The sequence below is a fragment of the Nothobranchius furzeri genome, chromosome 3, assembly GCF_043380555.1.
Source record: "Nothobranchius furzeri strain GRZ-AD chromosome 3, NfurGRZ-RIMD1, whole genome shotgun sequence".
In the NCBI taxonomy this organism is placed as follows: Eukaryota; Metazoa; Chordata; class Actinopteri; order Cyprinodontiformes; family Nothobranchiidae; genus Nothobranchius; species Nothobranchius furzeri.
The window spans coordinates 41,388,737-41,493,906 of NC_091743.1; the positions used below are offsets into that span (position 1 = coordinate 41,388,737).

Below are 105,170 nucleotides of genomic sequence, written 5' to 3' on the forward strand. Positions count from 1 at the left end.
CTGACTCAGCTCTCTCTTCACCACGACAGACCGGTACAACGCCCGCATCACTGCAGATGCAGCAGCAATCCGCCTATCGATCTCACGCTTCAGTTTTCCCTCACTCGTGAACAAGACCCCGAGATACTTAAACTCCTCCACTTGGGGCAGGACCTCATCCCTGACCCGGAGAAGGCATTCTACCCTTTTTTGAATCAAGACCATGGTCTCAGATTTAGAGGAGCTGATTCTCATCCCAGCTCCTTCACACTTGGCTGCGAACCGCTCCAGCGAAAGCTGAAGAACACGTTCTCATGAAGACAACAGGACCACATCATCTGCAAAAAGCAGAGACCTGACCCTCAGGCCACCAAAACGGATGCCCTCCACACCTTGGCTGCGCCTAGAAATTCTGTCCATAAAGGTCATGAACAGAATCAGTGACAAAGGGCAGCCTTGGCAGAGTCCAACTCTCACTGGGAACGAGCCCGACTTACTGTCGGCAATGCAGACCAAGCTCTGACACCGGTCATACAGGGACCTAACAGCCCGTATCAGAGGGCCTGGTACCCCATACTCCCGGAGTACCCCCACAGGGCCCCCCGAGGGACGCGGTCAAACGCCTTCTCCAAGTCCACAAAACACAAGTAGACTGGTTGGGTAAATTCCACGCACCCTCAGGATTCCCCTAAGGGTATAGAGCTGGTCTAGTTTTCCACGGCCAGGATGAAAACCACATTGCTCCTCCTGAATCTGAGGTTCAACAATCCGACGGACCTTCCTCTCCAGAACCCCTGAATAGACCTACCAGGAAGGCTGTGTGATCCCCCTGTAGATGGAACACACCCTGCGATCCCCCTTTTTAAATAAGGGGACCACCACCCCGGTCTGCCAGTCCAGTGGGACTGCCCCTGATGTCCACGCGATATTGCAGAGCCACGTCAGCCAACACAGTCCCACAACATCCAGAGCCTTAAGGAACTTCGGGCAGATCTCATCCACCCCCGGAACCTTGCCACAGAGGAGCTTTTTAATCACCTCAGTGACCTCGGAACCAGAGATTTGAGAGGCCAACTCAAAGTCCCCAGACTCTGCTTCCTCACTGGAAGACATGTCGGTGAGTTTGAGGAGATTGAGTGTTCTGCCCACCGATCCACAACATCCTGAGTAGAGGTCAGCAGCACACCGTCCCCACAATAGCCTTCCCCGGAACAGACGTTCCCAGCAGACCCTCGAGGTACGTTTGGGCCAGCCTGGTCTTGCCGGCATCCTCCCCCACCATCTGAGCCAACTCACCACCAGCTAGTAGTCAGTTGACAGCTCCGCCCCTCTCTTCACCCGAGTCTCCGAGACATGCAGCCGCAGGTCAGATGAAAAAAGAACAAAGTCGATCATCGAGCTGCGGCTTAAGGTATCCTGGTGCCAAGAGCACACATGGAAACCTTTATGTCTGAACATGGTGTTCATTGTGGACAGTCCATGACTGGCACAGAAGTCCAATAACAAAACACCACTCGAATTCAGATCAGGAGGCCGTTCCTCCCAACCACACCTCTCCAGCTCTCACTGTCGTTGCCCACGTGAGCGTTAAAGTCCCCCAGCAGAACGAGGGAGTCACCGGAAGGAGCACTTTCCAGCACCCCTCCAAGGTCTCCAAAAAGGGTGGGTAGTCTGAACTGTAGTTTGGTGCATAAGCACAGACCACAGTCAGAACTCGTCCCCCCACACAAAGGCAGGGGGAGGCTACCCTCCCATTCACTGGGGTAAACCCCAGCCTACAGGCACCAAGATGGGGGCAACTAGTATGCCCACCCCTGCTCGGCGCCTCTCAGTGGGAGCAACTCCAGAGTGGTAGAAAGTCCAACCCCTCTCAAGGAAACTGTTTCCAGAGCCAGAGCCATGCGTTGAGGTGAGTCCGACTATATCTAGTCGGAACCTCTCAACCTCACACACCAACTTAGGCTCCTTCCCCACCAGAGAGGTGACATTCCATGTGCCAAGAGCCAGCTTCTGTAGCCGAGGATCAGACTGCCAAGGTCCTCGCCCTCGACTACCACCCATCACACACTGCACCCGACCCCTTTGGCCCCTCCCACAAGTCTATTTTTTAGATATTCTGGGAACCACCAGTAAACCTGCAGTCTGAGAGCAAAGTGCTCGGTTAGGAACGTATGGAACAATCAGGTCACTGATGTACAGTGTTGGGAGTAACGCAGTTTAAATATAACGGCGTTACTAATGGTGTTTTTTTAGGTAACGGCATAATCTAATTAATTACTCTTCCCACTGTTGCAACGCCGTTACCGTTACTGGGGACAGAAGGTGCGTTACTATGTGCTTGTCTAACGTTGAGCAACAGTGTGAGGCTTTCTGACCGCCACACTTCAGCTGCAGCAAGGGAGAGAGAGGTGTCGGTAACACACTTACAAACACGATGATGATTGGCCGGTTGGGCGGAGACCCTCAGTGTTCTCACTGTCACTGCATGCTGTAGACCCAACAGGGCAGTGATGGGAATAACGCCGTTTAAAATAACGCATTCATAAAAAATTTCTTTCTGTAACGAGCAAACTAATTAATTACCATCTTCTTTTAACAAAACGTCGTTTCTGTTACTGAAAAGGAAATGGGTGCGTTAAGCAGCGCGGTGTGTTGAAGCTGTCATCAGCTGATCAGGAGCTAAAGAGGTAGATGTTTTCATCCAAGCGCATCTCGGCCGTGAAGATCGAGGAAGACGTGATGAATATCTACGGCTGCAGACCCGCAGATTCGTTGCTGCAGCAGCGAATCTGCGGGTCTGCAGCCGTGCCCTTCTTAGCGTGACAGCGGGACGTCCCGAAGGTCCGCTCACCTGTTCACCGCTCAGACGTCCTGATCTTCTACCTTCCTAGATCATCCAGCTGTAACCTGTTTCTGATCATGTCTCTAGTCCCGCTGTAGCACTGATGCATCAGTCTCAGACGTCATGGAGCTCAGGTGTTATTAGAACTACCTGTGAGTGTTTACCACCCAGCTTCAGCTCTTCTGTGGTTGGGTCTGACCCAAGTTAGTACATTTAAGTCCTCCATCAGGCTTGTGCCTCTTCTAGTGTCATTTTAAAAGATTTTATTTATTTATTTAACCGATACTAGATTACCAGCAACAGAAATGCTACTAAAACACACAATTATGTGAAGCTGGAAGAATTAAAATAATGTGCAAAATTACATTCATTTCTGTAATTTAACTAGACCGAGAAACCATTTAAAGGCTCAGGAACCTTTACAGGTGTTTCTATTAGCAATTTTAAATTTTAGCTGATTGGGGTCTTGTTAAATATCACACAGTGACCTTTTAGTAGTCTAGATAAGCGTTATGTTCCTGTTAGTAGTTCCTCCTGTTAAGTGCTTATTTATTTAAATTATTCAGGTTTATAAAAACATTTGGACTTACATTTTATTATGTTCCAGTCATTAGTCATTTATATTTCACTATTGTAGTCATTCTTGCATGCTTTAATGAAAAAAGTAACTAAGTAGTTATTTTCTTGGTAATTAGTTACTTTTATAATCTTGTAACTCAGTAACTGAGTAACTTTTTTGACAAAGTAATCAGTAACTATAACTAATTACTTTTTTAAAGTAACGTTCCCAACACTGCTGATGTATGATGGAGCTTGATTATTAAGAGCTTTATATGTGAGAAGGAGGATCTTAAAATCTATTCTGAATTTAACAGGCAGCCACTGTAGGGAAGCCAAGACAGGAGAGATATGATCTCTCTTTTTAATTCTCATCAGAACTCTAGCTGCAGCATTTTGGACAAGCTGAAGACTTTTAACTACATTCTGTGGACTTCCTGAGAGTAATGAATTACAGTAATCCAGTCTTGATGTAATAAATGCATGAACTAGTTTTTCAGCATCACTCCTGGAAAGGATGCTTCTAATCTTAGCAATATTCCGAAGGTGGAAAAAGGAAATCCTACAAACCTGTTTAACGTGGGATGTGAATGACATGTCCTGGTCAAAGGTAACACCAAGGTTCCTTACTTTGTTCTCAGAGATTAATTTAATTCTGTTCAGGTCAGGTGACTGACTAAGCAATTTCCTTTTGTGAATTTCAGGTCCAGATGAGAACTTCAGTCTTGTTTTGATTTAAAAGCAGAAAGTTTTTGATTGGCACCTTTAACAGCCAATACCAGTCTGTAATTCTTCTGGACCTCTAATCTGATTGTCTCAAAGACAATTAGGTTACACAATACCTATTGGCTTCCACATGAAAGACCTGTTGGTGTGAATTAGTGTGTAGCAACGGTGGGATCACAGATCAGGAAAGATGTTAGACATTATACATCGCTGCTCGATGACAATAAACCATCAGGCTGTTCAGACTCAGAATTAGTTTAGCCGATCTGGCTGAAGTTGGTGAATATTAGCCGATTCCATTCACCAGAGGGATTTTTGGTGCATAAACTAAGACTTGTGCAGACAAGACAAACAAGGTTTGTTACAAATTAAAAACCTGTATTGTGCAGACAATAAATAGAAGTTACAAAGGGATTTTTGTCTCGCAGGTTTCTGCTGAACAACATTAACACAGTTGATATGAAATTCATCAACTGAATCATTGAGAGTCAGACACAGCTCGAGGATGGGACTACTGATACTGGAGTGGGACCGGTCGACTCGGACACATGCACGTTGCTCCCCAGCAGCAGTTTTAAAAAAGTCTTTCAAAAGAGTCTGTTTACAAAAAAGGTCTCTGTTGATCCACTGCAGATAGATAACCCTGGTTCTTGCACCTCTGACGGGGGAAGTGAGGGTTCAGATGTTCTTCTAAGAGCTTGCTGCGTTCGGCCTCTTCTACCGACAGACCCGTTTCCAGAGACATAGCCTCAAAGTTTGCTGGACCCAAATATCAGGACGGCCGCTGACTGTGGAGCCAAAGAGCTGGAAGGTCCCTCATGCAAGACCTTCTGACAAAACCAGATTTCAGCAACTCTTCACAGAAGAAACCTTGCTAAGGCCGGTGAAACCTGCAAAAAAGAGAAAAGAGTGAGCGAGGTCTAGACTTTCCACAAAAGGAGGTTTGATTAGTCAGGAGAACTATTATTAGTCCTGTGAACAATGCTTCTCCGTCATGGGGTCTTATGTAAGCACAGCCCCTGCTAATTCAGGTTTTTTTTTTGTTCTTTACATCGACATCAGCAGAACGTTCGCGATCCAAGCAAGAACATTTATTATGTGGAAAGCTGGTGAAAAATAGCTCAACTTTTCCACCTGTGACAGTCTGGGTGCAAATAACTTAGGCTTCGCTCTGCATGTTTTGCACTTATGAGTGTGAGGCAGTCACACGATGCTCTTTGGAGACTTCTCACGTTACACTGACCCTGTTAGGCAGCATTCACACACATGGGAACCCAGCAATAGTGACAAGTGACCACACTGACCTTGTCAGATGCTTGCTAGAAGAATGGACCTCCATCTCGTTGCTTTTAAACTCATTCAGCTCCTTCCTGATGGCCGCCTGAGGAACCAAAACAACACGTAAGCTGCTCGGGCTGAACACGGGTTACGGACTGGACAACAACGGAGATGCAGCAGCTGTTTAGGTTGGGGCTTATCACAAATTTATCTTTACATCAAAACTGAAAGTGCAATAAATCCTACTGGAGAGTGACTGGCAGCTGTTTGAGCAAAAAAATGGCAAAAACTTCAAATTTCCAGTTGGAATCGCATTGAACTCCAATTCCTCACAAAGTTCTGGCGTATTTATCAATTACTCTCTGACAGAAACAAAACTGAGAGGAGTTCTGGAGGTCGGTAAAGTCTAGCGGCACAGGAACAAGGCCCTGTGAAAGGAGAGCGACAACCCTCTTGGGAAACTGTTGTCGACACCATGTCCAAAACAGCTGCAGCTCAGGGAGACACCAGCTATGTTGCATCATGAGTGAAGAAAATAAGAGTTTATCTTCCCAAACACACGTTTTCTATCATCACACAGCTCTAGGTGCACTTTGAGCGAGCTGCATAAAAACACACCGGGTAAAAGCTCCAGAGCATCCGTTGTTCCTCTTCTCTTCGCGCCAGAAACAAACAGCAGCAAATGAACCTCAGAAGTAACAAAAAGCAGGAAACAAATATCTACACTGCTTTTATTTGCTGACTTTGACACCAGATAACCACAAGGGGGCATTTTTTGTTTAGTTATGTAGTTAAAATCCTGAGGCGGTGATGGGAACTTGAATAATTTATCACTTCTACATGTCCTGCAGTCTGTCCATGTGTGGAATTAACCCAGGAAGTATCTCATCTTTACCAGGTGCTGGCTGAGTGCTGCTGTTACCTTGTCGGCTGCTGACAGTCTGGTCCATGGCTTGTCAGCACGCCTGTCGTAGTCCTGAGCTTTGGCCACCTCCACATAGTCACTGAACCGAATCAGGATCTTTCTGTCCCGCAGCTCGTCCACTGTCGGCCGCTGGTTGAGCTGGAAAACAAAGACAACTGTCAGTAGATGCTCTCTGGTTCATAGAGCAGGCTGAAGCAGGAGCAGAAGCATGCTCTGGACTCAAATCCATGCAGCTGCTCACCTTCCTGTTCAGCCGCTGCTTGATCTCCCTCCTCTCCTCCTGCTCACTCTGGTCATTTCGTTCTGTTGGCGGAAGAAAACAAACATTTGAAGAAAAAGGCATCAACTTTTACATGTGGTGATTACACATCCTGACCATTCTCAGTTCATCAGTTCTTTAGAAAGCTCCCTTCGTAAACCAATACTCTTTACATTTCATTTTATTATATATTTGTTTTTCTGCAAACGAATCAGGTTGACTTTAAAAGGCTGAGACGTAATAAACACACTATGTTGAATGTGTTGTAGCTGTGTGTCCTCGCGGACGCATGCTGCTGAGTGGATGAGGACAGGAACAGCTGCTGAGTGCTCACAGGTGGTCTGACACACCCACTGACACAGATTAGAACAAACTATGGGACTCGTTGCATGGCTGTTTCGTAATCTCTCAATTTCTGTTTGTTTTAGGTCAGTAAGGATGGTTTTAGTTTGCAGGACTCGTGTGTTCCCGCGGAGGTCACACTCAGGGATGCACAATGAACTATGGCTGTTGTCTTAATAATGCGGCTGTAAATCCCTGGAGGAACAAACCAGAAAGGAAGAGCTCTCTAGATGGGATCCCTGCTGCACTTTAGACTAAATGTTCTTTTTAACAGAACTGTAACTCACTTTAAAGGTGCAGCATGTAAGAATATAGTGAGAAGTTTACAGTGAGAAAATCCCAAAAGAGTCTAGTGTTTCAGTCATTTTGGAAGAAAGTTTTACTAAAACATGTTTCATATCCGGCCGGCTGTGGGGATTGTCAGTTTTTCTCCTTTCAAAACAAAGCTACCGTTGTCCATCAGTGACGGTGGGGGTGCCGTGTCTCCTGTGAGCTAATGCTGCAGCAATGACAGTTGTAATTTGATGACAGCCGGCAAAAAGCTCCAGAGTTGTTGAAAGTGGTTGAAGTGACCAGATTTTTCCACAAGGTGTCATTTTTACTTCATAATGCACCCTTAATAAAGTGTGTATTTGCATTTCCAAGCAGATTTAAACATAAACGGTGCATTTTGCATTTAATATACATTAATAAAATAATTATAATATCACATTTAGATTTTGTGAACCCAACTGATTATAGAAATTGTTTAGTTTTGTGCCATCAGCCAAATCATCATTTCTAATGACAACGCTCCTTCATTAGAAATGTCTTGTTTTGAAATTCAGACTGAGCTCATCTCTAAATGAGACTTTTGTTAGAAATAAAACCCTTCACTCCTGAGCAGAGAGCGTTAAATCAAACAGCTTTTTAAAATGTCGTGTCTTTTTAGCATTGCTTTATTGACCTTTGCTCACATGACCCAGTCTTCTTGCTGTACTTACGTTTCAAGATGTTCCGACTCTCCAGCTCCTCCACAGCCGGCCTCTGGCTCAGCCTCCTGCGGAAAAACACCAGAATTACGTTCTGGACCATCCTCTCGGCTCAGCCCTGAGTCTGGACGTCCGCTAGCGGCGTTTCAGGTGCGCGTGCGGCCGCCGAGACCCGCGCGTGCAGAAGGATCAACCGCGTGCCGGACACGGCTGCTTTCACTTCTGTAACATTTTAAACTCCACATAAGGACCGGAAAAGAGAAGTCCTGCAGCGCGCTGGACAGCTCGGTTCTGAGCGGGCAAGACCCAAAAGTTGTTCCCGAGAACAGCGGCGCGGACGCGGCGGAGCGGAGTGAGAGGATGCTGCGTCCCGGTCGGCTTTTCACCACATGATCGATGCTAATGCTTAGGGGTGGGACTGAGGAGGAGATTCCCATCACACACACACACACACACACACACACACACACACACACACACACACACACACACACACACACACACACACACACACACGCACACACACACACACACACTGTGAGAACAACAGAGTGAAATGTTTTGGAACACTAAACATAAATCATCAGGCTGGCGATTAGCCTGTAATAGCAGGATATTTTATAACTGTGATCACCAACTTGTGTGTGTGTGTGTGTGTGTGTGTCCTGGTCCTGATGATGCCTTCTGTTACTGCAGGACTAGGGGAGTTTTACGGTTTGTCCCTTCACATGTCTTCACAACCAATCCTCTCACCAACTAACTTCATATCCTCTTTCACCACATCCATAAATGTCATGTTTGTTCTTCCTCTGGTGTCTCCAGCCTCAGCATCTTCATGCCATCATTGTCTCTTCTCTGGACGTGTCCAACCCATCTCAGTCTGTCTTCTCTATCATGAGCTGTCCTTCTGACGGACCGATCCATCCTCAACACTCCCAAGGCACAGGTTAAGATGCAACAAACAAGTGAATATTTTGTCAAAGGACATTCAGAAATAATTAAGATGACCGCTTAAACAAAAGGTTGAAAATGGTGCAGAAAGGGCATTAATGTACATTAAACTCTGCTGCAATAACACGATCAACGCGTCACTAATAAAAGCATAGGAACCACTTTATCTCAGAACGGGGGCTGAAATAACGCCAGAGGAGGGGGAAGAGGTGTTCCTCTGCAAACCTGAACAAGGTCTCTCTCTCAGCTGTTTCTACCAGAGAACATTCATTTGTACGAGGGTCAGTTTCCTTCTTCTCAAGAAACGTGTCCTTCATGAACGGGATTAAAAATGTTTTATTCACACAGAGAGCAGATTCAAATCTCAGCCACCTGTAAAACGATAACTCTGACTGGATCTTAGCTCAGCCCTTTACTTTGTTCTAATTTCTAACTTTTGCATTTAAATAAAAACTAAACTTCAAGAAAAAAGCGTGCTCAGCCTATCAGGAAAACATTTGAGCCTGTTCATGTACGCTTGACCCCAGGTGAAAGAGAAAAAACAGAAGAGAGACCCAATCTTTCACCACTGAGGAGGAGCAATCATTCTGAGGGAGACATCAGCCGTTCCACTTGTTATGCACTTTCCAGATTCGTCCTGATAGCAGTTTTATCTGGAGGCTCCAGCTGGCTTTTCTGAGAAGTCCCCCTCTGATGTAACATGTTTAGAGCCGCTAACGTGCTTCTGAACAGCAACAACAACGACAGCTGCTCATTCCACGGGAGAATCCATAGTCCTGGTAGGAAAGATCGGGGCGTTTTCAGCTAAAGGAGACGGAGCGGTGACTTACAGCAGCGGCAGGAACAATGAATTCTCCCACCTGGAACCGGGAACACAGTGTCATTCTTACAGGTTATTACTCATCCATCACACCATATAAAGGTGGACTTGTGTGTCCGCAGCCTGGAGAAAAATATCAGCTCTATGAGTCGTGGCTCTGGGGTCACCACCGGCCTTTGATGAGCGTTTCTACACAGAAACAAGGTTTTGTGTAACCAAAGGTGCTCCACAGGCTCTTGAGTTGTGCTGAAGGCATCAGAAGAAGAAGTGTGGGTGTAAAAGGGTTTTAATCAGTCTGAATTCACAAATACCAAAACGGAACCTGCCACTGACACGCGAGAAGTTATCCTAATAATAACGGAAAATTACCTTTTAGAATTAAAAGGGAGTGGAGGAACACCAGGGCGGCGCCAAACCCCATTCAGCCAAACTTTCATCCTGCCCCACCCCCACCCAAAAAAAGGTCTGTGCCCATGGAGAATGGGGGGCATACCCCCCCACCCCACCCCCGCACAGAGAACGGCGACTCCTTACACTCGCTAAGGGAAAACCCTCGGCGCTACTCCTGTGGATAACGCTGAAAACTGGAATTGAAATGATGAAATTTTAATTGCTATTAATTAAATCGTGAATCAGGTAGACAGGGCTTTACCTCCCCCCGCTCCAACACTGCTTCCTAAATCCACAACCCAACAGCACCTGTAAGCGAGAAAGCTGGCTTCACTTGTCAACAACCGAAGTACGAAGAGCGCTACAATGGCTAATTTAGCTAGAATAAAACATTTTTCATGCCTCTTAGCGACATTCTAACGTTGTATAGCAATACATGTTTTGTGGAGATTTAAAAAAAATGATAAAAGATTAACTAAACGATTCTCTCACATTTGTCTTTGTCATGGGTGATTCTGCAGGTTGAGTGCTTTGCAGTCTTGTTTCTGGTTTTATTGTATTTCTGGTACTTCCTGTTTTATTTTGTGCATTCACTTCCTGTCTCATTACAGGTAGCTTCACGACATGAGGCTCCTCACTAATCTGCCTCATGTCTTGCACCTGGGTCCTGGCTTCTCCACTTAAGCGTCTTTGCAACAGTTTCCTTTGCCAGTTTGTCTTCTTCAGTTGAGTACTGTGAACCTGCTCTCAGTAACACTTTGTGAAAGTGTATTTAGTTAGTTTTGGACTTGTTCAGTTGTGCTGTACTGCCAGGAATCCCTTCTGCTGATTAAAACTGTGAGCTCTGCATTTGAGTCCTCTTTGTGCTTTGATAGTCTTAAACCCTTCGTAATGACACGGCTAGGACCGAGAGCAACTACTGGAGCGTCCCGCTGTCGGTCTCGCCGAACCGCCGCACATCCCTGGGTCCTCCACTCATTGCCACCACTGGTGTGAGAGGTTCTCCGCTCAATAACAGCAGAGAAAGAGAAACAGCCGGCTGCTACAAACTACCAGACTTCCAAAAAGAAAATCACCGTTTGAAGTTACGGACAACAAACAACGTTTGGACGTAGAAAATGGTGACTGGTGTTTAGCGTTATTTAGCGTCCTTTGGCATCGAGGGTCTCATGGAAGATATGTGAAGGGAGTTCATGTTTGTGTTTAAACCTAGCTTGTTCTGTAGATTTGGTTTAACGTATTTATGGCGCGGGTAGATAAAACGATGAAAAAGCACCTCTGAAACATCCCGGCAGGCAGGACTGGTCCACACAGGATAAACATGCCAGATGGCCCGTCCACCCCTGTCTGGATGACTGCTTACAGCGTTTGGGTTGTGATTGTGTGGATGAAGACATTTCTAGAAACGGTGCATTTACAGATATTTCTAGAAATGACTAATAAAAAGATCATTTAGAACAAACTGTTTCTGTGCTCAGGAGTGTTTTGGTCACTGACTGATGTTCTTCATTTTCCCTGGAACATTACCGCCCGGAAAGCTGATGAGTGTGAACCTGAGAACACCACAGAAAACATTCGCCCACTCAACAAACACTAATTAAGCTCTAATTAGATTTGTTCATGAACATCTAAACGAGCTGTGATCAGCAAACAAAGCTGGTTCTGTAGGCTGTTGGTGCTCCAACACCCTCCCCTTCATCACACCTTCCCCTCACGTGTGTGTGTGTGTGTGTGTGTGTGTGCCGTTTGAAATGTCGCTAGAGCTGAAATGCAAACAAAGATCAGGACAAACCAGGTGACAGCGGCCTACGAGTGCAGCTGGGCAGCTGCGGGTTCAGCTGTAAAGGGGAGTGAGTCTGGGATCGTGACCCACACCCCCCCACAAAGAAAACCCATTCAAACAATCAGTGTGTTGGCAATCAGAACCTCTACCAGGCATTGGTTCCGTAATGAGAGTGCTGCTATGGAACTATAAATAATCTCCATTAACTCAGCTCGACTTCGACAAAGGAAGGCCTGGTGTGAGCTCTGCTGCTGGGTCTAGCTGTGTAAGCAGACAGGGCGCGGCACCGAGAGTGCATGTCTGGAGTGATCCCCTGCCCTGTGATGGCTTCAGCTGTGACTGGGACCACTCAGGGATTACAAAACATGACCACAGGCATGGCAGTACTGGGAGCTGAAGTGAGTCGATGTGCTAATTGGAGCAGAGCTCCAGCGTGGCCCGTGGACTTCAGCAGAAAACATTTCAGGTCAATAGGATTTGCCTGAGTTCACAGACAGAATCGGATCTGAAGCAGTCAGAGATGCTAGGTGGATGTGTGTGACTGTAGAAATTATAAAGGCTTTATAAAGCAAGACAATGTGGCATCCCTAAAAGGAACGAACAATAACTTTTTAATTAAAACCACCTTATGATGGAGTTTCAACGACTTTGGTTAAAACTCGAAAACAGCTTTGTGTACACGGATCACCTGGGAGGATCCGCTAGGACAGGGATGATCAAATCCGGGCCTCGAGGGCCGGTGTCCAGTACCATTCGGTTTCAACCCTGCTTCAACACACCTGATTTCAATAGGTGATTAACAGGCTTCTGCAGAGCCTGATGAGCTGCTGCACAGGGGACTCAACCACTGAATCTAGTGTGTTGGAGCAGGGAAACCTCTAAAACGTGCTGGATACTGGCCCTCCTGCTCTCAGCTAACAGCACATAAGCATTTATGGATGATTACGGTACAGTGATTACTTTGAGTCTCATTAAAACTTGCTCATCAATTCAATCTTTTTTCCCCCTTTAATCAAACAACGGGCCATCAGTTAGTCCTCAGCCACTTGGTTTGGTTGGAGCTAAACGTTCCTCAGTTGTTGGATAACTTATAAGGATGTCAAAGCAATGAGAGGTCTGTGAGTTCAGGGGCTAATGGGAATGTCAGTTCATAAAAAAGTGGAGTAGAAGGGGGTGAGTCAGACGCTATGGGCCAGGCGGCAGCCCGCTAGAGCCCAGTGAGGTGCATCCTAATCCTGAGCCTGAGGACGGCGGAGTCAGACTCAGACGAGGAGCCTGAATGAGCCCAGCGTGAACCGAGAGACGGGAGGAGAGTTAGAGAGGAAGGACCCTCTTTAATGGTAGCCAGCCAAACAAAAGCTCACCATTTGCGTAACTTTGTGGTGAATCGAGAGCTGGTCATGTTAACCTGAATGTGTCTGAGTGTTAGTAGGTCACATTAGTTTGGAAGGCTAAGGAAGAATGTGGTCTTGGCCTTCAGAGTGTGTTCTCTCCATAAGCCACCTCTCTGCCAGTGAACCCACTGTTCCAGGGACGAAATTTTGATTTCAGAAGTGGGGGGGACACAGCAGGCTTGTGCGGATTTGGGGTGGGGGGTGTTATGTAAAGACCCCTTGACACGTCATGTGCCCATCTCAATAATTTTTCCATCCTCAATATATATATATATATATATATATATATATATATATATATATATATAAGTTAAAAAATTTACAACTCTATTATTATTTTTATTTATTATCATTATTGAAGTGCAGTTTTGGCTGTTGACAATGAATAGGCCATTGTATTTATTGTTTTGGGTATTTTTTTATTGTTTTTGGTGCAACATTTTCTAACAGGGAGTGAGATTCCTTTTTTATTTAATTTTTGTCTGTTATTTTTATTCATTTAGAAGTTCTGGTTCTGGACATTTCAATGTTAAATGAAGGTTTCTTTGTTGCATTTTAAAGGGTGTACTTGCATTATTATGATATATTAACATTATATTAGTGGTTATTTTGGTCTAGATAATGTTGACAATGATATCGTTTATCATCAACAATTTGTTGGACAAAATATCGTCCAGCAAAATGTGTTACTTTCCCAGGCCTAGTCAAAAGTATAAAAATTATTTATACATAAACGGTCCCTCCTGAGATCTGGCCGTTTGTTCATTTGCTGTGTTAGAGGACATGCTGAACTAATGTTTTACACATGATCATCACCCTAACATTTAGTGTATAAAAACATATTAAATATGTTTTTCCCCTTAAAAGTGTTTAAACAGTTGTTGCATTTCAACACACAAAAAATAAATGGAAAAAATAAGATAAATCTAATGAAAAGTGTACATCTTTGACATTAAGCTTAAAAAAATCTGTTGACGATGATGATACTGTTCATTTTTCAGAACTTTTTAATGTGAAAATATGCATTGCAATAGATAAGTTTACAATAAAGTTAAATGATAAAAGTTTGAAGTTACACTTCTACTACTACTAGTAATAATAATTATGATGATAATAGTAATAAAAAAAAATAATAATTATAATAATACGAATAAATTGTGTCTGAGGAGTCAGTTATGTGGAGGAGATGAGTTTGTAAAAGTTAGTTTTGAGTATGTTTGTGAAGGAGGAGGTGAGTCTGAGCTTAATGCAGGTCTGTCACATGTTCCAACTTACGTTTTGACTTTGAAAGAAGTCTCTTATATCCACTTTTCGTTTTCTTGACATGCTGCCTCCTGGCTGTGCCTAACTACCAAAGACTCACAAATGAACACTTATTCAAATGTTATGTAATGGAAGCTGAGCTGAGCTCTGATAGTACACAGCGTCTAGTTGACGATGTGACTCAGTACCGGTGTTCCCTAGCGGCTCCAAACTAGCAAAACAACGTGAGCACGTTCTGACTGTTTACAACTTGAGTGACAGCAGCAACAGCCAATAATACGTTAGAAAGTATCAGCAGAGCCAATAGATTAGCTTTTGGGCGGGTCTAATAGTAAAGCGGTTTCCGTTTCGGTCCTAGTGCTCAACCAAATCCATTTAATGGAGCGTAACATTGTTTTTGGACGGAAAAAAGTGCAGGGGACCAAAACTGCCTTTTGAAAAAGTGGGGGGGACATGTCCCACCCGCCCCCCCCCCCCAAAAATTACGTCCCAGCACTGTTCCACGTAACACAAAGCTCATATAACTCTTATTGAAAGGTTCTTTACTGAGGATCAATGTGTGGGACACATACAAGATTCAGACACGAAAACATGAATCAATGCTTTACCTGGACACTAGTTTGCCCTTTGCAGCAGGTCCACAGATCCTGTGAGAGACCATGTCTGGGTTTGGAGCCCATCACCCCCACCCCCCCACCCCCGGCAGCACAGTGTGGAGGAGGCGACTTTAAACAGCGTGGTCTGGCTCCCAGAACCACAGGGACCTACACAATATCCACCATGAGCTGTCACGCTGAAAGAAGCCCTCTAGGTTAGAGCGCATAAGCCATAACTCTCCACAATGACCAAGCTCCAGGAGGCTGTGCGAGGAAAGGCTGCTATTATAAAGGGTCTCTGTTTAAATCTGTCAATACTCCCAGCATCTCAAAAAGAGGCTCACGAGTGAGCATACGACCGAAACCACTGGCAAAACAGAGGTGGGGCGAAGCATTGGGTAGTTATGACAGGCTTCATGGCAAGGGTGTCCGAAGACGAGGGCTAAAAGTACTTTCACTTTTTTATTTGAACTTTTTTCATGCAAGACATACAAATGTATCAGTGGTCTGCTGGGGAGACAAAATTACCACATTTTAGAAAAGCGACAGCGGGCCGCACTACATCACTCTGAGGGCCACAAACGGCCCCTGGCCCACACTTTTGGGCCATTCCCATCTGTACCGGGTCGGCCCGGGCAGGGTAGCGTAGGTTGTTTACATATCTGGGTGGCCTGGTATTTTTCCGGGCCAACCAAGGCTCATTCTCAGCCCTCTTCTCGAGGGGGTCTGCTTCAGGCCGACCAGAGCCAACACACCCACTGCTGACAGCAAATTCACACCTTCCATTAGAGCAAGCCTCTGATTGGTGGGTAGAATCAGCCCACATGGGCTTAAGACGAGGATGTGTGGAATCAACCGGGCCAGGCTGGGGCCGACTGGGGCTACCCGGCCCGGGCCGACCCGGTACAGATGGGAATGGCCCATTTGAAACATACCAGCACCGGGGTTTTGTCACTGTTTATGCTAAGCTTTCTTCTTCAGTTTAAAAACGACAAACTAACATCTCCCGATCATACGTGAACATCACAAGTACACGTGGAACACTGACGAGCTTGACCCCCTTGACTTTTGCCTTAACAATAACATGTGGGTGTTGTTTTGTATTTGTGGGACTAACAACACAGATCTGCAGCTGAAGGTCTCAGGGTCACACCCAGGTGTGTGTTCGTACAGTATCCATTTATTTACAGCAGTTATGTCATGAGTTACGTCTCTAATCACCGGTGAGCTAACCCGGATTTGGCAAAAGGCTGGAAACAATGCTTGAAGTGGAAGAAGAGGCTTTAAGACTTCTGACACTTCTATTGGTGGGTGCCCACATGTAGAGGCCCCCAATAAAAAGCCACAGTACAACAGTAATTACTACTTGTGGGACAAGGATGGTGCGCAGGCTGACAACATGTCATTAGAGGATTTCACTTGGTGCCTTATATGTACAGGCTGTGTCATCTGCTGCTACCGTCTCTCCAACTGGTTTACAGTAAATCTGCTCTGACACCGGAACAATGCCAGGCTGTGACGGCGCTCACGCTAGGGACCAACACAACCTAAACAGAGGACCTGAGTGGAAACGCCTCCGTGTGCAATCACAAAGAGAAACAGGAAATAACTCACAAAGATGGAAAATGAGCTTTTGAATATTTTGGGATTTTGAATGGCAATTCATAAACCACCCACCCATTCATCCATCCACCCATCCATCCATCCATCCATCCATCCATCCATCCATCCACCCATTCATCCATCCATCCATCCATCCATCCATCAATCCATCCATCCATCCATCCATCCATCCATCCATCCATCCATCCATCCACCCATTCATCCATCCATCCATCCATCCATCCATCCATCCATCCACCCATTCATCCATCCACCCATCCATCCATCCATCCATCCATCCATCCATCCATCCATCCATCCATCCATCCATCCATCCATCCATCCATCCATCCATCCACCCATTCATCCATCCATCCATCCATCAATCCATCCATCTACATCCATCCATCCATCCACCCACCCACACACACACACACCCATCCATCCATCCATCCATCCATCCACCCATTCATCCATCCATCCATCCATCAATCCATCCATCTACATCCATCCATCCATCCACCCACCCCCCACACACACCCATCCTTCCATCCATCCATCCATCCATCCATCCATCCACCCACACACACACACACCCATCCATCCATCCATCCATCCATCCATCCATCCATCCATCCACCCATTCATCCATCCATCCATCTACATCCATCCATCCATCCACCCACCCCCCACACACACCCATCCTTCCATCCATCCATCCTTCCATCCATCCATCGAGTAGATAAAAACTGTTTAAAGAGCAACTCACCACCAAATTAACTTTTTTTGCTGATAAACAGAATTTTGAACCCGTCACTGACAGCAGTGATGTCTGCTGCTGTGGTAATGAAGAAGAAAAGTCTTGGCCCTGCCTCCGACTAGCTCAGCCACTCATGAGCCAACATGAAACCATACGCTCTGAGCCACTCGTCTCCTTAAAAAAACCTTCCTCTCTGTCCACATGGAGGGGGCCATCGTCTTGAACACTGCTGCTAACCACTAAAACATTCTCCCTCTCCTGATAATAGCATTTTACTTTCTTTGACATTGAATGTGCTACTGCTAGTTTACCCGTTTAATTATAGATTCACTAGGATAAATACAATAAAGTTTATCTCTCGCCAAATAGAATATTTACTAAGCAATCACAATGTAACCATAGACACATTGCTGTGTGTGTGTGTGTGTGTGTGTGTGTGTGTGTGTGTGTGTGTGTGTGTGTGTGTGTGTGTGTGTGTGTGTGTGTGTGTGTGTGTGTGTGTGTGTGTGTGTCTGCTCTGTCTTCTCCATCCCCAGTGAGTTGTGGAGGATGGCTGCTTATACTGGGCCAGGATCCTCTGGAGGTTTCTTCCTGTTAAAAGGGAGTTTTCCTCTCCACTGTCGCTAAATGCTTGCTTAGTATGAGGATTGCTGTAAAGACTCTGACACTAGTCAGTGACTCGATACAATTTGCTGGGTTCCTCATACAGAAAACTTTTTTCTGATTGGCTTAATGAACTGACCTGAATTGGAATGTTTACTGTGCGAAGGTCCTTGAGACAGCTCTTGTCGTGATTTGGCGCTATATAAATAAACTTGAATTGTATTGAATTTTCCTCTGGTGAAGGAGGTGGAGCAAAATGAAGTGTGGGTGGAGTAAGACTCTGGTAGGAGTTGACTTGCTCTTTAATCACTAACGCCCAGCTACTTCTGTAAGTTAAAACTTATTTTTTTTGTCCAAAGTTGATCTTTTGAACGCTTGTGATCACAAGGCACTTAGAAAAATACAAAAACAAGGTCAAATAAATAGGACTTGATTTTTGTCTCTTTCATTATGAACCAAGTTCTAAAGCGGAGGTCTGACCTCCTGCTACCCTTCAGCTCTCAGACCTTTCTGATCCTGTAGCAGCATCTCACACAAGCAAGAGATAAAAGTAAGAGGAAAGGAAGCCTGTGTAGAGTGACAGGGAACTGTGGTTGACTGGAAACAGCTGTAGGGTTTAATAGAGCTGGTTTCATGTTAACCTATCAGCTCTACTTTAGACAGCGCTGTGTGACTGGATGGACTGAAGAGTCAGACGTCCAGGACCTGGACTGCTGGATGCTTATGTCGCTACCCTGCAGTCAGCTGTTGTGTGGGCACTTCTATTCAGAGTTATTTATAGCAGTCCTGGACTGCAGCTGTGGTTGGCTTCTCTATCCTGCTTCACACTGGGAGTTGTGTTGTCAGCAGAAACCATCTATGTTCCACAAATATCCAGTTACCACGCTCAGTGGACCACTCTCCTGTAACATACGTCCTCCCGTTCTTTTATTGTTATTTCTGTCATGTTCAGCCATTTAACACCTATGAAGAGCACGCCCACTAACCGAGGTTTGATCTGTAGAAGCATTCCACTGAACCGGTGTGCTTATTAGTGGGGTTTTCCTTCCACGCGTCAGCTTGTCAGTGAGAAACTCAGCCGTGCACGCCCAATACAAACTCTAAATTCAGAGCCAGAAGGCTCGCTCAGCACCAACTGCCTCCATGTTTACAACACGAGTAGAGCAGTGATTCCCAATCTGAGGTACGCGTGCCCCTAGTGGTACGTGAGCGCTTTACAGGAGGTTCGAGGGAAATTAATAGTTCCTCACCCAGGTGATGACGGCACTCATCCTGGTAAAAGAAAAAAAAACACATTGTACTAGGATGTGTGATACTCAAATAAAGTAATGCAGTACTAGGATGTGTTATACTCAAATAAAGTAATGCAGTACTAGGATGTGTGATACTCAAATAAAGTAATGCAGTACCAGGATGTGTGATACTCAAATAAAGTAATGCAGTACTAGGATGTGTGATACTCAAATAAAGTAATGCAGTACCAGGATGTGTGATACTCAAATAAAGTAATGCAGTACTAGGATGTGTGATACTCAAATAAAGTATTGCAGTACTAGGATGTGTGATACTCAAATAAAGTAATGCAGTACTAGGATGTGTGATACTCAAATAAAGTAATGCAGTACTAGGATGTGTGATACTCAAATAAAGTAATGCAGTACTAGGATGTGTGATACTCAAAGTAATGCAGTACTAGGATGTGTGATACTCAAATAAAGTAATGCAGTACTAGGATGTGTGATACTCAAATAAAGTAATGCAGTACTAGGATGTGTGATACTCAAATAAAGTAATGCAGTACTAGGATGTCTTCGTCTTCGTCTTCGTCTTCCTCCGCTTATCCGGGTCCGGGTCGCGGGGGCAGCATCCCAACTAGGGAGCTCCAGACCGTCCTCTCCCCGGCCTTCTCCACCAGCTCCTCCGGCAGGACCCCAAGGCGTTCCCGGACCAGATTGGAGATGTAACCTCTCCAACGTGTCCTGGGTCGACCCGGGGGCCTTCTGCCGGCAGGACATGCCCGAAACACCTCCCCGGGGAGGCGTCCAGGAGGCATCCTGACCAGATGCCCAAACCACCTCAACTGGCTCCTTTCGATCCGGAGGAGCAGCGGTTCTACTCCGAGTCCCTCCCGAATGTCCGAGCTCCTCACCCTATCTCTAAGGCTGAGCCCGGCCACCCTACGGAGGAAACTCATTTCGGCCGCTTGTATCCGCGATCTCGTTCTTTCGGTCATTACCCAAAGCTCATGACCATAGGTGAGGATTGGGACGTAGATCGACCGGTAAATCGAGAGCCTGGCTTTCTGGCTCAGCTCCCTCTTCACCACAACAGATCGGCTCAGCGTCCGCATCACTGCAGACGCCGAACCAATCCGCCTGTCGATCTCCCGATCCCTCCTACCCTCACTCGTGAACAAGACCCCGAGATACTTAAACTCCTCCACTTGAGGTAGGACCTCTCCCCCGACCCGGAGGTGGCAAGCCACCCTTTTCCGGTCGAGAACCATGGTCTCAGATTTGGAGGTGCTGATCCTCATCCCAGCCGCTTCACATTCGGCCGCGAACCTACCCAGCAAGAGCTGAAGGTCAGAGCTGGATGAAGCTAGGAGGACCACATCATCTGCAATAAGCAGAGACGAGATTCTCCTGCCACCAAACTCGACACACTCCACACCACGGCTGCGTCTAGAAATTCTGTCCATAAAAGTGATGAACAGAACCGGTGACAAAGGGCAGCCCTGGTGGAGTCCAACCCTCACTGGGAACAGGTCCGACTTACTACCGGCTATGCGGACCAAACTCACGCTCCTCTGGTAAAGGGACTGAATGGCCCTTAACAGAAAGCCACCCACCCCATACTCCTGGAGCGTCCCCCACAGGGTGCCCCTGGGGACACGGTCATAAGCCTTCTCCAAATCCACAAAGCACATGTGGATTGGTTGGGCAAACTCCCATGCCCCCTCCATCACCCTTGCAAGGGTATAGAGCTGGTCCACAGTTCCACGGCCAGGACGAAAACCACATTGCTCCTCCTCTATCTGAGATTCAACTATCGATCGGACCCTCCTCTCCAGTACCTTGGCGTAGACCTTTCCAGGGAGGCTGAGGAGTGTGATCCCCCTATAGTTGGAACACACCCTCAGGTCACCCTTCTTAAAGATGGGGACCACCACCCCGGTCTGCCACTCCCTAGGAACTGCCCCCGATGACCACGCAATGTTGTAGAGACGTGTCAACCATGACAGCCCTACAACAGCCATAGCCTTGAGATACCCAGGACGAACCTCATCCGCCCCCGGGGCTCCGCCGCTGTGTAGTTGTTTGACTACCTCAGCAACTTCTGCCCCCGAGATCGGACAGTCCATCCCCAGGTCTCCCAGCTCTGGTTCCTCCTCGGAATGCGCATTGGTGGGATTGAGGAGCTCCTCAAAGTATTCCTTCCACCGTCCGACTATAGCCTCAGTTGACGTCAGCAGCTCCCCATCCCCACTGTAAACAGTGTGAGCGAGTTGCTGCCTTCCTCTCCTGAGGCGCCGGACAGTTTGCCAGAACCTCTTTGGAGCCGATCGATAGTCTTTCTCCATGGCCTCACCAAACTCCTCCCACGCCCGAGATTTTGCCTCGGCAACTGCCACTGCTGCACCCCGCTTGGCTATCCGGTACCTGTCTGCTGCCTCCGGAGACCCACAGACCAGCCACGCCCTGTAGGCCTCCTTCTTCAGCCTGACGGCTCCCCGAACCTCTGGTGTCCACCAGCGGGTACGGGGGTTGCCACCACGACTGGCACCGGCCACCTTACGACCACAGCTAGCAACAGCCGCCTCGACAATCGCAGAGTGGAACAAGGCCCACTCGGACTCAATGTCCCCCACTGCTCTCGGGACGTGGTCAAAGCTCTGCCGGAGGTGGGAGTTGAAGACCGTCTTGACAGGTTCTTCTGCCAGGCGTTCCCAGCAGACCCTCACTATGCGTTTGGGTCTGCCAGGTCTACGCGGCATGTTCCTTTGCCATCTGATCCAACTCACCACCAGGTGGTGATCAGTTGACAGCTCCGCCCCTCTCTTCACTCGGGTGTCCAATACATACGGCCGCAGGTCAGATGATACGACTACAAAATCTATCATCGACCTGTGACCTAGGCTGCCCTGGTACCAAGTGTACCGGTGGGCATCCTTATGTTCGAACATGGTGTTCGTTATGGCCAAACTGCGGCTTGCACAGAAGTCCAATAACAAAACACCGCTCGAGTTCAGATTAGGTGGGCCGTTCCTCCCAATCACACCCCTCCAGGTCAAGCTGTCATTGCCCACGTGAGCATTGAAGTCCCCCAGCAGGACAATGGAGTCCCCTGATGGAGCACTATCTAGCACTCGTCCCAGGGACTCCAAAAAGGGTGGGTACTCTGAACTGATATTTGGCCCATAAGCACAAACAACAGTCAGGACCCGTTCCCCGACCCGAAGGCGCAAGGAAGCTACCCTCTTGTCCCCCGGGGTAAACCCCAACACACAGGCAGAGAGTCTCGGGGCTAACAAAAAGCCAACCCCAGCCCTCCGCCTCTCACCCGGAGCAACTCCAGCAAAGTAGAGTGTCCAACCCCTCTCCAGGTCTCGGGTTCCAGAGCCAATGCAATGTGTCGAGGTGAGTCCGACTATATCTAGCCGGTACCGCTCAACCTCTGCCACAAGCTCCGGCTCCTTCCCCGCCAGCGAGGTGACGTTCCATGTCCCAAAAACTAGTTTTCTTGTCCGGGGATTGGACCGCCAAGGCTCCCGCCTTGGTCTGCCACCCGATTCGCATTGCACCGGACCCTTCATGTTCCTCCTGCGGGTGGTGGGTCCACAGTTGGACGAGCCCATGTATCCGGTTTGGGCTGGGCCCGGCCGGGCCCCATGGGCGAAAGCCCGGCCACCAGGCGCTCGCTCACGGGCCCCAACCCCAGGCCTGGCTCCAGGGTGGGACCCCGATAACCCTCCGGGCCGGGTACTCCGACTCTTCGTTTTAACCGCCATGAAAGATCCTTCGAACCGTTCTTTGTCTCACCCTTCACCTAAGACCAATTTGTCATGGGAGACCCTACCAGGGGCACCAAGTGCCCCAGACAACATAGCTCCTAGGATCATTAGGGCACTCAAACTCCTCCACCACGATAAGGTGACGGTTCAAGGAGGAGTACTAGGATGTGTGATAGTCAAATAAAGTAATGCAGTACTAGGATGTGTGATACTCAAATCAAGTAATGCAGTACTAGGATGTGTGATACTCAAATAAAGTAATGCAGTACTAGGATGTGTGATACTCAAATAAAGTAATGCACAGTAATATATGGTTGATATCTAATTAGATCTATTCAGGCCATTCATGACTGCATGATTTTTGTCTAGCTGCGTCAGCTGTGGAGAGGCTGCTGCTGCAGCGCAGGGCGCGCGGATGAAGGAGTACTGAAGACGGGGTCATGTCGGTTATACTGACCTGAACAGAGAAACAGCCTCAGTAAATAACTCTGGCGACAGTAAAGTCGTAGCTGCGTTAATAGCTCGTTAACACTAATTCCTTAAATGCCGTTTGTTTTTTAACACGCGATAAACACACAGGCTTCCAAATTGTCGGACTTCTCCCATGATTTGGTTTGAACAAATTTCCACCCACAGCTGTTTCTCTCATTAAAAACACGAGTTTTGTACAGCTTCTCTCTTTCTGTCTCTCTCACTGTGACCGGTGGGCACCGTGGTCTGACCTCTAATAACCCCAGAGCCGCTGGTCAGACCATCGCTCCACCAGGGGCACAACCTACAACCTTATTTAATAATGTTGACATAAAACGCAGCAAGGCCAAGGCTGCCCTTTGTCACCGATTCTGTTCATAACCTTTATGGACAGGATTTCCAGGCGCAGACAAGGTGTGGAGGGCATCCGTTTTGGTGGCCTGAGGATCGGGCCTCTGCTTTTTGCAGATGATGTGGTCCTGTTGGCTTCATCAGAACGTGATCTTCAGCTTTCGCTGGAGCGGTTCGCAGCCGAGTGTGAAGCAGCTGGGGTGAGAATCAGCTCCTCTAAATCTGAGACCATGGTCTTGATTCGGAAAAGGGTAGAATGCCTTCTCCGGGTCAGGGATGAGGTCCTGCCTCAAGTGGAGGAGTTTAAGTATCTCGGGGTTGTTCACGAGTGAGGGAAAACTGGAGCGTGAGATCGATAGGCGGATTGGTGCTGCATCTGCAGAGAAGCGGGCGTTGTACCGGCCTGTCGTTGTAAAGAGAGAGCTGAGTCAGAAGGCGAAGCTCTCGATTTACTGGTCGATCTACGTTCCTACCCTCACCTATGGTCACGAGCTTTAGGTAGTGACCGAAAGAACGAGATCGCGGATACAAGCGGCCGAAATGAGTTTTCTCCGAAGAGCGGCTGGGCTCTCCCTTAGAGATAGGGTGAGAAGCTCGGTCATTCGGGAGGGACTCAGAGTAGACCCGCTGCTCCTCCACATCGAGAGGAGCCAGTTGAGGTGGCTCGAGCATCTGGTCAGGATGCCTTTTGGACGCCTCCCTGGTGAGGTTTTCCGGGCACGTCCAACCGGGAGGAGACCTAAAGGTAGACCCAGGACACGGTGGAGGGACTATGTCTCTCACCTGGCCAGGGAATGCCTTGGGATTCCCCCGGAGGCGCTGGCCCAAGTGGCTGGGGAGAGGGAAGTCTGGGCCTCTCGCCTTAGGCTACTGCCCCCGCAACCCGACTCCGGATAAGCGGATGAAAATGGATGGATGGATAAAACGCAGCATCCTTTTACCTGCAGTTATTGAAGCTCAACGTGTTTAAATGAATCAGAACGAAATGTTATTTTTGTTTTTCCATTTTTCACTTCAGTTCAAACTATTTATAAATTAGTGTTTTCATCTCATTTAGTTTGTGTTTTATTTAAATATTTTCATCTTTATTGGTTTCATGACAATTTTTGTGTTGCATCATTGGGAGAATGAATCATAACACAACATAAAACTACTTGAAAGGTTTATTTTTAAAATGTGTTTCAAACATCAATAATTTTTGTTCTTTTAGAAGTATTTGCTCAGCTAAATCCATCTGGTGAGTGAGAATGTCAAGAAAGTCATTCTGACATGTAATTGGAAGGTTGCAGGTTCGAGCCCCGCTCAGTCTGTCGCTGTGTCCTTGGGCAAGACACTTAACCCACGCTGCCTGCTGGTGGTGGTCGGAGGGACCGGTGGCGCCAGTGCTCGGCAGCCTCGCCTCTGTCAGTGCGCCCCAGGGCAGCTGTGGCTACATTGTAGCTCATCCCCACCAGTGTGTGTGAATGTGTGTGTGAATGAGTGAATGACTGGTTGTGTTGTAAAGCACCTTGGGGGGTTCCAGGACTCTAGAAGGCGCTATATCAAATACAGGCCATTTACCGTATGACCCATTCCTACCCAAATAAATAATAAACCAGTTTTACCAAGCACCTGCATGTCTTCCATGTCTCTGCTTCGGCCCACCTGGTTTATACATCTGCATTGCCTCCTCAGGATGACATCATGGGCTGCAGAAATCTGTTAATCACTCATTTAGGTCAGGTGTGTGGCAGCAGGGGGTACTCATGGTAGGAGAAAAACGGCTAAGGACACACACACACACACACACACACACACACACACACACACACACACACACACACACACACATTAATAAATGTTCTACTTATTCACTAATGAAGTAAATAACAGTCTCCATCATTCTGGGGCCAGCATTAAACCTTACCCTGCTGCTACTTCAGTTGACCCTGTCGTATCAGCACCTATGCCCCACTGGGAAGCTTTTGTGTTGGTTAGGAACAATTTCAAATGTTTCCATTACTCGTTTATTTACTTAATTGATGAAAACATAAGATCTAGTCTACAATATCAATATCAGGGTGTCAGGTTATTACAAAGAGCTTAACTCTGGTCTGGACTGACATCTAGACTGCCTGAGGAAGGTCAGACAAGCTAATTAAAACCCGCTCACAGTGTGAAACTACTTACTTGAATTTCTCTGACCTTTGGCCTCATATTTAACCCTCTCAGGCTCAAAACAAGTTTTGATAAAAAGACGAACAACTAAGTCCTTCAGGGGTACTTCTGAGTTAGAAAATGCTCATGAAATACGTATGTGGAGAAACCATGTAGGTAGGTTTTAACGTTGCTAATCTGCAACGCCTGCCTCCAGAGGATTAACTGAAAACCCGTAATGGGAGTTATCACTGTCAACAGGAGGATCTCTACCAATCAATCAGAGTGTGATAGCATCCAAACTGTTTGGTGTGTTTGGTTGTGTAACGTCCTCCTTTAACTATCACTGTTCATCATTCAGTCCAAGCGATGGCTCCCTGGTTCACTCACAATTTCTCCTTTTGGCTCCAGCCTCTGATTCACAGAGATCATTTGCTCCTTCTACTTTGGTGACAAAGATCATGTGGAAATTGCAGTTTTCAAATGGCCCCAGTGCCCTAGCTGAGGGGGATAAACAAAGATTTTATATGTGTTCCTCAAACCAAATAAAGAAATTCAGCTTAGAAGCAGAGACACAGATCATTCAGTGGTCTCTAGCAGTAGTGAATGCCTTGCAGGCCGAACTCAGGGCACACAAAAACCCACAAGCCCCTGGCCCAGCAGGACCCGTCTGTGACATCATACCCCCGCTTCAAATGAGAGAATTTGGGGGTGTTCCAATGTCAAGGAACCGCGTCGGCATCAGGAACCGCCACGGTAAGTTCCAATGTTCACGTGTTACAGAGAAATCCGTTCTCCGCTGGTTAGCCGTTTAGCTAGCTGAGTAAGGATACACGGGAGGTGCCTTGTAGCCTAGCCTTGGTCAAAAATTTCCCAGAATGCACCGCAGTATTTTCAAAAGGATGGTGGATCAGGGGCCGGCAGCTACTTCGGAGGCAAATTTAAAGTTTAAATGTAAGTCAACTAATTGTAACTATCGGGTTGATTCCTAAAATGTTATTTTTTTAGATTCAAAGCAGTTATCTATGGGTGGTTAGTTGCTTAGTAGTTGTAGCTGCGGTGGCTAGCGGGCACTAACTCGCTTACATATTTAATTTAACCAATATATACACACAATTTAAAAAGTAAAAGGCTTGTTAAATATTTATATTGAAACTTATACATAAAAAGTGTTACTTTACTGTGTTTCGCCAGTTGCGTAGAAGCTTATTTCAGCACAGATAATTCAGCCAGAGGAGAAAGTAGCTTCCGACGGAAGGAATTGGAGTCTTACTTCCTGATATTTGGACATCTCGCCTCTGATTGGATAACAGCAACACTACTCTACCACTGACTTGCAACTTGGATATTTTATCTCCACAAATAACACAAGCCTGGAAGAGTTCTGCTGTGTGGTGGAGTTGCTAATGCTAATGGTTAGCTTCTACTAGCCGATACTTCCTCTGCTGTTTCCTGGACGCTAAAACAACAGCCTTTCCCGCCGTGAGTCAAGATGGGTGAGTCCATGAGTGTTAAGTGACAGTGTGACGTAGATCTGTCAGGATTTTGTAATCCTAGAGTTTCACCGTCTGTTTTCTATCAGAAGCTAATGCAGGAGATAGATGTAGGAGACTATTTTCATGTTCAGCCTGCATGAAAATCTCCCAGTGACTGATTATACTCAGAAATGATATAAAAATGTTTTTTCAGTGAAGTTGACCTTTGAAATAAAACAAAAACAATGGAAGATAAGGCTGAATGTGTTTCTCCTGACTGAGGTCATTCAAACAGGGATCCACAGTAGGTAAAAATTTAAATGAAGATCTGATCCATCTGTGATATCTGAACTAGAGAATGAGCTCAACTATTTATTCTACTAAAGCTCCTTCATGGGAGAATTAGCACCTTCTCATAACTTCACCTCTTTCCTCAGTATTAACATAAAACCTTACAGTGACATGTTTAACTAATAAATAGGCTTACGTCAATAAAGACCCCTAACCAGTGGAATTGCTCTGACAGCTTTACTTAGAACATTTAATTACTTTGAACACAACAGAAGCTGCTGATCTGCCGGGTGTGATGGGGAGCTCACAAACTGGTGGCTGACCAGGCCAGCTAGGATCTCAGCGGGGTCATGAAAACAAAACCAGGTTCTCTCATCTCTCTCATTCTGATCTCCTTTTTAAATTGTCAGCCACAAGGCCATCACAGAACGATAAAACGCAGGACACAAGCACCGTTTCTACGCCATACATTTCCTCTAGATGGATGCATGAAGTCCCTCAGCCCTTCACAAAGGATCACATCGACTGCAGGAAATCTCTGCAGCCTCCACAGTCACATTTATATAACAATGTTTTTAGCTGAGTTCACCAACCGAGAATGCCTGCATAAAAGCTCATGAAGCAGATGGAAATATAAAACCATGCAGTTAACTGTGGATAGTTTCCCAGAGGAGCGCCGCAGGCAGGGTGGGGTGGGGACGGATCAATCCGAGGGGAACTGGGAAGAGGGAGGGAGAGAGAGTGGGGACAGCAGAGGGGAGAGCTCGAATGTGACGTAGACGGGGCATTGATTATGGGTGCTGATGCACCACTTTGCCTCTGACTGCTAAAATTAGACGGAGAGGGTTCCCTTCTGCTGCACTGGACTCGCCTGCTGCTCTGCATTCTGCTGCAGAGCAATGCTCTAAAGTCGTGTGAATCAATGCAACACCGGTGCCAAGTCCCTGTGCCGCTCAATAAACTGGGTAATCAGTAAAAAACACAATGACTTCCTGTAAATATCGGTCCACAGGAAGCACTTTAAAATCTGTCTTTGTGTTGGTGAAGTGTTCGTCATGTGGTGCACTCAGTGTGTCAAAAAGCATCATGGTAGTTTTAATTTAAAATATAAAACACTGATTGTCACACATCCTTTCAATAACTTGTTTTCTAATGTCAGCAAACTGAATCAGAAATTCCCCCAAGCAAGAGAACAAAGATGCAAAGAGTTTTGGGAAACTCTAAGCTGAAAGCTTCATGCAAACTATGTCAGACAATACTAATCCACAGGATTAAAATTGTGTAACATGCTTTAGCAGAAGTTAGAGATTACACCCCTGAGAACAATCTGCAGCATTTATCCTCTCGCTGTGTAACCCGTGGGTCCTGCACTCGTGAAAACCGAGAATTCCACCACAGGAATTACAGGAATTGTGTGTTTTTTTGGCTGTTTCTGCACAAACACAGGCTGCAGGGGATTAAACTTCCTACACAGACATTTTTTTGTTCAATATTTTACGTTTCTGTTTTACACTTGATGACAAGAATGATTTATTTTGTGAATGTGTATTATTGTAAACTTCCCTACTGACGTAGCATGCTAGCAAAGCTACATTAGCCAAATGCTAATGTTGTAGGTTATTCTGTTTACGCTACTTTAGATATTTTTTGACATCACGGATACAAGTGGCAGAGATGAGTTTTCTCCACAGGGTGGCTGGGATCTCCCTCAGAGATAGGGTGAGAAGCTCAGTCATTTGAGAGGGGCTCGGAGTAGACCCGCTGCTCCTCCACGTCGAGAGGAGCCAGTTGAGGTGGCTCGGGCATCTAGTTAGGATACCTCCTGGACGCCCCCCTGGTGAGGTTTTATGGGCACGTCCAACTAGGAGGAGACCCAAAGGAAGAACATGCTGGAGGGGACTATGTCTCTCAGCTGGCCAAGGAATGCCTTGGAATTCCCCTGGAGGAGCTGGTCTAAGTGGATGGGGAGAAGGAAATCTGGGCCTCTCTGCTTAGGCTGCTGCCCCCGCGACCCGACCCGGGATAAGCGGCTGAAAAGGAATGCATGGATGAAAAAACAATAAAAGATGATCGTTAACTGAGAAGATGATTCATTTTAGGTTCATCTTTTACTTTTATGGTGTAGTTTTACAGGCGTTCTGCTAAAAATTCTCTTTTTACAGATAATATGCTTCAACAATGGGTGTACATTTATTTTATACAATATTTTCTTATGTAAAATCTATAGGATGACTGAAGTGTAAAAGACATTTCAGAAAAGTAGATTAATTAAACTCATTCACACATTACAGAGGAGAGAAGGTCATCAAGTGTGACAAAAACTATTTTTCTCCAGACTGAGAGGGAAGATTCCCTAAGGCTTGATTCGCACACCAAGATAACTCCGCCCACTTTTGACCCAGTCTTCCTTTTCTGACCATTTAAATGACACACTGACAATATAATGGCTCAAAAAAGAGTATAGTCATGATCCTACCGTGTGGGGTGCTTTAAGAGCCCTCTGGTCTGCTTGAAAGGACGTCAGGACCGCGCCGATCATAAATCATGGCTTTTAACATGTTGGATCTTCTAGATCTGATTTTGAGGACAAGAGAGTGTGCTGCCAGTAGCCAATCAGAATGTGAGGTGACTGAAGCGTGCTGCATGCTCCTCCTACACCATGTCTATTTAGTCTGAAGTCATGGTTTGATCTCAAGAGGTTTTGCGAGATTTCTCCTCGTTCTCAACCAGGGAACGTCTTTGTGTTCGTTTCCATACGTCGTATAAAAGACAGTTTGGTGTGATTGTCGCGCACCATCACAAGTTCTGCCTGCTGGAAACAAGAGTGCACCACTCCAGACACACGGGCAACAAAACATTTCGGGGATGACTACTTTGGCACAACACCTGTTTTCTCTGTGTTTTTATTACTTCCGTTGTAAATAAAGTTTGTGTGTTTCAGCCATAGACGCAGTTTTGACTTTAGAAGTGGGGGGGCACAACCAGCATGAGGAGGACATAATTTTGTATACTTACTGTGAAAACTACAGCCCAGAGGCTCTTTTATGCGATGTCAGGAATACAGAACTGTAAAGGTGGCAGTAAAACAAGAAACGAATACTTTCAATTCAACTTTATTTTTCACCTCGTTAGTCATTTTCATTCCTACTCATTGTCACATTTTACACTTACTTTTGAATATCTGATCAATAGAGCTCATTTACATCAGATTCTAGCTGAACTCTTGGTCCTAGTGCTCAACCAGTCTATTTAATATAGCGCAATATTGTTTTCAGATGGTAAAAAGTGCAGGGCACAAAAATTAATTTTGGAAAAAGTGGGGGGGACATGTCCCCCCTGTCCCCCCCAAAAAAATTACGCCTATGGTCTCAGCTTATTTAGTTGAACACTGGCTTTTGCATTTTATCAAAGTGTGCGGACTACATTCATATTTAGTCTAACAAAACTATTAGTGTGCAACTGAAATGGGAAACTGAGTTCAGAACAGAGAATCTGCAGGAGTTTCATGTGTCACAACCTAATAACATCAGTAGCGAGACAAAACTAAAGGTTCAACCCAGATAAATGTCGGGACATCTGGCTCTTACTCATCATGTCTGCTGCTGTGCTGTACGACATTCAGGGTGAGAACAGCAGATTCTGAGTTTTTAGTTTGTTCTTTTCCTGACGCTGCCCAAGGCCCTTTGCAGCACTCCGCCACAATAGCCTCAGGCAGGACAAAGAGTGCTAACCACCTCCACAAGCACCACTCCATTCAGCACGACTCATTCGATGTGACAGATTCAGTATGATTCATACCAAGTGTACACAACCGCTGGGACAGAATGGGTGTTTACAGAGCAGCCCTTGTTGCTGTTTGAGCTGTCAGGATGGACCTCCTCCTGCAGACAACGAGGTCAGCAGGACAGGGACCAACACATGGAGCCGTCACCCCAAACAACAACGTCTCAGCTGTCCACAGGCCTGACTCAGGTCGTGTTTCAGAGTTCTGCAATCAGACAGAGGGGCTGAGTGGAGCAGCACCTGTGAGTTTGTCTGCAGACACGGAGCGCCACAGGAACACCTCCTTCATTTACAAGATCTGCTAATTATGACCTAAAACGAGAGACGGTCCAATATCTGATTACAGTCATTTAAATGGGTCTGCCAGTGCAGAAACAGTGTTTCATGCTGGGCCCGAAGAAGTGCAATTTATAGGAAACATATTTTTTATTTTGTTTTTCACAACAGTTAATCAAAACCTACAAAAAAAACCTCCTTTGCTTTTAATCATCCTTTATGCATGACCTTGTGTCTTTGCAATGAGAGGTGGGCTTTTGGTTTCATGGTTTTAAGAGAGCCACCAATGATTCCTAATTTAGTTTGACCAGATTTAACGTAAACAAACGAAGCTTTTGATGCACACAAGCTTCTGCAGAGACGACCTTAGACTGTTTTTTTTCAGTGCTTTGGCTCAGACACGTTTATCTAAGGCTGTTGGAGCGGACCAACACATGAAACCTTACTACTGAATGAACATGTGTTTGTTCTTGGAGCTATTTTTATTTCATTGGTTGAGAAAAGCTTTGGTTCAATATAAATGTTTGGTTATCAGAGAATGAGGTAACAGTCCGCTTCCACCATCAGTAAAACCAAAGCCAGCTAGCGAGAGATGAAGAAGCAACCCTTCATCACCAGGACTGAGTGGGGTACAGTCAGCATCCACCTGGTTCTCCTCACACCTTCAGCTTTTCTAAGGTAAAGATTTTTTGTTATCTATAATGTTTTCTTCCTGCAAACATAACTGATGTAAATCCACTTCCTGTGCTTTTGTTTTCAAACTCACCCTACTGCTGGTGTCTGAGAAAATACATACATTTCCATCAGTATTTGTATTTTGGGGATTAATGGCAGAATTTTGTTTATTTATGAAGCACCTTCTACGGCCTTATTAGCCGACCAAGGTGCCAAACACAACCATAAAACTCACAATAGGAACAATGCAAAGAAAGAGAAAAACTAAACAATCATAAAAACATCAAAAGAATGTTGAATAAAAACAGGAAATCAACATAAAAACATGTTAAACCAGCTTAAAAAAACAATAAAAGATCAAGGCAATGTTGCTATCCCTAATGCTAAAACGCCATCACATAAAAATTAGTCTTCAGGCAAGACTTAAAAACCAGTAGCGATGGCGCCTGTTAACACTTAAAGGTAACTCATTCCAGAACGTTGGAGCCAGAATCTAGAACGCACGATCCTCCCTCAATCTGTATTTGGAGAAGGAGACCACCGACAGCTCTCGTTCAGCTGAACAAAGAGACCGAGATGGGATAGGTCTGTGCAGTTGTGCTGAGAAATAGAAGGGAGCAGTGCCTTGAAGAGCGCTGTACACAAGTAGGGTGATCTTAAATTTGGCTCTGTACTGCACCGGGAGCCAATGTAGGGTCTCCAGCACCGGAGTGATGTGTTCTCGGTGTCTAGTGCCTAGTGGTGTGCATCTCTACCTGCCTCACGATTCGATCCGATTCCGATTATCTGCCTAACGATTCGATTTGAGTCTGAAATGCATCACGATTCTTCACACAAAAATTTTCATTACTTAATAAAAGCAGTAGAATAGTTTTCAATTTCTTTTTGATTTCGAAATCCCTGAAAAACAGAACATTCATCTATTCACTATAGTGAGCAATAATGTTTAAAGTGTGCTGCCTATAATTACTTAAATAATTCAAGAAATAATGTTTTCGGTAGAGCAACTTTAAGATAGAATATTACTGAACTTAAAAATAGTAAACAAATACTGTGTTAAGTGATTCTTTCACATCCAGGATCCCAAAACAGAAATTAGCCCAGACATCTGATTTAAATGTAACGGGTACATCTTTGATTACTGGTAATGTTGGCCCTGTATCCATGTCCAATTGCTTCTAGGACAACGCAGTGTGCATGTCATTGCAACTGTTGAGGGTCTGACCTCATGAGGAAATTACTATGCAGTGATTTTCTCCAAAATGACTGTGCTTAAATTGCTCTGAAAAGCAAATAATCACATCAGCGCCAAGAAACTTCATTTCCCATGATGCTTTGCACACGGAAGCATTGGGTGATGTCACCGCCTAGTACCAGAAACACGTTCTGCGCATGTGCGGGAAGCCGTGGAGCTTTTCCCGCGAACTAAGACCATAAATCTTCAGCAGAGACAAAGAAACCTTGTTTTCTTTTGCCCAGGATACCTGGCGGTAAGGACACGCTTGTCGAACGCTCCGACAACTTGAGCATGCGGAAGCTCTAAGTGCCCAAGTTGAGCCCACGAAAGCGCTGGAAGCCACTCAACTCCATCGGGACCTGACTGGGAACGAGCGGAGCTCCATTCAGCTCTCAGAGACGCTGTAAGTTGTCAAACTCAGCACAAAAGAAACTTCGTTCTCTTTGTGTCCAGCCCGTGGAGAAACACTCGTGGAGCCAAACAACGGAGAAAGCATCGAACCGACGGATGACGCTGAAAACTGCGGAGAAAAACGGAGAACCGTCAAGTCATAACAGCGGGGGACGCCTCGCTCATCTGGTGATCAGAAAACTCATTTCTCTCTCTCCTTTTCTTCTCCCGTTTCCTCTATAGTCCAGAATAAGCAATAAAACCGCGCTATTGCTTAAAAAGTAGCTTCGTGTTTTCCTCTTTCGCTCCCAATTCGTCCTTCGGGTCATTTTGAAAGAATAAACTGCTTATTAATCATTGTTTGGTATCTTTAAATGTTTCGGCCATGGCCAGGCTGATAAACTAAGGATATTAACTTGTGATTAATCTTTTGTGTTGTTTCATGATCCTTTGAAATGTTTTGAGTGATTTAAGGTTAAGTTACTACTGATTCTAAGTGCTTTGGAAGTTAAAGTGCAAGTTGCCACTCACACTTTAGGCAGACAGAGGGGTCAGCCATCTTGCATACAGACTCCATTTTAGAAACACACACACACATACATACACACAAAACACCTTGAACATTATTTTGAATATACATCCTTTTATTATATCACATGGTTATTATTCATTTATGCCACTGTTTATTCATTTGACAAATTGTTAATTAAACGTTATAAAATTCAGATTTTCGTCTCCAGTAGCTTTGTTGTGTCGAAGAGAAGTCTCTGCTCCAAGGATTCTACGAACTTCAAGAAAGACTGATAAGAGTTTTGGATTCAATTTTTCCCCGGTAAAAGGGGAATGGTGCCCCGTATATCTAAGAATATCTTAATTAATTAATAAATCAGTAAATATTCCCATATTTACAGAATTTATTGAAGAATCCAAAAGTAAGTTGAAGCTTACTAATTGTTCGCTCCTAATAGACACAACATTAATTGGTGCGGCCGTGTGAGGCTTGGATACACAGAGATTTCTATCCGGCACAAACAAACAAATAAATCCAAAGAGCTTGAATTAAAAATAATCCGTTGTTCAGCCTTGAACCAGCAACAGAGTGGTGCTGATTTCGCTGAGCAGGAAGCTGCATCGAACTCTCACCAGTAACTCAGTGCTTCTTTAAAGGTGCAACGTGTAATTAATTCTGGCTAACCTTTTAGGTTAAAATTCAGTTTTTCCTTAAAGGTGCATCGTGTAATTAATTCTGGCTAACCTTTTAGGTTAAAATTCAGTTTTTCCTTAAAGGTGCAACGTGTAATTAATTCTGGCTAACCTTTTAGGTTAAAATTCAGTTCCTCATTAAAGGTGCAGCGTGTAAGTAATTCTGACTAACCCTTTTAGGCTAAAATTAACTGCTAATTTTGCGACTTTAACTCACAGTGGCTATTATAACTAACTGAAACCTTCACTCAAAGACTGATAACACCCTGTTTGCTAATATTCTGAAGGAATAACTAGCATATTTAACACTGCAAGTGTTGTAAGACGTTGCTACGGCAACGCACCAGCTTTTGCTAAAATACTGAAAGGAATAGTATTTTAAGCGTCAGTCACGGCATTCCGTGCAATCTTAAAACGCTAAAACCTGTGCGCACAAAGGTTAATTTAGTGTTTTTCTGCTACAAAGCTAGCAGTTGCTGCCAAAGGTGCAGCCTTGAGCTATCTGCAGAAGCTCTACTAGGCTATTTTTGGTTCGGTTGTTAAAATGGAGGGACAGAGTAGTGAACTGACCAACTCCCAGCAACCAGGTGGCGCTGCGGCCCACGACTATGAACCTGGCCTACTTTCTGGACAAATATTGTCCAAACTGGTCGCGGTTGCTCGAGAACCCGACTACCCTTCTAGGGATTTCACTGAAGAACAGCGTAGCGTCGAGCTAGAAGCTGTAATTGATCAAATAGAAAACCCGGATGGTACAAAACCAATCCAGGTTCACTTAGCTAAGTTAGCCCTGATCCTCTATCAGAGAGGACTCCAACGTGGTCAGAAGATCATGAACCTCCAGAGTATGCTAGCTGAAAAACAGCGAAATGGAAGGCCGATCGAGGAAGACAACACCAGCACCGATTCTGGGGAAGATGGGGAGAAGACCCCGCCCCCTTCTGCTGATGACAACAGACAGTGGGAAGGGGGGAAACACCATGAATCTCTGGACGGATGCACGCCGCAGGGGAGAGATGAAGCTTATCTGTTCCAACCTTCGGCCCCGTTCCCTACACACACTATAGGGCATTCAGGACCACCTAGGGGCCGAGGGCAGTTCGCCCTCGAACCCCAGGTTGGACCACCACCCTCATCTTCACGGCCTTCTCAATCAGTGGGAAGTCGACCAGCTGAGCGGCACCTCTATTTAGACCGCTCCCCCAGTCCACGAAGGGTGCAAGGTGCCGATTGGGGTTATGCACCCCAACCTGCACCTCAACCATCCACCCATCCTAGCTACTCCGGTATTCGGCATGCCGATAACCAGCTGCAGCACAAAGCATCCTACGCTAGTCTGTACCCGGACAGAGCGTATTACGCAGATGCCCCAGTTGAAAGACGCAGGCTGCACTACGCAGACGTGCTCCGGGAGGAGGACCTCCCAAGACACCCACGTGACGTGCCAGCAGCCCGCCACAGCATGCCGAACCCCGATTTGGGCCCCAGGAGTCAACATTGGGAGCCCAGAGCACACCAGCGATATCCAGCGCCCTCTGAGACAGACCGTGGGTCAGAGTCAGAGGATGACGCGCCGTACCGTGAGTCAGGGCTCCGTGTACGTCAAATTGAATCGCTAGCTAAAGATATAGAACGCTTTGATCCTAACACCAATGAATCCAATGTCGACGATTATCTCAGGGAGATAGAACGTTGTCTGCTTGATCTTCCAGCACCCTCTTCAAGGGAAAAGCTCAAGCTAATTTGGAAAACCACATCTAGAACGGTGCATGGTTTCATGGAAACTCTACCACCTGACATTCGAGATCGGTACTCCTCGCTCTGCCGAGCGTTGAGGGATGAATACGCCACGTATGCAGACTCCGCGTCAGCTACAATGGGGGCCTTCTCCATCAAACACGGGAGAAACAAACCCCCCAGAGAGTATTATCGCCGACTCAAAAGTGCTTATTTCCAAGGTCGAAACGGCCCTGGGCTCGAGGAAGACCCTGCCTTCAGATCCCTGTTCATTCACAACCTGCACGAGTGTGTTCGATCCGAAGTCTCAATGTATTGTCGGATGAAAAAACTGACAACTCAGGAGATTAGGAGATACGCTCAACAGGCTTGGGAAGCCGGCGGAAAGCCCCAAAAGCCTGACGCACATCACCGCGTCATGCACCTAGCTCCCGACGCCGAGCCACGTTTGGAGCTCGAAGGAACAGAAGCTCCACCCACTAAGCCAAAATCTGCTAAACCTAGACCTGCTAAACCGCGAGAGCAGTCCCAATCTCCTCAACAGGGGAAGGGGGGTGCTGATTGGCTGCCTAGGTCTGGACAATCAGACAGGAAGTGGCCCAACCAAAACCAACGACAAGCAGGTCGGAACAGTGGAAGGTTTAAGGAGCGCCGCCCACAGGTAGGTCCCGAACACAAGTCCGCAGGTGAGTACTTGACCAAAGCCGACCTCCAGGAGATGTTTCAGCAGTTCCTAGCTAAACAGAAGGAACAGCTGAGATCTGCAGATGAGACCCCTGCACCAAAGTCTGCTTCTAAGAAGCCAGACCCAGAGCCAACGTCCGCATGACTAGGCGTGGCTCAACCTCCCAGCGTGGCCAGGACCTACCTGATCAGCTGGGGAAACACTACTGGTAGATCACAGGAGTCTCCTGAAATCTACCCCCCAGAGAAACCTGATACTAAATTTCTGAAGTTCCTTGGTGACTTAACAAACCTTGATCATGCTCGCCGTTTGTACTGTAGCACCAACGTAGGTGGATGCATACAGGTTGATGCTCTGCTGGATACCGGCTCAGAAATCACCCTGATGTGCTCCACACTGTTCCGTCGCGTGTCTGACACCATGCGGTCGCTCGGGAAACCAGTCCAGGTTGAACCTTGTGACCTGAAAATCACCAGCTACACCCAGACCGGGAGTGTATCACTCACCGGGCGTGGCTGGACATCACCTTCCAAGACATGACTCTGGTTCACCCGTTTTATGTCTGCCAGCTAGACACTGAACCACTTCTCATTGGTCAGGACCTGCTTGAACGTCTAGCTCCCCTCATCGACTGCCAGAAGGGTCAATTGTGGGCCCAGGTGAACACACCGAAGCCCTGGAACCCAGATAGCAGCCGACCATCCTCCATTCTTGAAGTCAGCATAAGTGAGCAGCAAAACCCTTGTTCCAAGGTCATGCCCCTCCCTACGGCTCCCACAGACGATGTCCGCCTGCAAAGGCACGAAACCGCTCCTGGAACTCCGCTCTGCACACATTCATCTTTTCTCTGCTCGCTGAAGAACGTCAGCCTGCAGCCATATGCACCACACATAGTTGGTGGTCCTACCATCAACTGGACCCACATCTCAGATGCTTGCCTTGCTCTTTGGTCGGAAAAGTCAGCCATCAGCCAGCAAACGTTTGAACACCTGCGTCAGAAGGACCCCCTTCTGGTCAGTGTGACACGTAGCCATCGGCTCTTGTCACCTACTTGGCCGCAGAGGCTCCTGAAAGCGCCAGAGGTCTGCTCTCTGACTATCCAACTTGGAGCAAGACAGCTCACACATACATTCAGCATCATACCACAGCTTGATCCACCTGCACTCATTGGAGCAGATCTGCTGGTTCGACTCGGTGCCCAGCTGGACACTTGCAATCAAGTCCTTTGGGCCCGAGCCACACCATCCTCTGAGCCTCGCTCAGAAGGCCCTGAACACTTGCTGTCCGGTCAGACCATTCCACAGGCCTGCCGTGCAGTGGTTGAGGCCAGCACGGTTCTGCCCCCACAGGTCAAAGGAGTGCCTGTTCGTCTGACTCTGATGAAGCATCAGAAGCTGCCAGGCACACAGGCCTTCTTCCAGCCATCACCACACTTCTTGGAGCTCAACTTAGCCGTCTGTGGCACGCCACTCTTGGAGCTGAACAATCGTTCTGCGTACTTGTTGGTCGAAAATCCGACCCAGAGTCCTATCCACCTGCCGGCAGGAAAGCCCTTGGGCATGCTGATAGATAGCTCATTCCATGACTTCGAACTTTCAGTCCCCGTGATCGGACAACTTCCGTTGTTCTTGAACGACAGACAGGTTGGTGTAGACACATTCAGTACTTTCCCTTCACAAATGATTACCATCAAGCGGCATGAAGCCCTTCCTGAGGAACCCATTTGCAGTGCAACCTTAGATACTGACAGCGGTCAGTGTCTAACGGTTTTTGCAATAAATACTCAACCCTCTGAGTCACCGGTTGAAAGCCCGGAAGACCAGAGACCCTCCTCCTCTGAACCTTATGACGGCTTCGAGGCCGAAGTCAGCCAGCAGCTTGACAAAGCGGATGCGCTGGAGTCAGAGGAGCAGAGAGCAGCGCTTAGAAGCCTGTTCTATGAGTTTCAGTCCATCTTATCCAGGGACTCCCTGGACTGTGGACTCACAAACCTGCACACGGTTCGCATTCCGACGAACCCGAATGCCCCTCCTACTTTTGTACGTCAGTACAAGATTCCCCTCGCTGCTTATGAGTCGATCCAGGAGATCCTCGATCAGCTGAAGGAGAAAAACATCATCAGAGAGTGTAACTCCACTTACAACTCTCCCATCTGGCCGGTTCTGAAACCGACTGGGAAATGGCGTCTCACCATAGACTATCGTGCACTGAACAAACAAGTACCTCTCTCCAGGTGGCCTATGATCCATTTAGATCAGGAGCTAGCCAGAGTCAGAGATGCTCGTTTCTTCTCTACGGTTGACATAGCCAACGGCTTCTGGACCATGAAGGTTGAGCCGGCGGACCAGTATAAGCTGGCTTTCTCCTTTGGAAATCGCCAATATACTTGGAACCGCTGCCCCTTTGGCTACTCTAACTCACCTGCCGAGTTCAACATCTTCCTCCACAAAGCCATGTCAGATGCTGCTTCCAGAGGGAACCTCATATATGTCGATGACATCTTGATGAGGAGTCGAACCTTCGAGGAGCACCTGGCCGAACTCCGTCATGTGCTGCAACAGCTCGCTGACGCCGGAGCTAAATTGGCGATTCTCAAGGGACAGTGGTGTCGAACCAAAGTGGAGTATGTTGGACTGCTGGTTGGCCCTAATGGAGTCGAGCCCCAAGCGGGACGCATTAGAGCCATTCAGGACATCAAAGCCCCAGCTAATCTGACTGAACTCAGGAGCTTCCTCGGAGTCTGCAACTACTCCAGGCAGTTCATTGAGGAGTACGCTGAAACAGCGAGGCCCCTCACTGAGCTGCTTCGGAACGACACACCTTTCGTGTGGGACAGACCCCAAGAACTCTCCTTCCAGTTCCTAAAACAGAAGTTGGCGTCCGCACCCTGTCTGGCTTACCCAGACAAGGATAAAGAGTTCTACATAGAGGCTACTTTCTCCTCTCACTGCCTGAGCCCTGCTTTGAAGCAGAAACACGATCAGGACATGAGAGTTGTGGCATACGCCAGCAAGCCTCTGAGCAAGGTGGAACTCCAGTTCTCAGACTGCGAGAGAGCTCTCCTCTCTACAGTCTGGGCCGTCGACCACTTTCGTAGTTACATCGGTGGACAGAAAGTGATCATTGAAACGTGTCATCAGCCTGTCACCTTCCTAAACAGCCAGCGACTGCGCGAAGGAAGAGTGTCAAACAGCCGCATTGCGACGTGGATGATGGTGCTCCAAGGATACAACATTGAGGTCAAGTATGGTCAGAACTCCAAGCTAGCGCTAGGACAAGGGCTAGCAGGCTGCCAGCACTGTGACTCTGACTCCGTCTTGGGCCCCCTGGACACACCTGCCGCAGTCTACCCAACCGCATCCAATCATCGCTACTTTGATGAGAATGTTTGCCAAGGGCTTCCGAAAGTTTACACTGATGGATGCGCCTACCTTCACGAAGGCCAGCTCCGTGCTGGGGTTGGAGTCGTTTGGGTGGACTGTGACACTAAGCAACCAAATCACTACCGGTTGGGCCAAAAGTCTAGTCAGTACGCCGAAATTGCTGCAGTGTTGATAACCCTCCAGCAGGCGGCAGCCTTGGACATCACTCAAATCGTCCTTTGCTCTGATTCAAACTACGCTAGACACAGCTTCATCTCTCACTTCCCCATGTGGAAGGAGAATCACATGAAAAACGCCAGGAACAGAGACGTGAAACACTCGGAGTTATTCCTAGCGTGTGATCTGCTCACCACTGAGAAAGGCATAATGGTCTACTGGAAAAAGGTCAAAGGTCACTCCAGGACCATAGGTCCGGAGAAAGATGGTAATGACGAAGCTGACCGCCTTGCTAAGCTCGGTGCTGACCAGGGAACCTGCTGGGAATTCAAAGACGAGTGGCTTCCTCCCAAGGCCGTTCACGAGGTCTGTGCGATTACTCGTCGCCATGCTAAACAGGCAGACGAACCTCAGAACATTGGGGTACCCGTGTTTCTAGGCAGACAACCACATGACGCGGACCTAGTCACCATGCAGGAACAAGATCCTGACCTGAAGCTCATCCGCGAGCTTCTCCAAAAGGGCCCGATGTCTAAACAACCATCACCACCTATTGGTGCAAGCCAAGATTTGGTAAACCTGCATCGTCAACTCACGCACCTGAAACTACAAAACGATTTGTTAGTTTACATGCGTGACGATCACAGCCCGCCGCGCTGGGTTGTTCCACTCGACCACAGAGGAGTGATGCTTGCCTACGCCCACGACACTCCGGTTGGAGGTCACCGCGGAGCAAACGCTACCCTCGCGTCACTGACAGAAGTAGCATATTGGCCATCGATGTCCAAGGATGTACACAGCTATGTCCAAGGCTGCCTCATCTGTGCCCAGTTTCAACCCTCCCAGCCGCTTGCTAGAGCACCACTGCAACGCAGGGGAATAACCTTCCCTTGGTCCCACCTGCAGATCGACTGGGTTGGACCGGTTCCCAAATCGGCAAGAGGAAACAAATATATGCTAACTGTAACTTGCAGTTTCACAAAGTGGGTGGAATGCCTTCCAGCGTCAAACGATACAGCCGTCACAACCGCTGTACTGCTGATTAAACACGTTTTCAGTCGATGGGGACTTCCACTCTGCATTGACTCTGACCGAGGAACTCATTTCACATCCAGTGTAATGACGTCCCTGTTTGAACTTTTGGGAGTGGAAGTGAGATTCTACCTCCCCTATCACCCACAGTCATCCGGACAGGTCGAACCGATGAACCGCACGGTCGTCTCCATGCTCAAAAACTACGTCTGCTCCACTGGGAAGGACTGGGACGTCAAGCTCCCTCTGGTCCTGATGGCCATACGGTCCACTCCACAGCGATCCACGGGGGTTACGCCCTTTGAGATGATGACCGGCAGACTGATGACTCTACCACTGCACCTCCTGTATCACCCAGAGGATGTCAGTGTTGCCACTGCCTATACCGCTCATCAGTATGTGGCAGACTTGAAAACACACCTCAGAGCTACGTTCGCGCATGCTCAGAAGAAACTGGAGACCAACGTAGAAGGCGCTAAAGCCTACTACGACCAAAAGACAACCAGCCGCGAATACGAGGTGGGTGACAAAGTATTCTACTTTCGGTTCGCCCAACCGGCACGCAAACCTAAGAAGTTCCTGCCCTGCTGGTCAGGACCATTTGAGATCGTGGCAAAACTCTCTCCAGTTGCATACAGGTTACGTATCACCAAAGCGAGACAGGAGCCTGTCTACAAATGGGTGCATGCAAACCAAATCAAACCCTACGTCAAACCATCCCCGCGGGTACAGAGACCAGACTCCCCGCAGGAGGTCGACGTAGTCTCTACATAGTTCTATGCATGGAAATGGAAAGGGGGGAAAGTGCACGTTTAACCCACTAACATGTACTAACCGACAAAGAACAAGGCCCCCCCCCCCCCGCCGTCCCTTTCACTAACCAAGAGAACCTCCTCCTCCTAGAGCGCTAACAGGAAGTACTTACTAAAACCTTACAGGGTACTCTGGTACTTACACTAGGCTCTGATTAATGAATCTCTACGTGCAATCAAGACTTTGTCTGAAACCATACATCAGGATATTATGTACACACGAGTGGTGAGAGATTTGATGCAGGACCTGCTCAGGGAAGTAAGTTCCACGCTGGACAGCTTGGTTGAAAGTCGTATTTCCCCGTACTTGGTACCACTGGACCTGCTCAAAGATAGCTTGACAGCTGCTACCCCTCTACTGTGCACCTTTCACAAATCCACCTAGCATACAGCCTAAGTAGTGCAATGCCCATTCACGTTGAAAAAAAAATTAGAACTCGGTTTCCTGTTAAACGTTCCCATAATTGTGACACCTCACATCTATAGGTTTAGGTCGATGCTGAACATTGGTATTTGAAAGGACGGTAGGCATTTCCACTTTGAACTAGAAACCTGACACTCCATCACCTCAACCTCGAACAGCATGACTCAGAGATTGAGATCATGGACGCTTTCCAGGGTTATAACTTTGCCTTCGATTTAGAAATTGACCAACAATTACTGATTGAAGGAACCAAATTTGTTAAGTTCACACAAAAACCGCGTGAACTTACTTTGACGCCCAAGACGCTACATTGACACAGATTATACCACCTTAATCTGCACATTGGTCGCCCTGGGGATGGGATGGCTCATCACGGCCGTGATTGCTTATTCCGCCTACAGGCGTGTTAAGAAACTCCAAGATAAGATGCACTTGCTCACCTACGGTGTGCCTCGTGACCGCGTTCGGGGAGACTCCAAGCGTGAATGTACCACACCTGTCTAAAGGGGGTGAGCAACATTTTCTTTATTATTTTGTAACCCTAAGAGTAGTTCTCACTTTAGTCTACCTCACATTTTTATCTGAGTGTTGCATTATGTCACATTCTTTATAAGCTACACACTGAATGTATGACCTAAGAATGTATTTTATGAGACCTCAAGGTTGCTATGACTTTTCTTGGATGTTATATGTTTTAATTTTTTTTTTGGGTTTTCTGTATTTTTGTTTCTTACTTGGTCACATATTAACTAGTGGTTATGTGCCGGCCCAGCTCAGTCTGTCAATGACTCTGTCTGACGCACCAGCACATTGTAGTACCTCTTAGTTTTATGGTCCTTGTTTTAGCCCAAAGACTGTCCTGATCCACCCTTTGGACCAAAAAGGGGGGAATCTTGGGACCACATAGGTCAATGCGCATTTGCGAACTATGGACCTCGTACATCACCGCGTGATCCATAAACTGAACTGTATGGCCGGCGGTGAGATGCCTTTGTGTCCCCTCGTGGAGTTAACCACCCACCGACCTTCCTCCTTCTACACTACTACCTCTCGCATGGACGACATCATCATTGCGTACCACCTGCGTGAGTGGCTTCTTCTCGTTATGCGCGTTGGGGACTATCCCGTTTCCTATCCTCTTTGTGCCTGACCAGGATCAAAGACCAAAGGCGCCAGGATCCAAGACAAAGACCAAAGACAAAGGCGTCCAAGGAGACCAACGTCCTAAGGGACAAACCCACCTGTGCTTCCGACAATCAAGTCGACCTACGTTCATGAGGAACAAACCCATCTGTGCTTCCGACGATCAAGCTTTGGGCGCGATCCCCGAAACCAAAAGGGGGAATGTTGAGGGTCTGACCTCATGAGGAAATTACTATGCAGTGATTTTCTCCAAAATGACTGTGCTTAAATTGCTCTGAAAAGCAAATAACCACATCAGCGCCAAGAAACTTCATTTCCCATGATGCTTTGCACACAGAAGCATTGGGTGATGTCACCGCCTAGTACCAGAAACACGTTCTGCGCATGTGCGGGAAGCCGTGGAGCTTTTCCCGCAAACTAAGACCATAAATCTTCAGCAGAGACAAAGAAACCTCGTTTTCTTTTGCCCAGGATACCTGGCGGTAAGGACACGCTTGTCGAACGCTCCGACAACTTGAGCACGCGGAAGCTCTAAGTGCCCAAGTTGAGCCCACGAAACCGCTGGAAGCCACTCAACTCCATCGGGACCTGACTGGGAACGAGCGGAGCTCCATTCAGCTCTCAGAGACGCTGTAAGTTGTCAAACTCAGCACAAAAGAAACTTCGTTCTCTTTGTGTCCAGCCCGTGGAGAAACACTCGTGGAGCCAAACAACGGAGAAAGCATCGAACCGACGGATGACGCTGAAAACTGCGGAGAAAAACGGAGAACCGTCAAGTCATAACAGCGGGGGACGCCTCGCTCATCTGGTGATCAGAAAACTCATTTCTCTCTCTCCTTTTCTTCTCCCGTTTCCTCTATAGTCCAGAATAAGCAATAAAACCGCGCTATTGCTTAAAAAGTAGCTTCGTGTTTTCCTCTTTCGCTCCCAATTCGTCCTTCGGGTCATTTTGAAAGAATAAACTGCTTATTAATCATTGTTTGGTATCTTTAAATGTTTCGGCCATGGCCAGGCTGATAAACTAAGGATATTAACTTGTGATTAATCTTTTGTGTTGTTTCATGATCCTTTGAAATGTTTTGAGTGATTTAAGGTTAAGTTACTACTGATTCTAAGTGCTTTGGAAGTTAAAGTGCAAGTTGCCACTCACACTTTAGGCAGACAGAGGGGTCAGCCATCTTGCATACAGACTCCATTTTAGAAACACACACACACATACATACACACAAACACCTTGAACATTATTTTGAATATACATCCTTTTATTATATCACATGGTTATTATTCATTTATGCCACTGTTTATTCATTTGACAAATTGTTAATTAAACGTTATAAAATTCAGATTTTCATCTCCAGTAGCTTTGTTGTGTCGAAGAGAAGTCTCTGCTCCAAGGATTCTACGAACTTCAAGAAAGACTGATAAGAGTTTTGGATTCAATTTTTCCCCGGTAAAAGGGGAATGGTGCCCCGTATATCTAAGAATATCTTAATTAATTAATAAATCAGTAAATATTCCCATATTTACAGAATTTATTGAAGAATCCAAAAGTAAGTTGAAGCTTACTAATTGTTCGCTCCTAATAGACACAACACAACTCTGCCCCCAGAAGTAATTATAAAACCTCAAAATTTTATTGTCCTCGCATAGACATAGATCTCATTATGTCACGTTGCTGCATCGATGCGGAATCATGCACGGCTGAATCGCGATGCATCTTAGAATCGATCATTTTTCCCACCTCTACTAGTGCCTGTCAGAAATCATGTAGCCGAGTCCTGGACGAGCTGCAGCCTTGCAACCGCACCCTGAATTGCAGTAGTCCAGCCAGGACAGGACAAATGCATGGATAGCTGACTCCAGGTGTGCCCTAGACAAAAAGGACTTGATCCTAGACAGGCGCTGCAGATTGGAAAAACAGGACTGCACAACTGTATTAATTTGTGCTTCAAACTTGAAGGCGGAGTCAATATTTTCCCCCAATATCACTGACAACCTTCTTTTCAAATGGCACTAAAGGGCCAAGGACTGAGAATTATGACTTCAGTTTTAGAGTCATTCAGGAGTAAAAAGCTAGAAGCCATCCAGGATCTAACATCCCTGAAACAGTCCAGCAGTGGAGAGACAGATCCACCAGCCTCCCACCACAGTGGAAGTTAGATCTGGTAATCATTGGCGTAAAGATGGAATTTGACACCATGCCAACACAGGAAGCCCCAGGGGTAGGAGATTTACTGAAACAGAAGGGGACCAAGAACAGAGCCCTGGGGCACACCCCAGGGTCTCGCCCAAGGAGATGAGGCTTCACCCATGCTAACACAGAAGCTCCTGTCCTAAAGGTAGGAGCAGAGCCATTGAAGGACCAGCCCAGTGACCCCCACGCAGGTGTCATGGTTGACTGTGTCAAAAGCTGCAGATAGATCCAATAACAGCAAGTCAACAGCATCACCCATGCCTCTAGCTAAAATAGTATCATTGAGGACCATTAAAAGCACGGTCTCAGTGCTGTGACCAGCCCTGAACCCTGAATGGAACATCTACCATAACTTGTGTGTTATTTAACTGAGATTATCTATTGTGAAAGAAAAGAAGCGGACTTACAGCAGTTTTTAAAAAACAAGTAAAAAAACAAGATTGTTCCATCTGTCAGAGTGTGAATTTCTACGATCAGTCAGCTGTGGCAGACATCTTGAACTACACAGTGACCACTGCAGATTTCAAAAGTTAACCAGATACAAACGTTCCTCTCATTAAAAGACCTTCAGCGGTTCACGAGGCCTTTTTAGCTCACTAAACATGCAAAACTGAATAAACTCCTTTAACTTAGCGACCCAAGCAGAAGGAACCTCCTGAATGGATTTTATTTGTACATTTATTTTATGTGAAGATGAAGTAAATCTAGAACCAACTAAAACCCCCACTCTCCCTCACGAGGTCGATGCAAAACAAACCTATTACTGAGGTGCTGATTGGTCCAGCACTGACCTCTGTACTGTTATATTACCTCCTCCTGACTCAATTGATCACTTCCTGTTTTTATTATGCAAGTGTGACCAGGAGAAGGTTTTACATAAGCCACGTGTTTAGGATGATGCTGCTTCCACCGCTGCTCCTGTTGCGGTTAATTATAAAATGTATGAAAGCAGCCGTGTGTGCTCACGGTGCTCACGTGGATGGAGACGTCTTGGAGCTGCTTCGGTTTATGACAGTGTCATAAACATTGGACGTCCAGATTGACTCGCAGCTGAGAAATACTTTGAATGAGGGCGTAGGAAGCGGGCTCAGAGCGACGTTTGTATTTAGCCGGTGTGAACGTCACCCTGCCTGACTCATCTCACAGCTAGGTTACAGAGAAAAGGGCTCTGGCTGAAAAGGGATTAGGCTTCATCAAACGTTCCTCCTGGCTGTGGTTGGACAAGAACAGGCCCCAGTCTTCACGTCTCTAATGAGCCGCTGTGACCTGTGATGCTGTGGCACGTGTAAGGAAACCAGACCCCAGCGACCCAGTTAACTCACTCCACTGCAACCTTTGGGATGCAAGCATCGTGCGGCGTCCTCCTGAGACCCGGTGTCTCCTAAAGAGGACATCAGCTTCTTTCATTACAAAATTCTTTTTTTTTTTAGTTTTTAATATTTAGGGAGACTGGAGTTTAGTTATAAATGTTTTTAGTTTATTGTTTTGAGACAAAATTCTTTTCTTTTTGATTTTGAACAACAGGATTTGTACAAATGCATCTCAGGAGGTTTTTACGTGTTTCAGATCATTGAATGCTGGTGATGCTTAGAACAAATTCCACATACATAGATTTTAAATTTACTGTGTCTGGGAACCTTCAGAATCATAAGTTAGACTGTGACATTCTTATGTAGCGCCTGACCGAGCACCAGCTTTGCTCCAGAAACAAGGACTAAGGTGTAGAGTCGCTCCTCCTTGAACTCTGGATGGGGAACTAAAGTGTTGATATACAGTACATGCACTAATCTCACCTGAACATTTATGTTGGAAAAAACGCCTTTAATCCACACCAGCGAGGAGCTGCTCCTCCACATGTTTAACATATTTGACATGTAGACATGACAACAAACTCATCTCCCCTACAGTTCACCGAGGTCAGCTGTACTGCTGCTATTCCTAGGAACAGCAACAGAGATGAAGGGACGAGTGGACTGAGTGACGCAACAACCAATCAATCAGAAAAGGTTTCTATCGGGGCCCAGATCCAGTAGTTCAGATGATGGTCCTGAACATCTACACCTTCATGAACCCTTCTACTTTAGTCAGTTATGGAGATTTCTGCTTCTAGTTTAAATGCTACTAAATAGTTTGCTCACATACGACACCAACTGGGCTGCCACCTTACCGTGATGGAGGGGTTTGAGTGTCTCAGTGATCCTAGGAGCTAAGTTGTCTGAGGCTTTCTGCCTCTGGTAGGGTCACCCATGGCAAACAGGTCCTAGGTGGGGGATCAGACAAAGAGCAGCCCGAAGACCTCTTATGATGAATTATATGAATGGAAACCGTTTTCTCTCGCCCGGACGTGGAGCACTGGGGCCCCCTTCTGGAACCAGGCCTGGAGGTAGGGCACGTTGGTGAGCGCCTGATGGCCGGGCTTTCGCCCATGGAGCCCGGCAAGGCACAGCCCAAAGAGGAAACGTGGGTCCCCCTTCCCATGGGCTCACCACTTGTGGGAGGGGCCAAAGGGGTCGGGTGCAGTGTGTGATAGGTGGTAGTCGAGGGCGGGGACCTTGGCAGTCTGATCCTTGGCTACAGAAGCTGGCTCTTGGCACATGGAATGTCACCTCTCTGGCAGGGAAGGAGCCTAAGTTGGTGTGTGAGGTTGAGAGATTCCGACTAGATATAGTCGGATTCACCTCAACGCATGGCTCTGGCTCTGGAACAAGTTTCCTTGAGAGGGGTTGGACTTTCTACCACTCTGGAGTTGCTCCCACTGAGAGGCACCGAGCAGGGGTGGGCATACTAGTTGCCCCCCATCTTGGTGCCTGTATGTTGGGGTTTACCCCAGTGAATGAGAGGGTAGCCTCCCTCCGCGTACGTGTCGGGGGACGGGTTCTGACTGTGGTCTGTGCTTATGCACCAAACTAAAGTTTAGACTACCCACCCTTTTTGGAGACCTTGGAGGGGGTGCTGGAAAGTGCTCCTTCCAGTGACTCCCTCGTTCTGCTGGGGGACTTTAACGCTCACGTGGGCAATGACAGTGAGACCTGGAGAGGTGTGGTTTGGAGGAACGACCCCCTGATCTGAATTCGAGTGATGTTTTGTTATTGGACTTCCGTGCCAATCATGAATTGTCCATAATGAACACCATGTTCAGACATAAAGGTGTCCATATGTGCTCTTGGCACCAGGATACCTTAAGCCGCAGCTCGATGATCGACTTTGTTGTTTCATCTGACCTGCGGCCGCATGTCTTGGACACTCAGGTGAAGAGAGGGGCGGAGCTGTCAACTGACCACTACCTGGTGGTGAGTTGGCTCAGATGGTGGGGGAGGATGCCGGCAAGACCAGGCAGGCCCAAACGTATCGCGAGGGTCTGTTGGGAATGTCTGGCAGAGTCTCCTGTCAGAAAAAGCTTCAATTCCCACCTCCGACAGAACTTCCAAAATGGTCTGGGGGAGGTGGGGGACATTGAGTCTGAATGGACCCTGTTCCGTGCCTCCATTGTTGAGGTGGCCGACTGGAGTTGTGGTTGCAGGATCATCGGTGCCTGTCGTGGTGGCAACCCCAGAACCCGCTGGTGGACACCGCCGGTTAGGGATGCCATCAAGCTGAAGAAAGAGGTCTATCAGGTCTTTTTGGCCTGTGGGACTCCAGAGGCAGCTGACGGGTACCAGCTGTGCGCTACCAACACTATCTATAGTGGGGACGGTGTGCTGCTGACCTCTACTCAGGACGTTGTGGATCTGTGGGCAGAATACTTCGAAGACCTCCTCAATCCCACCAACACGCCTTCCAGTGAGGAAGCAGAGTCTGGGGACTTTGGGTTGGCCTCTCAAATCTCTGGTGCTGAGATCACTGAGGTGGGTAAAAAGCTCCTCTGTGGCAAGGCTCCAGGGGTGGATGAGATTCGCCCAGAGTTCCTTAAGGCTCTGGATGTTGTGGGGCTGTGTTGGCTGACACGGCTCTGCAATATCGCGTGGACATCGGCGGCAGTCCCGCTGGACTGGCAGACCGGGGTGTTGGTCCCCTTATTTAAAAAGGGGGACCGCAGGGTGTGTTCCAACTACAGGGGGATCACACTCCTGAGCCTTCCCAGTAAGGTCTATTCAGGGGTTCAGGAGAGGAGGGTCTGTCGGATTGTTGAACCTCAGATTCAGGAGGAGCAATGTGGTTTTCGTCCTGGCCGTGGAACACTGGACCAGCTCTATTCTCTTAGGAGATTCTGGAGGGTGCGTGGGAATTTACCCAACCAGTCTACATGTGTTTTGTGGATTTGGAGAAGGCGTTTGACCGCGTCCCTCGGGGGGCCCTGTGGGGGGTACTCCGGGAGTATGGGGTACCAGGTCCTCTGATACGGGCTGTTAGGTCCCTGTATGACCGGTGTCAGAGCTTGGTCCGCATTGCCGGCAGTAAGTCGGGCTCGTTCCCAGTGAGAGTTGGACTCCGCCAAGGCTGCCCTTTGGCACCGATTCGGTTCATAAATTTTATGGACAGGATTTCTAGGCACAGCCAAGGTGTGGAGGGCATCCGTTTTGGTGGCCTGAGGATCAGGTCTCTGCTTTTTGCAGATGATGTGGTCCTGTTGGCTTCATCAGAACGTGATCTTCAGCTTTCGCTGGAGCGGTTCGCAGCCGAGTGTGAAGCAGCTGGGATGAGAATCAGCTCCTCTAAATCTGAGACCATGGTCTTGATTCTGAAAAGGGTAGAATGCCCTCTCCGGGTCAGGGATGAGGTCCTGCCCCAAGTGTAGGAGTTTAAGTATCTCGGGTCTTGTTCACGAGTAAGGGAAAGTTAGAGCATGAGATCGATAGGTGGATTGGTGCTGCATCTGCAGTGATGCAGGCGTTGTACCGGTCTGTCATGGTGAAGAGAGAGCTGAGTCAGAAGTCGAAGCTCTCGATTTACCGGTCAACCTACGTTCCTATCCTCACCTATGGTCATGAGCTTTGGGTAGTGACCGAAAGAACGAAATCGCGGATACAAGCTGCTGAAATTACTTTTCTCCGAAGAGTGGCTGGGCTCTCCCTTAGAGATAGGGTGAGAAGCTTGGTCATTCGGGAGGGGCTCAGAGTAGACCCGCTGCTCCTCCACATCGAGAGCAGCCAGTTGAGGTGGCTCGGGCATCTGGTCAGGATGCCTCCTGGATGCCTCCCTGGTGAGGTTTTTTGAGCACGTCCAACCGGGAGGAGGCCTAAAGGTAGACCCAGGACACGGTGGAGGGACTATGTCTCTCACCTGGCCAGGGAATGCCTTGGGATTCCCCCGGAGGAGCTGGCCCAAGTGGCTGGGGAGAGGGAAGTCTGGGCCTCTCGCCTTAGGCTACTGCCCCGGCGACCCGACTCCGGATAAGCAGATGAAAATGGATGGATGGATGGATGGATGGATGGATGGATGGATGGATGGATGGATGGATGGATGGATGGATGGATGGATGGATGGATGGATGACACCAACGGGCCACAGCACATCGGCCGGTCTGGGATGCTCCAGATCTCTCAGGTTGCCAGTCCTCCTCTGTAAGCAGCTATAGATCATGGATGGATGATATAAATTCAGTTTATTTTCTTATTATTGTATATAGAGAATATTTAATATTTATCTGTTATTAAAATGCTGATTCAGTTTTTCTTTTATTGAAGTTGAATGTAAAATGGAAGGAAAATACAAGAAAGTATGAAAAAGCAATCACTAATACCATTACAAAAATAAAACTAGAGAATTTGATTGCAAAGGTAATAAATGTAATCCATAAAAGCATGTTTTGTTATTGTGACATCTGCATCAGTGGCAGGTAAACGGAGCCAGGTGGGTGGAGCTTCTGCGTCAGCCTGTTCACTATAAACAAGTTTAACATTAAACTGGGAAATGACCACATTAAAGATTCATTAAATGTCGTAGTTTGTATCGGTTGTGACGAGGTTAGGCGACACAAGCAGTTATTTAAAGAGCAAGTCACCCCCTACCAGAGCCTAACTCCACTCCCACTTCCTGTTTGAAAAATGCAACAAATGCTGTTGCCTGGCTGACCAAGAGGGCGGAGCCACGAACAAACACACACACACGCGCACACACACAGGCTCACAAAGACATTGTGACATCATAATGTACCAGTTAACGTCATACCTCTTAGCCAATAGCGATGGCAGATTTAAATTCAAATGCAGTACAGAGTTTTTACCTGAAGAGGGTGCGACACTGACAGTTTTAAGCTGAATATTTATATTCTAACTAAGATGCAGGTGAGTGCTAAATTATTGACTAGATGTGTTTACAGCTAGATTAGACACTGTTTATGTAGTTTATCAGCAAAAAAAATTGATTTGGGGGTGACTTGCTCTTTAACAAACCTAGCTGAGTCTTTGAACATCTTAGGTGTGTTCTTGCTGTGTCGTGGTTCTAATTCCATGCTTTTGTTCTTTTAAAACACAGAAACAGTTTTGTTTACCTGTTTTGTAGCTACAGTTTCGCCGACGGCTGCCGGCTTCTTCAGGCTGACGCATGGAACTAGCTGAGTCTTTCTCACGTTGAGCTATATGAATGTGTTTACAGCTTCTATCCCACTAAAGTCTAGATAAAGGTCCACCACAAACTAAAGTGCTGTTATCACAACTGTGTTCAAAGGTTTGTAGAAACAACTGAACCTGCTCTCTGAGGTAAACAGCTACAACAACAGATTCAACTCTGTGTGAGTCCAAAACGCTGAACTCGTTCACTCCAGCTCACCGGAGAGAGCTGCACCCACGTGTGCTCCACTGGGTACACCAAGAGCCTAATCAGAATCAGAATCACCAAATCAGCCTGCTGAACAAATCCGATTATGCTCTGTAATTCCACCTCTGCATCTAGGAAGCATTTGGGCACGCAAGAACTAAACCACAGCTGGACCACATGAGCAAGGAAAGCATAAAACGGTCCAACCCGACACCCGTGCTCGAAGTCAGGATTTATGTAGGAATGAAGCGAGAGCTGAGAGTTTATCTCTGCATTTCATTTGTTAAAAATGGACCCACTTCTGGATCAGTTAGAGCAGAAGGTGTGCTGGATTTTTACTTGTCCGTCATCCGGTCATTTTCTATTATTCAGTCACTTAAATGTTTAAAATGATCATATTTACATATTCAATAGCATTTCATTTTTTTTTTATTATCTTTATTTCATTCAATAAAAAATAACACAACAGACACTAAACAATATTCATGAAAACACAATATATATTTGAATGAAAGGGAGAAGGTAGAAGAAAAATCTTATTATTTCTACCCCCTTTTTAAACTTAAATATCAATTTATATTTGTGCAGTCCCTCACCAGTTCTTTCAGTCCCGTAACTGTTCACATTTGTTAATTACTATGTCCACATCAATTGTCCGTTGTCATATCCACTCAACACACGTGATTTAATGTGTAGACTGAACACTTTTAGAGTTCTTGACTCTTTCCATTCTCTGTCCAGGCAATTCCACAACTTCATACCATTCACAGATATACTCATTTCCTTCATTCTTGTTCTAAATTTAGGTTTTTTGAAGATTTCAAATCCCTTCAACGAATAAATGCTATCTCTCTTTTCAAATATATGCTGAATATTCTTTGGCAATGTACCTTTATTTGCTTTATACATTATATGCAATATTCTCCAGTTGACCAAATCATGAAATTTAATTACTTTATATTTTATAAATAATGGATTAGATGGAGCTGTACTATGAGTGTTGTCTATAATTCTCATTGCTTTTTTCTGCAAAACAAACAAAGGTTGTGTATACGTTCTATATGCAGTTCCCCAGATTTCTACACAGTAATTTAAGTATGGCAGAATTAGTGCATTGTATAGTAATAACAATCCTTCACTATTTAGTAGAAACTTCACGCTATATAATACTGCAATGGCTTTGGCCACTTTACCTTTTATATAGCCTATGTGTGATTTCCAGCTTAGAGCTTCATCAATCATTACTCCCAAAATTTTGATTTCTTTTACCCTTTGAATTTCCATGTTATCTATTTTTAATATTACGTCTATATTTTCTTTGTCATTAAATAGAATGAAATTAGTTTTTTTAAGATTAAGTGTTAATTTATTTATATCAAACCAGTTTTTAACTTTTATCAGTTCAATATTTATCACATGAGTTACTTCATTTATATCAGACCCTGAATAAAACAGTGTTGTATCATCTGCAAACAAAACAGAACCTAGTTTGTCAGACACATTTACCAAATCATTGATATACAGGTTGAACAATTTTGGTCCAAGGACCGACCCTTGTGGCACTCCATAAGCAATATTTCGTAGCTCTGATGTAATGCCATTTATCTGAACATATTGCTTTCTGTTATCTAAATAACTTCTGACCCATTGATGAGCAACCCCTCGTATTCCATACTGATATAATTTTTGCAGTAACCTTGAATGATCGATAACATCAAAAGCTTTCTTTAAGTCAATAAAAACACTAATAAAGTATTCTCTATTGTCTATTGCTTCAGATATTTTCTCTGTTAAATCCATTATTGCCATTGTTGTTGAATGTTGGGTCCTGAATCCATACTGTTCATTATGTAAGATCATATTTTTTTCAATAAATTTATCCAACCGTGATGCAAAGACATTTTCTAGTATTTTGGAAAACTGTGGAAGTAGTGACACTGGCCTATAATTTGTGAAATTATGTTTATCACCATTCTTAAACAGTGGAACCACTTTTGCTATTTTCATAGCATCAGGGAAGACTCCAGTAGAAAGTGACAAATTACATATATAAGTAAAAGGATCAATAACAGATTCTATTATGGTCTTTACAGTCATCATGTCCAAATCCTCACAATCAGTTGATCGCTTATTTCCACAGTTTTTTACAATTTCTCGTATTTCCTCCTTTTCTACTTTGCCAAGGAAAATACTACTGACATTATTTACTACTGTATTCAAATTGTCTTCAATTAAAGTGTCATGACCCATCAAACTCCTCCCTACATTTACAAAAAAATCATTGAATTCATTAGAGATTTCTTTTACATCATAAATGTCTACATTGTCCTTGACAAAGTAATTTGGTACCTTAGATGTAGTTTTATTTCTGTTCGTCACACTATTTATTATTCCCCATGTAGCCTTTGTATTAGCCTTATTCTTTTCCAATAATTCACCATAATAATCTTTTTTCCTTTTCCTAATTATTGCTATTAATTTGTTTTTATATTTTTTATATCGGTCTTCTGTTACTCTTGTCTGTGATTTTAAAAAATTCCTATACAGCTGGGGTTTTTTTTGCACATGCATTTCTTATTCCTTTAGTCATCCATGGTTGATCTACCCTTTTACCACTACTTTTGAATAATTTACAGTTATTATTATATAATTTCATCAATTTTTCCATGAAGGACTTATATGCAGTGTTGACATCCCTTACATATACTTCCTCCCAATTCTGCATTTCAAGATCCTTCTTTAGCGCTTCCCATGCTCTAAATGATCTATCTCGTTTGTAATTTAACGAGGTTTCTTGCTTTATCAATTGTTTATTTTTCAGTACTGCAAAGACAGGCAGATGATCACTAATATCAGCCATCAATACCCCACTCCTCAATACATCATCTTTTTTATTTGTAAATATATTATCAATTATAGTAGCACTATGTGCTGTGATCCTGGTTGGTTTGGTGATTAACGGAAATAATCCTAAACTGTACAGAGAATTGATGAAATCATTTGTTTTCTGTCCAGCAGGCAGCTCTATATTAATATTAAAGTCTCCACACAAGAGCAAGGTTTTGTTCTTTATGTGATCGCCCAATTCACTGATTCTTTCAGTGAATGTCTTAATACAAGCACCAGGTGCTCTATAAACACAACCAACCAGGATATTTTTTGATGTATTATTGGTAATTTCCACAGTTATTACTTCCATGACCCCATCCTCAATCATTGTCATGTCTTCAACTAATTTACATTTCAAATCTGTTCTAATAAACAAAGCTACCCCACCTCCTCTTTTGTATGTTCTATTAGCAAAAAAAAGTTCATATCCCTCTATTTGAACTCCATCCATCATGTCGTTCCTGAGCCATGTCTCTGTTATTGCAATCACACTAAATTTATTTTCAAGATTACTGAAATAATCTTGTATTATTTGTAATTTACCAAACAAACTTCTACTGTTGATGTGGATAATTGATAGCCTATCTCCTGTAATTATCTCACTGTTCAATTTTTCATCTTCATAATAATCACAATTTATGCTTAAATCAAAAAAGCTTTCATCTATCTTATTATCAATGTCATATATTTTATCCTCTGTGTCCATGTAAACTAATTTATTTCCTCATTTTTTTACTATTCAGTAGCCCTACTGGTAGCCTGCAAGTTCTTCATAATTTTTATTTTCTTTAATTTATCAGTATTTCTTATCCATATTATTCACTTGTATCTTTCTAGTTCTGCCATTTCTTTGATAACCAAAATCTTTGCCTGCTCTGGAGACCTGTTCAATTTAATGAACACTTTGCAGTTTGAGGTCCATGTTGATTGTATTTTTTTCTGCTTTCTCAGAAGTCTTGCTTGCCTTGCTATGTCTGCATATTTCTTAATGAGGTGTTCGTTTATATATACATTTGTTCCCTTCAGCTTTCTTCCTTGCTTAAGCAATTCTTTCTTTTGTTTTCTGTTCACCAATCTGATAATGATTGCAGGTTTCAGATTTTTGTTCTTACTTGGAAGAGGATGGCACCCCTCTATATCCTTGCTATCTATGTTTATCCCTTTGCTGCCAAGAAAGTCTATTACCTGTTTCTCTAAGCTGTTTAATTCATGCTCTGGTGGATCTCTACTTTCTGCTGCTGTTACCCTAGCATAAGTCCTGTGCATTGTTTCAAGTCCAGTCACTATTACATCATTTATTCTAGAGTATTGTTCCAGCTCAGACACTCGAATTTCCAGCATAGCAATTCTTTTGTCCTTTTCTTCATTTTGTCTTCTCAAGTCTTTGACCTCTTCTACTAATTCCAATATTGCTTTCTGCTGCTTCGAGATTGTTGACATTTCTTCTGACATGAAGTTTAGTGATCTCTTTATGTCTTCCAATTCCTCCTCAGTCACGTTATTATTTTTTTTGGAGGCATCCTTGTTCACTCACCCCGTTAGTTGATAGTGGGTTCTGGCTTGGCCCGTCGCTTAGCTCCGCTGTTTAGAGGTGAAGCCGGCCCTGGTCTGGCGGTTTGCTCCGCCAGCTGATGGTGAAGCAAGACAGGCCCGGTCTGGCGGTTAGCTCCGCTGTCTGATGGTGACGTCGGGCCGGTCTGGCGACTAGCTCTGCTAGCTAGTAGTGACTCGTGCCCTGTTTGGCAGTTAGCTCCGCTAGCCAGTGGGGACGCCGTCCCGGTCTGGTGGTTAGCTCCGATGAGAGGTGATGAATCCGGCCCGTTCTTGTTTCCGTTTGTCGATCATTTCATTAACAGAACAAGCTGAACAGAGGATCCACATGGTGCCATCACTGAGGAAGGATGAATCCGTGCTCCAAAAGGATAAAGCCAGAGAACATTTCTCTAAGTTAAGTCATCAGAAGTCAGCAGGACTCTGAACCAAGGGCTTCCTGCTCCCACTAGCACTTGCTTCAGTGAAAGGATGTGCTCCCAGTGCGCCAGTGGCTCTCCTGCACCAGTCTGTAACCCGCAGTAGTCTGCTAAAGGTTCTGCAGGTTTTAAATGGTCTCTCAGTCTAAGCTGAATTAGTGTAATAAATGGACTTTTGCATCTGTGTGAAAGCAGGTGTAGGAATGGCTTCTTGAGGAGTTAAACAGAGTGGAGGTGATGCAGCTCCACGTTGGGTGTGTGTGTGTGTGTGTGTGCGTGCGTGCGTGCGTGCGTGTGTGTGTGTGTGTGTGTGTGTGTCTCCTCTGTTTAAAGCAGGGTGAATCAGGGCACCTCATTGTAAAAACTGAGGGGAACTGTTTCAGTGTGGAACAGGACACGGTTTGGTACAAATGTCTTTCCCCTTTGATTGAGTCCCGAACTTTCAGCCATCTTGCTTTGTTTCCTCTGACTTTCTTGTCATTAATCAGAACATAACATCATTTGTGGTCCAACAGTAAAAGCAGTCCCTGTGAAACGAAGGAGGCACAAATCTACCATTTCAGCATGGATTACTTTTTTGCAGCTTGATGATCTGAATCACACGACGAATCCCTTTTTATTTGTGACTAACTGAGACGTCTGTGGTGACATCATCATGACCCCTACTGGGGATGTAAGAAAATATCGATGTGACAATATATCGCAATGTTTTTCCTGTGATATTATATCGATATTCAAAAGCTATGTATCGAATTTTTGGAAGAATTAACGTGCAAAGCTTTGTGTATTGTTTCTTTTGGTGCAATTCAAAGGCCGACCACTAGATGGCAGCAGGGTGCAGTGGGATTTGTTTCCACCACTGAAATGTAAATCCTTCTATTACCTCATGTTAAACATGTTACGTATCACTTTGGACTGTTTATTGAATCTTCCTATAATTACTTCAGTCTACAAAAATCGCTGATATCCTCTGGTTGAATTTACTGCAACACATCGTGAAATATCGTACCGCCTCTCCTGTGTCGCGATACGTATCGTATCGCCAGGATTTGACCACAACACATCCCTAACCCCTACAGAATATGAGTGTAGTTAAGGACACCGACAGGTTTAACAGTTATTAAAGCAGACAGGACTGATGCTGGGTGTTCATGCAGACATACATGAGGTGTAGCGTGATGAGAGGGATGGGGGTCTGATGAGGGGAGCTGATGGGATGCTGATCTGGGTCCACACACAGCGACTCACTTGGCCAGCTTCATCTCTATCTGCTGGCGGATTTCCTGCCGCTCCTGGTCGCTGCGGACCGGGAAGATGTTGCGGTCCTCCAGCTCCTGTTTGCTCGGCCGGTTTCGGAGCTTCACGGCCAGCAGCTCCTTCCTCATCCGGCGGGGGAGCGTTCCTGTTGATGTTCAACGTGAACTCAAATCAGTAAAGGAACGCTGGGATTAGTTTTCCTAACAACCTGCTGATGACTCTAATCCCCACACAGTACGCTTCTGTACTTTCTGCTAAGAGTCGACAGAAACCTGCTTTTGAATCCTGTGTAGCGGAATCTAGTTGGTATAGTCTTACACTTTATTAAGGTAAAGAGATTAATCTTACCTTAGAATCAGAAGAGGTTGTTTTTACCACAGGGAATTTTATTCAAACACTTTGTATTGACTTAGAGAGAAGAAAAGAGAAATATGGGACATTTAAGAATATTTATTTTATAATTATTCGAAACAATCACCAGGACTAACTCTCTAATGATGGATGAATATGGATTTGGATGCTGAAGTGTTGGTGTGTGTGCGTCAGTTCAGAATCTCCATCTGGTGCGAGGCGAGTCTGAGGGCAAGATGTTGTTTTGACTAACTAAAATAGCATATTCATAACGCTACACCTGTTTCAGGTCATCAGAATATTTGTAGGGACGCCGTTGTTCCTGAGCAGCAGGTTTAACTGAATAAAGAATTAACATATTTAAAAGCACGTCTGTTTCCAAAGGCATGACTGAAACCATGCTACCATAAGGTTAGGGGTGTTTTTCTTTTGACTGATGTGGATCAGAGTCACTGAGCTGTTTCCCACCAGCAGCATTCAGCACCAGATCAGTAGCAGATGCTCCCTAAGGCCAGTACCAAAGCTCTTCTCATCCATCTAAGTCACTAAAATAATGTTGGGAGACGATTTTGTTGATTTCAATCAACAGTCCCTGCTCGATCACCTGTACAGTACAGCCAGAATTATATTTTGGATATTCTGACTAGGGATGCACAGTATATCGGCACCAATATCGGTCATTTTTTAACACATCGGTATCGGTCTGATGAATAAAACTGGGCTTATATTAACAACCCATATTTTTTCCATCTTGTTTCCATTTGTTTGTGAGTTTCAGAGGGCGAGGGGGGTGGTGTGGGTTTGTTTAGTCATGTGACAGTGGTTGTAATCATCACAGAAGCATAAATCAGTGCGTACTAATAACATTAATTCAGCTTTAATAATTTTCATTTTATACAAAATCTACTGATTTTAGAAGAATTAATGCCAGTATATCGGTATTGGCAAATATCGGTTATCGGCCATAACAGTGATCTTAATATCGGATATCGGTATCAGCCCAATAATTTCATATCAGTGCATCACTAGTTCTGACGTGTGTTTCTGTGTAAAGGTTATACATATTTACTATCTAAGCTGATCAGCTGTTTGTGCAGGAATGAAATTATGAAGCCTAATATGAGTTTCACATTACAGTTACCAACAGGAGACTCTCTGGCTATGTACGAGTACACGTCACCTGCAGAAACAACACACCTGGTGCATCCAGGGATCAAATCTGAAAGGAAGATTTCCTGTCAAAATAGAAGTCCAGTGTGAAACTCACGGTGGTGTAAACGCTTTAAGTTGAAAGAGCGGAGCTGTTTTAAGGAGACGGCATTGCACGTTAGCAGTTAGACTGTCAAGATAGTAAATATTTATAAGTACTACACAGAAATGCATTTCTGATGGGCCAAAATAGTTATTTACATCTACAAAACACTGGCGGTGGTTCGTACATAGGCGAGTACTCCCGTGTAAGTATCTCAGTTTGGAAAAATGTGCTATCAGGTCATCCATGTATGCATGTTATCACTGTTTAGGTGGGAGGGTCACCTGCAGTGGGCTGAGATGAGTTGCTATTAAAGATTTCAGCCACTAGATGTCACTGTTTTATTCATAATCAAATTCAATTCAATTCAAGTTTATTTATACAGCGCCAAATCACGACAAGAGTCATCTCAAGGCACTTCACATAATAAACATTCCAATTCAGGTCAGTTCATTAAGCCAATCAGAAATAATGTTTCCTATATAAGGAACCCAGCAAATTGCATCAAGTCACTGACTAGTGTCAGTGACTATACAGCAATCCTCATACTAAGCAAGCATGCAGCGACAGTGGAGAGGAAAACTCCCTTTTAACAGGAAGAAACCTCCAGAGAATCCTGGCTCAGTATAAGCAGCCATCCTCCACGACTCATTGGGAGAAATAAAGACCATCTTGTTTTTCTGACCTGAGCATCAGCTACTGCAACAATCGGTGTGTCAAACGTAAGGCAGCGCCTCTCATTTCAATGGAATCTTTTCATTTGGAGGTTAAATACTTTCTCTGATGAATCGGGCGGACATGAAGAGCATTCTAGCTGGATCTTCAGGTCTTTGTTTAGGTATGTTGAAATGAAAGCAGTTCCGTCTTCAGAGGACTTCGCGTTAAACCCGTTATCCTGACATCTTATAGCCGGTTAGTGCTTAGATCACACCCTGCATGTGCTGGATGTGTTTGTCACATCTGACTCCTCTCCTTTACCGTTTGTTCTTTGGTAAAGGCGTCGTCAGGCAGAGACCATTATGCACTGCTGTGAATTAGTGAGATGCTGATTGGCAGCAGAAACCGAACACCAGCCTGTGTTTTAAACATCGGTACTAAGCTACCTGTCATCATGGCAGCAGACAGCAGAGATTAAGGCTGCTTCGTCTCTCCTCTGGATCGGTGGTTAGCGTTGCACAGCAAGGGTCACAACCACGTGTCTGCTGTCAGCGGACCTACCAGAGATCACAGACTCGTTCCAGCTGTCCTGGTCGCTCAGGTATTGATCCAGACGCCAGTTTTCCTTGTTCTCGTCAGACGATTTCTTGCCGTCTGACTCGCCAAGCGGTTCGCTCTCTGTGCTGGAGGTACGAGACAGACGACCGTCCAGCCTGCGCTTCTGAGAGGAGCGACAGTCCTTCACCTGCAAACTGAGATCAAGGGTCACAGGAAAGGCCTGTCAGTGATGACTTCAGATGACTGTGGTCTAGTTTTACAGCATGAAATCCTGATCAGCAGAAACCAAATCAGCAATCCTGATAGAAGTATCCAGATGTGGCTGATGAGGGCCATCTTAACAGGGACTGTCTGTATCTGTCCAGTGGTGTGTGATGACCTGACCTGTCCTGCCTGTGTTTGGTGGCCAGCGCGCGGTGCAGCTCCTCGATGATGCAGCTGGGCGGCAGCGCCCCCAGGTGGGGGGACCCAGTGGGTGTGGAGATCCTTGCCCTCAACAGAGAACCATGAGGATCTTTGGGGAGTGAGAAGTTCCTGGGTAAGGTGGCTGGGGACTTTTTGACAGGAACTGGAGGAGCAGCTGGAGGATGAGCAGAAAGGGGGTGAATCAGGACCAAAGTTTTTATTGTTAAACTTAAAAAGACATTTTCTTTACACATTTTTGTGAACCGAAAACTTAATGAAACTGCAATGAGCATTCACAAACTGGCTTTATGGAGAAAATGTGCGTTGTTTTCCTTTACATTCCTATGAAGTCATGTTCCTGGTTGTGTGAGCGTGTGACTGGGTGTGTGTCCCTGTGATGGACTGGAGACCTGGAGACTGGAGACGCACCAGGTTAAAGACATTTGCTGCTGTGGCCCCCAGACCCTAACCCTAACCCTGAGCCTGAGATCAGTGGACTCAGGGGTCTCCTTCAAAAAGCAGCTGAGAGCTCACATAAATGGGCTCCATAAGCAATCTGTGCTGAATATTTACCCACAAAGATTTTATTGGGCCGAGTCCAACCTTCTGAAAACCAAAGCCCGTTAAAATCTATGTGGGCAAAATTATTTCTGGGTAAACCCCCATGGGGCCACCGTGGAAACCGTGGACAAAAGTGTTGGAAACTATTTGGCTTGCCCATATATATTCCTGGTTAAATACAAAAATTCCTTTTGCCCAATTTATTATATGGATGGATGGATGGAAGGATGGAAGGATGGATGGAAGGAAGGAAGGAAGGAAGGAAGGAAGGAAGGAAGGAAGGAAGGAAGGAAGGAAGGAAGGAAGGAAGGAAGGAAGGAAGGAAGGAAGGAAGGATGGATGGATGGATGGATGGATGGATGGATGGATGGATGGATGGATGGAAGGAAGGAAGGAAGGAAGGAAGGAAGGAAGGAAGGATGGATGGATGGACATTTTTTTCAGTAACTTTTATTGCAAAAAACTATAATTCTAACAAAAAATAAACTGTAAAATTTAACTAAATAAAATTATGAAAGGAGGCGAGGTTTGATTCTGTGTGTGTGTGTGTGTGTGTGTGTGTGTGTGTGTGTGTGTGTGTGTGTGTGTGTGTGTGTGTGTGTGTGTGTGTGTGTGTGTGTGTGTGTGTATGTGTGTGTGTGTGTGAGTGTGTAAACTTACCATCTAAGCTGCCCAGTCGGGTGAGCATTTTGACAGGAAGCCTTGGAGGAGGGGGGGTGCTGGCTCGTCTCTGAGGCTTTACTGATGTCACTTCCTGTTTCTCCTGGATTGTCTCCACCGTCCCCACCATCTGAGCCTCACTGGGGTCACTGAGTGAGGTGGTCTCGTCCTCTCCATCCTCACTCTGGTTGGTATCTCCAGCTGCTTTGGAGTCTTCGGCCACATCTTGTACTAAAAACAGACAAAGGTTTGTTTTTGAGTCTCTGTCTCCCCCTGGTGGACAAATCAGAGACACGCTTAAGACAAGCTGACCCAGTGATTTCCATGCATTCTAATAATTTATTATCACATACCAATAAAATGTATTAATAATTGAATAATAAATCTACAAATCCCAGAAGATCACTACAGTATTTATTCAAAGAAGTCAAATAATGAAATGCACTGGCCCCCATTATAACAGAGGCCCTTTGGTGCTTTTGGTTAGAGTTTTCCAGGTTTAGCATCATTAACTTTTATTTAACTTCTGTCTCCTGATTCAAACATTATTATAATATGTAAGAATTAAAAAAAGATTTTAGACATTGTTTTCCAACATTATATCAAATATCATCATCATCCTTTTTTTGTCATTTATGCCTTTAATCAATAAAAATGATATTTCTCACAAATGTAGGACTATTCGTTCTAGCTGTTCATGTACATAAAAGACATGATTGTTAGAAATCTCGCCTTCTGGCCCTAATGTGCCCCTCATCGCTGCCGCCTCTGAATTTAAAGCAAACAGTTGTGTTTTGTGTGCTCTCTGACCTGTTGATGAATCTAAATCACTGCCCAGGTCCTCGTTGGTGCTGGCCAGAGGCGCCACGGGCTCCTCGTCTCTGTCCTCTCTGTCGGATTGGGTTGGGGTGTCTGGGTCCTCACCGTCCCCCCCACAGGCCTGATCTGACTCTGCAGAACCACAGAGAGGACCACAGTGAGACAGCGAAGTGGTGTGTGTGTGTGTGTGTGTGTGTGTGTGTGTGTGTGTGTGTGTGTGTGTGTGTGTGTGTGTGTGTGTGTGTGTGTGTGTGTGTGTGTGTGTGTGTGTGTTTCGCACCAGCTTCTGTCTCCTCGGTGTTCCGCCTGACGTGGTCATCTTTCTTCTGACGTACAGCAGCCTTCTTCTCTGCTGCTAAACAACACCAGCGTTCAGAAAATCCACCCAACCTGCTTCCTGTCCCCATGCTAGGTCCAAATCACCCCCCCCCACCCCCCACCCCCACCCCCACCCACATCACAAGTAAGGGTAGACGATATATCGGCCGGCCGATACCTCAGGCCGATACTTGTCCTTAGTAAAGCCGATTTAAAGTCAGGTGCATCACTAATAACTTCTGCATAATAAATACTCTAAACTGGCTTTATTTAGGTGTCTGACTTTAACACTGAGCAGTGCACAAAGTTAAGATTCAACAGTTAGTTAAATTCAGTTTCAGAAATTTTGTGCATCAGCTGATGTTATTCCCACATATCGGCATCGGTATCGGCAATAGAAAATATCGGTCAACCTCTAGTCACAAGTTCCCACCACACTCACTGGCTGAAGGCTTCGGCTTCTCGTTTTTCTTTTTCCTCCACTTCCATGGCTTGAAGATGCGCCCCAGGCTGGCCAGCTTGCTGTTGCGCCGGACTGGAGGTGTGCGGACCCCTGAGACCACACAGCCAGAATGCAGCGCCCTCTGCTGGTCCATCGCATCTACAACACAAATCATCCGCCTTAAAACAGCACTTGTACAGTTGAACCACTCCTAACACAACAGGCCGAGACCTCCGGACGCATCACGACACAATCTGGGTCAGAGGCTGCAAAAAGCTTTATTGATTCCAGCAGAGAGGACAGAGGACAGCATTGTTGGACCGTGTGAGCCACGCGGTTTCTGGCACACAATGGGACACTTCTTTAAACATCTTGGAAAAACACACAGAGAATAAATAAATTCAGCCTCTCTGAGGTTGGTGCGCACATCTGCAGCTGCACTCCCCACTGGTTTTACTATTCTGGGATGCCTACAGATCACGGCAGGGAGCGTGGGAGTCAGCTGAGCGAGTTTACGGCCTGTAGTATTGACACAACTGTACATATCTTTGTTTCTAGAGCAATGTTCTGTGCATCCACAGCGGTAACTGAAGATTTCTGAGAAAAAAATGTGTGGAGACTTGGTTCAGTGGAGAAACTAGCAATCTTACATTTAACATTTACAGACGCTAAATATAAACATGAATGAAACATAACATTTCTTAAAACAGCTTTCAACGTGCTGACCCCGCCAGCTCGCCTTCTCTGGTGCATCTGGGCGGTTTTACCGCGTCTTAAAGCCACCTGCTGCAGTACGGTGAGGCACAGTGGGCTCTAAACGAGTTCAGTCTGACTTCAACAGAACAATGTTTACATTTCCAACACAGTACATTTAAATATAACATTCGGCATTGATGATAAATGTCCTCATCATCTGACAGGCTGTCTGTCAACACATGACCCAGGTGTTTCACTTCATTAGAAACATAAAGCCAGACGACCTGGAGTCAGGACATCTGACACATTTGTCCTCTTTAGTTCGACAGATCGTGACTACGCTTTTAGCAGGATTCAATTTTACATCGTCACCAAACTCAGAGCTCCTGAAGACCGGCTGAACTTGGCCCGAACACCACTGTGGCCTGCATCAGAGGATTTACTACTGTACCTCCAGCCAGTTCGACACCGGATCAACTATAATACTTGGTCACTTCATTGATTTGTGTGATTAACTTTAGCTAAAGGTTTGATTTTTATACTGAGCAGCGCACAAAAGTAGGATCCGACAATTGGTTCAAGTGTTTAAAAACGAATTTAGGTTCAGAAATGTTGTGCGTCAGATTATTGATTGTTGTGATTGTAACGATTAGTGAGTTTTTAGGAGGAAAGAAGCTGGAAAACATCTGAATGCTGACCTGACCCAAACTATCTGCAGCCCTAACCCGGTCGGCCACAGGCTGACCGTGACCTCTACACGTTGACGTTGGCAATCGAAAACCCCAAATCGGCCGATATCTATTAAACCTTAGATAAAACCTTAGAATTGCTGCAGGATATTCCTTCTGTTGACCAGAAATATCTAAAACCACTAAGTTTATTCTTCTACATTTCATTTAAGAGGCTAAATCTGTTGTTTCTCCTGGCTGAATGACAAACTGCACAGTCTCTGATCTCGTGACTGTAAGCCCTAATCGAACGTTTACCCTCTTAGCGGGCACCCCGGCGTGCCGATGCACACGTCTACAGCAGGACAAGCTGGAGAAGCAGCGTCGCAATGATGGACAGAATCCAGAGGGGCTGACTGGGTGGTGAAGAAGAGGCGAGGAAGAGAGGGATGAAAAGACAGAAATAGTCACTCCTACACAGTCTGGCTCCGACAACGAGCTGACAGCTCAGGGGGCCTACAGCTGAGCCGTGGGCAGCACAGGGACGGCTCCAGGAGCACCTTCACTTTGTGTTGGCAGCATTTCAATCCACAACAGCGCTTCGTTTATCCCTAAAGAGATGAATCACATTCGCTTACTGTAACTAGTCAGACAGTAGAAACTAATTATAGGTTTTTAGTGGATTGGTAAGGATTCAGGTATTGGGTGAAGGTGGGCAGATTTATGTGAAGACCTGAAGGTCTACAACTCCTGAATGGAGTGCATAACTCTCCTATGTAAGTATTCTACATGGAGAATGTTGTGGACTTATTACCAGCTCAGTGGCCTAGTGGCAGAGTGTCCGCCCTGGGACTGGGAGATCGGTGTTCGAATCCTGGTCGGGTCATACCAAAGACTTTAAAAATGGAACCAATGCTTGATGCTCAGCTTTGAGGGGTTGGATTGGTGGGCTAAACCACCAAATGGGGACGGGTCAAATGCGGAGGACAATTTCACCACACATCTGTGCGTGAGAGCTGATGGGACCTGAACTTTAACTTAATTCAACTCAAGAGTGTCCGTGAGAGGATGTAACGGAACAGTCAAACATTCAATTTTACATAGTTAAGATGATCTGAATCTTAGACAGCCAAAATGCAACTGCTTAAACCTGATGATGTCACTGCCCCACCTCTAACCTAACCAATGACTCGTCTTCATCCTTTTCTTCTTATTCATCTGCTGCTTAGGCCCGGTTCACATGGCAAGATAATGACAGCGATTTTTGACCCAATTACCCCTCTCAACAATCAATTACCGTAATGGCTGTAAAGATAATCTTATCAGATATTCCTCCTGTGTGTGGTGTGTTAAGATAACTGTACTTGGAAGGATGCTGAGACCACTCCAATCAAAAATCGAAGATATCAAACATGTTGGATTGTCTTGGTCAGATTTTAAGCAAATTCAATTAAAAAAAACTTTATTAATCCCAGAGGGAAATGAGGTGTTATTCCACAAAAGCAATAATAAAAATGGGGTGAACACACAACATGCTCTTCTTCCACCACGCTTGTTTACTCCGAAGGCACTTTTGATTTCACATTTTGTGTAATTCCTCATCTCACTGTGAAATGCTAGTGTGTGTAATCAGTTTGTTTGTAGTTTTAACTGCACACCACACGCAGTGGGACCAACACTGATTTATTTATTACCATGTTTGTGTCCATCATGCTTAAAAAACGTCCAACATTTGTCAAATCCTGTCTTGTGAACCGGGGCTTGGTTTGCACATAGCGTGTCTTTGCTGCTTCATTTTTGATGTATTTTATAAGATGTTACAGAGCCACTCAGTAAAAACACACTTACTACAATGCCTTGGATCATTTTCAGTATCCTCGTGTGAATGAAAGCTTTTTAGAAACAATATAAAGTTTAGGATACTTCTAGAAGCATCAAATAAATGCATAGAAAAGGCCTTAGATGCAGTATTGACTAACCAGCATGGACGTAGTTTTAGGGGGGTACAGGGGGACCCTCGTCCCTCCACATTTTTTCCAAAGTTGATTTTTGTCCCGTGCACTTTTTACTGTGCAAAAACAATATTACGCTCTATTAAATAGACACTAGGACCAAGCGGAAAACAACCGCTTGTGTTGAAGCCTGTTTCTTATTACATATTTTTCTGTTTACTTAGTGTAAAGATCCCCCCCCCCCCCCCCCCCCCAGTCCTCATGCCGGTTGTGTGCCCCCACTTCTAAAGTCAAACCTACGTCCATGCTAACCATCCATCCATCAGTTTCCATTAGCCTCTTAGCCTCCACAAGGTGATCTTACGTGGACAAATGAAGTTAAGTTGATCAAAATTTTAAAATAATGTTATGCTCTTGTTGTAAATAACCCTCTGCTGTTCTTTAGCTCCATTTGTGTAAAATTAACCAAAGAATGGTCAGTGCGTATGTTTGCTTAGCTTGCATTGAGTGGACTTCAATGATCTATAGATCAGTGATGTCAAAAAGTTTCTGAACCATTAAATAACTCTGACTCACAATCCCACTTAATGCTGGCTGAAGCTTACTACAGTATATAATGTTCTTATGATAGAACTTCACTTGGCATTATGCCAGTTTGTTGTGCTCTCATCAAACTTTATTTATATTAAATGAGCCCACACAAACCTCATTCCAATCCCTCCCCCATAAGTAAAAGCAAAAAGAGACATCGGGCTGAGTTCAGATGATCCAAGGAAACATCATCAGGGGAGCCATCTGCCCCAGGAGCAGCAGTGGCATCTGAGGCGTCCACGCTTGTATCACTAATATGCTGTTGGTGTTTATTTTCTAGATTAATTTGGTTTCATCCTTAAACTGCCGGGTTAGCATTGGTGTCGACCCCAACTTTGTGACTAATTGTTGTAGATGTTTATCCTATGCAGGCATACTGAGGGTTTGACTCAAATCCATCCAGCGGTGCAGGGGATATCCTGTTACCAGACAATCTGGGTTCACCACAGATAATGCCAAAGCTTTAATTAAATATCTTGAGTTGGAGTAGATGTTAGAGGTGACTCCACTACCAACAAATCAGTTTAGCCTCCTCTCATTCAGTCAGCACTGGAGATGTCGTTTAGCCCCGTCCAGAAGTTTTTCTCAACCTGTTTAGATATCCAGCCACATGGAAGTGTTTCCTGGCTAAAATGCACTAATTTTGTCATAGAAGAATAAAAACCTTTGTTGATGTTTTTCATTAAAAGACCCAGATGTTTGTGTTTGATGGATGTTTCATGTTTGTTTCCTGCAGAACAAGCTTTAATGGTACAGAATCACCCTGGTGTGTTTTCCATGCTACAAAAAATTAAAAAATAAAATCAAGACATTTCTGGGACTTTGCTTAAAATGCTAATTTTGAGAGAACTAAAGTTCTTTTTGTGTTTACCATTCATGATTAGCTTTGGTAGCTATGGTACAGTTACTTTCTGGAAATTTCATTTAATTCTATGATTGATGACAATTAAACACACACACACACACACACACACACACGCACACACACACACACACACACACACACACACACACACACACACACACGAGAGAGAGAGAGAGAGAGAGAGAGAGAGAGAGAGAGAGAGAGAGAGAGAGAGAGAGAGAGAGAGAGAGAGAGAGAGAGAGTAAAAAATATCATAATCCACATCTTGCAATAACAAAATAATTAAAACAATAATAAAAAGTCGTACAAAAAATAGAAATTTGCTTCTCTGATTCTGGGATTTGCTGAGAAAAAAATCAGGTCAAGCCCCTGGTATCTGTAACATGCATGCACCCTCGGAGGCAGAGAAATCACCCCGGCATGAGGAATATGGAGTTGCTGGGTGGATGGGAAGGCTTGTTGCCACAGAGCTGCAGCCAATCACATGCCAGCGTGTAAACCGTGCATAATGTAAGTCAGGAGGGGGGGGGGGGGGGGGGGGGAGTGAAATTTTAATTTCTAAGAACTCCTGAAATATTCAGGTGAGAAGTCAGAGTTCCAATGGGTGCTTCACAGCCAAACTATCATTGATGCTGCCTCAAACAGATAGATGATCCGCATAAACCAGCTGCAGATGTCAACATCCTCATCACTGCTTCTCTTGTGGGACACTTTAAAAATACACGTTTGTTTCCAGCAAATTAAAGATTAAATAAACTTAATATTCACCATAAACACAAAACAGCAATATTCAGATAACCACTGAAGCAGGAAACAGAAACATGGGAGCAACACTTACAGATATCCAGCGCTCCTCTCTTCTCACATCATTTAACCACCGAGAAGCGACGAGCTGATGGCGCGCGCGCGGTGGTTAAACTAGCACGCGGAAAAGGTACAAACGGACGCGTGAGAAATGATCGGAGACGGTCGGAGATGTCGGAGACCCAGCACGAAGCAGCCCGCTGAAACATCTGCACTTAGCTGCTAGTGTTGATGCAGCACCATGCAGACCCGCCCCTCCGGACGGGAGGAGGAGGGGCATTAATCTGGCACACACTCACACATCCCACTGTAGTAGTACAGTTTCTGTGATTTTTAACTGTGCAACATGTATAATATAATATAATATAATATAATATAATATAATATAATATAATATAACATAATATAATATAATATAATATAATATAATATAATATAACATAATATCATATCATATCATATCATATAACATAATATAATATAACATAATATCATATCATATCATATCATATCATATAACATAATATAATATAATATAATATAATATAATATAATATAAAATGCCTCACTGCAAGAATGTGGCATTCCCACTGCAGCCTTGCTGCTTGCAATCAGCATGTTCTCTCTATTCATGTGTGGGTTTTCTCATAAGTACTCTGGCCTCCTGACCTAAAAATCTAGACAAAGCATAGCAGCTACAAAAGCTATATTGTAGCTTCAGCAGGTCTATCATTGGTCTGGACACTTTTAGGTCTGGCCAGTCACAGTGCTCCATGTTTGTAGAGAGACAATGGGCAGATTTAGAACCAGATGCGACAGAGAAAAACTGCAAAGATGGTGTCGGCTCAGCAACGGCACGTTTGCAACGGCTTTGGCATCAACGTTGGAAGGTGCAAATTCGGGCTTTTATTTGAAACATGAGAAGATAGAGATACTTCAGTTCTTTATTTCATTAAAGACGCATTTGGCTTTTCATCTTCAATATTGTACATGGAAAATAATGTTTTAAGCTAACAACTTTTTAAAATTTGCTTGAGCAGAACAAGTCAAGATGTCTCTAGGCTGCAAGAACAAGATGCAAAGTCACAAATCACAAATGCACACATCCTGAATGCATACCTGCAACCACTTTACAAATATTCAAACTGCAAATCATTTTCAGCGTTCATGTGAATGTCGACTATGTTTTCTTCCAGGTGCCGACGATAAATTAGTAATTTTTTTGTGAGTATGTTTTTCAAAAAATGGTGAAAAAATTTTCATTCCACAGATTTAAGAGCAAGGCATGTAACCCAGAAGGAATGCGACAACCATTGCAAATGTTTTGAGACAATTATGTAAACGTCCTTGTGGATGCAGATGGACATTTGCATGATCTACATTTTGTCTCCCTTTATAAAATCATAATTTTTATAGCAATTCTGGTAATATTATCAATAAATATCAGTCTTACATATAAATTAAATGCAAACACCACAAAGGGTCTCATAGCTTAGCTCAATAATTACCTTTTCAGTCATCTTGTGTGTAAACAAACCATTTGTAGCATCAGATCAATCATCTAAATGGCTGCAGCTACAGTAACATCAGGCACATCTCAGTTACATCAGAGATGATCAAAGTAAGTGGCTGAATTTCTCCTCGGGGACACAAACAGTGAGCAGCGGACATGAACAGTGATGTAGGATCCTCGGCAAACACACGCCTCATTTATTATTTACAAGGTTTCTGCTAATGTGGTCAAGGATGGAGGCTTGCTGGATGGCTGAGGAACGAATCGTTAAATAAAAACCGTCGTAGCTCTGAGAAGAAATCTGTTCTAATGTCACTGAAACTGCACATGTGAGAAGTTTAAGGAAGGTGGCGTGTCAGCAGCTGGTGTTAAAAACGTTGATTTCACTGTCGATGTCTTAAAGCTGCTTTAGCAAATCTACAAAACAAGCTAGGTTCTGAATGCAAAGACTCCTTCTCTGAGGTTATTGAGTGGAGAACCTCTCACACCAGTGGTGTTCTGCTAATACAAGAGTGTGTAACGAGTGGAGGGCCCAGGGAAGTGCGGCGTGTCGCAAGACCGACAACCGGATGGTTCAATGGTTGCTTTGGGTCTGAAACACGTTGGTGGAGGGTTTTGGACAAATATGATGGAACCACTTTATTAATTTTTTTCCTTTTTTTATCTAATATATTTATAGCTATACTGTGTTAGAATGTTGTTAAGATGCATGAAAACATGTTTTAAGCTGATTTGTTTTCCTAATTTGCCATAACAGCTTAAACTGAAAAGATCCTTTTATCACTGCCAGATGAAATAGTGCTGTGATCCGTGTTTGGCGTGTTCTGCTCCTCTGTGGTTCTGTTCTTTAGCTCGGTGTTGTCAGCGTGCTGGGGAAACTGGCTCTCTAAAAAGGGAGTTTTATCCTACAGCCAACCACTGTTTTAGTTTCAAACTCCCATCATCCATCCATCCATCCTTCCATCCATCCATCCATCCTTCCATCCATCCATCCTTCCATCCATCCATCCATCCATCCATCCACCCACCCACCCATCCATCCATCATCCATCCATCCATCATCCATCCATCCATCCATCCATCCATCCATCCATCCTTCCATCCATCCATCATCCATCCATCCATCATCCATCCATCCATCCATCCATCCATCCATCCTTCCATCCATCCATCATCCATCCATCCATCATCCATCCATCCATCATCCATCCATCCATCCATCCATCCACCCACCCACCCATCCATCCATCATCCATCCATCCATCATCCATCCATCCATCCATCCATCCATCCATCCATCCTTCCATCCATCCATCCATCATCCATCCATCCATCATCCATCCATCCATCATCCATCCATCCATCATCCATCCATCCATCCATCCATCATCCATCCATCCATCCATCCATCATCCATCCATCCATCCATCCATCCATCCATCATCCATCCATCCATCCATCCATCCATCCATCCATCCATCCATCCACCCACCCACCCATCCATCCATCATCCATCCATCCATCCATCCATCCATCCATCTAATTCAGTTTATTTTTATAGCACCAAATACCAACAAAAGTAATTTCAAGGCTCTTAACAAAGTTAACAATTGAATTGAGCCTACTTATCAGTTGCCTAGACATCTAGACAGACAGTAGCAGAAGCAAAATGCCGGTCCACGCTACACTGGAACCTCCACAGCCCTGACCAGGATTGAGGTTTGCCAATCACAATGCTCCATTGGGTTGGTTGGCAGGATGAAACTGTGACTGTGCACAACCAGGGTAGCTTACCAGTGAATTCAGTTCATTATGCCAACTAGTTAAAAGTTTCCTATATAAGGAACTGACTGGTAACAGAGTCTTTGCAGCAATCTTCATACTAAGCAAGCATGTAGCGACAGTGGAGAGGAAAACCCCCTTTTAACAGGAAGAAACCTCCAGAGGATCCTGGCTCAGTATAAGCAGCCATCCACCACGACATAGTGGGGGTTTGAAAAAACAGCAGACACACACACAACCATCTATCCATCTCTGTGTGTGCACATGCATGTGTGTGTGTGTCTGCTGTTTTTTTTTTTTTTTCAAACTGGTGCAGCACATTAAGTGTTGTGCATTCACAGGGGAGATGACACAGGTAGGAACCTGCTCCACATCAGCACTATAAGTGCTTGAATGTGTAGTTCTGGGAAATCCACTTATGGGACAAATAGCTCCAGAGCCGATACAACTCATTGCAAACCTCAAACCACAAAGTACCTGAGGTTCTGTGTGATGAGAATGGTTCTGTGATTTAGAAATAATCTGCAAACTATGTAGATCAGATGAAGGCAAATGACAGCTTTACATCCTGCTGGCTAAAGTGAGATCTATGGAAAAGTTTAGTCAGGAATCATTTATTTTCTTCTTTGCAACATGATGTGGGTCGAAGACGTAGCCCACAGCATCTGGAGGTGCAAACCACCAACACAAACGTTTTGTTACATAGTCGTGTTTTTGACGTTCAACTCCAGTGGTTCACCACTGTCTCATTGAACATATCAACTGTAAGTTATTGAAACTGTGACAGTGTGAGTGTCCTGTTACTGTGTCCTGATGGATCATGCACCCTGGCCACTTGGCCAAGGGGATGTCCCTTTGGCTGACTGGTTAGTGCACATGACTCTCACCCGGGAGTCTGGGGATCAAGTCCCACCCGGGCCCTTGTTGCTCCACCTTGCCACAAAACCACTCCTGTTCCTGTTCCCCTTTACTTCCTCAGAAACATTCATCACGAAGATCCTGTTGCAGCCTGTTCATCCGTGGAGACGACGATTCGGTGTGGGCAGGAAGCCAGGTCTTCACGTTGGACTTGATGCTGCAGAGGCTAATTAGGAGGATCATACAGTTTGATCCCCTCTCCCGAGGCTCACTGTCTACCCAGTCAGAGCTAAAAGCAGAGCATCCAGGATATTTTCTGTTGTTAAATACAAATTTTGTTAGGTAGGTCATCCATCCATCCACCCATCCAGGGAAGCTTTCTCTCTCCTCAGAGACATTCTCCATCTACCCCTGGGAGATCCCATGGTGTTTCCAGGCCAGAGAAGATATGGTGTCTGTTTCCATCAGGACCTGCCTAGAAAATGTCCAGAGAAAATTGACCATTAGCCTTCCTAACTGTGTTGCCTAGGATTGCAGCTTCTGAGCATCTTGGAGAAAATGTGTCTCAGGAAACGGCTTTGAGGAATTCAAAGACTTCAATGAAAGAGGACCACAGCAAACAGGAAATAATGTCTGAAACAGGGAGATAGGAACACCTTACTGGTGCCAGACCTAGGAGAGCTAGTGAGTTTATTTAATCTGTCCACTCCGATTGGCTAAGAATTATAAACAACTTAGTTTAATAAAACAGAACAACGCCATTTTAACTTCAGTTCCATCTGAGTTCCAAAGGAGTTACATCATAGACTCAACGTAGTTTCAACCAGCTCTCAATTCGTCATCGCTAAGAGAAGTGCAGACTGGCCAGATGCATTTTCTACTTTAAGCTGAGAACTGTCAAGCTGGAAATTCTGTCGTTTGAACAACAAGACGACGGTTCCTTCAAAATAAGAGCTGAACGCGCTGAGACCTGCTACTACTGCCGGAGCTATCCGTAGACGGGTTTTGTCGTGCTGCAACACTGTTTCATCAGTCCAGTACCAAGGGGGTTCGAGGACCTGACATTCCTGATCTGACCGCGGGAGACTCCATACGGTACGTAGACACGGCACAAGATGGCGTTTCATGTCATGAGCTTCTGAAGCCTCGCGGTAGCTAGTGTAAACATCAGACACCCAGATCCGCCTGTCTCAGCCTAGAGATTCTGAACACACACACACACACACCAACACTTCAACATTCAAATCCATATGCATCCATCATAGAGAGTTAGTCCTGGGACATTGTTTGAATTATAGAAATTAAAGATTCTTAAACCATCCCAACTCTCTCTTTTCTTGTCTCTGAGTCAATACAAATTGTTTAAATAAAACTCCCTGAAGGTAAAAACAACCTCTTCTGATTATAATATCTGGACCTAATAACAGTGTAAGAATATACAACTATATTCCACTACATGAGAGAGTGCCTGGTGGTTGAGCATTGGCATGGGGATTCAGCTTGGATCCAGGGCGCCACCTCCACATTGGCCAAAAGCTGTGAAGAAGAGTTAGGGTTTGGTGGACTGGAAAACAGGTAGAGGGCAGGGGTCTTGGCTTGCTGGCCAGCCGCAATGTGAACTCCCTTTAGGTTTGAACAAAAACCATGTTCTCCTATCTGACATATCCTCTTCTTCCTCTTATCTTGATCCATGTTGCAGGAGCAGCAGTCTTAGCCAGGAAGCCCAGCCTATCCTCTCCCCAGCAACCTCCACCAGCTCATCCAATCCCAAGGCATTCCCGGGCCAGCCTACAGATTTATTCCCTCAACCGCTTCTCAGGACACGGCAGAAAATGTGCCTTTTAATCTGACGCTGCCTCCTTTCTTCACTCACTCACTCACTCACTCACTCACATCTCCCCTTTCTGGCTATGAGTTTTCCTTCAGTTCACAATCTCCAGAACTACCAGTGAACTACAGAAATGGAATGCAGCCCTATTACAATAGGCCTGGGTATGTTGAACTGCTAAACATGTTTATGTTTATGTTTATTTAGCAGACGCTTTTGACCAAAGTGACTTACAAGTTATAATTGGCATGTTGCCCCTGAGGCTAACAACAACAATTACAACAACAACAACAAACAATTTCCAGTCAGTCGTAGGTGGCAGTGAGGCAGAATGATGAATCATGGAGAGGAGGGAACAAGGAGTGGACAGTAGAGAGGGGGACGGGTGCAGGGAGGGTGCTAGTTTAGAAGATGCTCTCTGAAGAGAAGGGTCTTCAGGAGTTTCTTGAAAGTCAAAAAGGATCTGATCAGTGTGAAGCACAAACATGGATGTAAAAGAGAAATCAGGGAGCCAGACAAACCGAGCCTTCTTCTTCTTCAAGAAGAAAAAATAATATTGAAAATGAACACTTCCTCTCTTCCCGAATGAAGGGAATCAGACAGAATGCCACAACTCCCGTCCTGCTCCTGCTCAGGAAGATATAAATAACTACACACAGTCCCAACGCCCTTCCTCCAACACATGATGAGATATTTTTGTCTGCTGCTTCAACACACCTGATTTATAGAAGCAGATGATTATTAGGCCTCTGCAGAGCCTGAGGAGCAGGTCATTCAACCACTGAATCAACTGTGTTGGAGCAGAGAAACAGCCAAAACATGCTGGATACAGCAGGTAGCCTAGAAATCTAAACAAGCAGTAGCTGAAGAAAACCAATTTAGCTCTGTATGTCGGTCCAGCGACGCTCCATTAGCGCCTCAGCAGGTCTTGGCAATCACAGTGCTCTATCGGTTTGGTCTGGCACCAACAACCATGCCACGTTCAGAGTCACTTAAATCGCCTTTCCTCCCCATTCTGAAGCTTGGTTTGAACTGCAGCGGATCATCTTGACTCTGTAAACATGTCTAAATGCACTGAACTGCCACCATGTGAATGACTGATTAGTAGTTTGTTACCGAGCAGTTGGACAGTTATACCCATTAAATTGGCCAGTGAGTGTATAGGACGGCTTGCCAGGCTAGGATACAAGCCCTCCAGAACCAGGATAGGGTACCCATGATTAACAATTAATACAAGATGCTTGTTGTCCTGGACTGAGAGGGAAGGCCACCTAGCTGCACACAGGAACCTTCTAGATGTAAAACAACAGTTGCAACCACTACAGTACAGCCCTGTGTGTGGACCAAAGGTTCATCAAACACATTTTACTGGGAAACTTGGGTTACTTCTTTACTTACTTACAATCATCAACACACATTATGGAAAACCATTTCCACATAAAACAAAAGTACATGATTACATATACCCATTGGTCTTTTTTTTTTCCAGATGATTGTGTTTGCTGCCAAAATCGCCTGCGATCCTCCGTCAGCTTCAAACTCTGCGTGAGCTTCAGCTTAGCTCTGTTAGCAGCTAAGTTGCTACTTCCGTGGTTAGCTCCCTTAGCTTAGCACCTAGCATCGCGCCAGCTTAGCTACATTGGTTCAATTTTATGGGCTGGAGGCTAGGAGGGAGATCTGGCCGTCTGGTTGGGGTCTGGGATGGTGGGTTGTTGTGCTCAGCGTTGGGCGGGGGTGCCTGCTCATCAGCACCCCCAGCAGAAAGGGTCAAACTCTGGTAATCGGTGATGGTTGTACCCCATGTGCAGCAGTACTGGGACCAGAGTGAATAGGGTGTGTATGGGGAGCATGAGTAGGTGTCCGGCGTGCATTTTTGTAAGTCTTTGGTCGTATGTGTATGTGTGAGCATGAGGGAGGGAGTGTGTGACTGTGTCTGTGTATGATTGTATATGTCAGGTGGGGCCTTTGACTCCTCCCCTCTCCTGGGACTTCTTTTGATGATATAGATCTTCGTCTCCCCACCCCCTGCCACACCTGGCGTGGGGTGTGGTGCCTTGGTCTGCCTGAAGCCTGATTTATGCTTCTCCGTCTGCGTCAGTGCGGAGACACGCAACGCCATTATCCGTCCTTGCGTAGGGCTCCGGCAGGCACGCAAGTACGTACGGAGTCGAGCCCACTTTTTTAAACATCCGTCGAACGAGACGGATTACGCAAGCTTGTGATTGGTCAGGACACCGCTTTTATTTACAGCACCGCCATTGCAAAGAGAGCCGAGAATAACTAGCGGTGTCACGATGCGGAGGGAAGGTGAGGGAGGAAGAGCGGATCCTTCAGGCAGGTAAATCAACCCAGGCCAGACAGCAGCAGACATTTGGTTCCTTTTAATGGTCAGGAGTGCAGACACAACAGGGTAGACAGATGTGAACATCAACTGACATGTAACGAGTACGAACCGACAAAACCACAAGCAACACACAAGGCTTATATACACACTGGGATGGGTAATCCGGTAACAAGAGGCAGGTGGACACAATTAAGGAAAAACTCAAGGCACAGGGGAGCAATAATGCGACAAGCGGCAGACACGGAGAAGTTTGAAGAATACCTTGTGAAAAAACTCTAAAATATGAACGTTTAATTCTCCCGTGACTGGAGGAGTGAAAAGATGTGCAGCAAGCGTTTTATTTGTGGACGGAAATGACAGGAAACGTGGGTTTAGAGGTGGAGAGCGCATGAAGAGGTGGGAGAATGAGAGACAAATATGTCCCTGTTAAAAGTCTCTTATATACACAAAAAACACAATATAAACACACTATCTTGGACAGATACATGACAGGATACCACAGAACAGTGCTACGCCCTCTGTTGTCCTGCGGGGCAATTGCTTTGCAACACTCTCCAGGAGACGGAGAAGTATGAGAGCAAAACGGTTCCGTCAATCCGTGCGTGTCGGTCCCTTGCGGAGCTGATGGAGAAGCATAAACCAGGCTTGAGTGTTCGTGGCTACCGGGTCAGGGGGTTTCAGATTTTTGGCGTCTGCTTGATCAATCCCGGTGGCTGCCTGGTGGGGTCTGGGTCCCTGGGCTCTGCTGGGTCCCCGGCGGGGGTGGTCGCCCCTGGGTCCCGGGTCGCTGGGTCCCGGGCTCGGCCGGATAGGGGGTGGGAGGCTGCGGGCGGGCCTGTGGGCTTGCCGCTGATATCTCCCGGGACTCTGCCGGCGGCTGGTTGTGGCCCCCCGGGGCGATCCTCTGTGCCTCTCGAGGGGGGCGGGGGCTTTTCTGGTTACAGTCCCCTTAGGGTTCCTGCGTTCTGGGGCAGCGCCTGGATCTCTGGGACTTGGAGCTCCCCCCGTCTCCTACACATCTTTCGGGGTGGATATGTGGTCCCTCACACGCTCTGTTGGATGCTCCTATAGAGAAACCTTACATAAACAAGCGCATGTACACACACAGGTGCTCACATGGTGCTCTCAAAAGTATGGGCTTGGGCACGTTCAACACATGTCTTAAGGCTGTCGTTGCCACTAAATGCACTGTGATTTATTATCGTGTGATTGTTCAGTTAAACAATGTTGATTTTATATTTCGTCATCAGGTTGACGCAGTGACAGCTTGCTCCTGATGTATTGTTGTGTGTCCCATTTTTTTCTACTCTTCTCTTTCTGCAGGTCTAGAAGCAGACTCTTGTTCATTATTGTTTATTTTTGTGGACCCCCCCCAACCCCTTCCCCCCTCTCTTCCCACCTTTTGTCTTTACCTTTCTCTTTCACCTCTGTCTCCCTGTCTGGTCGGAATTACAAAGCATTCAAAAACAATAACAATGAAGCTTTAAGTATCAGGCGTGACATTAAAAGCAGAAGCTTTGATGTTCCACCTGAGAGTAAATCTGTAAGGCTTGTTACCAGCATTCAGACATCAATTCTGTTTGCTTCACAACCGGACAGGACATGGTTAAAAAAAAGGGATCATTAAAGCATGCTTTTTTCAGTAAACCACACCTTTAATAAATGGATTCAGCAGACTGAACCCCCCCCCCCCCACACACACACACACACACACACACACACACCTCCATGGAGGCAAGCCTGTCCAAATGATAAGTCTCTCCATTCCTATTCTGGACTCAAGCAATCACTTGACGTGCCACATGAAGCAAAGTGTCATTGGGCTGCTTCAGGTCACTTGGATGATGCAGATGTAGTATAAACAGTCGGATGTAAACAACTGGTCTAAAGGCAGCAACCACGACTCCCAGTGGGGTCGGTTTCTTCTGGCCTCCTTCAGAAATCCTATAGAAAGGATCTGCAGGGTTCTCTGGCGTGCTCCATGTGAAGCATGCTGCTTTTACTCAGCTGTGAAAGGATTTGGGTCAGCACATGAAACATTCATAAAAGACACATTATGTGTAAATGGCTGACAGCTTAAGTCAAGGAGCCCCCCCCCCCCCCCCCCCCCCCCCCCCCGAGTGCAGTTGCTGGGTAGATCTCTTGTCTCTGCTCCACATCGACCAGGAGAGTGCACTGATTATGAAAGCATGCAAACCAAATCTCTGAAGGAAGGAAAAGAGACGACTAGGTGTGCAAAAATTTATTTATTTAGTTAAGTCTTGGTCTGAAAGGCGATGTTGTTGTTGAGGCATCTTTATGTTGTTGATGGGGGAGGGGGAGACTGTGTGTGTGTATGGGGAGTGATGGTGGGGGAGGTGTTTAGTACAGTTTCTGTTTTTCTATGGATAAAGTTGCTCCTTTCATTCCAGACGACTCCATCTTTATTTATTTTATTCTTTTGCCATGACAGCGGTCACATCATTACAGGGTAAAATACTAATTACATCCCATAAATGACTCAGCTCTTTATTAAAATGTTGAAGAACAAAAATATTCTGCTGAAAAAACAATTAATCCGAATCAAATATATATTAAACGTGACAACTCAGCAAATAAATGACTTGAACGCACTTGTCTAGTGCCTTTCTGAGTCAGAGGACTCCAAGGCGCTTCTCACTCACACGCCAGTGGGGATGAGCTACGATGTAGCCACAGCTGCCCTGGGGCACACTGACGCACCATCGGTCCCTTCGACCACCACCAGCAAGTGTCTTGCCCAAGAACACAACAGCAGCATTCCCTGGCAGGAGGCGGGATCGAGCCTGCAACCTTCAGATTGCTGGACAACCCGCTACTGCTGTCCCCTAAAATGTACCCCGTAAAACTGCAGATGTCAAGTTGCAAAGAGACAGAAACTTCGAAACGATTCAAACAGAAGTTACAGCTGGAGCTCCAAATTCCTTTTTATTTTGGATTTTACTTGCTTTCAGTTCCAGCTTTCGTCATTTTATTAAAAGTTTTATCTGAAAGAATCCCAGTTCAGCGGTTTAAACACATTTCAAGAAGTCAACAGAAACAATCCTACATTTTATGAAAAGTAACAAGTCTCAACAAAACTAAAATAAAAATGGATTCAATTCAGCAGATCTTTGACGGTTCTGCTGATTTGCTTTTAAAGCAATGGTGTAATCCACAGTTGCTAAAAATAAATTGTGATGTAATGTCTCAGTGCATTGTGAGATGTAGCCTTAGACAAGTATGCGTGTATTTTGCGTGGCAGTCTATGGGTCTGAGTCGCTCCGCTCATCTCAAAGTTGTAGTTTTGTCTTCTAAAGATGTTAAAACTTAGCGCTGGTGTTCGGGGTGGTGCTACTCGGACTCTAGATAATCTGATCAGATGTCCGAGGGGACATTTTTCATCCATTTTCTGAAGCCAGGTAAGGTGAATTTATTGTAATGTAAGCTGGAAAGGGAAACAAGCCAAGCTAAAGACAGAAAAAGCAAAGTGGCGGCAGTATTTATGTGGAAGAGTGGATTTTCAGTCTGGGGCAGATCAAGGGGTGCACGTATATTTTTGCTATACATTTTGCCATTTGGAAAGGTCCTACGTCCGAGGTTAACGGGCCGATACGGCAATGCTCTCAGATGTGGACTTAGGAGGCAGTGGTGTAAACAGTGGGGTCCCGCTGAATGTCTCGGCCAAACAGAAGAGGTGGACCAAAAAGGCTTTTGACCAGAAGTGTTATGTAAAAAGTAGAGACGCAAATAATAACCTAAAAGTGAAAAAACAACACACAGAAAATGTTTCTTGAGCACTGTGAGTCACAAGTAACTGAGCACAAGGGCTCTGTTCCTGTTTTTCCAATTGGCCAATGCGATTTGTTTGTCTAGCATTAGCATCTAGCCTCACTTGTGCGCTGACGTCAAACGTAGATTACGGTATTCCATTACATTGATCAAAAATATTCTCATAAAGTTTTTCATATGAGAATAAAGCGGGGGGGGGGGGGGGGGTCACTTGTTTGTTTAGAAACATAGACTGCAGTACCCCAATTTGACCACAAAGTGTCAGTCTTTCTGCATGCACCTTTAATGGTGTTTAATACTTGTTTGAAAGTTTTTTAAGGTGAGCCAATTTCGACCTATTTTGCTTTCCGTACAGCTACTTGATGCTGCTCTCTGCTGTCTGTCACCAACTGAAAAAGATTTTTCCACAGTACTTGTTTAAAGCAGGCAGGACTCTCCTCTCCGATCATTTATACTTTAATCCAGAGACGTGTCCAGAGAAAACACATCTGGTCATTTCTCCTGTGAGGTGACAACGCAAACCACCATAAAAAAAACACCTCAATAGGATCTTGCTCCTTTAAATTTAAACAAAAGGTCACAATATTTGCCTTTCTTTGCAAAAGCGAAACCCCTGCTGTTCTGTGAATAACCCTGGCTTGCGTCTGTAGAATTTGTGTCCTCTCATTATAGCGGTTGAGGCTGACATCATGCTTTGTCGTGCTCCCCAGAATCCTGTGGGATCCGGGGATGTCGCTGCAGAGTGCATAGCAGTACGGGAGATGACTTTGCAAAAAAAAAGTGCTTTTGAATTACCTCTGTCCCAGTTAGCCTTAGCCAATTCGTTTATGAAATCAATGCTGCAAAGACTCAAGGGTAAAACTCACTGCACCACCCAAAGGGTTCGCTCAGCATTAAAGGTCCTGGAGTAGTGCACACATGTTCTTGTTAACCCTCCACAGCTGTCTTTGGCTCTTCTTCTCAAACAAGCATGAGATCTGACCGGACCACCTCTGAAAACACCCACAGAGATGCATTAGGTTGAGCTTTTTATCCCATCGTGAAAGATTTAAGCGCTTAGTCTGACATTAACTGTACAGTTTTCAGGTGACTCACTGTAAACCTTGGAGTGCTGTGCTGAGAAATCCTGAGTTCAGCAACTGTGCATTCTTACTTGGTGTGCAGGACAACCTTGGACGTCCCATCTGTCCCTATTCTTTGTCAGGCACCCAGAGACTGCAGTGCCGGAGAGACCGTGACAGTGACTGCCCACCTCACTTACAGAACGTTTAACCACACGTCAAGGACAGCCCCCTAGTGGCTGCCGGGACGCTCTCGCTGACTGTCTCACTTCTAGACTTAACTTGATCCCTTTTAGCAGAATATCCAATATCTCACAGTGTCTCCTTCAAATGTTCTCTGAGAGCTCTGTAGTGTGTCTGAGTTTTTCAGTGATGATTTTCACCAAAATTAACATGTTTACATCATTTTGTAAAGATTTGTGAAACTGATTCTTCACAAACGTATCTGCCTTCACTAGAGAATCCTCTAGAGGTGTCCACCAGACCAGGTTAATGCAGGAAGATCGAAGGCCTGATTCCGAAGCGGCACAAAATATGATCAACAGCGCAGATCGGACATGGAGCTGAATTTCCTTGGGTCAACGACTCGTCATTAGAAGCTGACTAAACGTCTCTAGCATGCTAACTCTGAGGAGCATGCGGTGAAGGAGCTGTTTGATGAGTGGTCACCAAAAGACAATGTTCAATGACAAAGCAAGGGATGGAGTGAGGAGATTTCCTTCCTCTCATGGACCAGAGTCTTCAGCCTGCTGTCGAGCACTTCTTCCTTTCCAAAGCCTCCCTCTCAGGCACCCACCCTTAAAGCTTCTGTGTCTAAGTGATTTGTGGTAAAACGGTAAATTTGTGAGCATTGGGAGGTTGCTGCGATGGCAAGAATAAATCCTAGGAAAAGTTTCCATGTGAACAAAACCTCTGACGCTGCATCTGACATCTCTGCAGAGACAGCTGAGCGTGGAGCGAGTGGCATGGCTTTATTGTCTATTTCCAGAGATGCACCCTCTTCATCTTCATCTCCTCATGAGCTGGAGTTACTGTGCAGTGACTCACATAGCTGTGGAGATATTTCACACGTATTTCCGGCTGCACTAAGCTCGCACGTGGGCGAGAGCAGTCAGTCGCTGGGTTTGCTGTTCTCGGTTTGCTCACAGCTCTGAATATGAACTCAGAAAAGCTGACCCAAGCTTTCTGATTAATAAAACATAAGAGTCCGAATAAAAGGAGTTATAATCTCCTCATCAGGCCCCGTCCCTCCTCAGGACTGCATCTGCAAACTTAGCAGGGTGCTGTGGTTGGAAACCTTTGAAGTTAGAGCAGCATGTTAGACACACGCAGCAGCGCTGACTTCCGTGAAGACCATCTCTGCATTAGAGGAGGCTAGTGCATGCTAGCAGCAGCAAGACAGCTGTGACCCAAGGAGCTTCTCGTTTCCACATGAAGCTGTCTTCCATGAACATATCCATCCATCCATCCATTTTCTGAACCCGCTTTGTCCATGTAGGGTTGCGGGGGGGCTGGTGCCCATCTCCAGCGGTCAACGGGCGATCAGGCGGGGTACACCCTGGACAGAGAGCCAGTCCATCGCAGGGCAACACAGAGACACACAGGACAAACAATCACACACACACACACCACCTAAGGACAATTTGGACAGACCAATTAACCTAACAGTCATGTTTTTGGACTGTGGGAGGAAGCAGGAGGACCCGGAGAGAACCCACGCATGCACATGGAGAACATGCAAACTCCATGCAGAAAGATCCCAGGCCGAGAAGCGAACCAAGGACCTTCTTGCTGCAAGGCAACAGCTCTAACTGCTGCACCACTGTTCAGCCCTCCATGAACATAAAGTTGATGAAAACATCGATTATATTTAAAAATTTCTGATTGAAGACAGAAAACTTCCCTGGACCCAGAGCCAGACTGGTGCTAAAGCTGGTTCTTGGTACTTCGAGAACGTCTTCACTCCTGCAGTTTGTTTTTTTCTGGTCCAAATCGGTTGATGAGTTGAAATGAGTTGAACTCGCTTTTTCTTGTCTTCTGGTTTCTTTTCACACTTAAGATAAAACTGCAAGGGACTCAAACCGTGTCGCCACAAAGCAGGGGAGAACTTTCAGCCTGTTCATTGGTCCCATGTGTCTGGGGGCGGGACAACCAGAAGCAAATACAAGAAGGTTCTGAGAATGTTTATTAAGGTAAATCAGCATTTACTCCAAATAATAATGAATCATCACAACTTGTAGTCAATCCATGATCCCTCTGTAGCTTTTGGCTAGCTAACTCCTGACGTTCGTATAAAGTGTTCCAAACCAGAGCAAAAAAAGCTGCATCAGGAAGTAGATTGTCTCAGACTTGACGCGTACTCCTGGTAGCTTAGTGTGACGTAACTACCCAGTCACAATCCACCTCCTTGAATGAGTCTTGGTTGTTTGCAATTACCATGTTCACATCTGTACACACAGACAAACACCAATTTGTTTTAAAGAGCAAGTTACCCCCTACCATCATCATCATCATCATCATCAACTTTATTTATAAGTTATAAGTGCTTTCCATCAATGAGAGATTGAACCAAACCAGAGTAGTACTCCACTCCCATTTCCTGTTTGAAAAACACACCACAAGGAGGCGCTGCCTAGCAGACTGAGAGGGCGGGGTCACTAACAAATACACACACAGGCTCACAGCCACATTGTGACATCATATGGTACCAGCTAAGATCATAGGGTACCTCTTAGCCAATAGGAATGGCAGATTTAAATTCAAATCAGAGTTTTTACCTGAAGAGGGCGCACGTGTCTACAGCATGATTAGACACCCATTTATTTAGTTTATCAGCAAAAACAAAAGTTAAAGTCCCATTAGTTGTCACACACACTGATGTGTGTGCGAAATTTGTTCTCCGCATTGGACCCATCCCCTGGGGTAGCGGTGAGCTGCAGACACAGCCGCGCTCGGGAACCATTTGGTGGTTTAACCCCCCCAATGCAACCCTTTAATGCTGAGTGTCAAGCAGGGAGGCATTTGGTCCCATTTTTTCAAAGTCTTTGGTATGACCCGACCAGGAATCGAACCCTGATCTCCCAGTCTCAGGGCGGACACTCTACCACTAGGCCACTGAGTTGATTTGGGATTGACTTTCTCTTTAAACAAACTAAATACAGCAGTGGTTAAAACACCCAAAATGTTGAGAGTTAAGCACCAATTTGGTTTTCCACTGCTGGTGAACAAACATCATCTAAGTTACGGACAACATCTCGGCGTGGGAATTTTAGATTTCTCTTTGTTTTGTTTTGGGTTTCTGCAGAGGATCACAGTGTAGGGAGATGGTTTATCTAAACACATCCAAGGATGGGTCTTGGTGTTCCTTGTTGCTTCTGAATGCTCTTTATTACTATCAGAAAGCCCACAGACTTCAGTTGAGTCTTCAGCTAGTCCAAAGTGCTGCAGCTAGACTTCTGATGAGAAATAAAAAGAGAGATCAGTTTTTGCTTCCCTACATTGGCTGCCTGTTAAATTAAGAATAGGATCCTCCTTAATAACAGTGTTCCATGACTGTTTGCACTCAACGCCTAGCTTGTTTTGTACGTTTACGTAAAGAAGAGTTCTTTGACTTGAAAGTCAGGATGTAATAAACTTGGTGCTCCCCACATCTGCTTCCTGCTCATGTTCAAAAAGGTTCTGTCCTCCGGCCCAGCAGAGTTGGTGCTGAATTAGATTTTGATGATCCGGTCAGACCTTTTGGTGATATATAGACACTTTTTTTCCGTCTGCTGCTCCACAACTCACCATGACTGTGTGCAGATGAGTAGGTGGGACAACTCACAGCTGGGCTGTTTTAACAAAGCAGCACATTTTTCAGCAATGGAAAACCTACTCTATTTTTACGTCTCTTCATGGTTTTACACAGATTATTTTTTCCTCACACTCCCCCAACACAATGAATGTGAAAATAATTCATAAAAAAATCTATTGAGTCTTTTATGTGCCTGATTCACCGTGACATTACCCAGCAGGAAACCTTGATAATACCCCATCAGAGATCCATCACTGCTCTTTTTATCCCCATTAATGGGTGTCATTTCTCAAGTGCCAGGATCAAAGTCACAGCAGGGGAGCTATGGCTGTAGAGGGTTAGCACTGAGCAGAAAGGGTGGAGGTGCTGGGAGGAAGGGGGGGACCACTGCATTGTCCAGACCCCGTCTGTCTGCTTCTGCTCTGGAGAAGACTAAAACTGTGGAAGGCTGCTATTTGCGTGTGTGTGTGTGTGGGGGGGGGGGGGGGGGGGGGGGGCACATATCAGGTCGAAAATGATAGAGCAAGAGTAGATCACATCCTTGTGGTGTTGCTGAAGGGACACGGTTACATAACCACCGGGACGACGTGACGAGCCCTGGAACACAGCAGCAGCCACCGCTGTCAAAGAGAAGATGAGGATCCTCCACAGGGCGGCTGCGGCCCTCAGGTTTACAGATCAGACAGAAACAACCACTCCTTTACAGATTTGGTTTCATTTTCAGACAATGATGGTCCACGGAAACACAAAATGTAGTTTTCAAATAATCGTGCAAATTGTTAGAAGTCAAACGATCCAAAAATAATGAACTAAATCTAAACCTAACTGGACCGGGTTTTTAACTGGCACAGCTCATCATGGAGGAATTTTCTCCAACTTTCGTTTACATAATTGTTTGAATTCAGCCACATTGGAAGGCTTCTTGCAGGAACAGTCTGTTTAAGGTCAAGGGCGTTCTCTTCAGGGTATTCTGCTAGAGAGTAGAATTCTTGGTTCCATCAGTTACAGGAAATGGTCCTGAAGCAGCAGAGCGGCCCCAGACCATCACACCACCACCACCGTGTTACGATGAACAAGAAACACACCTTCCAGAAAGTTCTGCTTCTGTCGCCTCTGCCCACAGCGTATTTCATCAGAGGCCTTTGGTATCATGAAGATTATGTTTTATAAATATGAGTCGGGTCTTTGAGTTGTTAGGTTTTGATCTGATGTTGTTACATGTGTTTAGAATGAGGCACGTGTTGCTTGTTGAGATCTTTTAGGAAGGGATTTCTTACTTCTACATGTCTGGTGGAGATCAGCTCTAGGTGTTATGTTGAAATCCAACTCAGCTATGATGTGGTTAATTATGGTTAACTCACGGTTTAACAACACAGTCACTGGATTCAGGGCCAGCCCAAGCCATTGTGGGGCGCTAAGCAGGTTTCCCTTCGGGCCCCCAAACCAAGAAGCCAACACCAGATGATTCATCATTCTTAAGCTGCACCATTTGTGTAACATGCCCACTATCCTTAGCATCTTTTGTAATTAGCTTACATCAGTCGTGAATATTGATTTTAACTTTATCGGAGCAACAAACCACGCTCGAATTAATTTGCATTTTAAAACGATGAGTGTTATTCAAGTGTGGCAGATTAATTCCGCTAATTGAAAGAAACATCAGCAGACAAACACTGAATTTAACTTTGGTTTATTATCTTTTGTTTTTAAAATTTGAAACGTGTAAAGTGTGCTGCATTACAAACTAAAACCAAATGACACTACAGAAAATAATACAGAGACATTGTTTTTTACTCATGTCACCTTGGTGCTCCTGGGGGGCCCTCTGGTGATGTGGGGGCCCAAAGCAGTTGTTTAGTTTGCATATGCCTTGGGCCGGCTCTGATTGGATTGTTTCATAAAAAAATAAAATCAGTGTTTTATATTTTCATGGTTACTTTTGCCTAATTCCATTTTTGGTTCTTTTTAAAACACAGATGAGGTTTTTCTTTACCTTGCTGACGTGTCATTTGCCGACTGCAAAACAACTTCAGAGCTGACGCTGATGGTGGCGTCACTTCCTACTCCGTTTATCCGCGGGCAGCAAAGAACGTTGTCGCCCTCTGCTGCCCGCTCTCCCCTCTCCGATGATGCAATCCCGTGCACGATCCAATGTGTAAACTCCATCGTCTCTGTTCATGGTCCCACATCCACGTCTCCTTATCTCTATAGCTTCTTTTATCCATCTTTTGTATTTTTGTTGTTCGGTGTTTATGATCCTTGTGTTGTCCCAGTCCATTATATGGTTTTCTCTTGTGCAGTGATCTGTTACGGCTGACTTCTTTATTGTACTTTCTGCTTCTTTTTTTGCTCCAAAAATGGAATTAGAAACTAGACACCCCTGCGATGGACTGGCTCTCTGTCCAGGGTGTACCCCGCCTGAATGCCCATTGACTGCTGGAGATAGTCACCAGCCCCCCCACCCCCCACCCCCCCACCCCCCGCGACCCTACATGGACAAGCGGGTTCAGAAAATGGACGGATGGATGGATGGATGGATGGATGGATGGATGGATGAATGGATGGATGGATGGATGGATGGATGGATGGATGGATGGATGGATGGATGGACAGACGGACGGACGGGCGGGCGGATGGAAACTAGACACAGTGAGAACATACCAAAGATTCTTTTGCCTGTTATTGGATTTTGTTTGTGGATCTAAAACATTAAAGTGTTATAAAAAATAAAGCCAGATGAAGTCTGTGAGGCTAAGCTATTCTACAGCGCTGTACCTGTAAAATAGGAATCCTGAGCTGTGCACCTGACTGTGATTAAATGCATGAGCCCATATTTGCAGACAAACAGCTGCACTGTGTGTGTTCTTCTGGAAAGCCACAAAACATGGCTGCTTGTAGATCAAAATAAAATATTTAACTGTGTCTTCATATCAGCCCATGGCTTCTTATACCCCTCATAGACAACTGCTGCTTAGCTGCTGAGCAACGAGGAGCAGGAGGCCAAAGACTCCCATCAGAAATCCCTCCTCTCCCACCTCCTCCTGCTTCTGCTCCTCACACATGAACCCCAAATGCTCTCTGGCATTTCACTTCAAATCATTGCTGCTTCACATCACTGTGTTGGGGGAGCAAGGGAAAGTGGAACAGACAGACCAGCACCATGTCAGCTCACAGTGGGAAAGCCTGGCTCTGCCTCCTGCCATTTCGATCACCATGGAAACAACCAAATACACCAGCAGCCCTCTCCTCCTCAGATAGGAAAACCTGTACATGTCATCCTCGGGAAAACAGAGAGCTTTGAGTGCACTGAAGTGCAATCATCGGGGATCACGTGATCTGTGACACCAGTTGAAAGCATCTGGAAGATCTCGGAACATCACAGACCTGATCAGGGCAGCAAGGGCCAGAGCAGAGCGACGCTCACTGCATACAAATGAGCGGAATCACCGAAGGTGCGCAGGTGAACACCGACATGTGACTCACCCAACACCCCCGTCTCCACCCCCTCCCCCATCAACACAGCTGCGATAAGGATCAGGCGGACCTCCTTCACGCTCCTACCTGCTCCGTGGGCTTCACCCGAGCGCACCTCCGTGATGCTGCTCGGGTCACTTTGAGATCTTCCACGCTGCAGCACGCAGTCTCCATCCAGCCCGTTGGATGGTGAGGAGGAGGAAGAGGAAGACGAGGATGCCATGCTGAGGACCGAAGCGCGGTGTTAAAGGGGTGATCACCGCCAGCCAGCCAGCCAAGGTCAGCGGCATCAAGTGGCAGCCAAGATCAGATGAATGCGCCCTGGTTGCTGCAGCTACAGCTCCCCGACAGGCTGCAGCGGCGGTGGGGAAATCCGTTAGGCGAGCAGCGTCACGGGCTCCACATTTCACGCGTCAAAACGTCGTTTACGCGCTGTCTACGAGGAAATGCGCAGACGTGAAGTCTATGGGGGGTCCGATTGTATAAAAACATTAAAGTGGGGTGTGCGTTTTTAAAATCACCTTTTCCTCACATTATCTTTCTAAAATGCTGCATAATCCGACTCATAATCTTAAAATATATTTAGATCCAAATATAAGATTAAATCTAAATATGTGAAATCATATTTATTAACTAATTTTGTGATGAACACGGTGTAGCTGAACCGAAGGCAGCATGCAGATTCGGTCGGCTATAAAATGTTAAAATATTAGTAACCCACCCAAAAAACACAGTGAAGAAGTAAACTGTCATGGTGCAATTCTGATTATTTTCTCACTTTATCATTTATTTTACATTTTGAGTTTTCCCAGGTGGCTCTAACCTTACCATCATACATGTGGCAAGGGTCTCAGATGGAGTATCAAGATTAGTACCATCATCAGGATCAGGGCCGTGCAGAGACCTTTGACGGGGCGGGTGCTCAAAGTAAAAAAAGGGGCACTTATAGAGCAATCCAATAAGTTAGAAAATTCAGATAATGAGACCCTTGGGTTCAAACAACATAATAAAAATATATAAATTAGTGTCATTAGTGTTAATGTTAGTTCATAAATAATAGTTTTAGTTTTTAAAGCTGACTTATATCTAGAGATGTTACAACCACATTTTTGCCTCTGATCCGAGTGTCCAAGTTGTTTGATTTTTGATTGTCTTCCAACACTGAGTCCTGTTCTGATACCAGGTGGTGATGCAATGCATTATAAAAGAAGAAATAAGTCGTCCTTCTGTCTGTATTTGTCATTTTGTTGTTTTAGCCTGAAAATGTCACTCATTCAGGAAGTACATTTAACAGAAATCAAGATACTTTATTACTACTGCACAGGTGTACAACCAAAGATATTGTGTGCTTACTAAAGACAGCTCTAGTAAGAGGTAGTAAAATAAATGCAACCACAGAGACTTATCCAGTGTGATCTACAGCTATGTTAGCTGAGATCTTTTTCCTGTCAGTAGAAAATTCTTGATCCCATTCCACTGAACTTAACACTAAACATGAGAGCTCTGCTACCAACCTAACAAGAACACCCTTTACACAAAGGCACCATCATCACATACGTGGCAAGAGTCTCAGAGAAACTTAGAAGAATCTTCTCCAAACACAACATCCCGGTAAACTTTAACCCAACAACACCCTCAGACAGAACCTGGTCCATCCAGAAGACAAAACTCCCAAACAGAAGCTCAGTGGGGTCGTTTATGCAGTCCAGTGTAGGAGCACTGTCCAGCAGATGTTTACATTAGAGAAACTAAACAACAACTACACAAGAACATAACACAATACAGGAGAGCCACCTCTTCAGGTCAAAACTCTGCAGTCCACCTTCACCTGAAGGACAAGGGACACACCTTTGAAGATGACAAAGTCCACATTCTGGACAGAGAAGATAGATGATTTGAGAGAGGAGTAAAAGAAGCTATCTATGTCAAAACGTGAAAACCCCACTTCAAATAGGGGCGGGGCTTAGATTTCACCTTTCCAGTACCAATAATGCAGCTTTGGTCAAGGTCAAGGTCAATTTTACTTACAGAGCACAATTACAGCAGCAAAGCTACACCAAAGCGCTGTACAAGGTAAAACAAATCAAGATGCAACAGATCAACAATAACAACCTAAAATAAGATGAGCACACAACAGTCTCAATCTATGATAAAAACTGTTAAAAACTGTTAAGATGCTCAAGTCAGCCTGCATTAAAAGCCAAATCAAAAAATTGCATCTTAAGAAGGGATATAAAATGCTCTAGATTCTGTGTGGTCCTGATGTTGAGAGGTAGCTTGTTCCACAGTTTGGGCCCAACCACAGAGAACGCTCTGTCGCCGCGAGTCTTGTGGCGGGTTTTTGGAACTGTTAAAAGAGCTTGAGAGCTGGACCTCATGGTTCTGGCAGGGACGTAAGTGGACAGCAGCTCAGAGATGTAGACTGGGGCCGGGCCATGAAGGGATTTAAAAACAAAAAGTAAAATTTTGAAACGGATCCTGTAAGAGACAGGAAGCCAATGGAGAGAGGCCAGAACCGGGGTTATGTGATCCCACTTGCTGGTTCCAGTCAGCAAGCGAGCCGCTGCATTTTGGACCAGCTGAAGTCGGTGTGGGGAGGACTGGTCCAGGCCAGAATACAGGGAGTTGCTGTAGTCCAATCGGCAAGACACGAACAGGTGGATGACATGTTCGAGGACATTAGCAGGAAGGTATGGCTTCACCTTTGCTATCTGCCTTAAATGATAAAAACCTGATTGGACCACTGCACTCACCTGTCTGTAAAGATTACAAGAACCGTCTAAAAACACACCAAGGTTTTTAACACAGGGTTTTAGAAAACCAGAACAAGGACCAAGAGGACCAACAGCGTTGTTTAAAAGATTAGAACTTTTTTTTGAATCTCATTCAGTTTCAGTCTAGGTCACACCTTCCTGCATCTAATCAACACGATGACTCACCATCAATAGAGGCTAACGACTCATCAGGAGATGGAGAGGCGGGGTACTCAGAGTAGTTTCTGCTCTTTAAATAAAAACAGACAGCTACAGCTTATGAGCTTGACTCTCCCATATTCCAGTTAGAACTGACAAAGCTCCTCAGAGGAGAAGTGAAACGTTTTAAAGAAACCAAAGAAGTCCAGTTGCCTTCATCTGAACTCTTTGGAGTAATAGTCAATAATAAAAAATACATAATAAAGTAATAAAACGTATATAATTATGCTCACATTCACTTTTACCATCTCTTTGTGGGAGGCAGAAAATTTATCATGTTTAACCCTCTTATGACCATAAATATAACAAGTATTTTTTTTATTTTATGGCTTTAAAATTGTAATAAAGTGTAAAATGTTTGTAACTCTGCTCCTTTTTTCAGAACAACCTCAGCTTTCAGTGTCTAGTTTGTATTTGTGTTTATGTTTATTAAAGTCTGTAAAACTGCAGCTTAAATGGAAAAAAAACAGATTTGAATTTTCTTTACATTTATTACTAAACAGGAACTTCAAAATGACTTGAGCAAACTATGTCAAAAGAACTACCGGTATTTAAACTCAGAACTGTGTTGCAAACACTCAGAAAACAGTGTGACCCCTGACCTCATGTTAACCAGTTTAATGACTGCAGCCTGTCTGTGACCACAGGTCTACGCTCTGGTCCAGAGAACGGGATACAGTAAAATAAATACTAGGTATCATAAAATAACACTCATGGGCTACTTCACAGCTGTGGCTACATTTCTACCAGCATTATGAAGATCAACAAGCCAGATAAATGGTTAAATGTAAACATTTCATTACAAAAAGTCAACTAATAAAATTCTGCACTGATAAAATTATATTTTCAGCTAAATAAATATTTATTGTACGTATAAATAATGCTGGAATGAAGCTGAATCATTTAGTAAACAGATGAGTGTTCAAATAAAAACCAGTGTGCCTTTTATCTGTCCCTCCTCATGTCACCATCTACAGAAACAGCCTTCTGGGACACCTGACCAACCAGGTGGATTTTATTTGTGACGTTTCCATAACTTTATAAAAGCTGCTGATGAAGATGATCAGATCATCTCCTCCCTTTGGTTCTCTACTCTCCCTTCGCGGTTCCTCCGTTTCTTTCCGTGACGCTGCAAAGCTGGTTTCCCTCTAATAGCGATTTTTGGAGTAACGTGAATTACATCATGTAATACTCGTTGGAAAGCTCGTTTTATGTACTTTTAGAACCCGTTTGAAGTATTTTTATTCGATAGGTAATTCAGAAGTTATGACCCGGAGAATCTAGAGTGAGACATTGATTCTTTGAGTTTCTTCAACACTTCAGCAGAACTCTCTCTCATGTCTCATTTTCTGTCCCAGACATGCAGCTACCTGACTGCTCCACACACACTAACCACGGACTCAAACACACGTAAACAAAAGCTCTGATATTAAAATCTATCCAGCTGACGTGAAGCAGGCAGAAAACAAACTTACAGGTAGATGAACGCAGACTCCTGTCTGCAGGGAAAACACCGGTCTGTCGTCTCCATGGCTACAAGGTAGAGTGACAGCAAGGACAACCAATCACACGTTAGTATGATGCGGCAGAGCCAATCAGTGAGCTTGTAGGCGGGTCTAAGGGAAAATAGCCTTCAGCTTGAGGCGGCTGCCTCCGCATGGTCCTAGTGCCCGATTTCTATCACAGTATAACAGTTTTGTACTGTAAAATCTGACGAACGACCGGAAAAAGGGCACTTTGGGCACTTCGGACAAAAGGGGCAGGTTCTCAAGCACCCTCCTCACCCCCCTCTGCACGTGCCTGATCAGGATGGCTGTCCTCCTACTGCCCTCTGATGGAGGATCTGGCATGAACCTGTTTTATTTGTCTATTGCTGTTATATTGTTATAGATTAACACAAGGGTTTGAAACAGATTTTTAAATGGTTGATTTATTAACTTTAGACAATACTTAACATTTTTATTAGTATGGTTTTATATTTCAGGCGTTAACAGCTCCTCCTTGAACCATCACCTTATCGTGGTGGAGGAGTTTGAGTACCCTAATGATCCTAGGAGCTATGTTGTCTGGTGCACTTTGTGCCCCTGGTAGGGTCTCCCATGACAAATTGGTCTCAGGTGAAGGGTGAGACAAAGAACGGTTCACAGAATCTTTCATGGAGGTAAATTCAGAGTCGGAGTACCCGGCCCGGAGGGTTACTGGGGTCCCACCCTGGAACCAGGCTTGGGGTTGGGGCCCGTGAGCGAGCGCCTGGTGGCCGGGCTTTCGCCCATGGGGCCCGGCCGGGCCCAGCCCGAACAGGATACATCGGCTCATCCAACTGTGGACCCACCACCCGCAGGAGGAACATGAAGGGTCCGGTGCAATGTGGATCGGGTGGCAGACCAAGGCCTTGGCGGTCCGATCCCCGGACAAGAAAACTGGTTTTTGGGACATGGAACGTCACCTCTCTGGCGGGGAAGGAGCAGGAGCTTGTGGCAGAGGTTTAGCGGTACCGGCTAGATATAGTCGGACTCACCTCGACACATAGCATCTGGAACCCAAGTCCTTGAGAGGGGTTGGACACTCTCCTTTGCTGGAGTTGCTCCGGGTGAGAGGCGGAGGGCTGGGGTTGGCTTTTTGTTAGCCCCAAGACTCTCTGCCTGTGTTTTGGGGTTTACCCCGGGGACGAGAGGGTGGCTTCCCTGCGCCTTCGGGTCGGGGAACGGTCCTGACTGTTGTTTGTGCTTATGGGCCAAATATCAGTTCAGAGTACCCACCATTTTTGGAGTCTCTGGGACGAGTGCTAGATAGTGCTCCAACAGGGGACTCCATTGCCCTGCTGGGGGACTTCAATGCTCACGTGGGCAATGACAGCTTGACCTGGAGGGGTGTGATTGGGAGGAATGGCCCGCCTGATCTGAACTCGAGTGGTGTTTCGTTTTTGGACTTCTGTGCAAGCCGCAGTTTGGCCATAACAAACACCATGTTCGAACATAAGGATGCACATCGGTACACATGGTACCAGGGCAGCCTAGGTCGCAGGTCGATGATAGACTTTGTAGTCATATCATCTGACCTGCGGCCGTATGTTTTGGACACCTGAGTGAAGAGAGGAGCAGAGTTGTCAACTGATCACCACCTGGTGGTGAGTTGGATCAGATGGCAGGGGAAGATGCCGCGTAGACCTGACAGACCCAAACGCATAGTGGGGGTCTGCTGGGAACGCCTGGCAGAAGAACCTGTTAAGACGGTCTTCAACTCCCACCTCCGGCAGAGCTTTGACCACGTCCCGAGAGCAGTGGGGGACATTGACTCTCAGTGGGCTTTGTTCCACTCTGTGAACGTTGAGGCGGCTGTTGCTAGCTGTGCTCTCAAGGTGGCCGGTGCCAGTCGTGGTGGCAACCCCCGTACCCGCTGGTGGACACCAGAGGTTCGGGGAGCCGTCAGGCTTAAGAAAGAGGCCTACAGGGAGTGGCTGGTCTGTGGGTCTCCGGAGGCAGCAGACAGGTACCGGATAGCCAGCGGGGTGCAGCAGTGGCAGTTGCCGAGGCAAAATCTCGGGCGTGGGAGGAGTTTGGTGAGGCCATGGAGAAAGACTATCGATCGGCTCCAATGAGGTTCTGGCAAATTGTCCGGCGCCTCAGCAGGGGAAGGCAGCAACTCACTTACACTGTTTACAGTGGGGATGGGGAGCTGCTGACGTCAACTGAGGCTATAGTCGGACGGTGGAAGGAATACTTTGATGACCTCCTCAATCCCACCTACGCGCATTCCGAGGAGGAACCAGAGCTGGGAGACCTGGGGATGGACTGTCCAATCTCGGGGGCAGAAGTTGCTGAGGTAGTCAAACAACTACACAGCGGCGGAGCCCCGGGGGTGGATGAGGTTTGTCCTGGGTATCTCAAGGCTATGGATGTTGTAGGGCTGTCATGGTTGACACGTCTTTGCAACATTGCGTGGTCATCGGGGGCAGTTCCTGTGGAGTGGCAGACCGGGGTGGTGGTCCCCATCTTTAAGAAGGGTGACCTGAGGGTGTGTTCCAACTATAGGGGGATCACACTCCTCAGCCTCCCTGGAAAGGTCTACTCCAAGGTACTGGAGAGGAGGGTCCGATCGATAGTTGAATCTCAGATTGAGGAGGAGCAATGTGGTTTTTGTCCTGGCCATAGAACTGTGGACCAGCTCTATACCCTTGCAAGGGTGATGGAGGGGGCATGGGAGTTTGCCCAACCGATCCACATGTGTTTTGTGGATTTGGAGAAGGCTTATGACCGCGTCCCCAGGGGCACCCTGTGGGGGACGCTCCAGGAGTATGGGGTGGGTGGCTTTCTGTTAAGGGCCATTCAGTCCCTTCACCAGAGGAGCGTGAGTTTGGGCCGCATAGCCGGTAGTAAGTCGGACCTGTTCCCGGTGAGGGTTGGACTCCGCCAGGGCTGCCCTTTGTCACCGGTTCTGTTCATTACCTTTGTGGACAGAATTTTAAGGTGCAGCCGTGGTGTGGAGTGTGTCGAGTTTGGTGGCAGGAGACTCTCCTCTCTGCTTTTTGCCGATGATGTGGTCCTCCTAGCTTCATCCAGCTCTGACCTTCAGCTCTTGCTGGGTAGGTTCGCGGCCGAGTGTGAAGCGGCTGGGATGAGGATCAGCACCTCCAAATCTGAGACCATGGTTCTCGACCGGAAAAGGGTGGCTTGCCAACTCCGGGTCGGGGGAGAGGTCCTACCTCAAGTGGAGGAGTTTAAGTATCTCGGGGTCTTGTTCACGAGTGAGGGTAGGAGGGATCGGGAGATCGACAGGCGGATTGGTTCGGCGTCTGCAGTGATGCGGACGCTGAGCCGATCTGTCGTGGTGAAGAGTAGGGCTGGGGGTAAACGATTATTTTTAAAACGATTATTCTGACGATTATTTTATCGAATAGTCGACTATTCTAATGACTATTTAGAAAATTTATCTAATGATTATTTTTCTATTGCACAATTAAAAAAAACCCTGAAAATCTCAAATAAATTCCTCAAAAAAGTGATAAATTCTTACTGTAAGAGAATAAACACTACAGGCCTTCCATTTTTTATAACACTGCTTTTATTGTGTTGCGGTTAGTTATGTTCTGGTGACGTGTAGAACTTGGGAGTGCAGGCTGCTGCCTGAGAGGTGGTTGGAGATGGAGTGTCTCCATGCTGCTTTGTTTTGGTCACTTATGTGCGTGTGGCGAGTGGTGTTACGACTCTTCCTGGGGAGTTTGGCTCGTGTGCAAAAAGAAAGGGACAATAACGGGATTTAAAAGTTAAAATGATGATCAGGTTTATTTACAACTACAAAAAACATAAATCTTTCCATCCACAGGTTGGGAATAATAAAACTAATTCTGCCTGTGGGGAATTAAAACAAAAGTACAAATAAGTAGGGATGTCCCACTGGGCAAAGATTACTGGGTTCTGGACCAAAATAAGGTCCAAACTCTAAACTGGGAGGTTAAACCAAACTCAAGGTGATATTTTAAACTAAACCGAAAACTCACAACACTCTAAATGTAATAAAAGTGAGATCTGCACCACAAAAAAGATGAACTCTAAACCAAAACGTAACAACGCAAGAAGCTGTTAGCGAAGATGCTAACAGTAGCTTTACCAACATTAAGTTCAAGTTACCAAGTTTAAATAAACCAAAAATATCAGCAAACAGACCAGCACGGAGAGACGGCTACCACCAAAACAGCTCTCCTAATGTCTGAAAGAAGCTCCTTTATGAAGGGAGAAACGCTCCCGGTGATGTCCTACATCTGTGGTAGAGACGGAGCAGCGCATCTGACCCCGGAAGTTGTTGTCCGTTGCCGGGAGACAAAGACAGGCAAAACAGGAAAGGAATCTAGTAGCGGACGGACATTGTTCCGGGTCTTCGGTATTTGGCGGAGATGTTAGTGAAGGCAGAGAAGAGGGCGAACTAGAGGAAAAACAGGCAGATTCCTCCTCTATTTACAAACTCCTGGGGATGCAACAAGTGGGCGTGGTGCGTCGACTACCGGATCTGACGTCGACAAATTTTTAGAATCGAGCCGTCGACATCATCGCGGCTTCGCTACAGCCCTAGTGAAGAGGGAGCTGAGCCAGAAAGCCAGGCTCTCGATTTACCGGTCAATCTACGTCCCAATCCTCACCTATGGTCATGAGCTTTGGGTAATGACCGAAAGAACGAGATTGCGGATACAAGCGGCCGAAATGAGTTTCCTCCGTAGGGTGGCCGGGCTCAGCCTTAGAGGTCGGGTGAGGAGCTCGGACATTCAGGAGGGACTCGGAGTAGAACCGCTGCTCCTCCGGATCGAAAGGAGCCAGTTGAGGTGGTTTGGGCATCTGGTCAGGATGCCTCCTGGACGCCTCCCTGGGGAGGTGTTTCGGGCATGTCCTGCCGGCAGGAGGCCCCCGGGTCGACCCAGGAAACGTTGGAGAGGTTACATCTCCAATCTGGTCCGGGAACGCCTTGGGGCCCTGCCGGAGGAGCTGGTGGAGAAGGCCGGGGAGAGGACGGTCTGGAGCTCCCTAGTTGGGATGCTGCCCCCGCGACCCGGACCCGGATAAGCGGAGGAAGACGACGACGACGGCGTTAACAGGTTAAAAATCTACTTTATCTACAGAGAATCCAATATTTATTTCACCTTTCAGACGTCAAATTAAAGGTGTAATATATGTTATTTTTATTTAACGATCTTTAACAGTTCTTTAATATTCATCAGCTTCCCATATTTATTATTAACATAGATATTGTCAAGATGGCTGCCATTAGATTCGTAGCAGACTCCCTATGGTGCTGTGCTGCTTCATGCTTCTCCGTCAGCTCCAAAAGGGAGAGACATGCACGGACGGAGACATTTTGCCCTCATCTCCTGGGGAGCGTTGCAAAGCAATTCCCCGGGTGGAACACAGAGGTCTCCGAGAGCTCCACAAGCTGGCAACCGCACAGCAGACAAGCACCGCTGCGATCTGAGATGCGCAGAGCTGCCGCTGGGGAGAACCGGGTGGAAAGGTTTCCATCCCAGAGCTCCACAAGCCAGCAGCCCGCGTAGCACACAGAAGCCGCGATCAGACAGAGATGCGCCAAGCTGCGGGGAGGGGAGAACCGGGTGGAAAACATCGGTCTCCCGAGAGCTCCACAAGCCGATAGTCGGAACCCAGATCCACCAACATGTTATATTTCAACCTATTTTCTAAAGTGCAGCATTATGTTAAATGCACTGGGGTTTTACCCTATTACATTTAAATTTCATGGTAAAACAGTACATGTTAAAATCTAAGCTCAGCTCGGCAGTGACCTAAAATACATAAATATAATTTTACTTACCGAAAAAAATGAAGTGGAGACTCCTTGGTCGCTCTATTAGTACAATTAATGTCACAGCAAGTCATTTTGTCCAACAATTGCACAAATAATATCCAAAAAAGAATATGCAAACAGAGAGACTCAAAATCCCGGAGCAGTTTCCAAGCCAGACCGAGGCTCTACTGAGGCCTTTCCACAGAGCTAGCTCTGTGGTCACGTGGGTCTGATGCTCATTAATTATACAGAATTTTAGGCTTTTAATACACTTAAACAGAAGAGTGAGAAAAAAATTCACCCCCCTCAGAGTTGTCATGAGTGTAAACTAGATCATTTAAACCAAAAACATGTTTTGGTACCAGGCTGTAAACATGTTTATTTCTGCTGTGAAATTGGTATTTTTAACATGGGAGTCAATGAGGATTTGCTCGCTTCTGACACCAGCCCCTAGTGGATGAGGGTGGAACTGCAATTTTTGTCACTTCTGCGTTGGCCTCAATTTTTAACCCGCATTGTGGGGGCTTGGTGAAAACTGACCATTTCTGGATGTTATAACTGATTGGATGTCCCCCACGCCATTACACTACCACCAGCAGCCTGAACCATTGATGCAAGGCAGGATGGATCCATGCGTTCATGCTGTTGATGCCAAATTCTGACCCTACCATCTGAGTGTCCCAGCAGAAATCCAGACTCATTACTGGCAACATTTTTCCAGTCTCCTCTTGTCCAATTTTGGTGAGCGTGAATGTACTATAAATATGTAGGTTTTACTTCAAGGTGTGGTTCATTTGTTTAATCAATGTACTTTTAATCCATCTGAACAAGTGAAGAACCTGGGTGTGATTTTTGACTCTGAGCTGACTTTTATACCACACATTATAAATATCACAAAAATAGGTTTTTATCATCTAAAGAACATCGCCAGAGTCCGCCCCATTCTCTCTCGGGCCAATACGGAGATTCTGATGCAAGCTTTTATCACCAGTAGGATAGACTACTGTAATGCCCTGCTTTCTGCTCTTCCCAAAAAGAGCATCTCAGGCTTACAACTTGTTATGTACCCTCCTGAAGGTCTAGGAGGATGAGGGGACTAACACAGGAAAATAAGTGGAGGAGTGTGTGTGAGGACAAATAACGAGGTGGTGAGAGTAAAAAACAAAAGGGTTTATTAACAGAAGATGTCCATGTCTGAACGGCAAAATAAGGCTTAGTAATAATGGTGACGAATAAGGTGGAAACTGAAAACATAAGCAGACTAACTGCTTATGAAAAAGGCTTTCTGCAGAACTTAAATCACAACCACCTAAACGAAAATATCCCCGTCTTATAAGTCCAGAGGGGATAAAAGCCACCAAAATAAGAAAACTGACGCCTTGTCAGATAAATCCTACAAAAGAGGATAACCAAGCCAAAACCCTTTAACAAAACCCTTAGCAACTACCTTTAATATGTTTAGCCTTAGCATGGGTTGTAAACCGAGCTCAGGAGAATCGCAGACTAGCTCTGGATCCCCCTGACTGTCTGCTGTGTTCCTCTTTTAAGCCTGTCGGCCGCTTGATAGCTGATGAAGATCAGCTGCTGTCTTCTCCGGCGTGCCTCTCTCCGAGGTCCTGAATTGGCGCTGGGGTGCTGGAGAGTGTAAACCGCAGGTTCAGGCGCTGTTCCTGTCGCTGAATCCTCGGCAGTGGGGACAAAAGGCTCAGGTTAAAATGAGAGGATGGACCGAGGGGACGAGGGTCGTCACACAACTCCTACAAAATTCGGCAGCACGTGTCCTGATGAAGACCAGGAGGCGGGAGCACATTACACCGGTTTTAGTATCACTGCACTGGCTCCCCGTAAGTTTCAGGATCAATTTTAAGGTTCTTCTAATGGTTTTTAAGTGTCTTACCGGTCTTGGGCCTTCTTATCTCTCAGAACTGTTTTTACCATATGAACCCTCACGGCCTCTGCGCTCCTCTGGCAGGCATCTCCTGGTCATCCCTAAAGTCAGGACACACTCACGGCGAGGTGTCCTTCCAGTGTTGTGGCCCTCGCCGCTGGAACGAGCTGCCAGAGGACCTCAGGGCCACAGAGAATGTTCATGTTTTTAAGTCCAGGCTCAAGACCCACATTTTTAGGTTAGCTTTTATCTAATATATTTACTACAGTTGTATTTCTCGTTTTACATGATTATATTTTATTGCTTGCTTTGCATGTTTTATATGACTACATTTTAGCATTGTTTTCATTATTTAGTAATTATTTTATTGTCTATATGATTTTATTTATTACTTATTTTCTAACTTTTGTCCCTTATATTAGCTCTTTTATTATATTTTTACTCATTTTAATCCAGTGTTTCCTCTGTAGGGGCCCTCTGCCCCGGGGACGGTGGTCGACTGTAGCTTCCTGGGCGCTCTATAGGTGGTGTTTAAGTGGAGGTGGGGGTCTATGCTCCCCCTCCACTGAGCGCCCTGACTTGCTGTGTCTCAATTCAGGGTCTGCATCCTTCGAAGGACCCAGCCTACTCAGCCGACGTGGGCTGGGTCCTCCGTCGGCCGAGTAGACCGGATGTTAACGGCTGTGAATTTGGACAGGCCTAGCCTTCATGAATTCCCGCCACTCCCTCAGTGAACGTTCCATCGCCTAGCAACCGTGGAACCGCTGAGCAGATGGGAGAAGGGACTTTAAACGATGGAGCTCAAAGTTTTATTTAGCTTTTTGATCATTTCCTTGACCGTTGGAGAGCTAATTCAGAGAAAATACTTTCGGCAAGCTGAGCCTAGCTAAGATGTGATAATAGTTTTTAATACTTTCTAAGGGTTTTCATTTGACCAAAACTGATTTATCACCTTTTAAGACTTTTCAAGACCCAGCGGATACCCTCTAGTAAACAATTCTCATTTGTAAACCAAAATAAAATTCAAGAGTTTATTACAGAACTGATTTTATTTAGATATTTCTTTTATATGTACATGTTTAATCTTTCTTAACCATTTTTTTCTAGCAAAGTAAAAAGCTGTCAAAGTTCTTCCTTCTCTCCTGCCCTCTGCTGCTCTGCCTCCCTCTGCAGCCTGATGTCCTCCCTGATCAGCTCCAGAAGCTGGTCATCGCTGTCACCTTCCCCCGGATGCCCATTTTCTCCAGAATAGTCCCAATAAAC

General features: G+C 45.6%; 1 protein-coding gene across 3 annotated transcripts; it reads right to left on the reverse strand.

Moving 5' to 3' along the window:
- Positions 1-4,462: 4,462 nt before the first annotated feature.
- phactr3b (phosphatase and actin regulator 3b) lies at positions 4,463-92,197 on the reverse strand. Of its 3 annotated transcripts, none has more exons than XM_054748169.2 (13): positions 91,851-92,197; positions 65,746-65,904; positions 65,266-65,340; positions 64,977-65,117; positions 64,167-64,397; positions 62,925-63,120; positions 62,544-62,734; positions 59,714-59,867; positions 7,893-7,948; positions 6,550-6,611; positions 6,306-6,446; positions 5,410-5,486; positions 4,463-4,995 (listed from the first exon to the last, which is right to left on the reverse strand). In XM_054748169.2, exons 1-13 carry the CDS (start codon positions 91,984-91,986, stop codon positions 4,980-4,982), a joined length of 1,635 nt encoding a protein of 544 aa, XP_054604144.2. In that variant the 5' UTR covers positions 91,987-92,197; the 3' UTR covers positions 4,463-4,979. The 3 variants fall into 3 exon arrangements, with proteins under 3 accessions (XP_054604144.2, XP_054604146.2, XP_054604153.2); XM_054748171.2 differs by having other exon boundaries at positions 65,266-65,337; positions 91,851-92,195; XM_054748178.2 differs by lacking the exon at positions 91,851-92,197 and adding an exon at positions 71,356-71,561.
- Positions 92,198-105,170: the final 12,973 nt, after the last annotated feature.

Bases quoted from the DNA above. Each gene is read 5' to 3' on its own strand.
- phactr3b (XM_054748169.2), bottom strand. From the start codon at position 91,986: ATGGCATCCTCGTCTTCCTCTTCCTCCTCCTCACCATCCAACGGGCTG. The intron at 64,398-64,976 runs GTCAGAGAGCAC...GTCTGTTTTTAG, and splicing joins TGATTTAGATTCATCAACAG to TACAAGATGTGGCCGAAGAC. The intron at 6,612-7,892 runs GTAAGTACAGCA...TTCCGCCAACAG, and splicing joins GAGTCGGAACATCTTGAAAC to AACGAAATGACCAGAGTGAG.